Below are 144,179 nucleotides of genomic sequence, written 5' to 3' on the forward strand. Positions count from 1 at the left end.
AATTTACACTTTTACCCCCGTAAAAGTCAAAAATTACATTTTTGCCCCAAAAACTGAAAAATTGCCCATACACATATTTTTCATCCCTTATACTCATACCATTCTCCAATTTGTCAAATTTGATCTAAATTCTCTCAAAATCTCAAATTTTGTCCGTAGGTGGAAAAATTACGATTTTACCCCTACACTCCAGAAATCACCGGAATTAAACTTTTTCACTGCCAAACCCTCAAATTATACTCCAATACTCAAATCATACTCCAATAAGTTAAATGGGGCCAAAAAAAATCTTTTCTCAAAATTCTCATTTTATCCCCAAGTGGCAAATGACCATTTTGCCCCTAGAATACTTAAAGTTCGGATTAACTCCATATCGAACCTCAAACTCTGAATCCTCATTTTAAATCAACCCATGGGTTTTAGTTTTCTCATATTCACCCTTGATTCTCTGTTTAAACTAGTTCAAGACTTATTTGACTGAACCGTACCATTATGGGCAATATAGTCATTTAACTTGTTTTCCGGGGCAATTCAATATACAAACATGCTATCCAAAGCATGTGAATGATATATCACAAATAATTTAGGGTCGGGTGTTACAGCACTACCCCCCTTAAAATAAAAATTATGACCTCAAAATTTCATTTATCAATCTCAAAGAACTAATGGGGGTATTATCTTTTCATCATATCTTAAGTTTAAATCTTGAACCACCAAGAACCATTTTTCACTTGAACTGATCATAATATCAGTCCCTACACATGTGTATATGCCTCATAATCCCATTGGTGCTTTAAAAATTTATCTTGACTTTATCATTACATCATATGCAATACCACAATTTCTTAGAGTCATCATTTTGTCCTTAATCATCTTTCAAGCCTCTATATTACCTTGTATCTTTCTTGCATTACGATATTGATTTGTCACTTAAGACTCAAACTCATTTGAATCATGTATACCTCAAGCATTTTCGAATTCCAATTTCCATAACGTATTAGGAAAATTGCATTATCTAACTTCATTTTCAAGGTTAACTTCTATCATCCTTTGTTCTACTCTTTCATATAAATATAACATCATTCTTCCTTAACCAATTTACAAATTGTACCTGAAATTGTAAAACTTGAAACTAGATTATCCTCAAGTATTTTTTAATATTAATATGAATATCACTTTCAGTTTACAGCTTCCTTTTTATAATCACATAACTTAGTGTTTGCTTTCACGAAATCCGTAGCAAAACTCTTCTTGAGTATTTCATTGGGAATATCTATCTTAGACTTATGTCTCACAGCATACGATCACTTAACTTGTGACTTAGCCGTTAGGCTCCTTAACAAGTTTTAAAATCACACATCTTATACTCATCTTGTATAATGTATAATTCTTCCTCAAAGGTATTTAAATATTCCTGAAACACCTAATCACTTATTTGCTCTTTCATAGTCCAAGTATATCATTTCCATAAAGGTATACCCAACTACTCATATTTCAGTTTATCTCTAAAAGTTTCTAGCATGTCACCTAGTTTACTTGTGTTGTTACTAATCCTTTCCTTTCAACAAAGTTAAGACAAGATCAGTATATTCTCATAACAATATTCTATATCAACTCATTTGCTATATCATTATTGAAATCTTTATTTACATTTTCCTCACTTGGTATTGATATCTCTTATCAGTGTCTCATATATTCATCTAACCTTTCGCTCGCTTCCTCATTAGTCTTTAACAAGACTTAATCTTTTGTCTTCCTTATTTCTTAAGATTTGACTTCAGTCATCATATTATTCATCTTAACACTTCCCATGTTAATTTATTTTTATGTAACCATCTCAAAAACTCTCTAACTTTTCTTTCTCTTACATGCCAATATATAAGGCAATAAAGAAACTTTACAATTTCACTTATCATCTTTATCTTAATACCTCCCAAATGCATTTAAGATTCCAAACAACAAAGCTTAGCATGAAAACCAATGGCCATTCCTCAACTCGTAAGTTTCATCTTCATGCCACTCTCAATTTGCTCATGCTTGCTAGCCATTAGGGGTTCTTAACGCGACAGCATTTGATAGTCAATACTGTGGTGTTGCAACTATTTGAATTTACTTTATCCCAGCAACTCTTTTACCTTTAAAGCTACTACCTCAATTATTCACAATCGTGTGGCTTCCCTCTGAGTCTATACCACAATTAGCAATACTAACTTTCTATCACAAGTACGCTATCAGAACATTGATTTAATGTCTTTATTTTGCCACTAACATTCATTTATCTTTACCATAACATTTAGTACGAGTTTGCTTAAGCAAAGATCTCCAAAGTTATTCATAGCTACATGTATCTCAGATTGCACATCACTTATCATCAGTCAATAAATCCCACTTTAGAATACTCTCTTTCCATATTGTATAGTAACTTCACCATATAGTATCACGGCACTCTGTTCCTCCATTCTACTATCATGTATACTCCACAAAATTTAATTAGAAGATTCACGTACCTTATTTAACGCTAACTCCATTTAATCATATCTTAAATACTCCAAACTTGTAAATTACAACTCCAAGTGTATGTCCATATATTGATAATCCTTATATATTTCATGAAAACTACAACTTACAAACTAGCTTTCTATCATATGCACACTATTAGAACATTAACATCAACATGTTTAAATCTCCTTTGGTGATATGTTAAGATCATTCCTTGATACATTTTCATATTAACATTGCTATGCCTTTACCATAGAGTTTAGTGCAAATTTGATAAAGAAATTGTCTCCAAATAACCCTTAAATACATAATTATCAAATTGTATACCACTAAACATCAAGATCTTGACTTTATTCATCAATAATCAATCACATTTATTAAGTGAATAATTTACTTAGTTATTATACCTTGCTTTTGCAATCATAAGATCAAAATTGTCCTAAACTTAAGATGCAGAAGTTCTCTCTCTTAGAGTATATCCAAACATCAACATTTTCTAAATTTCTTGCTCTGGGGAGATCACCTTTAAGACTGATCATTCGTATCATAGACCACACTTTGAATCGAATAAACTTTTAAATTGATCTTTCAAGTAATTCGTATACAATCTCAATTATAGAACTTCATATGGCACTTAGACTAGATTCGACATTTCCAAGTCATTTAACCTCAAGCTGCCAATTTCACATGTAGTCCTTTAATCCCTTGGCTCCTCCTTACTATGCATAACAAAGTTCAAGCTCATCCTTAGAGCAGATTTGTTTACTAACTTCTTACTTCATGACCACACATCAATTATAGTAATCATAGTACTCACTCTCGAGTTAGTTCACATGCTTATATCCATGAACTATAATAGATCCAATCAATTTTTAAAATCTCACAATCGCTTAATTGAAATCAACACCACTTTTATATGGGCATAACACGCTTAATTAACATAGTGTTCTTATCTTCATGCACATATGTATGAATTTACTCTTACCTTAATGCTTAATTTGTACACTCCACCAAATGAATAAATTATCACGGCCTATTTGTCCAATTCCAAATTTCTCCATCCATAATCGAAGGGATATATCATTTCGTTAATCTTTCATTAGGAGCATTCGTTTTAAGATCTCTCCAACGCTGGCTCGTGGCACGGGTGGCATCTTAAACCCGAACAACGGTCCTACTTATGACCTTTGCATGACATTAACAAGGAAGTGAATTACTGGCAATAGGAGCTCCTATAGCTCCCATAAGATCTATAAAAAGAAACAAAACGAGTCTAAACAACTCCAAATTCTATATGCAGATGCACATATTCTATTCTATCAAATCTAACTTAACTTAACTCGGGCCACGCAGTGTCAGTGTGGATTTCTTAAAACAACTTTAAAACCAAAAACTTTAAAATCCAAAGCTTTAAAATTAAAATCTCTGATCTTTAAATCATGCTCTGATACCACTTTAATTGTCACGACTCGGAACTCTCATCGGGCCCGTGACAACCGTCGCGACGTCTAGATAGGCACTCATTATCCCGAATGTCGATCGGAACCCCTCAAGGCTTAGCATCAACTTCCGCATCTCCCCGATGAATGATAGTTATTAAATCTTGCATTTCAAGAAATCATAAGTCGTTTCCAAATCAAAACAATAAAATATTATTTTTTGGCTCACATGGGCATTTTCGTCATTTTTCTTCGATAATACCGAACCTCGCCAAAAACATGGTGTAAAAGCTAAATATGTTCATACATATTTTAAATCAGATAACTAAAGTATAAAATTACTTTTATAATGACACGTGGGCCCTCAACTAACCAATAAGATGCGAGTCTGTGAACCTATAATTTTGATAATGTAAGGCTAACTGAAGTCCTTGATGCAATCGGCTATCTACTAGCTATCCCGAACCTGAAATGTGAGGAATTGAGGGTGGTGAGATTATAAAATCTCAGTGAGTAAACAGATACCATCTAAACTATCTAAAGGTGAGTAAATGAAGACAATTAAAAAATAATTAACTTTAGCAAATTTTTCATATCACGAATATTCATTTCAACTAAATAATCAATATGGCTCGTGAATTACTCAAAACTTGGCTCATGCCAAATCCTGTACTCGATGACACCTGGACCAGGGGTATCTAACCTAGTCCGCCAAGGTTGTTAAAAATTCATATTTCGCATAAATCATATTTTTATTTTGAAACATAGTCATTCCTTGGCGTTGGCTGAGTCTCACTCTCACGCGGTGGTCCACGTGAAGTGCACTCAAAAAGCCCACCTCAGGAGATACCTTACGCGCCTCTATGATCGAGGTGAGAATATAAAGAAGTTTACCGTGCCCCTCTAATAAACTGGCCCATGGAACCCCTCACTACTGCAGTAGCTAATCTTTTATCTACCACATGATTTATAAAATCTTTTTCTGCATGACATGGTAATTTATCGCAACCTAGCCTCTCAAGGCTAAATACATAGTATAAATAATTCTAACACCAAAATCAGTTTAGTCATTCATGCTCATTTATTATCATAAGCCATTCAATTTAAAACCATAAATTTACAATACAAACAGTGTAAAACCCGACCCTATAAATACATGTCATGACATACATGCATTGAGTAGCATGTTATTACGCTAGAAAAGCACCTAAGAATAGACGAAACCTGATATTGTACCTAACGGTACACTTAAATTGATTTAACCTCGAACTTGTTCAAATAGGAATTGTACGATGAAATTTAATATTTTATAGTCCAGGAATGACTAAAAATGATTGTTCGGAGTTCGAGGGTTCATTTGGGGTAAAAATTAAAAATTTCAATATTCAAGGGCAAAATCGTCATTTTGCCACCTAAGATAATAATTTGATCATGGAGTGAAATTTTTGACCAAGATTAACTATTTGGAGTATAATTTAATGATAGGAAGTGAAAAAGTTTAATTCTGGTGATTTTTGAAGTGTAAGGGCAAAATCGTAATTTTACCACCCGTAGATAAAATTTGAGATTTTGAGAGAATTTAGAGCAAATTTGACAAATTGGAGAATGGTATGAGTATAAGGGATAAAAAATATGTCTATGGGCAATTTTTCAGTTTTTTTGGGCAAAAATGTAATTTTTCACTTTTACGGGGGTAAAAGTGTAAATTTCAAAAATTACTCCACCGAGACTTTGGATAAGTCTGAAAATTTTATCTAAGCTATGGATATGTGAGACAAGTGTATGGTCAAAATTTGGAAACAAATGGATGAAATTTTAAAAATGGGCCAATGGGAAAGTGACACGTGGCATTTTTTTAATGAAATAATATTATTTTAATGAAAAGTCAGGCCATTTACACCCAAATTTTGAGTGCTGGCCGGCCATAAGGAAGAACAAGAGAGGAAATAGAGAGGAAAGGAAGAAAAAAAGAAAAACCAAAGAGAAACAAGAAAATTCAAAGGGAAATTCGCGTTTTTCGCCTGTTTACGCGTCTAATGGTAAGATTTTTCGATTTTAGCTTGATTTCTACCTTTCCTATACCTTTATTTCCATTTAGCATGCTTGAGGAGAGAGATCAAAAAGTGATATCAAGGCCTGGATGAAATTCTAGGGGAGAGAAATTGAAATTTTTAGGTTTTGATTTTTAGTTAAATTGATAGTTTTAGTTAGTTAAATGTGTTTAGAAATTAAATTGGGCAAGAAATCATTAAATTTTTACAATACCCACTCTTGGCTGGATGCTGAATGCTGTACAATGATGATGAATTGATTTTATTCTAAAGAAAATGAAGAGAAAATGATGAAAAACGATTAAACGTGATAGAAAAACAAAATAAAAAATTAGCCAACTTAATGTCCCATTTTTGGCCGAATTTTCCAAGGAAGGGAGTGAGCTGATTTTGTTGTTTTTAGAAGGTTATTGGCTGATATTTAATGGTTAGAAATGTTGGAGAGAGAATGGGATGATTTAGAGCTAAAATGGAGCGCGTTAGCAATTTATCGAGCAAAGTGCCAAAAATAGGTTAATACCGCGTTTAAGCCGTTTTAGGCTATTGCATTTCATACCATGCATTAGTATAGGATTTAAGTTAATTATATAGTGATTTAGCATCAATGTGATGAATTGTGTAAATTTTTGTAATGTGTCTAGGAGGAGAGCCTTCCAGAAAAGGCAAAGAAGTCATACCCGACGAGTAGTGATCGGGGCGCTTAGAAAGCTTTTAGTTTGTACAAACGGTGAGTAAACTTATTATTATTGTAAATTATCTAGAGTTTATTTTTAAATGCCCTTTATGTATTTTATGAAATGAAAACGGGATTTTTGATGTTTTAGGAATAAATGTGACAAATAAAAATATATTATATTGATTATAAAATTGAGTAATTGGAGGCTGCAAATTACTTGAAAAATATATATTTTCCTAGGAATGGCTTATGAGAAATGAGTATATGTGGCTATATTTTGTGAATGCATTGGAAAATTTATGTAAGTTGTTTTTACTATGCAGGCTGGATAAATAAATAAAAGCCACGTTATACTGTCGAAATTTTATTAAAATTGGTGGGTTAGTCACTACAGTGACGGGTTTCCGTGGACTGCCTATTAGAGGGGCACGGTAAACCCAGTTATATAGTTACTCCGGTTGTAGAGGCGAGGAGGGTAACTCCTGGGGTAGTATTAGAGCTCACTTCACGTCGAACCCCCACGTGAATGTGTAACTCGGCCAACGTCAAGGAACGGCTTGTTTTAAAAATAAAAATGTGTTTCACGTGTGAATATTTCGACACCCTTGGCGGACTCGGTTAGATGCCTCGACCAAGGTATCCCTGAGGATTAGTTTTGGCTTGAGCCTTGTTTTAATAAAAGACATAAGCCTTAACAACTGTTTTGGTAAATTACAAGTATTTTATGGTTTAAAAAATAAATTTGAAACATTATGAAATAGGTTGAAATTTGTTGTTTAAACTTGCCTCCATTTTACTCGCCTTTAGATATTTATGATAATGTCTGTTTACTCATTGGGATTTTATAATCTCACCACCCTCATTTCCACCCATTTCAGGTTCAGTATAGACTGTAGATAGCTGATCTCATCGAGGACTACCAATGGATCTGCATTTTCCAAACCGTAGGTTCACAGTCCTCTTTACTTTTGTTTATTCGGGGGCCCTCTTGTTATTGTAAATTAAATTAAATATTTTGGCTTACTGTATTTCAGTATGTATAAATTTATTTAGCTTTTACGCTATAAAAATTATTCACGTATAACTCTATAAATATTGTTTTATAAGAAAATATAATATTTTCCTTAATATTTCTTTTATTTTCTTATTATATTCAAATAACCGTAATTTTGTTTTAAATGAAGATTTTAGACTTTTAAACTCATTTTGAATATGAATTATGTGTTTTGTACTTGTATATTATGTTTTAGCCAGTTTCAAAATTTTTGAGAAAAAAATGACCAAAATACCCCTGTGTGGCGAAAATTTTATTTTGATTGTTTTTTATCTAAAATAGTATATATTCTCTAAAAACTCGATATTTAACAATGATTGCTCACAGGAAAGGAAAGAAACTGATATGTAAGCCTTGCGGGGTTCCGGTTGGCATTTCGGATAATGAGTATCAATCGGGACGTCGCGGCGATTGTCATGGGCCTGAGGGAGGTTCCGGGTCGTGACAAACAGGCAGTCTCCAATTACTCCATTTTCAAAACCAGTATTCGATTTTTCCAGAAAATTTATAAAATTATTTTATAAAATCACAATTCTCTTAAAACATTGCAATTTACCATTTAAACTCATTTTCCATAAAATCACACAATTGTATAAAACTATTCTAGATAATTAAGACGATAATAAGTTTACTCACAGTTTTTGAAAATTAAATTCGGGTACTCCAACTATTACTCCTCGGGTGCGATTTTTTTGCCCTTGCTAGAGGATTCGTCACCTTGACAAATTGCACAATTAAGAGGTTTACTACTTTGGTACTAAACCAAAATAAACTAATTTATACTACTAATGCACGATATGAAGTGCAAAATGTCTAAATTTTGCCTAAACGAGATGTTAGCCTATTTTGGTCTTTTATCCGATAAATCGATATACGCGTCCGTTTAAACTCTAAATTAATTTTTTTCAATTTCTATACCTCAATTGCACCCAAATTGACTTAATGTTCCTCAGTGTGGTGCAAATTATCAGTCTCGATAGCAAATTACGAAAATACCCCTAGTGGGTAAAAATTAGTATTTTTGCTCTGAAAATTTCCATTATTTTTCTAGGCTCATAATTCATCATTATTCATCATAATTCCTCAAATAAACATCAAGATCAGCAGCCAATATTCCCCTAGAAAATTCAGCATAATGGGTTTCAATGGGAAAAAATTATTTCTCTAGCTTATTTTTGCTATATTTCAATATAACCTAACTAAAATCACTTAATTCAATTAAAATCAACCAAAACTCAAGCTCAAAACTCATCCATGGAGGTTTGGCCAGCATGGGTGTCCATACACACTTTCTAATTTTGCATGGAAATGAGAAAAAAATGCATGGGTAGTGAAAATCACAAGGAAAATCAATGAAATTTACCTTTTTAATGCTTGATTTCTTGATTTCTCTTGATTTTCCCCAAATTTTTTCAGCTAGCGTTCTTATTTCTTTTCCCCATTTTTCTCTCCTGGTTTGGACAGCTGAAGAAGATGAGAATTCTGAAATTTTGACATTTTTAAAGGCTAAAATAATATAATATTATTTTATTCATTTTTTTGTTGTTTTATTAATTCCTTAAATTCTAGCCATCCATTTATTTCCAAATTTTCACCATACACTTGTCCCACATATCCAAAGCTTAGATAAAATTCTCAGACTTATCCAAAGTCTTGGTGGAGTAATTTTTGAAATTTACACTTTTGCCCCCGTAAAAGTCAAAAATTATATTTTTGCCCCAAAAACTGAAAAATTGCCCATAGACATATTTTTCATCCCTTATACTCATACCATTTTCCAATTTTTCAAATTTGATCTAAATTCTCTCAAAATCTCAAATTTTGTCCGTAGGTGGAAAAATTATGATTTTGCCCCTACACTCCAGAAATCACCGGAATTAAACTTTTTCACTGCCAAACCCTCAAATTATACTCCAATACTCAAATCATACTCCAATAAGTTAAATGGGGCCAAAAAAAAATCTTTTCTCAAAATTCTCATTTTGTCTCCAAGTGGCAAATGATCATTTTGCCTCTATAATACTTAAAGTTCAGATTAACTCCATATCGGACCTCAAACTCTGAATCCTCATTTTAAATCAACCCATGGGTTTTAGTTTTCTCAAATTCATCCTCGATTCTCTGTTTAAACTAGTTCAAAACTTATTTGACTGAACCGTACCATTAGGGGCAATATAGTCATTTAACTTGTTTTGCGGGGCAATTCAATATACAAACATGCTATCCAAAGCATGTGAATGATATATCACAGATAATTTAGGATCGGGTGTTACAAAAAAGATCTTATTTAAATGTATATTTACAAATGAAGTGAATGGCTATTTACATGCTAATAACTTATTATCTGGAATTTACAAGATAAAGGTAATGCTTAAGGAATTAGATTGAATAGATTAAATCCTAATCTTAATTCCTTCTAATCTACATCCAAATCTAGATATACATAACATAGTAGATATTCACACATATATTCATAACACTCTCCTTGTATATTCATTCTACTAAGAATATACCTCACTAAAACTTTACTAAGAAAAAACCTCATGGGAAAAAATCCGAGTGAAGGAAAAAGAGTACATAATTCTTTTCAAGAATACGCTTTTGAAATACTATCTCATTAAAAACCTTAATAAGAAAAATTCAGTAGAAAAAACCTTAATGTAGGAAAAGAATACAATGCGTATTTTACTCCCTTGATGACTACATTATTTAAGATCTTTAAAACGATGCATTATAATCTTTTGTATCAACTTTTTGAATATTGCAATAGGAAAGGCTTTGGTGAATAAATCTACTAGATTGTCCCTTCAACGAATTTGTTGAACACTAATATCACCCTTATCTTGGAGATCACGAGTGAAAAACTATTTTGACAAAATTTGTTTTGTACTATCGCCTTTAATGTATCTTTCCTTTAATTAAGATATGCAAGCAGTTTTATCTTCAGATAATGTTGTTGGAATTTTCTTCTTGATTAATAAGTCACACGTTTCTCGAATATATTAAGAAATAGATCTTAACCAATCATATTTACAACTTGTCTCATGAATTGCCAAATTTTTTGCATGGTTAGAAGAAGTAGCAACTATAGTTCGTTTTACAAAACACTATGAAATAGTTTTACTTCTACATGTGAATAAGTAACTTGTCTAGGATCAAGCTTTGTGTGGATCAGATAAATATTCTGCATGTGCATAACCAATTAAATCTAAATTGAATATATTTGAATAATATAAGCATGTGTCCATTATTCCTCGTAGATATCAAAATATGTTTTTAATTTCATTATAATGTTTTCGAGTTAGAAAAAAACTATATCTTGCTAATAAATTTACAATAAATAATACATCAGGTTGTGTATCGCTAGCAAGATACGTTAGTGCTCTAATTGCACTAAAATGTGTTACTTCCAGACCAGAAAGATTTTTCATCATTTTCACAAGGTTAGAAATGGTCTTTTTTCACATCTAATGACCTTACAATCATTGGTGAACTCGATAAATGTGCTTTGTCCATATAAAATCATTTAGCATTTTTACTGTATAATTTGATTGATGGACAAAAATTCTACCTGTCAAGTGTTCAATCTAAAGACCCAAACAAAATTTTGTTTTCCAAAATATTTCATCTCAAATTCTTTCTTTAAATAATCCACGGCTTTTGACAACCCTTCAGAAGTTTTAATAATATTCAAGTTATCAACATAAATAGCAATTATGACAAATTCAAGTCTAAATATTTTATAAAACACATGGGCATATAAGATCATTTTTATAGCTTTCTTTAACAAATATTCACGAAGATGGTTATACCACATGCATTCGAATTGCATTTAATTCATATAGATATTTATTTAATTTGGTCAAATAAATTTCTTGATAATTGTGTACTTCAGGCAACTTAAATCTTTCAAGGATTTTCATATAGATATTAATATCAAATGAGCCATATAAATAGATTATACCTACATTCATTAGACGCATTTCAATTTTCTCATGTATTGTTGGACTAATTAAATATAGAAATATAATTGCATTCATCACAAAAGAATATGTCTTTTCATAATCAGTACTAGGTCTTTAAGTAAAACATTGTGCGACAACCCATGTTTTATGTCTCACAATCTCATTTTTCTCATTTCGTTTTTGCACAAATACCCATTTATATCTCATTGGTTTTATATCATTTGTTATATGGACTACAAGTCTAAAAAATTTCACATTTTGCAAGTGAATTCAATTCCACCTTGATTGCTTCTTTCCACATTGGCCAATCATTTCTATGTCTACATTATTCAATAAATATAAGTTCAAGATCCTTGTTTTTCTTTCATAATATTGAGTGCTATATTATATACAAAAATATCACTGATTTTATTTAATTCTGGTTCCATCTTTTCCCATCATTACGTAATTTATCGAGATCTCTTCATTTTTCATGATTTCAAGTACCTGAATTTCTTTTAGAATTTTATTAATTATGTTAGGGGCATCTTCTAGAGTTTCTATTTCCTCTTTCTGACCATATTGAAAATTTGCTTATTTTCTTTTTCGAGGATTTTATCTTTGGAATCGATTGATTTCTCACATTTTTAGCATGCCTTGTCCAACAAGGACATCAATATAGGAGCATTTGCAGTTGGTATATGAGATTTAGTTATTCTTTTTAGGTTAGTAAATACATCTAGCAATTGATTTGCTATTTTTTGCAAATGAATTATCTTTTGAACTTCAAGTTTACATTAATTTGTGCGATGATCAAAATTAAATAATAATAATAATATATTCCAAAAAATTTCTTTTTCTAGCTGTTTATTCTCCCCCCCCCCCCCCCTCCTATGTTGGAAAAACTGTTTCATCAAAATAACAATCAACAAATCTTACCGTAAATAAATCTCATGTTATTGGTTCTAGATATTTAATTATGGATGAAAATTTGTATTCAACATATATTACAACCTCTTTTGAGGACCCATCTTAGTGTGTTGTGGTGGAGTAATTGGAACATATGCCGCACATCTAAAAATTTTTATATGAAAAATATTTGGTTCTTGATCAAAAGCCAATTGTATAAGGGAGAGTTTATGATAACTCGTTGGCTTGATGAGTACAAGTATTGTTGTATCAAAATGACACATCCCAAAGCAAAAATTGGGAGTTTAGATTTCATAAGAAATGGCATTGCAATCAATTGAAAGTGTTTAATAAATGATTTTGCTAGACTTTTTTTTTGTATAAATATGAGCAACAGACTATTCAATAGTTATTCCATCTAATATGCAATATTCATTAAAAGCTTGAGATGTAAATTCACTAGCATTATTAAGAAAAATGTGCTCGCAAATGAATGATTTGGGCGAGTAATCTTGCAAATGTCAAATTGCAAGTTGATAATAAGCACACATGTGACCATTTAGTTGATGCATCGATTAAAATCATAAAATATCTAAATGATCCACATAATGGATGTTTGGATCCACATGGTGAATGTTTGGATCCATATATTTCACCTTGAATATGTTTAAAAAAAGCAAGAGATTCAGTCTCAACTTTAGCCGATGATGATCTTATAATTAATTTGCCTTTAAAGCAAGCAACACATGAAAATTCATCAGATTGAAAAATCTTCTGGCTTTAAGTGGATGAGCACATGAATTTTCAATAATTTTTTGTATTAGTATTGATCCGAAATGGTCCAACCAGTCATGTCAAACATTAAAATCATTAGTAAACTTCTAGTTCATTATGAGTTTCGATCATTCTAATATTTTTGTAGTACAATCCAATGAACAAAATAGGTAATTTTGCCAACTCATACTTAATAGTCTCTCTTTCATTCGTTGTCTCAATATGATATCTATTCAGATGAATATCTTTAAAATATAATAAATTTCTTTGAGACTTCGTAGAAAATAATGCATCCTCCTCTATTATGAAATTTGTTTCTTTGAGTAGTAAAATATTAACTCTTCTGAAACTTTTAATTAATTTTGTACTACCGGATATTGTGTTGACATTGGTTTCTTTTATTGTTAAGTGAGAAAAATATTTCTTGTCTTTAAATATAGTATGTGTGTTATAGCATTGTCTGCTAGACTTATATTTGTATCATTAATCTTGGATCCAATTAGATGAATATTATATTTTTCTTCAATAGAATAAAATACATATATAATAAGAAACTTACAAATTAACATTAGATATATAATTTACTACTTAAAACATATAATAAAAATATATCTTTTAAATGTAATGAGAATATATATAAGTAACTTCATAATAGAGTTATACTAAAATATACTAACAAACTATTAAGAAATTTTATACTTGAATATTTTCATTAACAATCAAATGATTAATTCCTTTTTCAGGGTGGATAAGAAAATTAGGATCTTGATCTGTTATATCAACTTGACTATGGTTAAAATCATATTGAACAAAATTTGCTTTGATATTTTTTTTCCTTTTAGCTTTCAGTGAAGATTGTTTCAACATATAATAGGTATGTGACCAATGGTCTTCTCTTTCACACCACATCAATGACAAAGCATTTTCTATATTTTTTTGTTTTGTACATTTTTGTTTTTTCATTCTTCACCCATTTTTGGTGGATTAAAAGTATCCATGCATCCACTTTTGATGAATTAAATGTATCCATAAGTAGGTTAGTAAGTGAACTTATCCATCCACTTTTGGTGGATATCTAACATCTAGTGGGTAAAATTATCCATCCACTTCTAGTGAGTAAATGTATTCTTAGAATTAGAATATTGATTAGTGTAAATTATTAGAACGACCTCTTCCATGTCTATGACCTTAATTATTAAATGATACCACATTCAAGATTCATTATGATTTCAAGTCATTTACCTAATTTGATAAAATTAGAAATCAAAGACCAATTATTAAAATTCATGAATATGCTAAAACTAGAAATCAAAGACTAACTATTGAAATCCTGATTATAGAATCATGCTGATAATGTGTTATGAAATATAAAATAAAAGAACAATTATATAAAAAAAAGAGAATAACTATAAAGAAAGTATTTAGAGAGAATAAGAAGATTTTATTTAAGTACGTATTTACAAATGAAGTGAGGGGCTATTTATATGCTAATAACCCATTATCTAAAATTTAAAAGGTAAAGATAAGACTTAAGAGAATAAATTGAATGGATTAAATTATAATTTTAATCTAATTAAATTTATATCTAAATAATATAATATAATATAATATAATATAATGGATGTTCACATATATATTTATAATAAGTTTGACATAGTTTTAATTGAATTTACCTAAATATCATACATTAAACCAAATGATACACTTTCAATGATAAGATCGAAATCAAATCGATTTTATTACAAATTGAATAAAATAGGATGGTACCATAAGTATCGAATACGATAGCATGTTAATTGGGAATTTTGAAGTAATGAATTAAAACGGAGCAAATCGTTCTAGAATGTGCATATAAATTAACATCACCATCTTCACACTTTCCTCTCCTTGAGTCCGTCCTCAACCAAGAAAGCCAAAGTGGGAGGCGCAGGTTAAGAGTGGAACATTACCCGCCAGCGCACACCGTCCTCACCCCAGACAAGCCAAAGTTGCTAACATGCGCTGACCCTTACTCCACGAATGATCAGCTAGCTAGCCATATAAAACAATTCGGTTAAAGCTAAGCATATTCTCTCTCTCTCTCTCTCTCCATTTCCAGGGAGTCCCTTTCAGTTCTCTCTCTTATTTTCTTTTTCTTTTTCTCCTTCGATGTAATTTTTTTTATTTTTTACATAATAATATCCGTGTGCAGATTTTCTCATCATCATTTTTCCTTTGGGCAAACGGGAACTGTTTGTTTGGGTCCGAGCTCAAAAGGGGAAATCAAGTGGCTGACTTGTCCCTTAGGAACAAATGGATCTGTGGGCAGTCCACTTGAAGAACGGAACTAACTGTGGGAATCCTGCTGCTGGGGCTCTCTTGTTGAACAGGAATTCGATTCCTGAAAGACCCAATTCCTGGAATATTGGAAAATTCGGTGGCTTCGAGATCAGGCCTTCGAGGCGACTCCTTTCCTCATCTTCCCATCCTTCTTTCACCGTTAAAGCCATGGCTAAGAAGAACAATCACGACGATTCCTCTTCCTCTTCTTCTTCTTCTGGTATGCCTGCTATTTTTTGAATTAAAAAATTCTCAGCTTTTGACTTTTTTCTTTGTTGAAACTTGAATGCACCCATATGTTTTATGTTTGATTTTAGTTTATATCCGTGGGTTTCTGAAGCTACTACTTGTTGCTGACACGTGTTTAAGAATGATTGCTTCAAGTATGGGGATCTTGAACAGTAATGGACAGTGACTGACCATTTTGATCGAAAAGAAAGGGTAATGTTAGTTTTGAAATGTTGAAATCAGAGAAGGGTAAAACTCAACAAGATGAGTAATTTGATGTAGGAGGCGTAACTGCAAAATCTTTTTGTTTATTGGGATTCAAATTTGTCTATGAGATATCTATTCTTGCCACAGATAATGCAATTGCATTATATTTTATGTTATTTAGTCCTGATTTTTGGAGTCTTTTGTTATTCAAGCTTGGATTTCAGTTTTGGTACTGAGTATAGGTTTATAGCTTGTTTTGGTTTAGTTATCCTGGCCTTATACTTCTTTCTGAATGGGGCTTGAATGTTTGTTAATTCAATTTTTGAAGAAAATCAGCTAGTTAACAAAGTGGGACAGCATGTGCCTTTGTTCTGAGTGTCTCCATTTCATAAAAGATGGGCTAGCATTCCACTATATACTGTCTTGCTAAGACCCTGGGCAGGATGAATTGTCCAACAAGGTTTCAACAAGGTTTGTTATCAGTGGGATTTGATGAAATGATTTTCTGAGAAAGGATCTTGATAATGACAATGGGCTTTTGAATTTTATTTTTCTTGCTTGTATGATCTTTCCAAATTAAAGATTGCTATCTTAGATCTCTCTATCCCTCTACTTGGTTGGTTGCGGTGTGATTGACACCTCATGGGAAAAATACTTGGGAAGCTCCTTTTAGATTTTTGAACCAAATGCTTCCTCCAAGCTGTTTGTTTTATACATTCTGCTTGTGTTTCAAAATCAAGGTGTAAAGTGTTTTCTTGCATATTAGTTTGTATGAAAACCAAGCTGTTTGTTTTATACATTCTGCTTGTGTTTCAAAAACAAGGTGTAAAGTGTTTTCTTGCATATTAGTTTGTATGAAATTAGACACCGGGCATTTGCTTTTCTTGATGAATCTTAAAGTCACTATCTCTATAATGAATAATGTAGGAAGTTAGTGTATCAATTCTTTTTCCTTTTTCTTTAGTTTTTCTACCTTTCTTTATATCTTCTAAAATCAGCAAAAGGTCATAAAAATGGAACAAGAGAAAATGTTAGTGAGAAGAGGATTAATAGGGTAGATGAAAAATGAAATAAAACTCAACCCACAACAAAAATTTCCGTTAGACTGTGGATGCTCTTAGAGTGACTTATTAGAGCATAGTTTATGATGGGGGTTCTTAGGAGTTGAGATAGCTTTGTTATTTGTTTATATGGTGTTCAAAACGTTTTACTTGATTTTATCCTTATATTATTCCTGTGGTCCCTCTCTGTTTCTCATCTCTTGTTTCATTGCTTGTTCCAGTTTTAGCTTAGCTGGTGTATGATATTGATACTTAAATTGGCATTTCAGAGTTCCCCTCAACTTGAATTTTACATAGTTTGGGAATGTTTGTGATAATGAATCCAGGAAATGGTGATCAATCTATTCCTGATAGAGACAGTTCAAGAAGAAACAATTCTTCGGACAGCAATGAATCAGATGACTCTGCTTCCCAGAAGTCCCATCATGCAAACACAGACTGGAGAGAGTTCAGAGCTATGTTATATAATAATTACCAGGTGAATTTTCTCCCCAGAATTATGTACCTGCTTCTCCAATAATTGACGGGTATAATTATTTGGACAGTTCTTATTTCTTCCCTTCTATCCAGTTTATCATACAGTTTTCTGGTATGGATCTCAAGATCCCCTAGAAAGTTCAATTTCAATAGCTTCCAGTTTATGGCCCTGCTTGGTTGTTGGTCATGACTGGATTACATAGCAAATTTTTTAGATCTTGAATTCCCCAATTGGGACCTTGGAAATATTTGGGGCCAAAGAAAGTAGAAATTTGACTATTTAAATATATATTTTTGTAAATCTTAACAATATTGTGCCCCTCTTTGTTTCTGTCATACAAATGGAGTCTAACTTCTCAAACCTACAGTTGATTTTGGACATGGCTAGAACTACATTAGGATTTCATGAAGCAAAGTTTTACTTTGTACCTTTTACTGCATTGATACTGATGTACTCTAATTTCTTATACCTAAAGTTGAATCTGGTCATATTGGTAAATTCTTTGTTGCTTTATATCACTTTCTGCTTTGGTTATGCTGCATTTGGAAGCCTAATATTTATACTTACTTGTTGGGGTAATAGTAGTTTTTAGTTTCTGTGAGAGTAGATTATGTTTTCATCTATCTTAGCTGGTATTCAGGTTCGATTTCATTCTTCCTTGCTCCCACAGTAACACCGACAAAGGAATTAGAAAAAAGAAGGTTAACTTTTCCTTTGTTGAGATGTTGGCTATACTCTCCATTCCTCCACGTCAGTTGACTTTTAAGGAACAGAAGAAGAGTTACAAGCAACATGTAGAAAGATTTTAAATTCTTGCTTTGTTGAAACACTAAACCTTTATATAACTTTTAACAGGTAGAGACGGCAGAGTCTGATGCTCACAAACAAGGCGGAGCGCCTCATGTGTCAAAACCTCTTGGCTCAAAATGGGCCCATCCTCTTTCAGTGCCTGAGACTGGTTGTGTTCTTGTTGCCACAGAGAAGCTTGATGGAGTTCGCACCTTTGAACGAACGGTCGTTCTCCTTCTGAGATCTGGAACCAGACATCCACAAGAGGGGCCATTTGGTGTTGTAATTAATCGCCCACTTCACAAGAAGATCAAACACATGAAATCCACTAATAATGAATTAACTACTACTTTTTCTGACTGTTCTTTGCACTTTGGGGGGCCTCTTGACGCGAGTATGTTTCTGTTAAAAGTGGGAAAAAAGTCAAAGTTTCCTGGGTTTGAAGAGGTGATTCCTGGCCTCTGTTTTGGTGCTCGAAACAGTTTAGATGAAGCTGCAGAGCTGGTGAAGAGAGGAGTGCTAAAGTCTCAGGATTTCAAGTTCTTTGTTGGTTATGCTGGCTGGCAGCTGGATCAGTTGAGAGAGGAAATTGAATCAGATTATTGGTATGTGGCTGCATGTAGCCCAAATCTGATTTTTGGAGATTCATCTGACTCTTGGTCAGAAAGTTTGTGGAAGGAGATTTTGCAGGAAATGGGTGGTCATTACTCAGAATTGAGCCGGAAGCCTAAGCAAGACATATAGTTACCTACAGGTGACAGGTGATTATAGAACTAAGACGTTAATCCTGATGTATCTTGATGTGTAGGTATTTATGAAACCAAATGTACAGAAAATTAACTAGCTATTTTAGTCAATAGAACTTTTCATTCTTCTTTTCTTATGTTCTCTTTCTATCTCTCTCTGCTTTTGTCCCCTTTTTTCCTTGACGAATCTGCTGGTAGTAATATTTGTAATAATACACCTGTAACTTATTGGCACGAAGCAGTGTAATCAAATTCCTGTTTCAGTATTTCACAATGTAATGAGCTCTTCCTCTTCAAATCAGCATATTAGAGGATGATAAAGAGTTAGTACTTTTTAGCAGAAGAAAGAAAAATTGCTACTTCTTGCTTGCTAGTCCTGCAGAAACAAAGTTATGGGAGTAAGGGGATGCTTGGAATCTTCCTCGTGCAATAGATGAACAGGGATCCTTTTATTGTAGGGGCTGCAAAAGGCTAATGATGAAGCAGGTTAGCAGAAGTTATGATTTCCGTACTGTCTTGGAATTTACCCTAACCATTCAGAACTATTTTTCTGCATCTTTGAACGCAATATTAAATTAGCTACAAGGAATGCAATTTTGTTCTCAAAGTTATCAATGCATATGTTCTCTGATCTCATCTTTACATTTCTGTTTTCTGGAGAAATTTATCCTGATGGATGCTTAGTGTCTAGAACTATTGGTCCCCTAATGGTCTGAAGTGATCTTTGCTAATCTGGTGATGCAACCATTTCTCTGCATCCACCACTTTGAGTACAACATAAGGTAAACAATGCTTAACGGAAGGTTGATAAATCAATTAGCTACCAAGGCAATGTTCTTCTCCTTGCTTTCATTGATGGGGATGAGAAGTAAATCCAGGTAGTGGTTTGAAATTCTCCTGTTTTTACAATTCTTGGCTTCTTGCAATTGAGATATTCCTGTTTTGAGGGCTTCCATTTTAAGATATCTAATCCGTTGTGTAGTTTCAAATTTAACACTAAAAATACTCGATCTTCACTTTACAGACCATTTAGCTGTTTCTTCTGGCTACGTTCATGCACCTCCTCACAGTTTAGGATAGCATTTTAAGGCTTTATCAAACAGAATGGAAGCCAAAAAAGTATGATATCTTTAGATACAGTGAATCTTGGGAAGAACAATGTACACCGAAGGAAGATTAGCTTCCAATCGAAAACCCCATCCAACTATACAAAGCAAACTCTTGCCAGGTTACATGCCGAAAATTTTGCTCCAACTTTCAAAGAATCTCACAAAATACAAAGTGCTCACGACCCCAATTCAGTATACCATCTCAATCTCAGTCTGTTGTGGCCATAAACAACTAAGATTAGGAGAGGTGCAACTTTGCATTTTGCAGTGAGAACAGTCGGAAAGCTTGCTTGGAGCAAGTTTCTCACTTGTCTCACAAGGAAGCAGGAGCAAAACATCTTTAGTGATCATCGTCCATATATTCCATTATGATGCAGCCTAGTATATACATCGCAATTTTTATCGGTTCCTGACTTCTCAAGACGTGCTTTACGTACAGCCTGCTGGACTTGTCTCTCATGCTCTTTAAGTATATCTTCAATGTTTCCCCCAGGAGGCATCAATGGCCCAGAGCAGTGGATCCTTTTTTTCCTTGCAACATGACCCTGCAATAGCATAGGGAGAGAAAAGTTGAAGAATGTTTAAATATTACAAGAGAAAATCCATCAGTAAAAGGAAAAAGTAAGCAAGAAAGAGAGTATCAGAAAGATATAATGTGGTAAACCAAGTAACTTTACTGAAGATAATCCTATCAGATAGGGGTAAAAAAACCAACACAGTTCATAATCTATAGGACCTTATAATCTGCAATCTGTCTTATGATCTCAGTTTATTGTACAAATTTGCTGTATTGAGTTTTGTCAGGTTAATATGCAGATTTATTTTCAAATGATGCTCAGTCCCTCGCAGGTGGACATGAAATGATATGGTCTCTGACTTGGATTCGACCATTTCATTTGAAAACCTACATTTGTAGGACATTTCCATCAGAAAATAAGTATTTGCAGCCTAATGTTATGCATAACTTGTCTGAACATGTCAGATTCTTGCCCTTCACTCCCATGTCCTCAGAACTGAAGTATAATAAGCCTCACATATCTGATGCACAAAATATGATAAGCCTCTAATTATAACTGGTATGTGGTTTAGCAATATAGAATATGAATACATTTGTTCAATGTATGTGATGATGGTTATGATGATCTGACCAAAAAATGATGATGGTTTAGATAATACCAGTAATAGTTAGAAGAAGGAATATAGGCAGAAACAGTTAGTTGATTTACCAATCCAGTTTCTTTGTTCGACGCACTATCATCTTTCGTATGAGAAGTTTTATCTGCCTGAGGTCTTAGTGAATTCCGTGTCCTCAACTCGCCACTAGTCTGTGTAGAACCTGCCTTATTCAATGATCGTACTGCACTAGGGTGGACCATTGAAGAAGAGTGAGATAAACCATTCTGCGAAGTGACCTTGTGTGAATCAATTCGGAAGCCAGAGGCACCATCCTCAACATGGTTGTATATAGGACTGGTGCTTGTTCTTGACTGTCCCTGAGCAATGAATTCTGGTGTAGGCTCTCCCTTAAATTCTCTTGAACCTCTTCTAACAGATTCAGGTCCACGCCCCTTTACAGCCTCTGCTCTTTTCCTGAAAGTTACATGAGATTATACAGGATTAATAAGAGGGTCAACAATTTTCCAAAGATGAAAAAGAGAAAAGTATGGCAGATCATCTCATTATTCATGCCTTTTCATTCTTAGGATTTTATCAGCATGGGATAGATGCATCTTAAGACTATATAGTTAAGCCAGTGGTATTGAGATTCGTAGGATATGACACACATACAGGGTATATAATGATAAGGATAAGTTAGCAAGTAAATATATTTTCCTTTGTAACCTGTATTTGGTTTTATGAGCACACGAGTACCTAGCATAGCATGTGTTTGTGCATGCATGGGTTTCATAAAGGGTGAGATCTATTGAAGAGTAACAACGAAGAAGGCCCCAAATAGCGTACCTTCTTGCTTCTTCTTCACGACGTCTGGCATCTAGCTCCTTGCTTGGAGGATATTTTGGCAAATTTGATGGATCACAAGGGAAAGGCTCTGTTCCGAAGAACTGAAAAAAAAATGAGCAAAATAGTAAAAATGCATAGTAAATTCGAAGTGATGATTCAAGCAATCTATCCAACAGTGTAGCACAAGGTTAAAATTCACATCAAGCTGGTTGTCCAAATACCTCACTTCTAAGGGCTGAAGCAGCGGATCCTCGATCCTGTGGTTCCATAGCAAGGAGTTTATCAACAAGAGACAAAGCCAAACAAGGGAAGTTTCTGAAAGTGTCAGCAACACAGCGCTTGTAAGGTTGTTGAGGTTTGAAACTAGTCGCCTGTGGCAGTTTTATTTTCTGCCAGTACTCCTCAGAGGGCGAACCACAGAGCTTAAAAATCTTATGCATTTGCTCCACCTGGAAATTATCAGAAAATGCGAAAAAATGTAATCACCAAAGAAACATTGAAAATTATGAATAGATATATGAATCTTTTAGGAAAACTAATTTATCTAAAGAAACTACTTCTAACTAGGATAAGTACACTCTTATCAACCAACCCTTAATTTCAAACTAGAAGGGTCAGCTACATGAATCCTTTTCTCTCCATTCAACTGAATCTAAGCTATACTTCTTGACAGACTAAAAACCTTGTCTACTCCAACCGCTATAATCTTTATCCTAGCTCTAACTTTCTTTGTTTCTCTCCTCACAACACATCACTCTTATCTACTAGAGCCTCACTAGGTTAAACGCATGGTTAGTGGGAATAACTTCTTTGAGTAGATAAGCAGCACAACCATCAATATGCGAGCACAGGACCTAAAGAAATGGATGCTCCAAAAAATGATCTTAGGTGATGGTTTTAAACGGTGTGCATTAGTGTTATACACACTCAATAGCCTTGTCTAACACAAAGTTGTAGGATAAACCCAGACAGAAAAGTTGAAAATAAGTACATGGAAACTAAAAGAAAAGAAAGTAAGTCATGATGGAGTGTGGTCAGTGGAAGTTGGTTGATATTGAACTGTTATGATTTCAGTCAAGGTTGTTTCCACAGCTCAAGATCAGTAGTTCAGAAATGGGGTTTTTCATCAAAACATTGGAGACAGTTCCACTTTTCTGCATTCTAGGCTTTTGACATTTAAGCAATAACTAAAGCAACCCAAGATATTCATATTAAGTATTAAAGAAGCAAGCTAACGAATACACACTATTCTATTTATCTATTTATTATCACTATAGTGATTCTTTGCAGGTAATTGCAAAGACACAGAAAATTTTGACACATCTATTGTCCTCAAAGCAAAGGTTGTTATTATCATTCTCTTATATAATTTCTTTCCTTTTATTGTAAGCCCGGCACCTTTTTCTTTGTACTCTTGCAGTCTGTTAGCACTCTTCTTCAGAAGAGACAAAAAGCAAATTGAAAGTGCATTTGCGGCAATATGAAGAATCAGTTTTTGCAGTCATATTCAAACAAATGAGAGAGTACCTCTGTTCTTCCAGGCATAATAGGCTTCCCAGCAAACAATTCTGCAAGGATGCATCCAGCACTCCACAAATCTATAGCAACTCCATATTCAGTGGCCCCAAACAAAAGCTCAGGCGCCCTGTACCATAGAGTTACAACACGACTTGTTAGTGGCTGCTTTTGATCAGGCTGAAAAAAGGTTGCCAGACCAAAATCTGCAATTTTGAGAACTCCACTGTTGTCAATCAGAAGATTTGAACCCTTGATGTCTCTGTGCAGGACACCACGGCTATGGCAGTGTTCAAGGCCACGAAGCAGTTGTTGCATGTAACATTTAATCTACAGTAAAATCACAAATGCCTCTTATAAGACCAACAGCAGATATAACATAAGTAAGATGTTTTATGAGCATTGTGAAAAATGAGAGAATAAACCAAAGGCTGTAATGAGAATTAGCAGATTACTACTTCCTTATATGAAGTGTACAGATTATGAGCCATGCTTAGCGCATGCATACTGAAGTCCCCATAAAATTAACACTGATCTGGCATTGCTTGATCGGTAGATTAAATCATGTAATCTTGTTGCCTTCCTGAAGTGAATTTAATTTAAGGAAAAAAAAAAAAAAGAGAGAAGAAGGAAAGACAAAGTAGGAAAATGTTTATGTTTCATAAGCCCACAACATTTCCAGATTACAGATAAGCTGAATTAAACATTGTCATGATTGCCATACAACCACATATTATACCTGAAATAAGTAATAAATAGTGTATGGCTGCTTCTATACTCTGCAGGTGGCTACGGTTAATTTGTCACTTCATGATGACTTGTTTACAGCTTGATAAAGTAGACTATGTTTATAACAATTGGAATCTTTTCACTGGCCTGGCCTACAATTGTAGGGAGATAGTGGTCAATGTTGATTTTATTGCAACATTGAGCTTACGAGGAGGTCTTGAGGCATCACGTCCTTGCTTGGGATTTATTTTACTGGTGTTTTAACCATTGCTTGGGATGGGATTTTCATTATTCATCATGAATTCCTTGGTTGTGCCCATCTCTGCTTTACCTCTAAGATTATCTAAGGCATAGTCTTGGCCTTAAATTATATTGTGGGCTCCCCATTTTAGGCGAATGGGCACTATTTGATATTGTTGATGTACTGTGTTGCAGTATTTATTGTATTCTGGTTTATTACCAGTCAGGTGTTTGTTATTTGAAGGGATGGCCATTTGGCCTATCCTTCCACTGTACTTCAGTGATTTAAATCAATGAAAAAACCACTTTGGCTGGCCAAAAAAAAAAAATAGAGAAGCAGGTACCTGTGGTTCAGTAAACTTGATGCCAGGAGTTGCTGCAAGCCCAGCAAGGTCATGTTCCATGTATTCAAAAACAAGGTACAAGCTGCCGGACATCCTTGAAGTGACTAGACCCTCAAGCTTCATAACATTTGGATGGTCAAGCTTCCGTAAAATAATGATTTCCCTAGCCATAAAACGGACACTTTCTGCATCCATATTAACAAACCGAACCTTCTTCATGGCAACAAATTTTCCAGTTTCAAGGTCATGGGCCTTATATACACTGCTATAAGTTCCTTGTCCAACCTGCATACACAACTTACTACATCAGCAAAGCCACAAAAATCATGTAAAGCCCCAGCTAGTTTAACATTTAGATGATACAAATTTGTAGCAAACAAGAGAAGCCAAGATATGTGCTCTAACAGTTATTCATGAACCTAAAAACAATTTGCAGAAACAAAGATGATTTGAACATACAAAAGCAAAACTTCTAAAAAACTGAGACTATTCCATTATCAGCTGGCATCAGATGCTATGCTCTACCAACAATTACTGTGATGCATCCTTTGTATTTATCAGCTAATCAGCATGAATGAAGCCCTTGTAATATGTCAATTGTTGCACTTAAAATTGGATGGACATAATAGAATTCAAAACAAAAGGAGAGAGGAATTAATTTCAAACGTATGTGTGTATCAATGACTCTACAGATCTGTATATAGAATCATGTGAGGAAGTTTAGGAGAGCAAAGTCAGATTGATATAGGCTTTCTTCTTCATTATATTAAACTAACATGAATACATGCATAAAGATGCTCATCTGTAAGTGACCAGTACCAAAAGTTTGCTGACAATATGTAACTTTTTAGCATTGCACCAGAGAATTTCCCAGCCCATCACTTCAACATATTTAGCACTTTTAAAGAGAAACAGTAATCCAATTATTCACGCCTGCAGCATACGAAAAATTTTCCTGTACTATCATCTTTCATATATTACTCAGCTGAATATCAGGGCACATTAATGTCTTTGAGATGAATGAACATGCGAGTGATCAGAAGAATGAACATCAAAGCCTTAATATAACTATGATATTTATGTATGAAGCTGTAAAAGAACCTCAAATGCCATGAAGAAACTACAAAGCTCAAGATAGTTGATCTAATACCACTAGATAAGAACCAAATTAAAGTCAAGAAAAAGCAAAAATTGAACTGATTATAAAGAGGCATGTGATGAGGCTAATTACTTTATCTAACTTCTCAAACGATTCCACCCGCCGAGGCAGCCATCCTTTAACAGCTTCTCCTGCAACTGAAGCTAACCATGATGGCCATCCGGCAGCAACTAGCTCCCCTTCAGCCCCACGAGGGGTGCTAACTATCCGAACCATCTGCGGGAACACCCCTGCCCCCATATCCACCGACGACAATCTTTGATGACCATTCTGGGGCCGTTCAACAATAAACGTTTTCGATGCAAGGCGCCTTACGGAGCCATCATTGCCACCTCTACCAACTGAAAGCTCTTCTTTCTTTGAGGGTGCAGGAGCAAACAGTTGCATTGATGCCTTGTTGCTGTTGCTGTTGAAGTCTTTCTCGTTGTCATTTATCTCGTCAATATTCTCTTCTGAGGCTCCTTTTGAGCAAATGCAGCCCATAATCTCTCCTCAACAATCCCTTTGTTTTTGGAAAGAGCTATGCTACAAATACGTGCAAAAGACCACCATGCATTAAACAACAGGGAAACCCTGAATAAATCCTTGGATTCCCGGCTTCACCATTCTTTTTCAAATCCCAACCTCACAAGATTGTTAATCAACCATTCTCAGTCCCACCAAGCATTGAAAACCCTTTCCTGAAAATCAAATTTGTGAATTTTTTTTTCTATGTGAAACACCCCCAATCCAAATTAGTACCAATCAAAATCTGAGAAATTGGAGAATGATCCGCAGGGGAAAAATTTAAAACTTGGTTACAAATATCTAATGTTGGAAGACAAATGAGAAAATGGGCGGTAGAGAGAAACTGAAGTTTCAAATGCCTGAGGGAAAAGAATGAAAACCCAGAGCAAAATTCCCAGGAAAGAACACAAAAGCTATCTAAAGAAAGAAAAGGAACAAGCTGTAAGAGAAAGAAAACTTGTTCAATGCTGGAATAGCAAAAAATGGAAGCTTTTTGTTTAGCCTGGAACAGAATGGACAATGAAGGACAGGGAGGACATTGTTGAAAACCCAAAGATAAAAACAAAAAAAAAAAACAAGAAAAGAGAAAGTGGGTGAGAGAGGGATAGAAAGAAATGCAGACAGTTTTGTGAGAAGGGCTCCTACAATTGCGAGAAACCAAAGATTTTTTTGGGGATATGAGAGAGAGAGAGACAGTAAGTAGTGCAGTTTCTTGTTTCTCTGTGGTTTGCTGTCTCAGTTTTTCACTCTCCCAAGTTGATCATGTTTGTTTGTTACTCTCCTTAGGTGGAGGGAAAGCTAACTGAAGAAGACACAAGGCAAAATCTTCAACTCAAGCGTTGAGCAAAGCCCAGACGTGCGGTGCAGTATCGAGTGGTTATGGTGTTGGGTCCATGTTACGCCACCTACCAGAGGATGACTCCTGAGTTTCCAGTTATGGAGATCCATATCCACTTTCTCCTCTCCCATCCTATGAATTCATCATTGCCGCCAAATTCTACTCCAATTGAAAATAGTTTGTAAAGATTAGGTGCAAATATATATATATATATATATATAAATTAAAATATTACTTTATGTTATATTGATATATATATATTTTTTAATTCCGTTCGTGGAGTGCAAAATAATAATGGAATTATAATTATATGACCTATGTTTTGGAGCTGATAAAGAATAATAAATAGATTTGATGTCTTCGAATCATAGTGTAAATATAAGATATTAATAGTTGTATGGGTAAACATAAACATAATACGATTAATTAATTGTATTATATTTATATTTATTTGTGTTAGGATTTTAAATATCTATATACATAAATACGTTTAATAAATGTGTATAACTTGACAAGGTTAATATATTTATTAAATGTATCAAGGTAAATTTTATACACGCGATATAATTAACACAATTAAAATAAATACAACTTGTTTACATGATTAATACAATTGATATAATTAACATGATAAAAATGATTAAATTAAAATATTTATAATTAAATATAATTATATTATTCAAATTTATAATAAAAAATTATAAATATTATAATATTTATCAAATATAATAAAATTTAATATCAATAAATCTTAATCATTTTAAAACTATCGGTATTTATAGGAATCAAATTATAGCTGTTTATAAAATGTATCTATACAATACATGAACACCACTAAATAAATGAATAATAAAAAAGTTACGGGTTATAGGAGTGCTTGATAACACGATTAACTAATTATGTTTCAGAAGAGTCTTAAATGAGTTAAGTAGGTTCGACATGATTAAGATACGATTTTTTCATAATTTAACCGCATTAGCATAATTAATATATAAAATATAATTTACTTAAACTCAAATCTACTTGAATCCGTATTATATTCATGTCGTATTGTCCTATCATATACAAAATTGCCAAGAAAGTAACTACAACCCTTACTTTTCAACTGTCTTTTGAAGGATTTAAGAGATGACACCACTCCATCACTTATATCACCCATTATCATATATGCTAAATGATCCTTAGAAGTGATAATCATTTGAAAAAATCATCAACAAGAACTTGCTTCAATAGCAAGAAATATCAATAAGAACAAGCAGTGCAAAAAGTTGACAACTCATAACGGTTTAAACCTAGCAATCATGTTCATGTGTATGATTTTAGAGGAGTGCATTTATGGAGGTGGTTTTGCTGGATCCTTATATACGGTGCTGCCTGTTTTTTGGCAGCTTGGTCCCCTGTGTTTTGCTTCTATGGAATTCTCCAAACACCCAAAGATTCACGAGTGGGTTTTGTTACCACAAAAGAACAAAAGCAGCCTCGGTTTTGCTGAATGTAATGCAACAACAACAATCCAAAACTCCCTTCCATTTGTCACACCAGTAGCAAGTCACCCATGTCACGTACACAACACGTGTTTTCTCAACGCTTACTGCATGTGAAAGTTGCGGTGTTCATCTTATCACTCATCATTGCTTTTCATTTCTTCTTCAGTTACCAATCTTTCTTTCCAATTAAGTCGTATACATTCAACATTGGTACTCGTGGAGTGGTGAACATGATGGATTTGATCGACTCTTTTCTGAATTTTTTGGTGCCACCTGCAAGCATGGTGATTCTGTTCTTTGCATGGCCAGCCTTGTGCTTTGTCCGTGCATGTGAATGGCTTTACAACACCTTGTACACTGAGAATAGTATCCAAGACAAAGTGGTTATAATCACTGGTGCATCTTCTGGCATTGGAGAGGTAATTATATGTTAAACCTCTCCTTAATTTCTACTTTGGGCATTGGAAGCATGCACCAACTATTGAACCAAATGCAGGGTGCAAGCCTTTTACAGCTTTAAGTTAACATCAATATTAGGTGCATGTATTCCTTTGTCACCTTATCAGTCTGTTGCTAGTTCATCAACAGTGTTATAGCTTTGTATTCCTCAATTTTCTGGATTCATAGTGAGTGTTTTATGCCATAAGTTATGCCTACTTCATCCTTATCATCATCAAGACCAAAATCATGGGAGTAGTGCTTAACTTGTTACAAAAATGGTTATTTCTAACTGCAGCAAATTGCATATGAATATGCGAGGAGGAGGGCGAACCTTGTGTTGGTTGCAAGGAGAGAACATCGACTTCGAGGTATCAGTGAGAAAGCAAGACATATCGGTGCAAAGAATGTCATCATAATTGCTGCAGATGTTGTGAAGGAAGATGATTGTAGGAGATTTGTTACTGAAACCATAAACTTCTATGGCCGTGGTGAGTCCCATTTTCCATTGAGTTAGATGACTGGCTAAAGGCAATTAATTTCACCATTTGTGTGAAGGAATGTCCATCTGTTCTGCCAAATTCATATCCTCTTTAAATTTAGTAAATAATTGCTGCCAAGTTCTATACTCAATACTCTTATTTTTGAACCTATATCTGTGCATTATGTGTATATGTTGCAAAAAAGCCCATCTTTCCCCTTTTCAAAAGGACCTTTGGTTTTGTGATCTAAATCAGGATTTATAGAACACATGTAATAGTAACTTAAGATTCTTTATGTTCAAATTGATGCTATTAAGAAGTTTCCTTGTGTTTTACTTCTGACTTCTTATCCAATCTCACAGTGGATCATCTGGTGAATGCTGTGAGTTTGGGACATACATTCTACTTTGAGGAAGTTACAGACACCTCGGTGTTTCCCCATCTGTTGGTAAGGTTCATAGGTCACATGAGTATAATCTTGAGGAGATGGTTTTTTTCCCCAATGGTTTTGAGTTTCTTTCTGAACTACTGTTACGGATTTCGCGGTCTGGTTAAATTTCTTAGCAGTAATACAATACCTTAGTATCGATCTACTAACTCTCAGGACATAAACTTTTGGGGAAATGTTTATCCAACATTTGTTGCTCTTCCCCACCTACATCAAAGCAACGGCCGAATCATCATGAATGCATCAGTTGAGAACTGGTTACCATTGCCAAGAATGAGTTTGTATGCTGTGAGTATATGTAGATTTAGTTCAGTTCAGCATTCTTATTATTTTAGCTTGTGGACAAGTTGATTCTGTTTCCTGTGGCATTCAGATGCAAGATATCAAATTCATATTGACCCATAGTTCTTGGAAGATTCATGAAAATTGTAATCAGAACTTCCATAGCTATGGTCTTTGGTATACAGACTGCTATAGCTGACAATGCAATGGACAGATACATTTGCATGAACATTTCATTGGATGCCAATGCCATTTCAATTCTCATGAACTATTTAAGTTTTATGCAGGAAGACAAATCAAGTAATTGATGCATTAGTTCAACTCTAATTCATTCATGGTTTTCCTCATGCTCTGCCTTTTTTCCTTAATTTTTACATGAATAATTGTTTTCTTAGTATATAAAAACAATAAAGTAGACTATTTGTTTGTTTTTATGTACCACTCCAACTCCTTCCTTCCAACTGTGCTAGGCTGCAAAAGCTGCACTCGTAAATTTCTACGAGACTCTCAGATTTGAAGTAAATAATGAGGTTGGAATAACAATTGCAACACATGGTTGGATCGGAGGTGAAATGACAAGAGGAAAGTTTATGCTAGAAGAGGGAGCAGAGATGCAGTGGAAAGAGAAACGAGAAGTAAGTCTCAAATAGCTGCAATATCTTTTAAGAAACTGTTCATTTTCGAGATTGAATTATTCTTCAATAAACATACACGGTCTCTTGCACATCGACTTGAGTATTTCGGAAGTTCACATAAATTGTAACATACTTATAGATACCAAAGTTTCCTGCTGTATTGTTTGCATTGAACTCATACCTAAATAAATGTTAAAATGGAATAAACCTATACCATTATTTCTAGACCTTCATGAAGATTCTGAAATCTCTGTCTCCCCAACTTTGGAAGTAAGAATAAAAAACACATTTTTTTCTTATAATTCTTTACACCTAAAGTCATAGCTGATTATTGACACATAACTCAAGACTGAACTGTGATGATGAATTCATTGTGTTGAAGGCAATGTTCAAATAGATATCAGCAATGTAGAATTTAGTCAAAGTAGAGTGGGAACCGTAGCATTTCTCGGTTTGAAACGGATAAGGAGAAAAAGAAACATGGGGGGTGTAGTAGAGTGTACTTTGGGGAAGGAGAAAGAGAAAGAGTAGTTGAACATGTGAAAATCTTGTGGTTGTAGAGAAATTTAAGCCCAATTGACCAGGTGTTTTCCAAGACTAATGAATTAACAATAAGAGTCTTCTCAGTATTAAATTAACTGCCATACTTGAATCCGCTGTCCTGAGTGCTGAACACGTTCTGAATAATGTTGTCTGGAAGGAAACTTGTAGTATCAGGTTATCTGTTCCATTATTTCAGAACTTAAAATTCAAAACATCCAAACGATATTCATGAAGCCAATCATCGTTGTGTAGTTGATGCCTAACTACAGTTCCAACAACAATCTATAAGAATGATATATATATATCTGCTCTGCCTTGTGAGTCTAGGTGTAGGACATTGTTACAAATTGGGCAGTGATATAAATAACTTTGTTTCAGATAGCAGTTAGTGCTGGGGCAGTGGAAGAGTTTGCCAGGCTGATCGTATCAGGGGCTTGCCGGGGCGATGCTTATGTGAAGTACCCCAGTTGGCATGACACTTTCCTCCTCTATAGGGCCATTGCACCCAATGTACTTAACTGGATGCTTCGACTTCTCCTCTCAGTTCACGGTACAAGGAGAACTTCCATGATGGGTGTTGGGAGACAGCTACCCGTAGACGCTGCCAGATACGTATCAGAGAGTACCTCTCCTATGAAGCTTCCTACTGGTCCCATAACTTTCTCCCAGCCGCAGCAGAAGATGGAGTAGCTGCATGCATATCTTGCATCTTTTAGAACTTTCTTGCCTTTTTTGTTTGTACGGATAATTTGTTCATTACTTTTGGATTTCGAATTATTGGCACATGTTTGATAAGAATAAGTGTTCTGTTCAGGAACTTGGCCAGTAATCAAGCAGAATAATGTATACTAATAGAGCTCTTAAGCCCCCTTCAGAATAGATAATTGATTCCTTATCCTCATTCAATTCAAATTAAGTATACTTTAATGCATAAAGCAGCAATGTTTGTACATGTGAAGCCACTTTCAGATGGGAAGCTTCTCCCTGGACCCTTGCATATATAACCTCTTCTTGGTCACAGGAGCACCAAGTTGTAGCAACCCAAGTAAACCCTTCTTTCTTCTAGAAATTCGTTCTGGCCTTTTTTTAGTTGTCTACTTGGTAATGGATATGGATTACTTTTGACTTTCAACCTTCCGGGACATTGAATTTGAAAAGTAAGTGGGGTTCCTAATTTGCAACTTGTGTAGTAAGGAAATATAGACTTTGGGTTTGGACTATTTTCTCCGGAACGTGCCATGCTCGTGAGCTCGGTTGACCTTAATGATTTGTTCTCTGCTTGCTCCTTTTTCGATGAAATCTACTATGGCTTTGTTTCAAGGTTATATTAAATTTACGAAGAGATGAAAGAAATTACATATAATATTTAAAATATTCTTCAACTATTTAAAAAATTTTAAAATTAATTTTTTTTTTACTTAGATCTAATTTTTATACTTTTATTTTAAACACATAAACTCTTAATATTAATGATTAACTAACGGTTATTCATTAAAATATTACTTATCATTTTATATCACATGACGTTAATGTGACATAATAATATGACATACTGTTGTAATATGATGATATGATTGTATTTTATTTTTCATGTCAACTATTGTGTCGGTAATATATAAATATAAAATGATAAAAAATATTTTAATAAATAATAATTAAATAACTGTTAGTCATAATTAATAAAAAAATGAAAATTTATTCTTTTGAATAATTTAGAAAGCTTGATCAAATATAATAAGAAAATAATAATTTATTTAAATGTTTTAAATAGTTTAAAACTTCAAACCAGAAACTAATAAAGGCATCAATACTTCAAAGTCTGGTTGACTACGTGCCAACCGGCATTCATCTTGGTAAAAGGCAGGTCGGCCAAAAGGGGTGCTGCTGAAATTACCAAGTCCATTGGTATCTAGTCAAAGGTTTCAGAGTCAAATGATGAATTGCGGTTTCATATTGTTTAATGAACGGTACAACGCCCGGTCACCCACCCCACTCAAAGGTGGTCCTTGTCTCTCAAGTTCCAAGTATAGTAGAAAACTTGTCTAAAACTAAATGCAGTAGCCGTTGCTTTATGAGCAACTGAGCAGTTCTTAATTGTGTTACACATTCTAAATTTCTAAATATGTACAAACAATTATCTGCATGATTGCACCATTCATGGAAGCTGCATGCATGTTTCTAATCATGTCTTGTCTAGAGATAATCTTCAACGGAAATGCTCAAGGCCTCCCCTTCTTTTCCCACACTTCCTTCCCACGAGCCGCTGCTATCGTTTTCCCACGACTCTGTCTCCATCCCCACGATCACACCACTGTTTTCGCTTGCCTTGGTTTCATTGCTGATCACGATCATCTGCGCATCCACCGCCATGCCGGCATCCGATGCAGCTTTCTGTACAGACTTGGGAGACATGTTAACATTGAGGTTCGGAGGTACCATGGAAGGAAAGTTGAGACCATTCAACGAAGAGGGTCGACGCAGACAATAGTGAGCAATGTCATGTGCAATGGCAGCACCCTCCGGGGTTGAATAAGAGCCTAACCAGAGGCGTTCCTGGGTGCCTGGAACTCGGATTTCGGACACCCATTTCCCCCATCTTCGACGACGCACGCCCTTGTATTTCCTGCTGCTTTCCTCTACTGCAGCAGCACTCATTGTTTTTTCCAAAGCACACGAAACACAAGAGAGAGAAGAAGCAATAGAGCAAAATGTGGAGCCACGGTTGAAGACGGGGGATGGAAAGTAGAGGCTATATAGGTTGAAGAAACAGAAAGTCAGAGGCAATGAAAAGGGATAACTCTTAACCATTCAGGTATATGGGAGTCAAAGATTAAACAAGGTCAAAGAAGAGTGGTCGGTGGGTGCCTTTTGTGCTGGCCAGAAGCAAGTTGGGCTGGAAATTTGCAAAACGGGGCAAACCCATAAGAGAGAGTCGTGTGGCTTGCGTTGCCTTTGTTGGGTCTCTTCCATCAGAATAAACGTGTCCAGGAAAGGATAGCCTTTTTTAAGCAAGTTTGCATAATACATGACGCCATCATTTCAATAATCCCATGTGGGAATTGTCTAATCACAATAAACAAATCATATATATGGGTCGTCCTACTCCTAACACCAAACTCCTAACTCCCAACTCCCATGTAATATAAAACCTGTCATTTTTTCTGGACTGTGGTGGTATGCAGCCCTGCCCCTTTCTTCATCGTCCTCCACCACTTCATTGAACAAAAGGTTTATAAAGATTAACTTGCACAACAGTAGTGGTGCAAGACAGTATAACTCAAGAAGCAGAAACTCCTTCATTGTTTGACCTGCCTAATATAAAAAGAAACCAAATCGTTATGGTTGAAATGGGATCAGACAAAACAGAAGGGGAAGACTCAATCAATCAATGTTCCCTGCACAAGCAGAATTACTTCCAAGGAACATGACAGGTTCATCCCACCACAACCAGAAATGCATCCTTCCTGTGACACTTGAAACTTACAATAAATAATTAAGTACATTTCACTTACATCTCTCGTCATTTTAATCTTTTCACACGATATTTTATAATTTTTTTAAAATTAATATAATATTTTAATAAAAAAATTAACAATTTAATCTCTTATTAGAATAGAAGTTCTCCATAAGGTTTTAATTGAGAAAAAAATTTTAAAAAAAATCATGAAAAGGGCTGTCAACAGGTAATTAAGATATTTGTTATTTTTTAATTACTTTAACTTGAACCCTATTATTTAATAAGGTACACGAACCCAATAAATACCTAATTAAAATTTTCAATTGTCATCCACCCATATCCTAATATCTTAAACACTCCCCCCATTAAATACTTATATTTGTTAAATATTTTATTAAAATAAATTTAAAATTATTTTTAATTATATTATTAATGAAAATTAAATTAATATATGAAAGTTAGTTAATAAAAAGAATAAATTAAAGTTTAAAATCTTATTTATAACAATTAATGAATTTTAGTAAGTATTGCACTATTTTTAAAAAAATAATAATATGTATAAAATTAAATTTAATATTAAAAATTATTATTTATAATCGAATTTAGATCATGGGTATTTTAAGACCACTACCCTAGCCTTACAAGAATCCGTTATAAAATACTCTAATATTATTTAATCAGATTAAATAATAAAAAATACCCTATCATAAGGCATCCACTAACATTCCTAAGAGCAGAAAATCAATATCCGTTCCATTTGTACAAATACAAGAGCACATCAACTTTGAAATTAACTTTTGCAGACAAAGAGAAGTTGAAAATTACTAGTCATACTTTGTAGTAGTTTTTGCTTCTCCGATGGTTTGACGTACTTGAATCAAAGCTTCACGTTCAACATCCTCAAAGGCCAAGCTTGGTTCAACACGCAAGCAAATCTTTCTTTACCCCGAAATGTCTTTTCCTTTTTTTTTTTTCCAAGTCAGCAAAATAAATGAGATATTACTTAAAATTAACAAAAACGATCAATTAAGGACTCAATTGAAAAGTTATGAGAAAAATAAGAAATTGAAGTTTAAATTTGATAAAAAGATGGTATCTGTTTGGCGTTATGATTTCACGTTTTTAACTCAAAAGACGTATTTGTTAGATAGAAGAAAACCCATATTTATATATTTATTGATATGATAGTGCAACATCCTTGTTGCAATGACTTTTTAAAGAAGGATCCTTACATTGGTTAGTGTCTATCTCAAATGACCTTTGTATCTTTAATGTGATTGTATAATACTCTCGCTGTAATGGCTCTTTACCCGTAAAGAGAGAGATCCTTGTGTCGTTGATGTGATTATGCAATGCCTTGTTGCAATAGTTGTTTACTTATAAAGGAGAGGGATCCTTACACTGGTTCGAGTCTACCTCGAATAACTCTTGTATCTCTCATGTGATTGTGTAATGCCCTCGTTACAATGGCTTTTTACCCATAAAGGAGAGAGATTTTTGTATCTTTGATGTGATTGTGTAATGCACTTGTTGCAATGACTCTTTACCCATAAAAGGTTTATCTTAGACGATCCTTGTAATTTTGATATGATTGTGCAATACACTCGTTGCAATGGCTCTTTACAATGCCCTCGTTGCAATGGCTCTTTATCCATAAATGGTCTATTTTGAACAATCATTGTATTTTTGATGTGATTGTGCAATGTCCTCGTTGCAATAGCTCTTTACCCATAAAGGATCTAATATCATTTATTATAGACTCACGTTTTTAACTTAAAAAGCACGTGTTAGATATTTATAGTATTATAGGCTCATAACCTAATAAAACTCTACTTCTAGTTGCTTAATACAATTAACAAGAAATTTAAATAAAATAAGTATTTTATTCCTAAATAGAATATAGTTATTCTAATTAAATATTAATTTTTAAAAGTATTAAAATAAAAATAAAAAAAATATTAATCTAAATAGAATAAAGAAAATAAATCTTAAATCAACTAAACTTAACAAAAACTAAATTTAATAAAATACAATTATAGACGCTCCTACATCATAATCATTATTAATAATTTGAATTTAAGTTTTTAAAAGTTACATAATTTAATTTTAAAAAGTTACTAAACCGTTATTATTTAATTATGAATTATTATAATTACTATATAAATATAAATATAAATATACAAAGAAATTAAAAAATGTTTTTTTTATTTAAAAGTATGAAGAAGGAGTCAAGAGGAGTTAAGTTGGTTGACTAGACTAATTCTGGATGTGTGAAAACATTGAAGGCAGCAAAAAGTGTGGCTTTGTTTTTTTTTGTGTGTGAATAGCCTCCCCTCTTTACCCTGCCTCGCTCTTTGTTCAATAATTGAAGTCATTTTTGACATGGTTTCTTATTTTGGAAGGATTTTACGGTAGGGAAAAAGGAAAGAGAGGGTGAGAGAGAAAAGAAAAGAAAGAAGAAAATTAATTTTAATAGGGTTATGAACTTTTGGACTTTGGAAAATTAAAAGAAGAAAAGAAAAGATAATTTTGGGTTTAAATATAGTTTAGGACTTGGGAGTTTATTTTGATAAAAAAGACTTTTGATTTTACTTACTTTTTTATTTTTAAAAAATAAGCCAAGTCTAATTCGAACTCAAGCTTACGTTTTAGAAGCTCCATCAAGCTCAAGTCTAAATTTTAGAGGTTTTAACGAGATTGGTCCAACTCATCTCATGAACACCTCTACTTGATTGTATCAATAATAATAAATTTATTGTTGTTGTTATTGTAATTAATTATCACATTGAAAAAGATCAGTTGATTCTTTCGTGTATGTCACTTTTTCTTTCAATTAATGTCAACAAATCTAACCAAAGTTGAAACATGATAATTGATCAGCATTTTGACGTAGTAGAATTAGCATCTCATTAGCAAATTTTTCAATTATTAGTTATAAAAGTCTATTTGATTAAAAATAAAAAATATAAATACTTAATTGAACAAAATAGAAAAATAAAAAATTATTTAAATTTTTTTGAATAATTCAAGAGTTTTTTAAAATATTGCATCAAAATAGTTTGTAATTTTATGAGACAAATTTAACAATTTAATCTCTTATGAGAACAAAATTTACTCACAAAGTGATAATCGAAAATAATATATATATTTATAAAGTGCTAGTTAAGAAAAAAATCGTAAAATACCATTCGAAAAAAATTGAAATCACAAAAAATATAAGTTAAATTTATTGTTAAAAAAGCATAATTTTAGGATAATTTAAAAGGAAAAAAAGTGAACATTGAACTTTAAACTTGACAATTTGTGTAATCGTATCTTAATCGTGTTGTGTAAACATAAGGTATTGATAATTATATATATAAACAAGAACACAACATGATTAATTAATCGTATCAAGATCTTAACCACATACATGAATACGTTTAATAAACGTGTAACATGACACGACACCATTAACACATTTATTAAACATATCGGATTAAATTTTGTACGATATAACATAATTAAAATTTATACGATTTATAACCTATTAACACGATTGATTAATTAATGCACAATTAATACTATTAAAATAAGACACAATTTACTCACTTCTTAATCATATCAACATAATTAATGCATAAAACACTATTAATATAAATCTAAACCGATATAAATTCGTGTAGTGTACAAAAGTCTATTGGATTTGAAAGATTTTAGAGATTGTAACTCGACTCTGTTTATGGCGGTGGGCTTAGTTGTCTTCAACTTTGGCTTCTCCAGCAAAGAATTCCACACCATGAGATGAGTCTAACTTGTTGAAGTTATTAGGTGGTTGAAGACTTGAGATGGATTTGATTTGGATAGTTAGGATTATTATATGTATATTTCCACCGCTCTGACTGCTTGACTCAGCCTTGATGACCTGCTCATTATGTCTAAATCCTGGACTGCTTGAATTACCCCTGAGCTGGTCAAGTCCGTGCAAAGATTCCGCATAGAGGGATTAATGGGTTTTTCTGTCCAACATGTGTCATGCGTGGATTGGAAGTGAAATCATGCTTCTCCAATCTTGAAATATTACATATGAAGAATAGTACCAAATACCTATTTGGTAGCATGATTCTGTTGATGAAAAATATATAAATAAATCATATAAATTTTTATCAATTTTGTCCACTGAAGACTATCAAAGTACAAATCTCTATGTATACACCATAACGGATCTTCATAAATTCTCAATATAAGATTGAAGGTGTCATATTAATCTCTTCCCATTGGGGCCTTTAAGTCCAAATCAAACCTAATAGAAGTTGCACAAAATTATTAAGATCACACCAACAGATGTAGGATTCTAATGATATTAATCACGTTAACCCAAAATATAAGTTCAAGTCTCTACATATAAAATATAACGGATTCTCACAAATTCTTAACAAGGGGCGTACCAATTATTATCCAGCCTTATTTGTTGTTTAACCGACTTCTTGCCTCGACTTCCATATATGAACAATAAGAAGAAGTAGTGAGGGTTACACCTCAAATTCAGAAAAAGCAAGACGAAACTTAGAATTAGAAGAAAAAATGTATATTGTCATTCACTTTGAATATATAGTTTAGTGGTAAATCTAACCTATAGATTAATCTATACCAATAGATTTGCTTACTGGGATAAAGTATCACTTGACTGGCAATATCAAACTTAATCAGAAACATTACTAATAGTACATATGGATAAAGAAAAAGAAACTAACTTAGCCAAACTTTTTTCCAACCAAACGCAGTATTAGAGAATCCAATTCAGGCTTCAGTCGGCAATTTTGCATATCAATGTTGGTTTCCCCCAACCGATTTGAGGCTGAAGTGGGCAATTTTGCATTAAGACTGTCATTGTTGCTTCATTAATGCTAGTATCTGCCACTGGTTTGTGTTGTTTTCATCTTCTTTCTGCTTGTAGTTTTTTTCTTCTATGGACGTGTTTTCCTGTTTAGTGTTGGTCAATATATTTGAACGTGTGCGCTCACAGATACACGTGAATACACAACCTACCATTTCTGGTCATCATCAAGGCTTTCACTGTTTGGAGTCGTTTCCACATATATAAATATATAAATATATATATATATAAATATATATATATGTAATGGGCTGCCATTCTCCTGTTCACCTCTTTTCATTGGTGGTGTTATTGCTGTTTGTTGCCAAATATATCTTATAAGTTTATATATGTCACGAATACGATACGTTGATATGAAATTAATCAGATTTATATTAAAAGTAATCGTATTTCATATTTTACTCATGTCAAAAATTTCCTATTTTAAATTTGTCAAATCAATTTAATTTATTTAAAAACTGTTTAACACACCATTAATTAATTAATTGTGTATATCCACGTAACTTATCTACCTTACTCATTTACGGTACGATTATTTTTATGATGATAATAGTGGATTTTATTATGTTTGATGTATACTATTATTTTATTATAGTTATTTTTATAAATTATTTATTTTAAATTTGAATAATAAAATTATACTTCATTTCATTTGTAATTGTACATATTTTAATTTAATCATGTTAATCAATTAAATTGTTTATAAATCATGTCGTGTTATATAAAATTTAACTAACTTGTTTAATATACATGTAAAGTGTGTCATGTTGTGTTACATATTTAATAAACGTATCCATTTTCGTATTTAAAATTTTCACACTTTTAATTAATTGTGTAGTGTTCGTATTTATCCCGTATAATTATTAATCTTTTATATTTACACAACATGGTTAAGAAGTGCGAGCATGAATTACGAAATCAAACAAACATTAACAAATAAAATTAAAGGAGATGAGTTGGCATCTCAGATTATAACATCTATTCGTAGCTTCAGGGACTAAATCCTTTATTATTGTATAGACATCAGATAAACCAGAAGGCAGATAACACAAGATGCAGTTAAACACAACCTTTTAAGGCTGTTGGCTTCATGGGAATTGGAATTTTGTTGTACATATTAATTAGGAATTATCAACAATCAATGTCGTCAAATTTCGAGGCAAATATACAACAGTCCATGAAATATCCAGAGAATTCAAGTGATTATACATGACAAAGTAGTGAGAATAGGACGAGAAGATATACCTCATGTGAATGAAATGGTACTTGTAATTCTAGTTGAAAGCATTTGAAGCAGCATATATGAAGTCCAAGAAGCCAGTTCCCTTCAAAAGACCTTTACCGGTTAGGAGCTCGAAATCCAGCAACAGCAGGAAACCGATGATAGCTGCCTTCCCATTTATAATTTCGTTCTTTCCCGTGAAACCAAACCCCTCTGAGTTCTCATCAACTACCATTCTCACCTAAAGAATATTATATGCAAAAATATATCTAACAAGTCAATTTCATGCTTCTACCATATCTGAATGTTTTTTTGCTTTGAAAAATAACAGCACTGTAGTTACCTCATCCACATTGACATCAGTAGCCGTTACACCAGGTTGAGCTCTCCCACTAAAGACAATCTCTGCAGCCGCATCAGCTTTTGCACTGCCCCTCATGCTGATTAAAATATTTTCTTCATCTGTTTTTACAGGGTAGATATACAGTGTCCTCAAAGCAGGTGTAAGGACTCGCAGCACTGGGTTTTTTGGATACCATTCCTTGATGGCTCCAGTCCGAAGATCAAATGTGCTATCAGTTGTTGGACAAACTATACAACCATCCTGTAAGAAAAACGAATAATATAATTAGACATTTTGCTTTCCATCATTCTAGATATCACAAATGGAAGCAGGCTGCAAATTACAGAGAACAATAGCCTCATGTACAAATTCATAAAAGTTTCTAATGTTCCTTAGCAGGTAAAAATATCTGATTGGTATTTACAACAGCTAAAACTGTGTATATGAAATGAAAGCAATTAAAATAAAAACCAGAACCGTTCACATAAAACAATACCTGCAAGGTATTTGATTATTAGATAATTTTTGCATGTCAGATATGAAGTGACAGACCTTGGAAGTGCAATATTATAGGTTGATGATTTCGGGGCTTGACAACTCAAAGGTTCCATATAAAAAGTCCAAGTTGACATCAATACAGGTATTCTATCCGATGAAAGAATCGGATTCTTGTAAGACCTGGACAGGGTCAATGCCTATCATTGTCATAAATTCTTACATGATCCATGAAGACATAAAGCAAGTATAACGCCTCAAAATTCAAGATGATAATCACCATCAAATTGCTTAGCTAAGTAGGGAAGATGAAAAAATGATCTAGGGAAGACAGGAAGGAGGAAATTAGAGAATGGTAAAATTAAAACTTTCTACTTGTTCTTAGAAACAGCACGAAAGAAAAAGTTCAAATTCTTTGTCATTATATAACTTCTCATGTTGTCTCAAATTTTCCTCTTCTAATGTCCAACCTGATTGGCCAAGAACAATGTATCCAACTTGGAAAGATGACACTGTGTACAAAGAGAAGTACTTTTATCCTCCCACTTCTCTGTCCAAGCAAGCAACAGAGAAGCATTATTGCCACTCCCTCTTCTGTCCTCTCAGATTTCCCTCTAGACAGTTTTGGTGTTTCATCTTGTCTTGGCTTCTGGACAATACAATTTACTGAATAATCAAGCCCACTACCAGTGATTCAGTGATCACCAACAGGAGACAAAAGGAATGCACTTTGGATTGGCTTTGTCCGCCATACCAGCAACGATTGTCTCAGCCAGACAACAGATTTTCTTTCAATACCAAAAGTTGTTGAGTTTATTGTAAACTACCTTCAATTATAAATGATTTAGACAATGTGGAAGACATATGGGCATTGCATAGCAGAGCATAAAACTGATGACACACAATTCTCAATTCTCCTAAAGACCTTCTTCACCAGAGGGTAGTGTTAGAACTTACATATAAAAAGTTAGGATCTTTACTAGTAGCTTAAATTTTGAGATAATTTGTTCACTAACTATCTCCTGAAAATGAGTAGAGATCTTGTGCTGGAATCCCCTAAATCTCACCCCTTTCTATTAACTTTTCAACCCAATCTCTGTTGCCCATTCACACAGATGTTATGTGCAATGCTCTTATAATACTTGAATTCCACATGACTGAACCTGACACTTAAATTCCAATGAACTTACTTCCAGTTCTTAGAGGCATGCAATGGCAGAGTAAATGAGAAAAAAAGAACCTGGGTGAGCTTGGCGTTTAGCAAGCCTTCAGTGTAAGCTCCTTCAGCAGGCGAACGATTCTCAATAGCGAAAATCTCATCCTTATACCAAAGCAACAGTATTGTCTCCCCGTCTTGAATGATCACGCGCCGCTCTCCCTTCGGCAGCGCTGCCAGCGGCACCACCGGCACCCAGTTCTCACCACCACCACCGCCCGACGCCGCTGATTCTTCACTCACAGAAGACACTTCTGTCGCTTTGCACGTGATTATGCTGCTGCTACTACATTGTTTACGGGCGAAACGGTAGCCAAGAGAAAGAGGGTTGTTGGGGCGGAGGAGAATTGGGCGTGGCGATGGGAGATTGCGGGGGCGGTGGCTGCCGCGGAGAGCGGGGGTAGGGGTGGGGATGAAATGGTAATTAGGGTGGAAAGCTGTGGACATGGCGAGAGGAGAGAATAGGCGAGGGAGAGAGTGAGGGGGTTTGCATGGCCACAGAAAGAGTGAGTGGATAAACTAACTTCTGGAGTAGCAAATGGGGAGTATGGTTTGTGTAGGTCTTGTGTCCACAATTTTCTTTTTCTCATTTTTTTGTGAATCCAATTACCCATTTTCATTTTTTTTTAATTTCCTTTTCACTATTTGTTACTCTTTCTTCTTCCTTCTAATTTCAATTTCAAGAATTTTTTGTACTAAATTTTAAGTAAATAAATATATAGTTTAAGATTTAATGTGTAATGTAAACGTTTGATTTTGCTTGTAGTAACCTAATCATTTCTAGGTCTAATGCTGTCTTTTTATATAGTTTTTGATTTTTTTTTTTGGAAGAAGGTGTATTTCATTCATTCACCAATAACTTAGTTACAATGTAAGAGAAACAATGGACATTCCAAGTACATAAATTAACCCATTCCCACATTTATTCCTACTACATGGAGGTCAAGCCTCGTTAAAAACCTTCTCATCTCGTTTTTTCTTTTTTTGAGTAAAATATGCAGATCTCCTCAACCTTTAATCATAATTATATGTGGAACTATCAATTTTCAAAATGAACATTTCGTTCTAAAAGAAATTTTTTGCTTCAACCGTTAATAAATCATTAATATTTTCATTAATTTGATAATGTGATAATATTACAAAAAATAATTTTACCTTTCATTACTTTTAAAAATTACCAAACTATAATTTTTTCAAAAAAATAAAACCCTCTCGCCAACCGGGATGGTGCTCATTAGGGAGCACCCATCATGGTGCTCCCCAAGAAAGCAATAGGGAGCACTAGATCGGTGCTCCTCAAATCTTGTGCTCCCTTAGGGTGGTTGACCAAAGTAAGGGAGCATTTTTGGCTTACCAAAAGATAGAAAAAGAGTGAAAAAGTAATAATAGCATTTTAGACATTTTATACTTAGTCATTAATGTCGTTTACATGTTTGGGATGAAGTATTTATTTTGAAAACTAATGGACTCGTGTGTAATTATGATTAAAAGTTAAAAATTTTTGATTATTTTACCTTTTTTTTAATTTTATGATTGCATTTATCTTCAATTCCCAAATTGATTTTTTTTATTTATAGATCAAAATTGACATCTAATATTGTGTCATGACTATCTGAATGTTAAAAAAGAGTCATAATGGTTAAACTTTCAGTGTTTAGTCTTTAGAGAATTCCTTTCTCATCATCCAATATCATGATAAAACATAGATCATGATTCAATATCTACTTTATATAAATGTTTTTTTATCATTTTAGTTCTTAATGCTTGCTCTTGACTCTTAATGAAATTCGAAAAACTTTTATTCCAAATCTTCATTCTACTTTTACCAAGAATTCGCATGAGTCAATACATGTTAAGTAACGATGAGATATCTTCCTCAAATCACTAGGATGATGTATCTTTTATTGACCATTCGTTTATCTTCATGTTTTTCATGTTATATCGAATATTCATCCAGTTTTACATTATTAGCTAAGACTATGTAAGATGATATCAAAGTATAACAATATCAACATAAAATAATTTGATGATATCAAATTTAAGAATCAATTACAGGATTAACACATGAGAATATATTTCAAAAAATACTTAAAGTGAATTACGAAATGCATTTCTCATGGACAACCATGTTCAATGAACTTGTTTTTCTAATAAGCATCTACATGTTAGTTTTAAGTATTTCCATACTTTAAATTTACAAATCGTTTGTCTACTTCACAAATAAGAAACATAACATGTGGTAATCTCTCAACTTCTTTGAATATCGTATCTTGATAAAACATCTACTATGAACAATTTAAAAATAATACTTTGATGCAATGAAGATTTCATAATAATAACATATTATAATTCTTTTGCAAACATATTAATTTCATGAACTTCATTTTAGTTTGCAAGGACGCACATCAACTCTATTAAAATTATGGCATCAATTAATAACTTATTAAAAATGTAAAAGTAGGAAAGAGAGTTGATGATGGTTATGTTTTAGTTAACATTTTTCTTGAAAATTATATAAATATAATTTAGGGATATTTTTAAAAATAACCTTTAAAGATAAGATATTTTTAAAAATAGCTCTTTTTATAATTTTGACTATTTTAAACCAAGTTAGACAAAATTACTCTTAATGAAATTACACACTATGATGTTACACGTCATGTACAAAAATATGTTACACGCCATGATTAGGTTGTTACACGCCATGTGTAAAAACATGTGACACATCATGGTTAGGTTGTTACACACCATGTACAAAAACATGTAACCGCCATGTACAGAAACATGTGACATGCCATGTATAGAAACATGTAACACGCCATGGTTAGGTTGTTATACATCATATACAGAAACATGTGACACGTCATGTACAGAAACATGTAACGCGTAATGTACAAAAACATGTGACACGCCATGTACAAAAACATGTGACATGCCATGGTTAGGTTATTACACGTCATGTTAAAAAAATATTATTGTTACACGCCATGTACAAAAACATATTACACGCCGTGGTTAAAAAAAGTTATTACACGCCATATTGAAAAAAAAATACTGTTGTTACATGCCATATTGAAAAAATATTATTGTTACAATTCATATTCAAAAACATTTTGTTACACTTTAATATCTAAAATGTTGTTATTACTTACGAATCAAAACTTCAAATCTTCTCAACTTTCTTCATTTTTTTTTTGATAATTTGGCACCGATTAAAGTGTTTCGAATATATTTTCATAAATCAAAACATAAATTTCCTTATCTAAAACACCTATTTCAACTAAAAATTAAAAAAAAAAATCTTTGAAAACCGAGGTTTATAAATTTTAATTTTTTGAGTTTATTGGTGTCTAGGTCTCGAATTAATTCAATTAAAAGCTATTTCAAACATCTATGATCATTTCTACCGTTTTAGTTTTACCCAAAATACTTAAAAATCAAATTTCTCAAATAGCCATCTATCCAAGCACATCAAAATCATTACTTAGTGTCTTGAAAGCGCAAGAAAGAGAAATCTGAAAATGCGGGAGAGAGAAATTGGAAGCATAGTAGACGAATGCCGAAGAGAGAAATCGATAAAATTTGAGAGACTGAGATGGTGAGAGAGAGAAATCAGAAACACAAATGGGGAGAAATTGTGATAAATAGTTTAATTTATTTGAAATAGTTTTAAAGGTATTTTTGTCAAGTCATGATTAAATATGACTAAAAACAGTTAAACTTATTTTGATGGTTATTTTTAAAATGTCCTTATCAAGAAAGACTATTCTTCATAATTTCCTCTATAATTTATTATGGGCTTACCCGACATAATGTTGAAATTGATAATGGTGACCATGAGATTGCAACTGTAACAATGTAATTGAGAATTACAGGGATGAGATTCAAACAAACGGTGAAACATTATTATGGGTTGAGCTATTTATAAAATTTTGGATACAATATCTCACATATTTAACTTTTAGTCATAATTCTAAACAGGTTCATTAGTTTTCGAAATGAATACTCAGTCCCAAGAGTGTAAACATCGTTAATAGAAATAATAAAATAACTAAAATGTCATTTCTTTTTTTTCTCTCTCTTTTTTTTTAAACAATGTGATCGATCGACGACGTTCTCATTTGCTATCTGACCACCCCACTACAGGTGCTCCCCAAGAAATGGAGCACCCTTGGGAGCATCGATTTGGTGTTCCCTCTCTTAGGGAGCATCGATCGAAGATCTATGCTCTCTTCCCTTGAAAGTATCGGTGCTTCCCTTAGTGTTCTCAATAAAAAATTATATAATAGTAATTTTTAAAATTAATTATAATAAAATTATCTTTTCAATAGTACTAAATCATCAAACAAATAAAAATATTAATAGTTGACTAACAACTGGACTTACATATCTAGTAGAATTTTTTTGAAATTGAATGTTCGTTTCGAAAACTAATTGACTTGTTTGTAATTATAAGTAAAGTTAAGGAGATGGGGTATTTTATCCTAAAGTTTTCTATTTTATTATTAAAATTCATTTTTATTATAAGTTTATACTATAACTTGGTTAATTTATTTTATATTTTTTGATAATTTTGATTCTAAGTTATATTTATTAAAATATTAAGATGACAATCTAAATAAGTTTTTATTATTTCAACAAAATATTATGGAGGGAGGGCTACTCTCTCTTCTCTTAGTTATCTCGCGTTCAATTCCACCGGTGAACCCCAATAGAATCCTCCTCCACGCCGACGAGCGGGGGCTCTCCTTTACCGTAGCTTTCTCTTCCTCCACGGTTCCTTTCCGAGCCACCCTCTTCCTAGCGACGATCGCCGACTCCATGAAACAGGTCTCCCTCGCTGTCTTCCTCTCTTAAATTCGATTTTTCTCTTTAATTTTTGGTGTATAAAAAGTTATGGAAACTGAATTAGTGCAACGTTGGGTCCTTATTTACAGCAAATTAGAGTTTGGGAAGGTTGGGTTTACTCAATGAAGCTTGAATTCACGCTCATATTTGTCATTCCTGGAATTTTCACTGTTAATCCTGAAAATGATGCCTTATTTGGTATTTAGCATAGCATAGTTATGTTGGAAAGTTTATCTCTATCCATCATTCTAAGTATATCCCATATTTCCTGTTCCATTTTCTTCTTTATTTAACTGTTTTCCGTGATTCATTGCTTCCAGGTTGGACACTATTAGTTATACTGATATGTCATAAACCCGAAAATGGCAACTAGACCAACAAAGTTTTGCAGAACTCTGTTTAATCTTTATCCATGCCTTTTCCACTCTTCTTTAATTCACTCAATCTCACCATTACACTCCGTTGAAGAAACCGTTGAAGCTGCTGTTGAAGCCAAATCCTACAAACAACTTCCTGACATTCTCATTGCTGTAGAAAACACTGTGCGCATTCCGAATCCTTTCTCATTTCTCTCCACCTTCCCTTTGAAGCTAAGAACCCAAATCATTGATGAAATTTTACAATCTTTTAAATCTATTAGGCCCCGCTCTCGCCCCCACATTGCCTATGACCTTCTTCTTTCCTACACTCTTCAGAGTCCCCACCCCATCCCTCTCTCTCTTGCCATCCTCCAGTGCACTCTTCGATCTGGCTGTCTCCCTGCTCCGCAAATAAAACTCCTCCTTTCTTCTGCATGGCTTAACTGCCAAGGCCAATCTCAGTCTGTTTCTGATAGCCTTATGGAGATGCAAGACATCGGATATTGTCCTGACTCGCTAATGTGCAATTACCTTATATCATCTCTTTGTGCTGTTGATCGGTTGGAGGAGGCAGTTAAAGTCTTGAAAGGTATGAGTGGAGTGGGTTCCCTTCCTGATTTGGAGAGTTATGCTGGTTTAATTGCTGCAATGTGCACATTTAGAAAAACAGTTGATGCAGTGGAGTTAATGAAGCAAATGGTGCAGAAAGCTAGATTGACACCAAGACAGGGAACTGTGGTGAAAGTGTTGGCAACTTTACGGGCAAATAGAGAGATATGGAAAGCTATTGAGATGATTGAATTCTTGGAAAGAGAAGGTAACCCTGTTGGGTTTGAGAGCTATGAGTTAGTGGTTGAAGGATGCTTGGAATGTTGTGAGTATATTTTGGCAGGAAAGGTGGTTATAGCAATGACTGAGAGGGGCTTTATACCCTATATTAAGGTCAGGCAAAAGGTTGTTGAGGGTTTATGTAATGCTGATGAACTGAAACTTGCCTATTCAGTAAGGAAAAGATTTGCAGAACTGGGGTCTTAGTTACTTTGGCTTCCATGGGTGGTCTGTACAAGTTTTCTTAAACTAGAAAATTAGCATTGGCCATGGTAGCTAATATGTGTTCAAAAATTAAGGGAATGACATATACTTTGGTATTGTCCTATGATTAAGAAAGCAGCCTAGTGTCAATCATTTGTTGGCATTGTACTTTAACTTTTATAATTTGGTTAATGTGTGGGTGGAGAGATTTCTATGCTTTTTGATCCTGATTTCTCATGGCTTGGATAAGCTTGAGCTATGGTTATTCAACGAGGTGGAATAGGTGAAGGACTCTTGAAAGTTAACAAGGACTCAATCAACTAAGCAAGTACTGATTGGTTGCCTAAATATGTCAAAAGTGAATGTGGATGTCACTTCTATGGGCAATCCAGGCACAGTAGGTGCAGGAGTGGTGCTTAGAGATCATCTGGAAGGTGCCTCCAACATCTCACTTGTGTAGTTGGTGTGGCTATAGAGTTGACAGAAGAACTATGGGCCATGGTCTGCATATTTTCTTGAACTTGTTTTAAGAGTGGCCTATGATTAATAAAGATTGAGATAGTGCTACAATATCTTCTTATCCTTGTCTTCCTTTATTGAAGAGCATTAACAGCCTCCTAGAACATGATTGGAAATTGTCTATTGCACATGTTCATTGAGACGAGAGGCAAATTTTCGGGCAAATTGCTTGCTGACTCATCTTTAATTTACGTGTCTGGATCTTTATGAGTTTGTAATCCACCCTAGGAAAGCCAGAGTTTACTTTCTAATGATTCAGTTGGTTTCTTGGCCAAGGATTTTGAAACCCCAACGCCACACCACCCCCCCCCCCCCTCCCCCCCCCCCCTCCCCAAAAAAAAAAAAAAAAACCAGAAAAAATAGTAAATAATTAATAAGAAGATTGAGGGATCTGAAGTTCTTTATTTCTCCCTCTTTTTCTTGAGCTTTAGAGTAGTAGTCAACCGATTACTGGTACTTTGTGTTATTTGCTTCATACAATGGCCAGTTCGAGTTGATATCTGCTGCCTTTGTTGTCACTTGCCGCTGGACAACTTCCTATTTCTCAACGTAAGTTTATCTCGACATGATGACTAGACTGGAAAACCTGAATAGGTTGGTCTGAACTCATCATTCATCCTGTCTGCAAATTGTTGTCAGTCAGCTTGAATGATAAGTTTTTTTATGAAATTGAGTTTTGGGTTGGTAATTCCTTTCTCTTGGTGATTTTAGACCAGCCATCTCTCACATCCTGTTTCCATATTTTTTATATATCATATATTTGTCCTAGGCTGCAGTCGCTGGAACCATGCACCTGAGGACATACACAAGGCACACATCGATGAGGAACATCATGGGCAATTTTATGTGAATCCAGGAATGTAGATGGAGCGAAGGAATTTATCTTCTTGTTATAAGTAAAGCCTCAAGTGACAGAGATTCTATGCTGGATACACATTTTACTTCATTTATTATGTGCTTATATATATATATATTCTTTTGTTCCATCAATTTCAGCTATGCTTTTGCTGCTTGTTCATGTCTTTCCACTTGTGAGTTTCAATGGGCGGGAAAGCTATCTATAATATTTTTGTGTGAAGTTATCTACAATATTAGGTTTGCTTTAGATATCAAACTTTCAATTTTAATATCAAAATTAATGACTACTTTATTATCGGGTTGTAGGGGCCTCTCGGTGCTATCATTACACAATCTTACTCAAGATTAGCTCCCTTTTGTGTATGTTTCCACCATAGGAATAAAAAATTTAGTTTTATTTAACTATTCCACCAAGAAAATTATCATTCATAATTCTTAAAAGACTCGCATTTAATTAAAATTTTGTATTTTTATTTAGAGTTGAAATAAATCTTTATGGTTATGATTGACTAATTATTATTAGTGAAAATATTTTTTGTTAACATTTTATACCATGTGATGTTGATATGTCCTAATAGATGATATGTTATTACCATATAATGATATGGTTATATAGGGATAGAGTTAGTTAACTTTTATTGAGGGGGCTAAAAATAGAAAAATAAGAGTTAAAAATTTTAAAAGATAATATGTTGAACTTAATCAACAATCAAATGATTGATAATAAAAAAAACATATAAATCAAGAAAAAACAAAGACTTACAAAAGTTTGAAAGTTGTGCTCGATCATGTTTCTGTAATTCAAGTTCATCAATTATTAATTATGTACTGAAAAATATCTATTTCTTTATAATTGAATTTTAGATGTTTTGATTCTTATCACTATTGTTCATGAGTTAAAACATTGAGACTTGTTGGCTCAAATATAGGAGAATCATTTGGACGATTTGTATTTTTTTTTTAAAAAAATTTGTCAATTGTTTTGTTAGAGGGGCCAAAGACAAAGAAGATTCCATATAAACAAATACCATATAACATTAAGAGAGGGATGCTTTTAAAAAATTACAACATAATATAAAAAACTATTGGAACACAATTATATATGATCTTTCATGATCAGATTATATGTTGTATCCACCAAGTCAAAGATAATTTATTCAATTATATACCATTTAATTCCTTAAATGAGAACTAAAAAGGAGGATGATCAAAGACCAATAAAAATAATATTATAAGTTTTAATTCCTAGACTATTTAATTTGAAGGGCGAAAATGATGCCTAACTTTGAGTATCATTAAACCAATTAATTTATCAAAAGTTAGAAGATGCTCTTGACAATGTAGTTAGCATACAATAAAATTAAAAATTTTAAAAGAATTTTGATTTTGAGTCGTAAATATACTACCCTTTGTTGTTACTTGTGACATTTTCACTTTTCAAGTCAATATCATGTCAACTTCATGTGCTGCAAGAAATGATAAATTTGCAATTTGACTAATAAAAATTAGTCAACCATTAATTATAAAGGTATATGAATAAAGATTTATTTGAATTTTTTAAAACAATTCAAGAGTTTTTTTCCAACATTATACCTTTTATTACCTAAAAATATCATTTACTTTTTTATCCAAAAAAGTACTTTGCTTTTTTGCTACAAGAGGAAAATTTCCTTTTCATAATTATGGTTGAAAGGTGAGGACAAACTACAATTGGGGAGGAAATCAATCCCACAGCACAAGCATTGCTTTCATGCCCACCGGCAGAGTCAAGTTGTAGATAATGTATGTAACCTACAAAACTAATCCTACAATAATCCAAACCCCATCACCATGCATAACCAATAACTCACCAAAATATGCATGGAAAACGTGCTCCCATCTTTCCAACTAATGTGTTTCACATCTTGTCCCCTACCCTTTGAAAGGCCTCTCAAGCTATGAAAAGTTGTAGTATAAGTGTACTACATAATAAATCAAAGTAAATAATTATCATATAAATCATATTGAGTTTTTGAACTTTACAGACAAATTTACATAATCCATGTGTGTTCATTTAATAATTATATCGATTTATTGATTTTTTTATTATAATCAAAATGAGAAATGCAAAAATTTTGTTGTAGATGTATAAAATAATTTCTTAATGAGATATACTTTCTCTTCTATTCCATTATAAAATATATTTTGTAGCATAATTGGCTTTTTATACAAAGCTTACTTTTCTATATATATATATATATTTATATATATTTATCAAATTAGGTAATTTTACTATATCCCATTGTCTAATTGTTTTTCCACATCTATAAGATTTCATTGTCTTCACTATTATTTGTAGATTTTTCAATGGGTTCTTTTCAAAAATACCCTTCATACCTAAAGAGTTTTTTAAAATAATATTTTTTATAATTTTAATTATTTTTAGTCAAGAGAAATTAATTTTGGACAAAAATTACCTTTAATGAAACTGACCCATATGTTTGGATCCACGTCTTAAATCGATTCATAACCTTTAAGCTTTCTTTGCCAAACCATTCATCTCCGGAGTATTCTTTATTAGAAAGAAAAACTTTTAAGCGTTTTAAGCATTTTAAAGCAATTTTTAATACATGAAGAAAATTTTTTGAACATTTTGAGCATTTTGGAGTGGTTTTTGATATATGAAGAAAAACTTTTTAGTATTTTGAGCATTTTAAGCATTTTTTAGTAGTTTTTGATAAATAAAGAAAAACTTTTGAGCATTTTGAGTATTTTTTGTCAAGTAGGCATATTTGTTGATTATGTTATTAAGTGGAATATAGTGTGTTGTTTGAAGTTGTTCATTTTGCTAAATGAAATTTGGTAGTTTTGGTGGTTTTTAAGCATTGTGTAACTAATTTTTAAGTATTGCGTGATTAGTTTTTAAGTATTGCGTTACTAATTTTTAAGCATTGCTGACTGGTTGACAGGGTATTACGTGACAAGTTTTTAAGTATTGTGTGATTTAGGCATTGCCTAAAAATTAGTCACACAATGCCTACAACCTAGTCACGCAATGCCTAAAAATTAATCACGTAATGTTTAAGTTGCGTAATTTTTAAAAATCAGAGATGTAATGATTAGTTACGCAATGCGTAAAAATTAGTCTCACAATATTTAAAAACCAGTGATACAATACCTAAAAATCAAAAATACAATACCTAATAATTAATTGATTTGTTTGCTCGTAGTCAGGTTTAAGTTACCAAAGTTATACAATGTTCTAATTTACAGATATATTTAATCAATTTTAATTCTTCGACTTTGGGATTTTATGAATATAAACCAATAAACTTAAGAATCTAAAACACACAACTTTATGTCATTTTTACTTTTTGGGATGAAGAGGAAGAGCTGGATGACAAGACAGAAAGTGTTTGACTAGAGAGAGAAATCCGGATTTAATTTTGAAATTTTTCTCTAGATGGTAAGATAGAGAAAACCGAAACTATTTTAATTTATCTGAAATTATTTAAAGAGCATTGTTGTCAAGTCATGTCAAAAATTGGTTAAAAATAGTTAAATTATAAAAAAAGATATTTTTGAATTAAGTTTATGAAGAAAGTTATTTCTCACAATTTTCGTTTTTTATATTTAAGTAAGCCTTTACACACTGTTGCAATATTGTAAACTCTAATAACTTTTTAAGTCTTTCAAATTTCAGCTTAATCTATTATCTATCACGAATAATTTTCTAAAATGAGTAAAGATATTTTTATTTAAAAATATTTAAACTTATTTCGTAGGAGACGAACTAGTTAATACAAAAAGAAATCAATATTAATTATTTCATGTTTTTAAAAAATGTTCATTCTTGGAAATGGTTATCCCCTAACTCAAAAATGAACCAAAGGAGGTAATAGTTTTCATCTAAGAAGAAGAGGAAGAGGGGAATGACTTAAGCTATTACCCCAACCAAAGTCTTATCTTTTGTCTCTTTCCAGGGACTTAAGTGAAAAACCTCAAAATCTTTTTCGCTAATAATAGAATTTTATCAAAATGATGAGGTAAACTTCTAATTTTATAAAATTGTTGGGGGTCAAATTTTTATTTTGTTGTCTTTTCCAAAATTGTCTGAATGCAAATATCATAAATAAATAAAAAAAATCTTATGAATGCTGACGTCGAATGTTAGGTGTGTGTATATATATTCTTCTCCCTGGTGATGGATTTTTGGTGCAAGAGCCTTTTCTTCTTCTTCTTCTTCATGTCCACATGTTTTTCTCTTTCTTTAAACCTTCTTTCCTCTTATATATATACAGATTCCATTAATATCTGGGTTTGGCTAGAAAGAAGAAATGGGTAAGCTTATTGGAGAGAAGGCTCTTGAACAGTACCATGGTCATCATCATCATAATCAGCATGGCTGCTGCTATAATTACAGCCTTGAAGAGAAAGTTTCAGAGTTTCTGGACAGCAACAATTTTGCTGAATCCGATGCTTGCCTTAACCAAGAAACTATTGATGGCTATGGATCAGATGGTAATGAATCCAATGACCCTATTGAACGTACCCTTTACTGGGAATCCCAGGAGGCTTTGCTTCAGGTATATTTATATCTATATGTATTTCATGTCACCACATAGGTATTTAATTACCATGGGAATGGGATGGTTTTTTCTACTTTGGGCTCATAAACATCTCAGGATATTTCTGTAAACCTGGTTTCAAGGTTAACTACTCATAGGAAAAAAAAAAATCAGAAATAGCAGACAAAGGAGTAGCTTTCATTGAAATAGCAGACATGGTTTTGATAGGTTTGTCCATAAGCTAGCTAGAAACCAGACAAAATATCAAATAAAGATTTACTTCCATAAGCGAGCAGCATATGAGACTTGTTAGTCAGTTAAACAAAGCAAAGTAAAAAATGGAGAGAGAGAGGAAGGGAGGTGAATCAGGGGGGTGTTGATTGTTTTGTAAATGAATGTTTGTAATTAAACCACATGTTGGGTTGCGGAGCTTCATAAACATAGAAAAGCCCCTATTTCTTGTGTGGTACACAAATAATAAACCAGAGCCTTCTGTTTTCTATTTTCATGCACAGATGATCCCTTTTTTTGGACTGATTTTGACTGTGAACTTGACAACTATTTATTCCTTAAAATAATTTATAATAAGATATAAATTACAAGCTAAACGAATTACAATATATTAAAATTAGGTGAATGATTGTGTTATGAATTTCAGTAAAAAATGATATAAGTCTTCAACTTACAAGTAAAGAATTTTTTTTCACATGATACACATGCCTTTTGAGCTAGAGGTGTGATCTTCCGATAAAGTGGCATTAAAATTTATTCAATTTTTATAAAGGTGAGATTTCTATAAGTAATATTAAGGTCGAGATAATCTCGAACAAACGTGGGTTCCTTTCTTTTATGAGTGAACGAACCAAGATGAGTTTCTTTTGTTTATGTGTCAAAAGAACCCATATAATGTCAAATATTCTATTTGTCTTTCACCTAATAATCTAGTCTTTTGAATTAAAAATATACTACTTTGAAATTAAGGGGAAAAAAATTTCCGTCCTCACATTAATTACAAAATTTTGTGAAGAAATTTCATTATCAAAATGTTCAAATTTGGTTTAACAATAGATTCTTCATCTTTTATATAACTGTTTCATTTTTGTTTGTTTGCTCTTGTGCTTAAATGTTTCAGGAAATTCTAGAGCGTTACGTGTTGACAGGTTCCAAGTTACGACAAGAAATTTGTCGAATCATAGAGGTAGCAAGAGAGACAGACTTTTGCAGCTGCACCAAGCCAAGCATCGATGGTTGCACCCACTGCTTGCGAAAGAGAGTAATCAGTCTGCTTTGTGATAGAGGACTTAATGCCTCTCTCTGTGTTTCCAAGTGGAAACACACCAAAAAGCATCCCGGAGGTTAATTTCTCATTATATTCTTGATTTAATATTGAATTTTATCGATTTATTTTGATTTCATTTAATTTATGCAATATCACAGTTCACACTAATGTACAGATATCGTATGATTTGATATATTAAACCCATAATTTATCAAATATCACGATTTACGTCAACCTGCAAGATATTTTCTATTTAGTACATTGAACTTCACAATTTTATTTCACAAATAATACTTCATTGAAAATAATGCTAACACTTAAATACACTATCGTAGTTTAATGCATATCGATGTGAAATTTACGACAGACTTTTACGATCATGATATATTTTCAATTTCATTGATGATGAAAAAAATGATGAAATTGAAATATTCCATTAATGTAAGTTATAAATTTTGATAAAATATGGATCTAATTATGTTATGCATTTACCTAATGACTTTCAGGGACACATGAATACATTGAGGTGATTGCAAGCACACAGGGGAAGAAGAAGCAAGTCCCGTTTGTGATCGAATTGGAGTTCCGAGACCAATTCGAGATTGCGAAAGCATGCGATGAGTACAGCAAGCTTGTAGAGCAATTACCCAAGTGTTATGCAGGCAAAGCTGATTACCTGAACGCCATGGTTGGTGTCATGTGCGATGCAGCCAAAAGGTCAATGGAGGAGAAGAACCTCCACATGGGCCCATGGAGGAAGAGAAGCTTCATGCAGATGAAATGGTCAAATTCTTCAGAGCCACGCTCTACTGAATGAAACCCTCCCTACCAAGTTTTGTTAGGCTCTCGTGTGGGCAAGTGCATCGATCTTGCTTCAACCTCTTAGCAGCTCCTGGTAATTTTGTTGCGGCCGATAGGTAAAATAATAGGCAAGACCCCATGGCAGAGAGTCCCGACGGGGCGCCAATTTTTGTATCCTGAGGAAAAATTGAGTGTCAGGTCAGGTTAGGGTCAATATAGAGTGTATGAACATATGTAAAGTGTTGAATTCAGAGCAGTTTGATTCACAGTAAAAATGCTATCTGTATTGCTTATTAAATGTATAAACTTGCATGCTATCTGTATTTGATTTAAATAAATTTGCAAAAACTTAATTGAACGTAATAAATTAATACAAATTTATTTTAAAATTTTTTTAAACAATTCCAAAACTTTTTCACATATTATACTTATATTAGAATAATAAAAAATAAATAACGGAATGATGAAGGGAATTCGGCTAATCCCATATATTTTTTTGGCTGTACCAATTTTCTTACAACAGAGTGACAGCTTCAACATAATTTAACAGCTGAAGATCTACCAATGAAGTCTCACTTCAATAGTTAGATGAAGGCCTTGAGAATTATTAAGCCTTACCTCAGATCCCCACTCCACCCTCATCACTTGAGCTAAAGCTCAGATGACTCTTGATTTTTTATTTATGCAAGTAATCTGATTAATATAAAAAAGCAGCTTGTTAAAATACTTTGTTTGAGAAAATACACAGTATTCATTCTTCCCATTGACCAGTTGGTTAACCCAATCTTAACTCGACTTATGCCAAACACTTCTGCCAAGTACTTCCAGAGGAAAGCAGGCAAGGTGATCGACGACGACGACGTCTAGATTGAGTGAAGGAGTGTCACGCCCAGTTCTTTAGAAAAAGTAGACTAAAGTGCTTCAATCGCACTATCAGGCCAGTAGGAAGATCTTGATACAATTATGAAGGTGAGTACTACACATCCTATTAGGTTAACTTTTTGAGAAGAGGATAACAACCCGCGATAACCTAAGCTCAAACCCGTTATGGTAGAACCAAAGAAGAGAACAAAATACTATACCAAATACTTGGCCAAGAGAGGCGGGAAGAATCCAGTCTTGCAAAAATGTTACTAGCATCAAAATTGAAGAAAGGCAATTGGAAGAGAAAAGTATGTAGAACAAATTTTAATGTAATTTTTCAATTGTACTTTGATACAAGAATGATTTCTGGAATCACATACAGTACTCAAATGTTTCTTTTCTAAATAGTGTCTATGCTACAATTTAATTGAGCCTAGAGTAACACTCAGCAGTGGTAACTGGTAAGGGGGAAAAAATAGAAGCATGTTCATTATATGAATCAAGTGATAATTTTGAGCTAAGCTAAATAATTGCTGTTGTTTTTGTGCAACTCAGAGCCCATATATATCAAATCTTGAATAGAAGCAGTAAAGCACCTTTAGGCTTTAACTCCCTTGAAGGAAAATGAAAGAATCCTGAAGAGTCCATCAGGGTTGTCAGCATGTACCTATTAAGAGATTAAATTGAAAATGAGCACCTCTTTGACATAAAGCAAAACAAACATTAACAAAAATCTTCACATTCAGGAAAATAACTCAGCATGCACCTAAAATGTACAAATGATACAGCTACAGAGAACTATTCAGCAAACAAATAACTAAATCAGCCCACAGAATCACATCTCGAACAGAGGTTTTCCATATGTTGTTGCTATGTTACAAATGCAGCAGAACAGACTACTTTCAAATGCTCTGAATGCCAAAAGACTAGGAGGTACTGATCAGGAAAGCTGCACTTTATTTTTTTCATTTTTAATTTTCACGAGTTACACAGCCTTTTTCTATTTAGGTTGCATAATTTCAAGCAGCCTGAAAGTTCCTTTTATCTCTGGAAGAGAGTGATTATAGAACAATGTCAGTCTGGAGACACCATACTAGGATAGCATAAGCAACTTCTTGGAAAGCTCTAATCCTTCTTAGGTTCTAAACACATTATTGAGTATGAAACTCAGTAATAGTTCTTAGGTTCTACACCAGTCTTGTTTAAACACTTAAAAGAGATATTACCGTACTTGGCGTAACTCCAAGTGGCAAATGCTTTGTGCAAAATAATAATAAAGAAATTAAAGCATGTGCAATGGATGTACCCAGTGCCCAGCATCTTCAAGGACGTGCATTTCAACTCCACCTCCCTCATCAGCAGCAGACTCTTCAGCAGCATGGATTCGCTGAAGATCTTCAAGGGCCCAACGATGCAAACTCCTTTCTGCTTTCAAAAAATTAACATGCACACCACGAGGTAGATTTTCCACCACTTCCCTGCATTTATTCAACCAAAAGAATAAAATGAAAGAAAATATACAAGCTTTAAGTTCAAAAGGTTGCAAATATATTAAACAAATGCTTTTTTCAAGAAGGAAACAGATTTCACTTTTTATTTTTGTGTTTATCATTTCAGAAATATAAATATAAAAGTCACGTACAAGACAACATTGAGGGTGAATTTAGACAAGAAAAATAAAATACAGACCACACCCTACAGCTGAATCTAGGTGAGATTACCATAAATTTGTTTCTTCATAGGACTGGTACATTTCAGAGATCCCTTCAAGGTCAAACACCCATGACAAGCTTGATGATGGTGTACCAGCAGCAGCAGTTGGTCGAAGATTAGTTACAACCCACTGAATGAGTAAAAACCGGGTAAATATTGGGAGCAACAGAAATATGACATCATCAGAGAAACATGACAAATGATGTCAAATCAAAGATGAAAATGATATTCCTTTCTCTTTTATTTTTCCTTTATAGTCATGAACTAGTCTCAAAATAAATCTAACAGTATCTAAAAAGAACTGAGAAACAAAGATTATACAGATAACCAATTGAAAGTCACAGCTCAAAAACTTCATTACCAAACAATGTGCTGGAGATACAATGACAAATCAGCAAACAGTAAGAATGATGTAAATATTTTTAGAAGATAACACATTTTCTTTGTAGACAAACTGGCAAATTTCCCTGACAGGGAAGAACAATCTGATACAAGATGCATGGCAGCTTTTGACCTTGACTCTCAACAATGGATCTAGATGGACACACTAACACTTCAATCACAAGGAAGCAGCACTGACAAGACAGTTTATCAATATTTTAATCCAGAGTGATTTCAATCAAGACATCATCCATGATAGACCAATTCACACCCCCCTTGCCACTAACGAGCAAATCCTGAACAGACCTTACAGGACAATAGTATATGCTTGTTTTCCTGCCCTCATGCAGAACAAGCAAAGCAAAGAAATATAAAAGTTCCTCCAATCGTTATTCTGCACATTTAATGAACATACTGTATTATTTCTACAAGAAAAGAGTAAACTATTGGTAATAGATTAAAATATATTGGCTGACATCCAGGAATATTGGCTTTATGACATCATCTATATTTTAAAAGTTTAAAGGTGCAGAAAGCTACTCCTATTTCCATCTATATTGCCATATTGTTAACCTTAGACAAGTAAGATCAAACTGTTTCCAATAACAGTTGCAGACAACTTGTATCACATCAGGCCGTGTCAACATCTGTTGAGAGAACATGAAATGCTTTCTCTTCAACATGTGTTTTTGTGTACACACATGAGTGTGTTTTCCCCCTTTTTTTTTCTTTAAGTTTTAATTCAGTGCTATATCTGTTTGTGTTTATTTCCTTTTTCTCTTTTTTCTTTTCTCATTTCTGATGTAGTGCTTAGCCTAATTCTGGAAAGAACACTGAAATAGAATAAGAATCTATGTTGAGTTCAGTGAAAGAGAGAAAACACTGTTACAAGCATACCAATTTGATCAAACTCAAAAAACATGGAATACCAAAACCATGATTAAACCCAAAAAGGCCCAAATAGAATATTTAAAAACCCTCAAGTGCCTCGTTCTTTAACAAAATGCTTAAGTGTTTCATGCAAATGAGCTGTAAAACAAAAACTAGACTAATTTCAAATTTCTTTTAAAGGATGTCTTTGTTCTCTGACATGTGTCATGCATTTACATGAATCTTGGAAGGACTAAAACAGTAGAATCACAATGTTCCATCCCAACACTACAAGAGCCAAATGAAAATGAACAAGATAATCAAGTATATACTTGATCACTAGATCATAGAGCATGTCCCATGATGGTCAAGCAGATAGTTTCCAAATTGTTTTCGCCTTATCTAAGACAGTCCCAATGGAGGTTAAACTTTGTTGATTACAGAAAACTCCACAAATACCAAATCCAAAACAAAGCAATTTTCAGTAACCTAGAAAACTGGGGAACCGTATGCCAAACTTTTATCCACAAATTAAGCTAAGACTAAGATAACACATCTGAAGGAATATATACATATATATATATATAGAGCACTCATATTTATTCAATAAATGATCAAGCAACTAATGTGCAGTACTATTTTGTCAATAAAATCATATAGCGGCCATCACTGGACACCAAAATAGAAACCGTAGACCAACAACTTATAAAGGAGCCCCATCCTTGGTAGGTGGTGGTAATATACCTGTGCGACATCCTTAGAAAACCCTTCTTGAACTAGAGCATTCACAATAGCCCGCTTCGAAGAGACCTTCCTTGATAAAAATTATAGCAAAATTAGAGCCACATCTAAAGAAGGAGAAAAAATAAAGGAATGATTTTCTCTTTTTTTTTTTTTTTTTTAAGGGGGTATGCAGGAAATGCAAAAGCTATAAATTCAACATATAAGAACAAAAACGATACATGGATTAGTTTAATTACGGCAGAAATTGTTATTAGTTAACTCTTGCTAAGAGTAGACTAGTAAATAGTAAATTTAAAGATAATAATAATAATAAATCAAGGATATAATTCCTATCAATCTCAAGAGTTTCCACACAATATCTGCATGAAGACATCATACGTGGACACCTAGCTTCACCAAAGGAAACAATAAAAAGGAAACTCAAACAGTGAAAAAAAAAAAAAACATAACTGAGGCTCAAATTGATGTAAACTGAAGTTTGAACATAAAGACTAGCCATTAGAAATGTACAACCTCTTAGCAAACAATATCCAACTAGAATACGGCTGCCCAATGCATCTAAAAGACTATTTATACTAGGGTTACAATAGCTTTTAATCCTAGACCCTGGAAATACATAAACCCCACATAAACCCAGCCAATCAAACTCTTTAAAAGATCACATGCTAGTCACATGAACACATAACAAAATGAAAATAATTACAAACCATAAACAAAAGGTCAAACAGGAAAAATTAAAGAACATATCAAAAAAACAAATTTAGATAAGTTCTGGAAAGCTCCTACATCACTAATTACCCATCTTAGATTGATTGGGTACCAAGGAATTGATACCATGGTCCATGACATCTACTAGTATGCAAATAATTGAATTAAGGAAGTTCATATTGACCAAATGAAAGATTACACAAGCATGTCAATAGCATAGTCGATATATCAAATGAGAAAATACATACAAAATGTCAACTAATGATTCACCTCCATAGGCAGTTTCCTTAAGAAAGATATTAACTCTGCTGGGTGGTCATCGCCATCTCCACCAGCTCGAACTTTTCCAGGAGTGGCATCTAGAACCCATACCTATAAAAGAAAACCATAAAAAGCAAATTGCAAAGAAAAGTAATGGGGGAAAAAGAAACACATACATACATAGATATCCACCTTAAGATGCAATTAACATTCCACCAGTGAATCTAAAAAACTAAAACCAACTTAAAAATATCTAAGAGATAGAAAACTTACCCTAACTGGTCGTGGAAGTGGCTTTGCAACTTGTTCCACCATGCTCAAGACAACTGAGAAACAGAGCATACTAGCCTTTTTATCTCCTCATTATATTTTTATCATATCAGTAGAATTAAGGACATTAACTTTCCTAAAAACTAAACATACCTTTTCCTCCAAAGCTGTGGCCAATTAGAACACGGGGTGTTATTCTAAGCTGTGCAATCTATTCTAGCATAAAAACACAGAAAACAGTTATTGAGAAGAAGAATAAGAAACAGAAGTCTTAAATGTACAATATTCTTCTCTAATATCCTTTTTTTTTTCTTTTTGGAAGAGACAAGCGGTGGAAAACCAGTTTTAAAGAATGAATGACTTAAATGTTTAAGAAGTTAATTAAGAAAGCTAGAAATGAATGTTAAAATAGACATTTTATTAAGTGCAGCTAGTCTAGCAGATAAAGCTAATTGTAGTTTGGCAGGAAAAGAAAAACTCTACTGAGATCAAAGCAGTTCTTCAATCAATAATTAAGGGAATGGTAAATAGGAGGACTTCTATGATGCACAACCATCACATTAGAGAAAAAGGTTTATTTCAACTGCACAACTGATAAAATTCCTCATCTCTTCTATGTTTGTTTAAGTAATATTAATGGTCCAAATTTTTTAGCAAGTTTCAATCAAACCCATTGCAAGAAAGCAATCATGTCAAAAGTACAATATCACTCGTCATGATTTTAATTGAAATCAATAAATTACCAGAAGAGGCAAAATAATGGAGTAAAGCCTGTTTTGAATGTCCTAAAATAACTTATCACAAAGCAAATTTCAAATAATTTTAGAATGACATGGGAGGTATTGAAGCATTCTCATCATTATATCTTGATCAAATGAAGCTGAATTAACATAGTAATTCTGCTTCACCATTTATCCGACTGGAGTTTGGTCAACTAACATCAAGATTCAAGAGTTACATTCAAGTAAAAACTAATAGTCAGGCTTAAGAACCACGCACTAGTTTTAGCACATCTAAAGCAGTTGAAGCAACAGTGTGTGGACCTCTCTTCTTGAATGATGCAGAATCACCATGGCACCGCAAATCTACTAAAACAAACTGCATTAGGCAAAATATTAGAACACATGAGATTCTTAGAAGCATCATAAATTAAATACTTCTACCGATCAATCTAACTGCAAATGATCCTAAGCTAGATTAGCATAAATGAGAAGCAAGCTCCAAGAAATGCAAAATGAAAATATATATAAGGGATAGGACTGGGAAAAGAGGAAGAAAAAGAAAGAAAAGAAAAGTTACACCAGCTGCAGCACAATTTAATATAAATATATAAAAGACAAAGCCTTTGGAAAAAACGGAAATAATCCTACGTGAATAGTCCATCTTTCTGACACATGTACATTCTAAATAAATGCAATATGTCTACTATAATCAATGAAAACTTTTTATTTTTGTATTGGAAGATTAAATTTACTACATTTGATTATTTGCGTTAGGCATTTTACATGTTTAATACGAATTCATATTAGATTAAGTTAAGAATTTCTAATTGTTAGCCTAAATGAACTTATAAATGACCATTTAATGTTAAAAATTCAACTTTCTAAAGGATATTCCAGCCCAAAAATATATTTGTTAGCATAATTCAAACCAAAAGAAAAATTTATAATACTGAAATTGGCATTGATTCCATTGCTTTCTTTTTTTGTTTCACATAGCATTTAATGCCTATTATTACTATTAAATTTTTTTTACTTTTAACAATTACTTTGTCATTTATACTTCTAATTTTCAATAGAATTATTTATTCTTCTAATTGTCCAGATCTTTAAGATATTGCTCTTTAGCATGCATGTTTCCAACTTAACTTTTTTGCACTCTATTTAATGTTGTTACTTTTATTCTAAATTTAAAAATTTATTGTAAATGAAATCATCACCTGTGCATTGCACAGGCTTAAATCTAGTTAGATTGGAAATATCATCTTCACTCATCTAGGTCTAAGATTAAGGTCCTCTACTCAAAATACGGTGTTTTGCTAAGAACAAAGTTAAGATGACAGTTTGTGGAACACTAGCATGCTAACGGTCCAGTTTTGGTTGTCTTTTGTTACAGGAACTTACATTCAACATTAAAATTTATTGTAGAAAGGTAATTAGGGCTCAGTATTTGGGTGGGAGAATTAGAATTTTTCTTCTTGCATGAAAATAGGCTAAGAAGCTATTGTGGAAAAATAGGGGGCAATTAAGAGTCAGACAGTTTTAGGGTCTAGGGATATGAAAATGACTAACAGTTAGCCTTGTCTGTTTAGTGGAGACAAGGTGAAACCTAGGCAATCTCCCCTAGGATTTTATAAGAAATCAAACATAGAAAAGAAGGCCTTTACACCGTTACTGGAGTTCTACGTTATGGAAAAACCTCTCTTATTAAGTTTGCTACCTGACATTACTAAAAGACTAACTTCACCTGCACTGCAAGAAGATAAGAACAACACCAACCATTCGATTGGACCAAACATAAGGACCCAATAGTACTGCTAGACCAACCTAAGACCTGTGACACCACCATAAAACTTACATAAACAGTCTTGATCCAATCAAATTAACAAACTTGGTAAACTGCAGCAGCCACATATAAAAGTTCAAAGCGTACAATTAAACGAAACTCAGACCAAACCTAATCACTAAAGATCCCATGGCAGCTATAAGTCTCCATAGAAATCCACATCGAAGCTTGCACCTACAAACCAGCTTTTGCTCACCATTTATATGCTTTAATTGGATGCTGACAGTAATGTTTCTTATCGTGTTTCTTATGCTTTCTTCAAAGGCATGAAACCAGTAAGGCATTCCGGTCCATCCAAGGGTAGACTTACTGATTCCTTTCCTATAATATGCTCTGTGTTCTAATTAGGTGCATTTTCAAGATTTTATTTTTTTGACTTGGCTGTTGTAAATTGCAATAATTCAATAGATATTGTAACAGTGCTCAAAAACTTACAAGAATCTGTTCTATACCTTTTTCCTAATCAACAAATTGCAATAGTGTTCAAGATTTTTATTTTTTTCTTTTTGACAATGTCATATTTGACAATCTCATCTTTTCTTAATTCCAAATTACCTCTTTTATATAATTCGTTATCACTTTTCAGTTTATTGATTTTTCCTTAATTCAACATTTTTTACTGTCCTTTTCATTTTAATATAATAAAGTACCATGTATGAGTCTTGATGTTTGCCTGTAATGGTTTCTAAGCACAAATTTTACACATTAGAAAAATTACTTAAGTGAACATAATGTTACAACTAAAAGAAATAATTAAATTATTTTATTGAAACATATTAACTGATATACTACCATTGTATTCAACTAATGGCAATAGTTAATTGATAAACTTCTCACACTTCACTCCGAGTCTGTTATTTTTTCCCTTTTTGGGCCTAGGATGTTTAGGTTTTTAGATTTTTGTTATTTTCTTCAATAGTGTCACTCTATATTTTTAATCTCATTTTTTTCTTTAAAGTCCCTATCACTTTTTTATTTCTAGTTTTTACCTTGATCCCTCAACTTTTTATTTTTCTAATTGTCCTTTTCTTTTCTAACCAAGTATTTTGTTTCTAATTTATTCATGTTTTATTCAATCAAAAATTCAAATATACCTTTCTTTTAAATAATTCACCCAGTATTTTGTTTCTATTTTATTCACGTTTCATTCAATAAAGATTCAAAGCACCTTTCTTTTTAACAATAAGTATCTCAATCAATTAACTGCATTATTTTCTTTATTTAATTGAATATCCATTTATCACACAAACAATACTACTAAATAAATAAATGAAAAAAAAAAAACACCACAACATGCGGGCATTATTGCTTGTTAACATCCTAATTTCCAAGACCCATGTTGCCACATAAACCACATTAAGCAGATCATAGATATCTATCACACAGATGTCACAATGCCACAATAACTTTCAAGTAAATTCACAATGATTATCAATATTTGTTTTAAGGCATCAAAATGAAAGGCTAATTTGGTAAAACCACAAATACATTTCTTCCTTTTGCAATGAGAGACACACAGGGATATACTAATGACATATAACTACTGGATTAACCAAAAGGTATCCTTACAAAATGGTGGGAGGAAGACAACAAAAGCAAACAGAAAGTTACTCAAAGTTACCTGCCATGTTGGAAATTCTTGTGCCAGTCGCCGAGCAAAAGTTCCTACAACATATAAAACAGATATATTTTACATACTCATTACTTTCATGCGCAAAAATGCAAACAATGAATTTGTTCTTAAAATATACCAAATAACAATGTCCAAGACAAATACAAACATCAGAGCATCAGTACACTAAAACAGAGTAGAAATCGGACCGTCAGAAAATGCTCAGCAAAGTACATAATTGCATTTATGCATGGAACCAAGATATTTGCTGAATTAGAAAACTAAGTGTAACAACATGATAGAGTTGGGAACCACCTTTGGCAGGCACAGTTAAGCCACAGACACCTAAAGTATAGAATGGTTTGGAACAGAATTTTAGGACAACTCAGTGACTAAATGAAAATGGAAAAGGGCAGGGTAAACTGCAAGCCTCTGATTTGTTTCTAACAGCTGGATCCTGTGGATTTGTTTTCATCATCTGATCAAAGACAATGTCGTTTATTAATAACAATTATTCCCAATTGAAATATCTATTAGCTAAAGTGTACAATTTTTGCAGTTTAGACAAGGTTGCCCAAATAATTAAAATATTGTGTATAATTACACTTAATGCAAACCGGAATGTCAAGGAGTGAATCTCTGTACTATTCCCAATTGAAATATCTATTAGCTAAAGAGTACAATTTTTGCAGTTTCGACCAGGTTGCCCAAATAATTAAAATATCACGTATAATTACACTTAAGGCAAACCAGAATGTCAAGGAGTGACTCTCTGTAACATATACCACATGTAAGGTAGCCAACATTTGCAAATTCAACAGTTCTTTTAAATTTTTCTTTTGAATGTAAAGACAATTCTCCAAGTTCCATAATTCCATGTCTTTTAGAGAGGGAAAAGATCATTACTTAGGAATAAAATAAGATAAATAAACAGAAAAAGGAAGAGCATTCCAGTTCCCAAAAACAGGTGCAACTATATCCCATTTCAGGCTATGGGAGAAAAAGGGACATGCACTGAATGATGATACCAGCATACAAAGGTATTAACCAATTATCAATTTGGTGCTTACCCCAGTTCTTTCTGCTACCAAGAATGCCATGCAAGAGAACAGCTGTTGGTGGCTCTGGTATTGACCTGTCCAATACCACCATTGAACTCCACTTTACCTGTATACAAGTTTTCATACATAAGTTCTCTGAAATTCAAGCAGAAGCATCATTTAAATTTTAAAAATCAAGGAACAATAGAGTCATACGAATGTTGAGAAAGGAGAAAAAAAAAGAGAAAAAAAAGAAAGGAATGTTGAGAGGCATTTTTATTATTATAAAAAATAAGTAAAGCTCCAGTTATCACCATAGGCAACAAATGAATATTAGAATAATTCAAAAAGCAAAGCCATAATCCTTTTGCCCTAACTTAGCCACGGAGGTGATTGTAGTACATCTCTCTGTTTACTTAAACAACATCTCATATGTTGTGTCTGCAACAACAGATTATCACAGCATGCAATGAACATATAAAGAAGGACTTGAGGCAAGCTGAAAAGCACAAAGAAATTATAATATCAAATCAACTTACAAACAAATGATTCTGGAACAAAGAATCAACCATGTCTAACCAAAGAACAAATTGCCTAACACCACATTTTCACAACTTAAACCGATGGCCTATATTTTATTTCATATTTTTAATTCCAAAGCCACATAGAATAAGAAAACTTACAAGTTTTCCTTGAACTAGTTCGTATGCCTGCAAACAAAATATTAAAGAGTAGTGAGTTAAGAATAAATAGTGGAAATCAATGCTTTATTATTGCAAATTAGGATATCGCAATGCGTTTAATCTATACAAAAAATAACAAGTTAACAGCCCTGGAACAAACAACATGTTGAATAAAATACTTGGTTCTCTGAATTATTCCCAAAAGTTTTGTTACCAAAACGGAAGACGGCTCAGACACATTTCGGCCATGTCCAAGCCTCTCATTTACCAACGCCATGCGTACGCTCCCCTCTCTACCGACTCTACTCGACCTACCAACAGCCATCCGGGAGATGCTAAATGTGTCATTCTACAACAAAATCGACCTTATTTCAACAAGAATCGGACAAATGCAGCTAAGAAATCGATCAAGGAGGTGAAAATAAAAGAGAATTGAATATAATAAGATTCGTAAAATTCACCTGGAAGAAGGGTCTGGCAATCCTGATTGTGGGTCTACGATGGATGGAAGCCAGAGAAGGAAACTTTAACTGGGCGTCTGCTGAATTAAACGCGGCCCTCTGGCCGTGAAACGACGCGGCCAAAATCGAAATGTAGGACATTGTTTCTCCAACATGAATGGAAAGATAAAGAGAGAGAGAAGAATCCCAAGCCTGCAAATGCTTTGAGTTGCAGAGATTAAAAAATGAGAAAGAGAGGAACGAGAATTATATATAAAGAAACCGGGGAGAAAGAGAGAGAGAGAGAGAAGGGGAGGCGGAGACACCGAAGCTTTCGGTGTCTGAATGGGCCTCCTCCCCGTGGCGGCAGCTGCTATTTCCTAAAAATGGAAAAAATGAAATTATTTACGAAAATTCAATTTTTTTTGTTTTCGAATTAATTAAGTTTTTATATTTTTATTTTAAGTTAATGATTTTGTTTGAATTTATTTTGAATATAATTTAAAAGTTTTTGACCAATCATAAGTTGACAGCGCCGATGTTAATTACCTAAACGAAAGAAAATTAGGAAAGTGAAACCGACTCGTACGACTCCTTCCAAAAGGTATATATATCTAAGCTATGGTGAAGTTGTAGAAGAAAATAGCTTATGGTTTGCTGAAAACAGTTTGTTTAATTGCTTCCTTCCTTCTTTCCTTGGGTTGGTTTTCATCAACAACCATGGATTATACAGTAGTGAAAGGAGTAACAAGGGGTGGTTCAACCCTGGAGTGGATCAATGTCAAGACTCTCGGCGAGGGTTCCTATGGGGTTGTTCACTTGGTGAAACCAATCAAACCTGATCTTGATCCAATTTTTGCCGTAAAATCTTGTCTTTACCAGGACTCCCTTTCACTCCAGAAGGAACAACGAATCCTTCGACGACTTGTTGGCTGCCCATATATTGTTCAATGCTTTGGTGATACATTGAGCATTGATGAAGAAGGGGAGGTGGTTTACAACTTGTTTCTTGAATATGCTCCTCGTGGAGATCTTTTCGACTTAATAACCAAACGATATTGGGGCAAGATACCGGAATGTAATGCCAGGTTCTATGCGAGGATGCTGGTTCTAGGGCTTCGGAATATTCATGAGAGAGGCTATGTTCACTGTGATCTCAAGCCAGAAAACATCCTTGTTTTTCCTTTTGATCTCAATGGTTTGATTAATGGTCTAAAAATTGCTGATTTTGGCCTGGCTAAGCAACCTGGAGAAAGAGTAGATGGGCCACCTGGGAAGGTAAATTTTCCAGGTACAGCGGTTAACATGCCACCAGAATCAGTTGAGAATGTGAAAATCAGTGCTTCATTAGATATATGGTCACTAGGGTGCGTTGTTCTCCAGATGATTACTGGAGAACCACCATGGGAATATGAGAACCTGACGGATCTGGCGATCAAGCTTTTTCATTCCAGGAATCCACCAAAAATCCCAGAAAACATGTCAAGCGCAGGAAAAGATTTCTTGATGAAGTGTTTTGCAAGGAATCCTAGTGAAAGGTGGACTGCTGCTATGCTGTTAAACCATCCATATCTCCTTCCAGACTTGCCATCTCAAACAAACTTTCTTCACCGTGCTCAAGCTGGTAGTCATCTTCCTTCGATGAAACATCAAACGATGCAACTTAACTAGTGGAAAGAAATCAGAGAAATGAAGTAACGAGCTTCTCTTGAAATGTATCTTCAACTCTTTCCTATTGTAAATGGGCCAAAACCAACTTTCACATGTATGATATAAAACTTCATTTGGAATGAACTTATCCTGAAATTTCAATACAATCTGTAAAAGAATAAAAGCAAAGCAATAGTGATGGAAACAATGTACTAATTCAACTAAATCCCACTCAAGCCGTCAACAAAGAGTATGCACCACCGTATATGGATGCCACATTTGAGAATACTGCAATAATGATCATGAGCACAGATAAAATCTTATCTTTCTTAAGCCATTGAAAATGGTCATGTCATGCTTAACCGTTTTCCCCCCCTCATCCTGGTTATTACAGTAGTGCAGGGACAGCAGCAGTTTGCTAATTCCAGCTGCAAATACTTGAAACAAAATACCATCTTCAGAGGGAATCCGCAGAAAAAATTTGCAGTTGATTATGGTGTGTCCAAACCTTGGATCAATGAATCTTTAATACAAGAGAGATCTAACATGAAGTTTATCCCACTTCTTTAATCTTCTCTTTGGACCTTTCAATAAGATGAACAACTATAAATTTCAATCCACATGGTTTATCATATCTTTAAGCGCTCCATCTTCTGATGATTGATCATAAGTAATAGCAAAGAGATATGCTCTTGATCTAGTTTAACAACTGATAAATTATCAACAAAAATGGCAGATAAGTAGAATTCCCTGGGAATAGCAAACTATACAAATTCTTCATCACATTGTTGAAAATGGGTGGATTCTCGCCAATGTTGAGGAGTGTACAATTCAAGGGTCTCGATATATTTCAGAATGATGAAGAAAATAGGGACTCACTTGAGAGTAATAGAAGCTAGAAAGATGAATGTAAGTAAAGCTCCCAAGAGTTCACTGAAAAGCTACCCATACGCTGGGAATGATTATGGGATATTTACTGATATATGGCATGTTTGTGGAGTATTTGTGCAATCTTTGTTCATTAAAACTTTGATATGGAATATTAATTAAAACGTGGAAATACTTTCATTTAGAATTAAAAATGCATGTTCGTTCAGGAAAAAAATAAAAAACACAAAAGAAATGGTTCCATCTTTAAAATTTCTAGCCTGACTTGGGTTCTTTGAGTTTCTGTGACTCGCTTAATCCATCATAATCTCTGAATTATACTGTGTAACTTTTGTATACATAAAATGAAAGACCCAACTTTGTTCTATCCCAAGAGTTTCCTTAGGAATCGAGCATTGTAATCAGCAGAGCCCTTACTAATTAGGAGCAAAGTGGAGGATTTGGGATTGAAGAAGTTGGCAGATCTCCATGTTTGCTGTAGGAGCTTCTTTTCTAAGATTTTATCTCATATGGTGAGAAAAATAGTAGTGGGGATGCCCATAAAGTCAAACTGTGTATTCTAGATGATGGGGGGCAATCAAGGAGTCCAGGATTTTTTAAATTTGATCTCATGTGTCCAAGTGAGCAAAGGAGTCGAACCAGAAAAAGTAGGAGAAAGATGGGGATTAATCATTGGAGAGATCTGGTTTTTGAAGGGAGACAAGGGGAGGTTGTGAGTTGTGTTAATAATCCTAGCAAGCTTGGATGCTGTTCGGTTCAACTTGCTTTCCCCATTTTAGAAATTAATAGTGCGGTTTATGCAAATGGTGAATGGGGCCTGGAAATGTTCAATGGAAGGAAGAAAAGAAGAAAATCTCAGCATATCAGTCAGTATTACTTAGTTTTTGGAAAATTAAGGCAATAGAGTGTGGCTATATTTTGGCTGGGGTTGGGTCTATATAATCATTATAGGTTCTAATTTCTTGTTGCAAAATTCAGATGTGTGAGGCTATAGTTTGATATGTCATGGACAGGTTTGTGCTAACCTACACTATTGTTTTCTAGCTAAGTTTCAGTTAGTTACACAAAATAAAATTTGGTAGTTTCACTACTGCGTATCAAACACACAAAGGAATTCGTGTATGTGTAGATCTTCACTGATGCTGGTCAGTATGTTATCCGCTTTGGGAGTGCTCTGATCCCATCTCAAAGACTGGCCCTGCTAGCATGGTTTGAATTACGTATACGGCATTAGAGATTGCAATTCACCTGTCCACTGACTCCATCAGAGCGAGCTGTTACTGTTGCTCTTGCTATTTCATTGGATAATGGTTACTTCTCAAGCCATGGTGGCTGGTAAGAATCCTAATCTACTTGGATTAATGCTGATTGTCTGAGTATTAGCTATGAATGAGGATAAACCAATAGAAAGCTAAAGATTGATTAGTAATCATGCTTTCATTTGCTTCTCTATCAAGGGAAACCCTTTTTTCATTGTGGAGGAGTAGGTCTCTCTATTGAGCTTTTCGAACATGGTTAGTTTCTCCCGTGTAATACGCCATGGGAGCAAGAAATTGGCAAAAAAGCAACTTGTATGAAGAAGGTTGTCACAGCAAAGATGTACATTTGTCTGTTTGCTGTATTCACTCTGTAATATAAATCATTTATATATTTAAATAAATTAATAATTATTGAGTTGAGTCTCAAATAATTTATATATATATTTTACCGAAATTTGGAAGCAATTTTATTAATCAAAAAAAGGGACTAGAAACTGAGAATGAATGACAAACCATATATATAAATATAATCAAAGAAGAGTTACATCGTTAATTTAATCTTGAGCAAGGCTTTGCCTTCCACTCTATGCTTTTGAAATATGCTACACTTAGCCCACGAGCTAAAGCAGACCAGTTGGCCATGCTGTTGTCTGGTAAAGAGGGAGGGCAATGGTCAAGTAAGGTCTAAGGTTGAGGATTAGAATAAGATTATTCTGAATCAAAGCCCAATGCTGGTTCTGCCGCTGCAGTGAAAGAATGCTGCTTGTACATGTCTTCCTTCACACAGTTGTCGCTAAATCTCATCATTTCTTCTTGTTGCTGGTATTCTTGGGCACTGGTGGCCTCCAGCAGCTCATCCAAATTTTGGTCTTCAAAGCCTTCAAGTATCCATTCTTGTTCAAGTTTTTCAGCTGTCATTCCTTCCTCACCCTGTGATTTGTCTGATGCTAATGTAGATACTGGTATTGCAGCTCCCTCGAAACAAGTTTTCTTGTCTTGGACTGACTTGTTGAACCTCATCCTCTTCTGTTGCGTCTCATCTTCTTCAGTTTCAAGACCTCTTTTTATCAACTCTTGAGTGTTGGTGTGTTGGTTATTTATGCAGGTATTGGTGGCTTGATCCTGCTCACTCATCAGAGTTTGGTCTTGTCCAATACATTCTTCAAGCTCCTCCATCATGGCTTCAATTCCTTCAACATGATCACATCCAACTTCTTCAGCAGTCGATTCAGTCGCATTTTTGTTTCTGATTGCGCAAAGGACATAATCACTCTACAAGAGAAAGAAATATAAATGGTTAATAGTGCTGTTGGAGTTGCATAAATATACTGATCATCATATAGAGCATGCAATGGAGGTGATAAAATAGGTAGGAAACTTACTTGGGTAAGAAGAGAATACTCGTGCATGAGCCAATGTCCATTGACATTGTTGGCACCGCCTCCTTTAACTTCAAACACAAAAAGCTTCTTGAAGCCTATATGATTGCCGTCAGAATCCTTGACTGGATCGGTTCTTTGACCTTTCCAAGTCCCACGACCAGCCGTTCGTTCAATCCTTTTTCCCTTACCCTTGTTCTTGAGCTTGGTGAAGACGTAGAACTTTCTGGGTGAGGTCATGTCAAAAATCCTCCAGGGCTCCTTGTCTTGGTCGCCGTAGATTTCGCAATCGGTAACGGCTTCAGAAGGTAAAGGCTGTCCTCTGACCTTGTTGGAGAGGTAATGGAGAATGAGCTGGTCATCGGTCGGAGCAAAGCGATAACCAGGTGGAACCCACGTGAAGGTTGAATGATCGAAATAGAGGTAGTCATGGGTTGGAGAAAGTAGAAGCTCTGGCATGGTTGATTGATGGAAAGAGCGATCAAGTTGAAGCTGTGTCGTCATTTGAGTGTGAGAAGAACAAGATTCCTGTTTCTCTCTCTTCAAACTTGGAACTTTGACTTGAGGAATGTGTAATCTAATATATATAGGTTTCTCAACAACAAGTTTCCTGTTTCTCTTCGAACTATTAATTCAAATATATTTGACTTCTTTTTGAAATTTAAATGTATTTGACTTGATCATTAAGTCAAATATATTTGACTTTGTTAATGATTAAGTCAAACATATTAATTTATCAAAATTAAGGCTCACTTTCCATTTTTAGAAATCAGAAAAATTAAAGAAAAATGAAATTTATAGTTTTAATAATTGCAAGACAAAAACCAAGACACTTTTCAGAAGCTATATATTTATAATTAGAATGGTAAAAAAAAAAAAGAGATAATACCTAAAAAATTTCAAATAATTTTTTACGAATTAAGCAGTATGCATAGTTCCTCATCGATCTGAGCCAGCACAGTAAACATGCGTAGGGGCAGGACAGCAGCAACACAATCTCATCTATTTTCGCATCTGGCTTATCGGAACAAGCTGAGGTAATTGCTAATTCTTCTGTGTATGTATCAAGCTGCTTGAGGATGATGATGATGGAATTAATCAGACAAAGGCTATTTAGTAGGTTTATTTAATAGGATAATTGGGGCAGAAAAGTAGTAAACGTAATGAATATGATGAGACCGGCAGATGAGCTTGCTTTTATGAATGCATTACCTTAATTTTTTGGTAAAGTAATAATTAAGCAGGCATAGACATAGTTCCTTATTTGATGCAGTATGGTAAACATGCGCAGAGGCAGGGCAGGGCAGCATTAACACAATCTATTTTAGCATCTGCCTTATTGGAACAAGCTAAGGTATTTGCTAATTCTTCTGTGTATGTATCAAGCTGCTTGAGGATGAAGATGATAGAATTCATCAGACAAAGGCTTGCCAGTTGCCACAGACATCCACAAGTGTGTTTCCCTCGTAAGCTCTGTAACAAATTAGTCTAACGCTTGTGGAAAAAGTTATTGAATTGAGTTTTGGACCATCTTTGGCCACTGGATTGGATTGTACACTTCGATTATATATATTCTGCGGCGAGCGCTGGATGGAATTTTAAATTTTTTTTAAATTTATATTATTATTTTTATTCTATTTACTTATATATTTTAAATTTTTATAAATTTTTTTTTTAAATTTTTACAAACCATCAATCATATTCTTTTTCTTTCTTTGTTATTATGTCATATGTGGATTTTATCTTCTACTTATCATGTTTTTTTTTTCTATTATGTAGATTTTATTTTATATAATTTTAATATTAAAAAAATAAATTATTATGTAATTTTCAAATGCAAGTTACACTATTGCACTATTGCCTAAAATTTCATCAATTTATAATTTTTTACTCAAAAAAACCAATACGTTCTAATATGTATGTTGCAAAATTTAAATAATAAGGATATAAATATAATTGATAGAATGAAATAATTGTATTTATTTCAATATAATTTTATTTATTATAAATTTTTAATGGCCTTCAAAATAATTTTTTTATTTAACAATTATTTTCATCCCTCAAACTGTTTGATAAAATAAGAGTCATTATCGTTAGCATATTACTAGTTAAGCTTAGCAAATAAATTTTAAATTAATATGTTAAGCTTATCAATTTTTTTAAAAAAGTAAGTCCAGTAATCCAAACCATTATATTTTAATATAAATCTAAATCTATTATAACATATTAAATCTTAACAGTCTAACCTAATAGCCATAACATATTACATCTCAATAGTTCAACGCAATAATCTAATATATTAATTAATAATTTAAGAGGTAAATAGAAAATAAAAAAAATTAGAACACATAAAATAAATAGACAATTCATTTGAGTTTAAAAAATTGTTTTCTCTTCCAATCTTGCACGTAGAGAGTGAGAGAGGTTCTTTTTATGGTTTCATTCAGTCATATATATATATATATATATATATATATATATATATGACACCATCATTAATATTAATGTGTATTTTTTTATATATCAAATGTTTTATGAATTTTATTTAATCTTTTAAATGGGTTATAATTGAGTTATATATAAAGTTCTCTATTTAGTGTCTCTTTCTCTTGTCTCCTCTTTAAAAATGCTCTAGCTCCGCTCATTTTATAATTATTAATTAACTGAATCGATAAAAATCAAACCATCTTGATTGGTTTTAAAGAATTGAATTAAAGTAAACATTTTACAATATTTTTATCAAATTTTAGGATAAAATATAAATATAAAATTTAAGGTGAATTCTGGATTTGAGGAAGGTAAAGTTGTCGGAACAGGGACCCAAAACTACAAGTCGAACATGTAAAAATTATATTAATATCTATAATGATTTAAAATTTCATTAATTTAAATTTAATCTTTTATTCTGTTTTATCAAAAAAATTATTCACTTAAAATGGAGTCGAATAAACCAAAATAACCAAACTTGCAAAATGGAATGCTTCGAAAATTATTATAAAGCGAACTCTGGATTTTTTATTTTCCCTCGCTCCTACTTGTTGCTACGAAACAAACCAGTCCGGTTGAATCTTTGGCCTTCTCCTCCATCAATCCTCATTCCCAAAAGAAGCCATGGAATGCAACCAGTCATCTTCCCTTTCCTTCTGTCTTCGCTCTTCCCCTCCAAATCCTCTCTTCTACAGAAACAATCAATTCTCCAGAATAAAAGCCTCTGCAAGATCCCCACTGAAACCCCAAAAAGACTCAACCAAGTTTGCCCACAGAAGAAGCCCACCTCCATTCTTCGAGAAAAACGCATTCTCGTCCTCTTTACCACTCCACACTAAAAACCCACATGCAATTTACAAAGACATTCAAAGATTCGCTAGACAAAACAAGCTCAAAGAAGCCCTTGCCATTTTAGATTACGTGGATCATCAGGGCATCCCTGTAAATCCCACCTCTTTCTCTTCTCTTCTTGCCGCTTGCGTTCGTTCCAAATCCTTAGCCGATGGGAGGCAAATCCACGCTCATATTCGAACAAACGGGCTCGAAAACAACGAGTTTTTACGTACTAAACTTGCCCATATGGACACTTCTTATGGCTCCATCGACGATGCCTAAGGGTATTCGATGATTGTACTAGCAAGAATGTTCATTCCTGGAATGCTTTGCTTAGAGGAACTGTTATATCCGGTAAGAAACGGTATTTGGATGTGCTTTCTACGTATTCAGAAATGAGATTGTTGGCAGTGAAATTGAATGTGTACACTTTCTCTACTGTTCTTAAGAGCTTCGCTGGTTCATCAGCATTTAGACAAGGTTTAAAGACGCATGCCCTTTTGATTAAGAATGGTTTCATTGATAGTTCAATGCTTAGGACTGGTTTGATTGACTTTTATTTTAAATGCGGGAAGATTAAGCTAACGTGCCGTGTGTTTGAGGAAATTCCTGAGAGAGATATAGTTTTGTGGGGGGCGATGATTGCGGGGTTCGCATATAATAGGATGCAAAAGGAAGCTTTGAGTTATGTTAGATGGATGATAAGTGCAGGGATATATCCAAATTTTGTTATACTAACTACCATTCTTCCAGTGATTGGGGAAGTTTGGGCACGGAAACTAGGTCGGGAGGTCCATGCTTATGTTGTTAAGACGAAGAGTTATTCCAAGCAGTTGGTTATTCAGTCTGGTTTAGTTGATATGTATTGCAAGTGTGGTGATATGGATTCAGGCAGGCGGATTTTTTATTGTTCGAGAGAAATGAACGCGATTTCTTAGACTGCTTTGATGTCAGGATTCGTATGAAATGGGAGGCTTGACCAGGCTTTGAGATCAGTTGTTTGGATGCAGCAGGAAGGGTTCAAGCCTGATGTCGTCACGGTTGCCACGATTCTTCCTGTTTGTGCAGAGTTGAGGGCTCTGTGTCATGGAAAGCAGATTCACGCTTATGCTATAAAGAATTGTTTCTTGCCCAATGTGTCTATTGTCACTTCTCTGATGATTATGTACTCAAAATGTGGTGTTTTAGATTATTCTTTGAAATTGTTTAACGGTATGGAGGCAAGGAATGTGATTTAATGGACAGCCATGATTGAGTCATATGTTGAGAGTGGGCGTTTGCATGAAGCACTCAGTGTGTTTAGGTTAATGCAGTTCTCAAAACACAGGCCAGACTCAGTGGCAATGGCAAGGATGTTGAACGTTTGCAGTGAGCTTAGAGCTGTAAAGCTTGGGAAGGAGATTCACGGACAAGTCTTGAAGAAAGATTTTGAATCAATTCCTTTTGTTTCTGTAGAGGTTGTCAAGATGTATGGTAGTTGTGGATTAATTAGCAGTGCAAAGCTAGTGTTTGATGCAGTCCCCGTTAAGGGTTCTATGACGTGAACTGCCATTATTGATGTCAAACTCTGTTCTATAAAATAATTACGACGTCATTTACATGCTCAATAGAATGTTTGCATATTTAGGAAGTTCGAGGAATCGTTAAAAGACGATATTGCCCCTAATGGTACCATTAAGTCGATTAAGCCTCGAACTAGTTCAAATAGGAATTTTAAGGTGAAATTAAGAGTTTCACAATTTATGGATGACTCAAAATGGTAATTCGAAGTTCGAGGATCAATTTGGAGTCAAATCGAATTTTTTACTATCTAGGGGCAAAATGATCATTTGTCACTTGGGGACAAAATGAGAATTTTTAGAAAAGATTTTTTGGCCCCATTTGACTTATTGGAGTATGATTTGAGATTTAGAAGTGAAAAATTTTAATTTCGGTATAATTTGGAGTATAGGAGCGAAATGGTAATTTTGTCACCTCGAGGGTAAACCGATAAATTTTCTCCCTTGACACTTGTCAAGATTAAGGGATTTTATTCATCATGGAAATGGATAAACATGAGAAATGTGTGGTGGAGAATTAAAGAATTAAAAGTTAAATATTTAAAATTTGAACCAATAAAGAAATGCCATGTGTCATGTTTTTATTATTTTATTATTTCTTTATAAAAAGGTAAAAAATCAGTCAATTTTTCCCATAGTGATCAGCCAAACCAGAAGAGAAGAGAAAACAAGGAAGAACAAACCCTAGGTGGGAAAAATCAAAGAGAAAGTGTTAGAATTCAAGGATTTGATCAAACAAAGGTAAAATTTCTTTGATTTTGCTAGTGATTTACTTTACCCATGCATTTTTCCTTAATTTTCATGGCTAAATTACATGTTTTCATGATGAATTCATGGTTGGTGAAAATGGGTATGGAGAGAGAATGATCTTGGATTGGTTTAATTTTTAGGTATGTTAGTGTTTTTAGGTGATTAATGATGTGTAACATGAAAACAAGTGAAGAAAACCACCAAAGATTTGGTGCCTATCAATAGCCGAATTCTCTAAGTGAATAATGAGGAAGAATGAGATGTTATTTTAGGTGATTTGATTAAGAAATAATAGTTTTTGGTGTAGAAATTAATGAATTATGGAGAGAAAATTAAGTAGGAAAAATCACGGAGTTAGCGTACCATTGTTGGCCGAAAGTTCTAAGAAGAAGTGAAGATAAATTTTGCCTAATTGTGTGTTAATTAGTTGTGTTTGGTGAGTTGAGGGATTGAAAAAGAAATGGAGCAAGTTGGAGTGAAATTGGACGCATTGGCCAATTTATCGGATGAAAAATCAACTTAGACCAATACCGGGTCTAGATGGCTACCCGTGCATTTTTCATTTCATGTCATGCATATATATCGAGCCTGAAATAACTTATGACTGTTAGACACAATTTAATTGGAATATGTGTCATGGATTATGGTTAGGTAGTGAGCCATTGGATACGGGTAAAAGACTATACCCGCGAACTGAAAATAGGAGTATTTCTACTCCTAATACTGTGAGTGAACTTATTATCGTCTTAATTATCTAGAGTAGTTTTATACAATTGTGTGATTTTATAAAAAATGGGTTTAAATGGTAAATTGCTACGTTTTAAGAGAAATTGTGATTTTATAAAATAATTTTATAAATTTTCTGAAAAATCGAATACTGATTTTGAAAATAGAGTAATTGGAGACTATCTGCTTGTGTTGTAAATTTATGATTTTAAATTAAATGGCTTATGACAATATATGAGCATGAATGGCTAAACTGATTTTTGGTGTTAGAATTATTTGTACTGTGTATTCAGCCTTGAGAGGCTAGGTTGTGATAAATTGTCATGTCATGTAGAAAAAGATTTTATAAATCAGGTGGTAGATAAAATAATCCATAGTCACTGTAGTGGTGGGGGGTTTCGTGGATCAGCCTATTAGAGGGGTGCGGTAAACTCTTTTATATTCTCACATCGGTCATAGAGGCGCGTAGGGTATCTCCTGAGGTGGGCTTTTTGAGTGCACTTCACGTGGACCACAACGTGAGAGTGAGACTCAGCCAACGCCAAGGAACGGCTGTGATGTTCAACGAAAAATGTGTTTTATGCGAAATATGAATTTTTAACAGCCTTGGCGGACTCGGTTGGATGCCTTACGCAAGGTATCACCGAGTATGAGTTTTGGCACGAGCCAAAGTTTAAGAAACTCATAAACCAGAGAAATTTTGATGAAAAGAAATTGTTTGGTATAGATTGAAACGAATTTTGCATTATGAATATTATTGAAATATAACGTTTTTATATTATCTCCATCTACTCGGCTTTAGATGCTTTTGATGGTAATTGTTTACTCACTGGGATTATGTAATCATAATCTCACCCCTCTTCCTATCCATTTTTCAAGCTCAGGACAGTTTGTTGATAGTTGATTAAGAAGATAATTAATCTCGGAGTTGCATCCTAGAAAGTAAAGGTTGTAGCCCTACACCTTCTTGGTCAGTTGGGGGTCCACGTGTCACTGTAAAAGTAATTTTATACTTCAGTTATCTGATTTAAAGTATGTATGAACATATTTATCTTTTACACCATGTTTTTGGCGAGTTTCGATATTTTTGAAGAAAAATGACGAAAATACCCTTGTGAGTCCGAAAATAATATTTTATTATTTTAATTTGGAAACGACTTATGATTTCTTGAAATGCGAGATTTAATAACTGTCTCTCATCGGGGAGATGCGAAAGCTGATGCTAAGCCTTACAAGGTTTCGATCGACATTCGGGGTAATGAGTGCTTATCGAGACGTCGCGGCGGTTGTCACGGGTCCGATGGGAGTTTCAGGTCGTGACAATCGAGGCTTATGGGTATAATGATCTTTGTGAAGATGTAATTAGTTTTTTTCATCAAATGGCATCTGACGGTTTCATTCTAAACCATTTCACTTTCAAAGTGGTTTTATCAATTTGCAGACAAGCTGGATTTGTTGATAAGGCTTGCCAATTGTTCAGTCTAATGACTCGTAAATATGAACTCAAGGCATCTGAAGAACATTACTCTATAATCATTGAACTGCTTAATACTTTCGGTCGATTTGAGGAGGCTGAAAGATTCGTGCAGATGAGTTCTCTATCATCATGAGAGAGACAACAGAATCTTCTTTTCCCATGTTTCAATGCATTAAGTAAGCTCCCGGAACCTCCTTGTGTTTTATTGGATTTTTATGTACTGTAAATGTAAATAATTTGTTGTAAGTTACTTAGCATATTATAGGTGATTATAAGACGAGAAAAACAAATAAATTGCTAACCATTATCACTTCAAGTATATATAGAGAAAATGAGTATTCAAGGATCTTTGCTGTACTTTTGAGATCACAAAGTAAAGAAAGAAGGTTATATTTCTTATCAGTAGGCTATACGGGCAGTATTTTTTCACACTCATTCCTGATATAAACGAAAAAAAAAGGAAGAAGGTTTCCTCTTTAATGTTTAGCAGTCAAGTTTTTGGACTTGCACGTTATGTCACATTCGATTTTCATACTTGATTTTTTTTTTTTTACATGAATAGAATTGTTATTGGGCTTTGAATACTCTTGCAAAAGCAAAAATAATTGTGAATTTTGTAAGAGGTTCAAAGTAATGGAGAGGGAGAGACACTAAAGAAAGAGAAATTGTGAATTTTGTAAAAGAAGAGAAAAGAATAACAATAAAAAAATAAGTGGATATTAGGACATAGTTAGCCCACAAGGATGCTAATGTTATTGCCAGATCAGCATTTCGACTCTCAAACTTAACAATGTGACCAAATTTAAAATAATTAAATAGTTTGGTAATTCAAATGATATAAATTGAAGGATGATCTTGATAATTTCTTGAATAGTATTTTTAGATTTGAGTTCGACTTGATTGATTATTATATTAATATAAATATTTTTTAATTTTATTTATTTTTCATTTTAAAATATATAATATTTATAAATAATAATACAAAAATATTTTTGCATACTAACACTTGGCATGACTTGTCCCACCAAATCCTAGAGAATTGCATGCTAGATAGGAGTCAAAAGGAGAAAAATATTTATGTAAGGGGAGTGGCATTTAGATCCCTGCTCTGCTTTCTTTCCAATGAAGCAGGACACATTCTAAACTAAACTCATTTTATAGTTTGATTAGAAAGACATGAGAACATGCTCATAACCTTGGACTTATTTTAAATATTTAAGAATTTTTAGTCTCCACTGAATTCCTACTTGAGAATTACATTATAATCAAATTGGATAGGCATGTTATTCGTTATTAGCAATAAAGAAGAATCTAAACAAACTTGTAAGATGTTCCATTCACGTGCTGTGAATTCTATCTTATTGCTGTGCAAAAATGTTTATAACATGAACATCACTTTCTCTTTTCTTGAGAAATAAAATAATTTTATTTGAACACTTGGTCAGCATAATTGAAACAAAAAGCAATGCCATTCAAGCCCAATCAGGCAACACTTACAAACTGATCAAGATTGATAAAAAAAACAGGAACAAAAGGCTACAAGTGAACAGACAGACACTCATAAAACAAAGGAAAAATAACAACCCCTTACAATCAAAAACAACAAGCGCCCCTTTTAACTTCACCCCCACTTTATAAGAAAGCTACCAAATCTTCAAAGTAAAGACAATCAAAGTGGACGGTAAAGTTACAAGATTTACATTCAAGAGCTATATCTTGGCAAGGCAGGCCACACCTAAGACAGATGTCATAACTCTTTTTAACACAAATGAGTGGATGACCATGAAAACAATCCTTGTAAGTCTTTCCTATCTTCTTATTCAGAAATGGATATCTTTCAAAAACACATTTCGAATGAGCAGAATTATCACAAATTACACAATGATAGAACCAATGGTTTGGATTTCTTTGTCTTTCACATATATCACAATAATATTCTTCTAGATCAGCATTTTCATCATGAAAAGTAAGTTCTAGAAAGTGTTTGTCACACTTATGCCGAGCTCTTTGTGGTAGTGACATGCATTTAACATGTAAAACAAAAGTGCAATCTTTACACTTGTATCCACGATGAATGTAATCACCACAAGCATTGCATTGCCCTTTATTCAAATCAAAGTCAAAAAAGAGAGTGTGCTTGTGTCTTTGACGGGGGAGGATACGAGAAATTCCAGCACACCTTAGACAAAATTTGTAATAGTCACCATGGTAAGCAAAACCACTACAGTAGTGTTGACATAAACCACATTGGAAAATGTTCTCTAAATGGAGGGTGAAGAGAGATTCAAGAAACCAATGATGTTTTTTCCTCAATAATTCAACACAGGTTTTGTGGAGAAGGAACTCACATTGTGAACAATAGTAAAAGGAAGTTGAGATGGATAGCATGCACGCATCACAACGTTTATCATCGTCTTCCTTAATCTCGTTGTCTAATGTTAAATCATGTTCATGGCTGAAATGTTTTATCTTTATGGCTTCTCCATGTTGGTTCGTTTCAACGACACAAGTGATGGAAGCTAAATTTTCACTAGACTCCTCATCTTGATCATTTATCTGACCGGTTGCAAGATACTTCTCCATTGCACAATCCACATGGGCAACAAAATTGCAATCTTGCTTCAAACAATCGTAACTGCCGTACTGCATTTGCACTTCACCGAGACAAATTCCACAATCATGTTTTTCAAGCTCCCGTTTTTGAAAGAAGTAGTTGTGAATAATTTCATGCTGATGCCATGTAGTTTTGATGATGCGTGGCAATGAAATGCAGTTTTTATGGATCATACTGTGGCATGTAGAACATATATAAGAAACATAATTTCCCTCAGTGCCACATGCATCACAAACGAATAGAACATCCCTAAATAATTGAGTGAACGAGTGCTTATTACATTCAACAACGAACTTTAGCCTTGGCAGAGCACATTCGATGTCAATATCAAACTTGCAAGGAAGACAACGATAAAACAAACTCCAATGTTTCATCTGGCATGCCTTACAGCCAAGGTTACCATGTTCAAGATAAAGAGGGTGTTTACGATGGCAAGGGTGATGAAGTTGAGCGGGTAACTGAGCACATTTCTTATGAAGGTAAAATCTACAATCAAGACAAACATATAGGGAGTCTACCAGGGGTTTCTGACACCAATGACAATGGGCTCTTTTTAGTTCATCATTGGGATTTTCAATGAAGGTCAATGGATGTTCATGGGTAACATATTTGAGCTCACGAAAATTTTCATCCATGTTATGCAATAGGAAAGCACATTTAATGTCAAGGGAAGCAAAGCAAGAAGAGCAATAATAAACGAACATCTTACGATTTTCCTTGCACAAATCGCAAATAGAGAGTGGCGGCTCCCATGGTGGATTTGGCACAAGAGTAAGAGTACCTCCCTTACAATGGAAAGGGGAATGAATTTCCAAAGGTGCCTCGGCACATTTTTTATGGAGGTGAAAGTCGCATTCTCCACAGCTAAAACTTGAGCCCAATAAGGATTCCCAACATGCGGAGCAGCGAGCTTCTTTACTTTTATCACTCTGCTCTTCATCATTGAACAGCAATGGATGAGGATGGCTAAAATGGTTGATTTTGTCTATTCTCTCTCCCTCCTTCTCCTTCTCCATTAGTGAATAATCAATTTGAGATGGTAAGGAAAGACACAATAATAAAGATTCTGTAATTGATCAATATATTTATAACCAAAGAAATAAACTTCTTTTTCTTTTTTTGTTCTTTACCTTATCGGTGTAGGTTTCTTTATTCTTTTCTTGTGCTTGTTAACAAGACAAGAAACTTTGGAACACTGACACTACTAAACATTATTAATAATAACTGTTTGCTAGACTTGCTCTGTTTCTTTTCGGTAAGTTGTAGGTAATACTTACAACAATAAATTTTGATAAATGATTACTTCTAATTTTTGCATTAAAATAATGATAATGGCTTTTTCAAAAAGTGACATTATAATATTCTAACATTATAATTTCTCCTCTCCAATATGCCTTTATTTTTGGTATTTAACATTCTTTTTCTTTAATAAGTAGTATTTAATGTAAACAAATTAAGTTTTCAATCTAAATATAGTTGCATAAATATTTATATTTTTATTGTTAAAAATGTTAATAAATAATGGTCTTCATTCAATATTTTCTTGATTGTAGGCATAAATCGGGCTTTTTGGAATTTAAACTATTGGGTAAAATTGTGAATAACCCATACATTTATTAGCCGATTAATTAATTAATTTTATCATAATTTTTTTTTTGGAAATGTAGGCAATATTGTTGCTTGCTACCAAAGCCAATTGGCTTTGGACAATTTATCATAGATTAACCAATCAATAATAATCCACATCCAATTCAAAATTTTAAAAATTTGTTTTTCTTTTCAATTTACTAAAGTTTACTTAATATGAAAATATTATCTATATTCTATGAAAATATTAATAATATTTATGATTTTTAAATTGTCGGTTTACTTGGTCAATTTACTTTAATTGCTAATATTTATTGAATTAACAATGACTAAAGATTTGGTCTTTTATTATATTTTTTACTATAAATTTACAAACATAAATAATTATTAGATAGAAGTACCTGATAGCTAAAATTTCAAAATTTTTGTATATTTAATACAAATAATTTACATGAATAAATAATTAATTTAAACACCTTGTTTATTATTAAAAAGACTCAAAATTTACAAAATTATATATGAAATAATATGATTCTGCCAAAAATATTTTTGGAATGATAGATTACAATTTCTATAAGGGTGGACCACCTTGAACTTGACAAAAGAAACAAGTAAAGAATTTCACTTGCTTTACTTTATTTTCTTCTCAAAAAAAGAAAAGAATTCTACTTTATTTTTTTATCTTTTCTCTAAAGAATTTAGATCTAAAACAAGCAAAGGATTAGAAAAAAGTAAATAAAGATTGTTATTTAAATAATAACATTTCCAATTTGTTGTTGCTTGTACATCCGAAAGAAAGGAATTTGAATACTTATATATATATATATTGAATTTGAGTACTTTATTACATAAGTGAGAGTTTAAGGATTATTGGTAAAAAATTTTAAACTTTATAAGTGAGAGTTTAGAAAATTGTCATATGTTTATTAAGGTATAGTTATAAGAATTAATAATTCATATGGTAACTTTCTTTTGGCTAAGGCATAAATAACTTTACTAATTAAATTTTCTATTATATATATATTATATCTCGAGAACAAAATATTTTTAAAACTTTATCACATAAGGGTCTTAATTTATATAATGTTTGAGACTTAAGAAAGAAGGAAAATTATCTTATATATATTGTCGGTAGAGTTTTAAACTTCACAAATGAGCTAAGTGGGTTAACACATATTCATTAAGGTATAATTATGAGAATTAAAAAATTAATGACAATAATCTATAGAATAATAGTATTATTTTGGTGTTTATATATTATTCTGAGGAGAGATGAAGATAATTTTCTTGGAAGGGAAAGAAGCTTATAGAATAAAATAACAATAATTGCTCCTAGATTTGTAACATATAGATGAGTAAATTATCTTTTTAATTACTTAATTTTTAAAGAATTTATATTTTGGACACTCAAAATTTGAATTAATATTTTAAATTAAATAAAAATATATGTACTAACATATATACTTTTCTTTTATAAGTAGTATTTAATGTAAAAAAATTAAATTTCCAATCTAAATAGTTACATAAATATTTCTATTTATATTTTTTGGAAAAATTTGTTAATAAATAATAGTCTTTATTCAATATTTCCGTGATTGTAGGCATAAATAAGGTTTTTTTTGGAATTCAAACTATTGGGTAAAATTATGAATAACCCATACATTTATTAGCAAGATAATTAATTAATTTGATCATAGATTAGCCAATTAATAATAAGCGACATCTAATTCAAAATTTATAAAATTTGTTTTTTTTTTCAATTTACTAAGGTTTACTTAATATGAAATTATCTATATTCTATGAAATTATTACTAATATTTATAATTCTTAAATTGTAGGTTTACTTAGTTCAATTTACACTTTAATTACTAATATTTATTGAATTAACAATGACTAAAGATTGGGTCTTTTATTATATTTTGACTATAAATATACAAACATAAATAATTATTAGATACAATTATCTGGTAGCTAAAATTCAAAATTTTCCTATATATATACATACATGATTTCATATTTTATACAAATAATTTACAAGAATAAATAATTAATTTAAACACCTTGTATGTTATTAAAAAAACTCAAAACTTACGAAATAATATATGAAAGAATATTATTTTGCCAAAAAAAATTTTCGAGACAGATTGCAATTTCTAAATACCTTGAACTTGATAAAAGGAACAAGTAAAGAATTGTACTTTATTTGCCTTAAAAAAACATTTTTACTTCATTCTTTACTTTTTCTTTTTATTTTTGCTCTAAAGAATTTACATCCTAAACAAGCAAAGGATCAAAGAAAAATAAACAAGGATCTGTTTCTTGTACATTCAAAAGTAAGGAATTTGAATACTTACTATGTAAGGGTCTTAATTTACATTGTGTTCGAGACCTAAGAAAGAAGTATAACAAAGAAAAATATTTTATTTTATAACGTGTAAGTTTGGAAACTCAACCATTCGTGATTGCAGGTATAAACAAGAGTTTTCGGAATTTAAACTATTTGGTAAGATTGTGAATAACCCATACATTCATTAGCTAGTTAATTAATAAATTAATTAGTTTTATCATAGATAAGCCAATTAATAATAATCAACATCCAATTTGAAATTTAAAAAATATGTTTTCTCCATTCAATTTACTTAGTCAACTTAATAAGGTATATTATCAAAGAAAATCAAATTGTACGGACCACCTTCAACTTGACAAAGAGGAACAAGTAAAGAATTTTACTTTACTTTGTTTGCTATTAAAAAAAAAATTACTTTATTCTTTTGTTTTAATCTTTTCTTTAAAGTAATTACATTCAAAACAAGCAAAGAATTAGAAAAAAAAGTAATTATTTGAATGGCAAATAACTTTTGGAATTTGTTGGTACTTGTACATCCAAAAGAAAGGAATTTAAATACCTTATTACATAAGGGTCTTAACTTACATTGTGTCTAACAACTAGTTAGGAGACGCTTTTATATATATTGTTAGTAAGATCTTAAATTTTATAAGTGAGAATTTATAGGATTGTCACATATTCATTAAGGTATAATTATAAGAATTAATATTTTAATATAATTACTAAACAGAGATGTGGTTGCCGTATAACTTCGTTTTTGAAGTAAAAAAAAAATACTTAATTGTGGATGAACTGTATATTTTAAATCATAAATTCTTTAATTAAAGAATCATATCAACATTAATATAAAGATTTATTTAGTTTTTTGAGAAAGGGAGAATATTTTGAGTAAAATTTTTATTAAGTGAAAGTTTGTAGAAGTTCTCAACTTGGAATGAATTTGTGTTTGCTGGCACCTTTATTATTTAAAAACTTTGCAAAATAATTTTGGTATGTTCGTAAGAATATTTAGATAAAACATTTATCTTTGCTTTTCAAATTGTTATTTTCTATTTTACTTTTATTATTTTTTGAATAAAAATTGTAAAATGATCACTTATTATTATTTTTTTGAAACATTGGTCCTTAATCGGCCCAGCTTGGTGGCATTTGAATGATCCAAAAACTAGTTCCACACTAAGGATCATGAGACCAATCCATTGACCAACAACTATTCCCCTCGTACTAAAATGAAGCAGCTTTTGAACTTGTGTACACAACTGTTTATGAACAAAACATAATTAGTTTAAAATCTGCAATTCCCAAGACAAAATGCAAAAAGGCCACCCAACAAGTAACAGCGAAGGGGAATTAGTAAGACGAAATTGCTGCAGAGTGCATAGTTGGTGTCACTACATGCTGCACCCACCATGAAACAGCAGCAGAAGAATTTTAGATGCTAATAGACTGCCACCAAGCAATAAGTTAAGGTTCCTAATAAAGATCAATGGACAACTGAAATGCCCCATACTTTGATATGGTGATAAATAAAGTTGGTCGGATGAGAATTGAGGCATAATAAGAACTTTGGAAACTAAAGAGACAAGATAAAATTTTTAAAATAAAATAATATTTTATTAATAAAATAATATTAAAATATTAATATTTAACCGGATATCGAAATCAATCATGAAGAAGGATCATATGGTTGATCCAAGTGAGGGAGAAGATGACAAGCCCGACTCTATAAAATATTTGTCATGACACACATGTGATGAATAGCAAATTTGCATGCTAGGAGAGTCTCGAAAAATTGACAAAAGTCGGTATTGTACCTAGAGGTACAACGAAGTTGATTTAAGCCTCGAACTAGATCAAATAGAGAATTTGAGATGAAATTAAGAATATTAAAGTTCCAGAATGGTTTAATATGGTGATTTAGAGTTCGAGGATCAATTTGGAGTCAAACTGAAATTTTCACTATCTAGGGGCAAAATGGTCATTTGCCACTTGGGGACAAAATGAGAATTTTTAAGAAAGATTTTTTTGGCCCCATTTGACTTATTGGAGTATGATTTGAGGATTAAGAAGTGAAAAAAAATTATTCTTGGTATTTTTCCAAGCATAGGGGTAAAATGGTAATTTTACCACCCTAGGGGCAAAACAGTAATTTTCCACCACTAGGACATTTGTCCAGCACATGGTCTTCCCATATCCTCATTTTGACCATTGACTAATTGTGTGGTGGAGATAAAAAAGATTAAAATTTTTAAAGTTTTAAAAATAGACCAATGGAAACATGCCACGTGTCAAGTAAGAATATTTTATTTATTTTTATTAAAATCAGCCCATATTTATCCCATTTTCTCTTCATGTGGCCGGCCATAGTAAGAACAAAGAGAGGAAAAGAAAAACAAGAAACCTAGGTGGGAAAATTAAAGAAAAAGTGTGGGATTTCAAGGAATCGAGCAATCAAAGGTAAAATTTTTTGATTTTGACTTGTGATCTACCTTTCCTATGCATTTCTCCTTATTTTTCATGGTTAAATTTCATGTTTTCATGGTGAATTCATGGCTGCCCAAATGGGTATGGAGAGAGAATGAAGTTAGATTGATTTGATTTTAAGTTATGTTAGTATTTTAAGTTAGTTTAGCATATTTAGAAACAAAACAACATGAAAAGAATTCATTTTCCCCCATTACCATTATTGGCCGAATTTTCTAGGGAGCATATTGTAGTTGAAATTGATGATATTTCATGATATTTGGGTGATATTTGATGTTTGGTGAGGCTAGAAATTAAATGGGAAATTTTGGTGTGAAAATCTGAATTTTTACCTAATGTATAGACATGTGTGATTATTGACCCGGGACTGATAAATTGAATCTCATTCACAGTCACTGAGGTAATTTAGGTATAATTGGAGTGTAGAAAGTGAGAAGAATTGATTTGGAGTTAAATTGGATATTTTAGCCGATTAGGTCGAATATCACATTTAAGTGATTGATCAGACATTTTGAAATGCATCCCATCACATGCATTAATTTAGATTTAGAGAGCCTGAAATAGTTTATGATAAATTGACACAATTTATTGAAATTCATGTTATGTATGATGTATAGGTGGTGAGCCCTTTAACAAGGGTAAAGAGATTGTGCCCGAAGACCGGGAATAGGAGTATATCGAACTCCTAGTACTGTGAGTAACCTTACCATTATTTTTATTATCTAAAGTATGTTTTTAATCGGTTTTGGTGAAATTTTATGAAAATGAGTTTAAATGGTAAATTGCTATGTTTTAAGAGAAATTGTGATTTTATAAAATGATTTTATAAATTTTCTGAAAAATTGAATACTGGTTTTGAAAATAGAGTAATTGGAGACCACTTGTGTAAAACCCAACCCTATAAATACATGTCATGACATACATGCACTGAGTAGCATGTTATTATGCTAGGAAAGCACATAAGAAAAGACGAAACCCGATATCGTACCTAACGGTACACTTGAGTTGATTTAACCTCGAACTAGTTCAAATAGGAATTGTAGGATGAAATTTAATATTTTATAGTCCAGGAATGAAAAAAATGATTGTTCCGAGTTCGAGGGTTCATTTGGGGTAAAATTGGAAATTTTGATGTTTAAGGGCAAAATAGTCATTTTGCCACCTAAGATAATAATTTGATCATGGAGTGAAAATTTTGACCAAGATTAACTATTTGGAGTATAATTTAATGATAGGAAGTGAAAAAGTTTAATTCTGGTGATTTTTGGAGTGTAGGGGCAAAATCGTAATTTTTCCACCCACGGACAAAATTTGAGATTTTGAGAGAATTTAGATCAAATTTGACAAATTGGAGAATGGTATGAGTATAAGGGATGAAAAATATGTCTATGGGCAATTTTTCAATTTTTGGGGCAAAAATGTAATTTTTGACTTTTACGGGGGCAAAAGTGTAAATTTCAAAAAATTACTCCACCGAGACTTTGGATAAGTCTGAGAATTTTATCTAAGCTATGGATATGTAGGACAAGTGTATGATGAAAATTTGGAAACAAATGGATGAAATTTTAAAAATGGGCCAATGGGAAAGTGACACATGGCATTTTTTAAATGAAATAATATTATTTTAATGAAAAGTCAGCCATTTAAACCCAAATTTTGAGTGCTGGCCGGCCATAAGGAAGAACAAGAGAGGAAATAGAGAGGAAAGGAAGAAAAAAAGAAAAACCAAAGAGAAACAAGAAAATTCAAAGGGAAATTCGCGGTTTTCGACCGTTTACGCGTCTAACGGTAAGATTTTTCAATTTTTGCTTGATTTCTACCTTTCTTATGCCTTTATTTCCATTTAGCATGCTTGAGGAGAGAGATCAAAAAGTGATATCAAGGTCTGGACGAAATTCTAGGGGAGAGCAATTGAAATTTTTAGGTTTTGATTTTTAGTTAAATTGATAGTTTTAGTTAGTTAAATGTGTTTAGAAATTAAATTGGGCAAGAAATCATTAAATTTTCACAATACCCACTCTTGGCTTGATGCTCAATGCTGTACAATGATGATGAATTGATTTTATTCTAAGGGAAATGAAGAGAAAATGATGAAAAACGATTAAACGTGATAGAAAAACAAAGTAGAAAATTAACCGAGTTAATGTCCCATTTTTGACCGAATTTTCCAAGGAAGGGAGTGAGCTGATTTTGTTGTTTTTAGAAGGTTATTGGCTGATATTTAATGGTTATAAATTTTGGAGAGAGAATGGGATGATTTAGAGCTAAAATGGAGCGCGTTAGCAATTTATCGGGCAAAGTGCCAAAAATAGGTTAATACCGCGTTTAAGCCGTTTTAGGCTATTGCATTTCATACCATGCATTAGTATAGGATTTAAGTTAATTATATAGTGATTTAGCATCAATGTGATGAATTGTGTAAATTTTTGTAATGTGTCTACGAGGAGAGCCTTCCGGAAAAGGCAAAGATGTCGTACCCGACGAGTAGTGATCGGGGCGCTTAGAAAGCTTTTAGTTTGTACAAACAGTGAGTAAACTTATTATTATTGTAAATTATATAGAGTTTATTTTTAAATGCCCTTTATGTATTTTATGAAATGAAAACGGGATTTTTGATGTTTTAGGAATAAATGTGACAAATAAAAATATATTGTATTGATTATGAAATTGAGTAATTGGAGGCTACAAATTGACTTGAAAAATATATATTTTCCTAGGAATGGCTTATGAGAAATGAGTATATGTGGCTATATTTTGTGAATGCATTGGGAAATTTATGTAAGTTGTTTTACTATGCAGGCTGGATAAATAAATAAAAGTCACGTTATACTGTCGAAATTTTATTAAAATTGGTGGGTTAGTCACTGCAGTGACGGGTTTTCGTGGACTGCCTATTAGAGGGGCACGGTAAACCCAGTTATATAGTTACTCCGGTTGTAGAGGCGAGAAGAGTAACTCCTGGGGTAGTAGTAGAGCTCACTTCACGTCGAACCCCCACGTGAATGTGTAACTCGGCCAACGCCAAGGAACGACTGGTTTTTAAAAATAAAAATGTGTTTCACGTGTGAATATTTTAACACCCTTGGCGGACTCGGTTAGATGCCTCGGCCAAGGTATCCCCGAGGATTAGTTTTGGCTTGAGCCTTGTTTTAATAAAAGACATAAGCCTTAACAATTGTTTTAGTAAATTACAAATATTATATGATTTAAGAAATAAATTGAAAACATTATGAAATGGGTTGAAATTTGTTGTTTAAACTTGCCTCCATTTTACTCGCCTTTAGATATTTATGATAAAGTCTGTTTACTCATTGGGATTGCAAAATCTCACCCAACTTCTTTCCACCCATTTCAGGTTCAGTATAGACTGTAGATAGCTGATCTCATCGAGGACTACCATTGGATCTGCATTTTCCAAACCGTAGGTTCACAGTCTTCTTTACTTTTGTTTATTCGGGGGCCTTCTTGTTATTGTAAATTAAATTAAATATTTTGGCTTACTGTATTTCAGTATGTATAAATTTATTTAGCTTTTACGCTATAAAAATTATTCACGTATAACTCTATAAATATTGTTTTATAAGAAAATAGAATATTTCTCTTAATATTTCTTTTATTTTCTTATTATATTCAAATAACCGTAATTTCGTTTTAAATGAAGATTTTTGACTCTTAAACTCATTTTGAATATGAATTATGTATTTTGTACTTGTATATTACGTTTTAGCCAGTTTTGAAATTTTTGAGAAAAAAATGACCAAAATACCCCTGTGTGGCAAAAATTTTATTTTGATTGTTTTTGATCTAAAATAGTAAATATTCTCTAAAAACTCGATATTTAACAATGATTGCTCACAGGAAAGGAAAGAAACTGATATGTAAGCCTTGCGGGGTTCCGGTTGGCATTCCGGATAATGAGTGTCAATCGGGACGTCGCGGCGATTGTCATGGGCCTGAGGGAGGTTCCGGGTCGTGACAACTTGTTATGAATTAAATTTATGATTTGAATCGAATGGCTTATGACAGTATTTGCATGAATGACTGAATTGATATTTGTGTTGAAATGTATGAAATATATATTTAGCCTTGAAAGGTTGTGAATTGCAATAATAGCCATATCATGTTATCGAATTTCATTGTATGGTGGGATAATTATTAGCTTACTGCAATAGGCGGGTTCCGTGGATCAGTCTATGAGAGAGGCACGGTAACCCCGTTTATATGTGTTCACCTCGGTTGTAGAGGCGCGGAGGGTAGCTCCTGAGGTGATATTTGAGTTCACTTTACGTCGAACCACCACGTGATGGTGAACTCAGTCAATGCCAAGGAACGACTGTGTTTTTCTCAAACTAAAAAAATATGTTTTTCGTGTCTACAAAATTTTAACAGCCGTGGCGGGCTCAAGTGTACGCTTTGATCAAGGTGTCACCGAGTACTATTTGATGGCATGAGCCAAATGTTTATGGAAATCATAAGCCTTAATGAAAAATTAAATGAAATACAACCATTTGCATTGTCACGACTCGGAACTCCCATCAAGCCCGTGACAACCGCTGCGACGTCTCGATCGACATTCATTACTAGGAATGTCAATCGAAACCCCGCAAGGCTTTAATATCAGCTTCTCATTTCCCCTGTGGGTAACTGTTTCCAAATACCACATTCTAAAAGATTTTAAACTGTTTCCAACTTAAACAAATAAAATAATAATTTTTATCTCACAGGGGTATTTTGGTCATTTATCCCAAAAATCTTAAAATCATCTAAAAATATAGTATGTAAGTGGAAAACACATATTTCATAATCAAAAATAATTTTGGATGTCTAAAACATTCGTTTAAAATGAAATTATGATTGTTATAATAAAATAAAAATATTAAATAAAATATTCAATTTTCACATAAAACGATATTTTAAGAACACTGCATAAATAATTTTTATACCGTAAAAGCAAAATAAATTCTTACATACCATAATATAGATAACCAAAGTATAGAATTTAATTTATAGTGACACGTGGGCCCACGAATGACCAAAAGTATCAAAAGAAATGAACCTACAGTCTTTGGATGTGGCAAGTTCAACTGTAATCCTCACCGATATCAGTTATCTACAATCTATTCTGAGCCTGAAATGGGTGGAAATGAGGGTGGTGAGATTATAAAATCTCAGTGAGTAAACAAACATCACTCAAAATATCTAAAGTCGAGTAAAAGGAGACTATTAAAACATTTCATCAAATTGTAATTTATCATCTTTCAACTTATTTCAACCAAACGAAATCAATTTATTTAAAGCAAGTAATCAGCATGGATTATGAATTTCTTAAAAAGCTTGGCTCATGCCAAAAATTATTATCATACTTAGTTATCTGGGATACCTTGGCCGAGGGCTATCCCAACTGAGTCCGCCAAGGCTATTAGAAAGTCATGTTTTTATTTTGAAAACATAGCCATTCTGTAAAGCCCGACCTTATAAAATACTATTCATGACATACATGTGATGATAACATGATTGCATGCTAGGAGAGTCTCGAAAAATTTACAAAAGTCGGTATTGTACCTAGAGGTACAACAAAGTTTATTTAATTCTCGAACTAGATCAAATAGGAATTTTAAGGTGAGATTAAGAGTTTCACAGTTCATGGATGACTTAAAATGGTAATTTGGAGTTTGAGGATCAATTTGGAGTCAAATAGGAATTTTCCCTAACTAGGGGCAAAATGGTCATTTGCCACTTGGGGACAAAATGAGAATTTTAGAAAAGAATTTTTTGGCCCCATTTGACTTATTGGAGTATAATTTGACTTATTGGAGTATGATTTGCGGTTTAGAAGTGAAAAATTTTAATTTCGGTATAATTTGGAGTATAGGGGTAAAATGGTAATTTTGCCACCTCAGGGGCAAAATTGTAATTTTCCACCACCAGGATATTTTTTCCAGCACATGGTCTTCCTTTATCTTCATCTTTGACCCTTGACTAATCATGTGGTGGAGATAAAATGTTTAAATTTTTTAAAATTTTAAAAACGGACCAATGACATGATGCCACGTGTCATGCCTTTATTAATTTATTATTTTTCTTTTTAAAAGGCACAAAAATCAGCTCATCTTCCACCCCATGGCCGGCCAAACCAGCAAGAAGAGAGAGAAAATAAAAAAAACCCTAGAGAGAGAAAATCAAAGAAAAAGTGTGAATTTTCAAGGAAATTAAGTGAAAAAGGTGAGATTGTTCTATTAAGCTTGAGTTTTCTTATTGCCAAGCATTTCTCTTTATTTTCCATGATTAAATTACATGTTTTCATGATGAATTCAATTCTGAAAAAATGGGTTAGGAGAGAGAAAGTTGTTGGATTTATTTGATTTGAATTTATGTTAGTGTTTTTAGTTAGTTTAGCATATTTAGAAACAAAACAACAAGAAAGGAATTTATTTTCTCACCCAACCATTAATGGCTGAATTTACCATGTAGTGAGTGAGGATGATTTTGATTTTATTCTAGGAGAATTGATTAAGGAATAATGAATTATGAGCCTAGAAAAATAATGAGAATTTTCGGATCAAAAATATGAATTTTTACCCACTAGGGGTATTTTCATAATTTACTATCGAGACTGATAATTTTCACCACACTGAGGGAAATTAAGTTAATTTTGGTGCAATTGAGGTATAGAAACTGAAAAGAATTAAATTGGAGTTTTAACGGACGCGTTAGGAATTTAATCAGGTGATAAGACGAATTAGGCCAATACTAAGTTTAGATAGTTACCAGTGCATTTTTGCATTCCATATCATGCATTGGTAGTCGAAATTAGTTTAATTTTGATTTAGTACCAACTTGGTGAAATTCTCGATTTTGTACTGTGTTAAGGTGGTGAGTCCTCCGATAAAGGCAAGGAAATTGCATCCGAGGATCAGTAGACAGAGTGCTTCGAAAGTCTGCATTCTAGACATTGTGAGTAAACTTACTGTCATTTTAATTATCTAGGGTGGTTTTTAGATGCTTTCATGAATTCTATGGAAAAAGGAATTTAAAAAGATAAATTTTCATGTTTTATGAATAAATGAGTTTCAGTGAAATTAAATTATAAATTGTTTTGAAATTAATAGTGATTTTGAAAAATAGAGTACACGGAGACTGTTAATTGTGGCAATTTGATTGTTTAAATTAACTGGTTTATGATAAATCGAGCATGATTGGCTAGTTGGCAATTGTATTGAAATGCGAATTGTTTGGTTACCTTGAAAAACTGCGAATTACAAAATTGCCATATCATGTTATTGAGTTTTATTATATGGTGGATTATATATTAATTAATCACTGCAGTAGGGGGTTTCTGTGGACTAGCCTTTTAGAGGGGCACGGTAAACCCCATTATATTCTTACCTTGAACGGAGAGGCGCGTAGGGTATCTCTTGGGGTAAAGTTTAGGGTTCACTTCACGCTAAACCACCACGTGAGGGGGAACTCAGCCAACGCCAGAGAACGACTATGTTTTCAAAACAAAAACATGATTTATGTGAAATGTGAATTTTAATAGCCTTGGTGGTCTCGGTAGGATGCCTCGGCCAAGGTGTCCCCGAGAATGGATTTATGGCACAAGCTTAGATTTTAATGAGATTCATAAGCCTCTTTACGTATTTTGAACGAGATGTGTTCTAATTGTATAACCCAGTTTATGATGATTTACTTTATTGTCTCCATGTACTCAACTCTAGATGTTTATGATGATGTCTGTTTACTCATTGGGATTTTATAATCTCACCACTCTCCTTTCCACCCATTTCAGGTTCAGTATAGATTGTAGATAGCTGATCTCATCGAGGACTACAGTGGGATCTGCATTTTTCAAACCGTAGGTTCATAGTCCTCCTTACTTTTGTTTATTCAGGGCACTCTTGTTATTGTAAATTAAATTAAATATTTTGGCTTATTGTATTTAAGTATGTATAAATTTATTTAGCTTTTACGCTATAAAAATTATTCACGTATAACTCTATAAATATTGTTTTATAAGAAAATAGAATATTTTACTTAATATTTTTTTTTATTTTCTTATTATATTCAAATAACCATAATTTTGTTTTAAATGAAGATTTTAGACTTTTAAACTCATTTTGAATATGAATTATGTGTTTTGTACTTGTATATTACGTTTTTGCCAGTTTCAAAATTTTTGAGAAAAATGACCAAAATACCCCTGTGAGACGAAAAATTAATATTTTATTTGTTTAAAGTTGGAAACATCTTAAAATCTTTTAGAACACGATATTTGACAATGGTTGCTCACAAGGGAATAGAGAAACTGATAGTAAAGCCTTGCGGGGTTTCTAGTTGACATTTCGGGTAATAAGTGTCTACCGGGACACCGCGGCTGTTGTCACGGGCTCGAGGGGAGTAACGGGTCGTGACACATTCCTTGGCGTTGGCCGAGTTCCCCTTCACGTGGTGGTTTGGCGTGAAGTGAACTCTAAAAGGTATACCTCGGGAGTTACCCTACTCGCCTCTCTAACCGAGGTAAAAATATAACAAGATTCCGTGCCTGTCATGACCCGGAACTCCCATCGAGCCTGTGACAATCGCCGCGACGTCTCGATCGACATTCATTACTTGGAATGTCAACTGAAACCCCGCAAGGCTTTAATATAAGCTTCTCATTTCCCCTGTGGGTAACTGTTTCCAAATACCACATTCTAAAAGATTTTAAACTGTTTCCAACTTAAACAAATAAAATAACAATTTCCGTCTCACAGGGGTATTTTGGTCATTTATCCCAAAAATCTCAAAATCATCTAAAAATATAGTATGTAAGTGGAAAACACATATTTCATAATCAAAAATAAATTTGGATGTCTAAAACATTCGTTTAAAATGGAATTATGACTGTCATAATAAAATAAAAATATTAAATAAAATATTTAATTTTCACATAAAACGATTTTTTAAGAACACTGCATAAATAATTTTTATAGCGTAAAAGTAAAATAAATTCTTACATACCGTAATACAGATAACCAAAGTATAGAATTTAATTTATAGTGACACGTGGGCCCACGAATGACCAAAAGTATCAAAAGAAATGAACCTACAGTCTTTGGATGTGGCAAGTTCAACTGTAATCCTCGTCGATATCAGTTATCTACAATCTATTCTGAGCCTGAAATGGGTGGAAATGAGGGTGGTGAGATTATAAAATCTCAGTGAGTAAACAAACATCACTCAAAATATCTAAAGTCAAGTAAAAGAAGACTATTAAAACATTTCATCAAACTGTAATTTATCATCTTTCAACTTATTTCAACCAAATGAAATTAATTTATTTAAAGCAAGTAATCAGTATGGCTTATGAATGTCTTAAAAAGCTTGGCTCATGCCAAAAATTATTATCATACTCAGTTATCTAGGATACCTTGGCCGAGGGCTATCCCAACTGAGTCCGCCAAGGCTATTATAAAGTTATGTTTTTATTTTGAAAACATAGTCGTTCCTTCGTGTTGGCCGAGTTCCCCTTCACGTGGTGGTTTGGCGTGAAGTGAACTCTAAAAGTTATACCTCGGGAGTTACCCTACTCGCCTCTCCAACCGAGGTAAAAATATAACAGGATTTCGTGCCCCTCTAATAGGCTAGTCCACAGAATCCAGCCGACTGCAGCAGGTCAAACCCACCATACAATAAAATTTTGACAGCATAACAGGGCTAATATATTACTACCCAGCCTGCAAGGGTAAAATAAAGCAGTTCATACAATTCATAAAAAACACAGCCCAGCTAGTCATGCCAATACAATAACATAAGCCATTAATTCAATTTTAAATTTACAACATATCAGTGGTCTCCAATTACTCTATTTTCAAAATCGTTATTTCGTTTCAAGACAATTTATAAAATATTTTCATTTAAACTCATTTTGTTTACAAAACATAAAAATTTACCATTTGAAGTCATTTTCATAAAATTCACCAAAACCGAATAAAAACATACTTTAGATAATTAAAATGATGGTAAGGTTACTCACCGTGTCTAGAGTGAGGATTTTTGAAATACTCAGACTATTGGTCCTCGGGTGCAATTCCCTTGCCTTTATCGGAGGACTCACCACCTTGACATAGTACAAAATCGAGAAATTCACCACATTGGTACTAAATTGAAATTAAACTAATTTAGACTATTAATGCTTGATATGGAATGCAAAAATGTCTAAATTTTTGCCTAAATGCGGTGTTAGCCTATTTCGATCTTTTACCCGATAAATCGATATACGCGTCCGTTTAAACTCCAAATTAATTTTTTTCAGTTTCTATACCTCAATTGCACCCAAATTGGCTTAATGTCCCTCCGTGTGGTGCAAATTATCAGTCCTGATAGCAAATTACGAAAATACCCGTAGTGGGTAAAAATTTATATTTTTGCTCTGAAAATTCCCATTGTTTTTCTAGGCTCATAATTCATCATTATTCATCATAATTCCTCAAATAAACATCAAGGTCAGCATCCAATATTCCCCTAGAAAATTCAGCATAATGGGTTTCAATGGGAGAAAATTATATCTCTAGCTTATTTTTACTATATTTCAATATAACTTAACTAAAATCACTTAATTCAATTAAAATCAACCAAAAATCAAGCCCAAAACTCATCCATGGAGGTTTGGCCAGCATGGGTGTCCATACCCACTTTCTAATTTTGCATGGAAATGAGAAAAAAATGCATGGGTAGTGAAAATCACAAGGAAAATCAATGAAATTTACCTTTTCAATGCTTGATTTCTCTTGATTTTCCCCAAATTTTCAGGTAGGGTTCTTATTTGTTTTTTTCCCCCTTTTCTCCCCTGGTTTGGACAGCTGAAGAAGATGAGAATTCTGGAATTTTTACCTTTTTAAAGGCTAAAATAATATAATATTATTTTATTTATTTTTTTAATGTTTTATTAATTCCTTAAATTCTAGCCATCCATTTGTTTCTAAATTTTCACCATACACTTGTCCGACATATCAATAGCTTAGATAAAATTCTCAGACTTATCCAAAGTCTTGGTGGAGTAATGTTTGAAATTTACACTTTTGCCCCCGTAAAAGTCAAAAATTATATTTTTGCCCCAAAAACTGAAAAATTGCCCATAGACATATTTTTCATCTCTTATACACATACCATTCTCCAATTTGTCAAATTTGATCTAAATTCTCTCAAAATCTCAAATTTTGTCTGCGAGTGGCAAAATTACGATTTTACCCCTACACTTTAGAAATCACCGAAATTAGACTTTTTCACTGCCAAACCCTCAAATTATACTCCAATACTCAAATCATACTCCAATAAGTCAAATGGGCCAAAAAAAATTCTTTTCTAAAAATTCTCATTGTGTCCTTGGGTAGCAAATGACCATTTTGCCCCTAGATAGTAAAAATTTCGATTTGACTCCAAATTGATCCTCGAACTCCAAATCATCATATTAAACCATTCTGGGACTTTAATATTCTTAATTTCATTTTAAATTCTCTATTTGATCTAGTTCGAGGCTTAAATTAACTTAATTGTACCATTTGGTACATTGTCGTCTTTTAACGATTTTTTCTTTCGGGGCTTTCCAAGTATGCAAGCATATTGTCAATCATATGAATGACATAGAAAGTATTTTATAAGGTCGGGCTTGACAACACTACCCCCCTTAAAATAAAATTTTGACATCAAAATTTCATGTACTGAACTCAGAGAAAAGGTGGGGGTATTGTTTTCTCATCTAATGCTCGACTTCTGATGTCTTCCCCTTTATAGGGAATTTCGATTTGTTCACCTCATTTACCTCCAATTCAACTCAAGTACTTCACTTATGTCTATTATTATCCTTTAAAATCATATCAACAATAACCTTCACAATTATGATATCTTATATCGAGAAACCAAACATACTTCTATTACTATCATTAAGCTTGAACCATAACTCTATCTCAATCATACCAATTTCGATCGCATTTTATTCTTATTTAGGTATGCCAATCACTATCTTATTACTTCATTCCATATCAAACTTCTCGACTTTCATTCATTCATCCTATCCTCATACACTATTGTGTAGTTTACAATATCATTAACACACCATACTCATTCCTGTACATATCCTCAGCGTTCGGGAAAATTAATGGCTTTAATTATTTCTACATATTTCATGTTTACTTTGCATTTAGGAAATTTCAATCTTCTTAATCCTATTAATCCATCTCATATGGCTTAATCGTACTATAGATTATATTCCCTTAACTATTTCTCCAAAATTCCTTAGGTCACCATAAATCGTCTTCTGATAAGATTCTTAATCGTTACATTATCTATACAACTCATCAAATATATTGAGTTCAAATCTCGAACCACTAAAACCATTATTCATTTAGTTGGGTACATCACTACTCCACACATACATATACATGTACATTCAAATGTCTATATTCCTCATTATGTATACGAGTCTCTGTTTTCAAATGCCTTCAGACTAATTTCTCTTAATTCATTCCCATCCACAATCAAGATTCAATAGAATAATCTTCATAATTCATACAAATTCTCATCATGCCTGTGCATAGTTCCTCATCATTTATATACTTATATTCTCTTCTTATAATTTCCAATTATATGCTTAAGTTTCCTTGTACTGTATATCATTGCATCACAATGTCATCTCCATTGAATTATAATCCATTATGCGTGTATGTTTTATAATCCCATTGGTATCTCAAAAATTTATCTTGACTTGATCATTGCATCTTATGCAATACTACAATTCCTAAAAGTCATCCTTATTCCTCGATTATCCTTCATGTCTCCTATATATATTGTATCCTTATTGCATTCCGATATTGATTTGTCACTTAAAACTCAGATTCATTTGAATCATGTATGCCTCACGCATTTTCGAATTCCAATTCCCATAATATATTAAGAAAGTTTCATTATCTGACTTCATTATCAGGGTTAACTTCTATCATCCTTTATTCCACTCTTTCATATGAATATAACATCATTCTTCCTTAACTAATTTACAAATTGTACTTGAAATTACAAGACTTGAAACTAAATTCTCCTCCAGTACTTTTTAATGTTAACACTTATACCACTCTCAACTTATAGCTTCCTTTTTATAACTACATAACTTAGTGCTTGCTTTCACAAGATCTATGGCAGAACTTCTCTTGAGTATTTCCTTAGGGATATTTATTTTAAATTTATATCTCACAACATATGATCATTTAACCCATAACTTAGCCATTTGGCTCCTTAGCAAGTTTCAAAGTCACGCATCTTATGCTCATCTTGTATAACTTATAATTCTTTCTCAAGGGTGTTTAAACATTCTTGAAACACTTAATCACTTATTTACTCTTTTATACACCAAGTATATCATTTCCATAAAGGCATGCCCAACTACTCATGCTTCAATTTATCTCCATGGGTTTCTAGCATGTCACCTAGTTTACTTGTGTTGTTACTAATCCTTTCCTTTCAACAAGGTCAAGACAAGATCAGTATATTCTCATAACAATATTCTATATAAACTCATTTTTATATCATTATTGAAATCTTTATTTACATTTTCCTCACTTGGTATTGACATCTCTTATCAGTATCTCATACATTCATCTAACCTTTCGCTTACTTCCTCTTTAGTCTTTAATAAGACTTAATCTCTTGTCTTCTTTATTTCTTAAGATTTGACTTCAGTCATCATATTATTCATCTTAACACTCCACATGTTAATTTATTTTTATGTAGCCATCTCAAAAATTCTCTAACTTTTCTTTCTCTTACATGCCAATATATATAAGGCAATAAAAAAAAAAAAACTTTGCAATTTCACTCATCATCTTTATCTTAATACCTCCCAATGCACTTAATACTCCAAACAACAAAGCTTAGCATGAAAACCAATGACCATTCTTCAACTCGTGAGTTTCATCTTCATGCCACTCTCAATTTGCTCTGCTTTCTAGCCATTAGGGGTTCTTAACGTGACAGCGTTTAATAGTCAGAACTGTGGCGTTGCAACGGTTTGAATTCACTTTATCTTAGCAACTCTTCCACCTTTAAAGCTACTACCTCAATTATTCATAATCGTGTGGCTTCCCTTCGAGTTTATACCACAATTAGCAATACTAACTTTCTATCACAAGTGTGCGATCAAAACATTGATTTAATGTATTTATTTTGCCACTAGCATTCATATATCTTTACCATAATATTTAATACAAGTTTGCTTAAGCAAAAATCTCCCAAATTATTCATAGCTACATGTATCTCAAATTGCTCATCACTTATCATCAGTCAATAAATCCCACTCGAAAATACCCTTTCCATATTGTATAGTGATTTCACCATATAGCATCATTGCACGATGTTCCTCCATTCTACTATCACGCATACTCCATAGAAATTAATTAAAAGATTTACGTACCTTAACTAATGCTAATTCCATTTAATCATATCTTAAATACTTCAAACTTGTAAATTACAACTCCAAATGTATGTCCATATATTGATAATCCTTATATATTTCATGAAAACTACAACTTACAAACTAGCTTTCTATCATATGTACTTTATTAGAGCACTAATTTCAACATATTTAATCTACCCTTGGTGGTATGTCAAAGTCATCCTTGTCTCGGTTGCAATCCAGAGGAATCTCTCCTCTAATAGGCTAGTCCACAGAATCCAGCCCACTACAGCAGGTCAAACCCACCATACAATAAAATTTTGACAGCATGACAGGGCTAATATATTACTACCCAGCCTGCAAGGGTAAAATAAAGCAATTCATACAATTCATAAAAAACACAGCCCAGCCAGTCATGCCAATACAAGAACATAAGCCATTAATTCAATTTTAAATTTACAACATATCAGTGGTCTCCAATTACTCTATTTTCAAAATCGTTATTTCGTTTCAAGACAATTTATAAAATATTTTCATTTAAACTCATTTTGTTTACAAAACATAAAAATTTACCATTTGAACTCATTTTCATAAAATTCACCAAAATCGAATAAAAACATACTTTAGATAATTAAAATGATGGTAAGGTTACTCACCGTGTCTAGAGTGGGGATTTTCAAAATACTCAGACTACTGGTCCTCGGGTACAATTCTCTTACCTTTATCGGAGGACTCACCACCTTGACATAGTACAAAATCGAGAAATTCACCACATTGGTACTAAATTGAAATTAAACTAATTTAGACTACTAATGCTTGATATGGAATGCAAAAATGTCTAAATTTTTGCCTAAATGCGGTGTTAGCCTATTTCGGTCTTTTACTCGATAAATCGATATACGCGTCCGTTTAAACTCAAAATTAATTTTTTCATTTTCTATACCTCAATTGCACCCAAATTGACTTAATGTCCCTCAGTGTGGTGCAAATTATCAGTCCCAATAGCAAATTACGAAAATACCCCTAGTGGGTAAAAATTTATATTTTTACTCCGAAAATTTCCATTATTTTTCTAGGCTCATAATTCATCATTATTCATCATAATTCCTCAAATAAACATCAAGATCAGCAGCCAATATTTCCCTAAAAAATTCGGCATAATGGGTTTCAATGGGAGAAAATTATATCTCTAGCTTATTTTTGCTATATTTCAATATAACTTAACTAAAATCACTTAATTCAATTAAAATCAACCAAAAATCAAGCTCAAAACTCATCCATGGAGGTTTGGCCAGCATGGGTGTCCATACCTACTTTCTAATTTTGCATGAAAATGAGAAAAAAATGCATGGGTAGTGAAAATCACAAGGAATCAATGAAATTTACCTTTTCAATGCTTGATTTCTTGATTTCTCTTGATTTTTTCCAAATTTTCAGGTAAGGTTCTTATTTGTTTTTTCCCCCTTTTCTCCCCTGGTTTGGACAGCTGAAGAAGATTAGAATTCTGGAATTTTTACCTTTTTAAAGGCTAAAATAATATAATATTATTTTATTCATTTTTTTAATGTTTTATTAATTCCTTAAATTCTAGCCATCCGTTTGTTTCCAAATTTTCACCATACACTTGTCCCACATATCCATAGCTTAGATAAAATTCTCAGACTTATCCAAAGTCTTGGTGGAGTAATTTTTAAAATTTACACTTTTACCCCTGTAAAAGTTAAAAATTACATTTTTGCCCCAAAAATTGAAAAATTGCCCATAGACATATTTTTCATCCCTTATACTCATACCATTCTCCAATTTGTCAAATTTGATCTAAATTCTCTCAAAATCTCAAATTTTGTCCACGAGTGACAAAATTACAATTTCGCCCCTACACTCTAAAAATCACCGAAATTAAACTTTTTCACTGCCAAACCCTCAAATTACACTTCAATACTCAAATCATACTCCAATAAGTCAAATGGGGCCAAAAAAAAAACTTTTCTAAAAATGCCCATTATGTCCCTAGGTGGCAAATGACCATTTTGCCCCTGCACAGTGAAAATTCCGGTTTGACTCCAAATTGATCCTCGAACTCCAAATCACCATATTAAACCATTCTAGGACTTTAATATTCTTAATTTCATTTTAAATTCTCTATTTGATCTAGTTCGAGGCTTAAATTAACTTAATTGTACCATTTGGTACATTGTCGTCTTTTAACGATTTTTCTTTCGGAGCTTTCCAAGTATGCAAGCATATTGTCAATCATATGAATGACATGGAAAGTATTTTATAAGGTCAGGCTTGACATGCATGGGTTGGGATAAATTTTTAAATAGTGAAATACGTAGTATGATGGGATAATTTAATTTGTCTCCTTTTACTCGGCTTTAGCCGATTTAAATGGTATTTGTTTACTCACTAAGATTTTATAATCTCACCACCCTCCTTTCCACCCATTTCAGGCTCAGGATAATCGATAGATAGCTCATTTCATTGAGGATTACAATTGGACTGACATCCTCAAAATATGTAGGTTTATCTCTCTAGATACTTTTGGTCATTCGTAGGCCCACGTGTCACTGCAAATTTAATTTTATACCTTGATTATCTGTATTACAATATATATGAATTTATTTTACTTTTACGCTGTAAAAATTATTTATGCAGTGTTCTTAAAATATTATTTTATGAGAAAATTGAATATTTTATTCAATATTTTTATTTGATACTAATAGTTATAATTTCATTTTAAACGAATGTTTTAGACATCTAAAATTATTTTTGATTATGAAATATGTGTTTTCCACTTGCATACTACATTTTTAACTGATTTTGAGATTTTTGGAAAAAATGACCAAAATGCCCCTGTGAGACAAAATTTTTATTTTATCATTTTTAAGTTGAAAATAGCTCAAAATCCTTTAGAACATAATATTTGACAATAGTTACTCACCGGGAAAAACGAGAAACTGATATTAAGTCTTGTGGGATTCCGGTTGGCATTCCGAGATATGAGTGCCCATCGAGACACAGCGGCGGTTGTCACGGGCTCGAGGGGAGTTTCGGGCCGTGACACAAACAATTCAAAGGAGGATTCAGATGATAAAAATTAAAGGCTCCAGATATTATGCATATTAACTTAGATCATGCAAATGTAATGGTCAGCACATTAGAATGATCGATAATTGTTGCATATATAGAAACTTGAAGAGGTTGAATGATTATAAAAACTCAAATCTATTTTCTTGTCACAGCTCTTTTCAATAGGCTTTGTACCTATATATTTTAAAATTAAAATGGACATAATTAAGTTAAGGTTCCCATGTTCCTTGAAATGATGTAAAAAATCCTAGCAAACATCAGTTCTAAATTGTAATACACACATTTCAGAATTCTATTTGAGTGAATCAGAATATTAAAAAAATTAAAAATCTCATTCTCACATGTCCATGGAAACAGATGAAGTTTCTAATTGGCAACATTATAAGAAATAATAAATAAAAACTGAAAACACCTTCCTTGCTGCCACATTTATTTTGCAGCAGTGTCAAAGATATGGATCTAATTCTACAGGGAACCAATGGGGAAGTTTGTTATCTCCTGCTATGCAGACTGCCCAACCATTGCAAGGGTTTTCTAAATTGTAGACACTGCACCTCCTTGCAAGACTAGCTACAGTAAGTCAATCCAAATAAGTCAATAAGCAACTAATCCATTAACCACAAAACTACATTTTACTTCATTTGTTCCTTAAATTAACAATATACTCCCACTTGCCCCCATTAATGTGCACCGACCACCTGTGGATCTCTCTATCTCTCTCTTTCTCCAACACTGAGCTTTTAGTGTTGTTGTGTTTCACAAAAGTTTTTCTTTCTGTTCAGAAAGAGAGAGAAAAATTGAGACCAGTCTCATTTGAGATCAGTCTCTTTTGTTTGTACTCTCATATTTTTTTCTGTGTTAGAAAAGACCCAAAAGAAAGAACAAAGTCTAGCGCTTATATGGAGATTTGTTGTAAATTTATCTTCTTCTTCTGTTTCTTCTTCAGATCTATACGAACTCTTTTTTTTTTTTTTTTTCTGTTTCCACTATTGCTCCATGGTAGAATTGTTCAGGAGCATCCTTTGTTTTTTAGTTTTACTCACACAGCAATTTGGAATTTTTGTTGAAGACCCGTTAGAGCTCTAAAACCCCCTTCTTGAAGCCTCGTGGCCACTCTTTAAGCTTATAAGTGACAAAATGAGGAAGTCCTTTTCTTTTAAGTATGTTGCAGATGTAACCTCTTTGTTTGTGCGTGGCATACAGTTGTTTCCCTCTCTCCAATGAATTCGTACTTGAGAATTGCACTTATCAAACTAAAATCAAATTGGATAAGCATGCTATTAGTTAGCAATAAAAAACTTGTGAGATGCTCCATTCAGATATGGTGAATTCAATCTTATTGCTATGAAAAAGGTTTATAACATCACTTTTCTTTTTTTGAGAAATAAAATAATTTTATTGAACACCTAATGAGCACAATTGAAACAATACCAATTAATTAAAAGATACAAAAAGCAATTTCATTCAAGCCCAAACCCACTTATGGAACAAACCCAATCAAGAAACACTTACAAACTGATAAAGATTTACAAAAAAACAGGCTAGAAGTGAACAGACACTCATAAAACAAAGGAAAATAAAAAACCCTTACAATCAAAAACAATAAGCTCTCCTTTCAACTACACCACCACTTTATAAGAAAGCTAACAATCTCAACAGTCACCGACAATGGAAGTGGATGGTATAGTTGGTTGCACAATATTTACATTCAAGAGCTACATCTTGACAGGGCTGACCACAGCGAGAGCAGGTGTCATAATTCTTTTTAACACAAATGAGAGAATGATGGTGTCTGGAATATACAACCGGGACAATGGTCCCAATTTTGATCTTGGTAAATGGATATTTTCCAAGAACACATTTTAGATGAGCAAAGTTATCACAAATTGCACAACGATAGAACCAATGGTTTGGATCTCTTTTTCCTTCACATATATCACAGTAATATTATTCTGAATCTTCATTTTCATCATGAAAAGTAAGTTCTAAAAAGTGTTTATCACACTTGTGCCGAGTTGCTTGTGGTAGTGTCATGCATGTAAAATCCAAAGCAAAAAAGCAATCTTTACATTTGTATGCACCATTTTGATGAATGGCGACACCACAAGCACTGCATCGCCCTTTGAAATTAAAATCAAAAGAGAGAGAGTGCTTGTGCTTTTGACATGTGAGGATATGAGGAATTCTAGCACACCGTAGACAATAATTAAAGCCGCTACCACTCTTGTAAGCAAAGCCACTGCAGAGGTGATGACACAAATTACAGTTGAAAAAGTTCGTTGAATGGAGTGTGGCCAAAGATAGATGAAACCAATGATTTTTTCTCCTGGGTAATTCAGCACAAGTTTTGTGGAGAAGGAACTCACATTGTGAACAATAGTAAAAAGAAGTTGAGATAGATAGCATGCATGCATCACAAAGTTTGTCATCATCTTCCTTGATCTTGGTGCCAAGTGTTAAATCATGTTCATGAAGGAAATGTTTTATCTTCGTGGCTTCTTCACGCTGATTCATTTCAATGACATGAGTGATGGAAGAATTCGTAACTACATTTTCACTAGACTCCTCATCCTGCTCATTTACCTCATCAATTACAACATATTTTTCCATTGCACATTTCACGTGTGCAACAAAATTGCAATCTTGCTTCAAACAATCATAATGGCCATACTTCATTTGCACTTCACGGAGACAAATTCCACAATCAAGCTTTTCAAGCTCTCGTTTTTGAAAGAAATAGTTGTGAATGATACAATGGTGATGCCGTGTAGTTTTGATGATGCGTGGCAATGAAATGCAATTTTTATGGATCATAATGTGGCATGTAGAACATATATAGGAAACATAATTTCCCTCAGTGCCACATGCATCACAAATGAATGGTTCATCCCTTAATAATTGAGTGAATGAGTGCTCATTACATTCAATATCGCACCTTGGCATTGACAGAAGACATTCAATATCAATAGCAAACTTGCAAGGAAAGCAAAGATAAAACAAATTCCAATGTTCCATATGGCATACCTTACATAAAAGGTAACCACTTGCAAGATAAAGAAGGTGCTTGCGATGGCAAGGGTGAAAAAGTTGAGTAGGTAACTGAGCACATTTCTTATGAAGGTAAAATCGACAAGCAAGACGAACATATACGGAGTTTACTAGGGGTTTTTGACACCGGTGACAATGGGCTCTTTTGAGTTCATCCTTGGTAAGGTATTTGAGCTCACGAAAATTTTCATCCATGTTATGTGATAGTGAAGCACATTTAATGTCAAAGGAAGCATTGCAAGAAGTACAAGCATAAACAAACATCTTATGGTTTTCTTTGCACAAATTGCAAAAATAGGACAAATGCGATGGTGGATTTGGCTTAAGAGTAAGAATAGGGTGCTCACGATGGAAATGGGAATGACTAATTTCTGGGGGTGCCTCGGCACATTTTTGATGGAGCTGAAACTTGCATTATCCACAGCTAAATCTTGGGCCTAATAAGGATTCTAAACATGCGGAGCAGCAAGCTTTTTTTCTTTTATCATTATGCTCTTCATCATTGAACACTAATGGATGTGGATGCCTAAAATGGTTAATTTTCTCAAAACTCTCTCTCTCCTTCTCATTCTCCATGAGTGAATAATCAAGTTGGGATGATAAGCAAAGACACAATAATAAAGATTTTGTAATTGATCAATATATTTATAGCCAAAGAAATATAAACTTCTTATTCCTTTTTCTTTATTTTAATGGTGTAGGTTTCTTTATTCTTTTCTTGTGCTTCTTAACAAGCCAAACTTTGGAACACCACACTACTAAACATTATTAATAATAACTGTTAGACTTCTTCTTTTTCTTTTTGGTAACTTGTAAGTAACCCTTACAACAATAATTTTGATCAATGATTACTTCTAATTTTTGCATTAAAATAATGGTAATGGCTTTTTCCAAAATGACATTGAAAATAAAGTCACAGAGCAGAGTATCATATTCTGACGCTATAATTTCTCCTTTCCAATATGTTTTTATTTTTAGTATTTAACATTCCTTTTTTTTGATAAGCGGTATTTAATGTATACAACTTAAGTTTCCAATCTAAATAGTTACATAAATATTTATATTTTCACTTTCAAAATTGTTAATAAATATTGGTCTTCATTCATTATTTTAGTGATTGTAGGCATAAATAAGTTTTTTTGAAATTTAAACTATTGGGTAAAACTGTGAATAACCCATACATTTATTAGCTAGATAATTAATTAATTAACTAATTTTATCATAGAATAGCCAATAAAAATAATAAGCCGCATCCAATTCAAAGTTTAAAAATTTAGATATTCTGTTCAATTTACTATGATTTACTTAATATGAAAATATTATCTATATTCTATGAAAATATTTCTAATATTTACGATTCTTAAATTGTAGGTTTACTTAGTCAATTTACTTTATTTACTAATATTTATTGAATTAACAATGACTAAAGATTTGGTCTTTTATTATATTTTGACTATAACTTTATAAACATAAATAATTATCTGATAGAATTATCCGGTAGCTAAAATTTCAAAGTTTTTCTATATACAAATGATTTGATGTTTGATGCAAATAATTTACATGAATAAATAATTAATTTAAACATCTCGTATATTATTAAAAAAAATCAAAATTTACAAAATCATATGTAGAATAATATAATTCTGCAAAAATATTTTTCGAGATAGATTGCAATTTCTAAATATCTTGAACCGGAAAAAAGGAGCAAGTAAAGAAATTTACTTTATTTTCTTAAGAAAAAAGAATTTTACTTCTTTCTTTTTCTTGTCTCTTCTCTAAAGCATTTACAACTGAAACAAGCAAAGGATTAGAGAAAAGTAAACAAGGATTATTATTTGAATGATAACTTTTCGAATTTTCTGTTACTTGTACATGCAGAAGAAAGGAATTTGAATACTTTATTATGTAAGGGTCCTAACTTACATTGTGTCTTGAACCTAAGAAAGAAGTAGAAGAAGGAAAAATATCTTATATCATAATGTGTGAGTTTGAAAACTAAACCATTCTAGATTGTAGGTATAAACAATGGTTTTTGAAATTTAAACTATATATTCGATTAGATTATGAATAACCATACATTCATTAGCTAGTTAATTAATAAATAAATTAATTTTATTATAGATTAGCCAATTAATAATAATCGACATCCAATTAGAAATTTAAAAAAATATGTTTTTTCTATTCAATTTACTTAGTCAACTTGCTAAGGTATATTATTAAAGAAAATCAAAATGTATGGATCACCGTCAACTTACTTGATAAAGAGGGACAAGCAAAGAATTTTACTTTACTTTATTTGCTTTTGTTTTTAAAGAATTTTACTTTATTTTTTTAATCCCTTTTCTAAAGCATTTACATCTGAAACAAGCAAAGGATTAGAAAAAAGTAATTATTTGAATGGTAACTTTCTTTTTGGCTAGGGCTTGAATAACTTTTGAAATTTGCTGTTACTTGTATATCCGAGAAAAAAAGGAATTTGAATATCTTATTACATAAGGGTCTTAACTTACATTGTGTCTAACAACTAATTAGGGGACTCTTTTGTATATTGTCAGTTACTAATGTAGCTGCTGCATAGTGCATACTCGGTGTCACTACATGCTGCACCCACCAAAAAACAGCAGCAGAAAAATTTTAGATGCTAATAGCCTGCCACCAAGTAGGAAGTTAAGGTTTCCAATAAACACCAATAGAAAACATTTCAAAGGAGAATTCAGATGATAAAAATTAAAGGCTCCATATGTTATGCATATTAACTTAGATCATGCAAATGAAATGGCCAGCATATTAGAATGATCAATAATTGTTGCATATATAGAAATTTGAAGAGGTTGAATGATTGTAAAAACTTTAACTTAAATCTAGTTTCTTGTCACTCATTCCAATAGGCTTTGTATCTATTTTAAAATTAAAATGGACATAATTGTTCCAAGGCAATTGTTATAAACTAGAACCCTATTTGAGTGAATCAGCATATGGAAAGAACAAAAATCTCATTTTCACATGTCCATGGAAACAGATGAAGTTTCTAATTGGCTTAGTTGGCAACATTATAAGAAATAACAAATAAAAAAGGAAAACACCTTCCTCGCTGTTACATCTATTTTGCAACAGTGTCAAAGATATGGATCTAATTCTGCAGGGAACCAATGGGGAAGTTTGTTATCTCCTGCTATGCAGACTGCCTACCCATTGCAAGGGTTTTCTAAATTGTAGATACTGCACCTCCTTGCAAGAGTAGCTACAGCAAGTCAATCCAAATAAGTCAAGAAGCAGCTAATACATTAGCCACAAAACTACATCTTTACTTCATTTATTCCCTAAATAAACAATATACTCCCACTTGCCGCCATTAAATCTTGAATTGCATAGATAGGATCCATCCCTATGTACCATCTGAATTGGACAGGTTACGGACAAAAAGGACATTTTCACATCGGGACTCCATTCTGCAAGACTCACGCCCTTGGCTGCCAATAGGTTTATTTGAAGAAAACCCAACTCTAATTCTTAAAATTTTTATTATTGGAGAATTTTTATTTGTATGTATATTTTATATTTTTTATGTTTATTCATTTTAAATTTATTTGCAAGAAATAAATAGAAATCCTTGGATATTGAAATTAATTATTTTCAAATTCCCCAACAATTTTGGTAGAAATTAAGAAAATTTTCTCACCTAAGAATTTTCAAGAAATCTATCACTTATAATTTTCTTAAAGTTCCATCATTGGTGGATTCTTACTTATTTGTATTTTTCTCTTCATTTATTTATTTATTTTAAATTTATTTTATTGCTTTTTTACATCAGAATAAATAAAAATCATTTCCAAATTCTCCAGCTTTTGGTAGAATTTAAGAGAACTTTCTCACCTAAAAATATTTAAGAAAATTATCGCTTATAACGTTCTTAAAATTTCATTATAAGAGATTTATACTTTTTAAATTAAGCACACAAATAAATATCATTATACAATTTTAAAATTGTTAAATATTTCCTTTTTGAAGATTTATTCTAAATAATAAATGCAATTTTATATAATTTTAAAAAGAAAATATTAATTTTTTTTATTAACTTCATTATTGTTGTATTTTTTTTAAAAAAGAATAATAATTAGAAGTAAAAAAACCCAAAAGATTCTAAAAAATCTCTATTGATTCCTTTCATTGTCGAAGGAGGTCAAAGAGAAAGAATCTGACAACAACATGATTGGCATGACTCAATTTGGATTGAGGTTAAGATGTAATTTAGACAATATGTAATTTTTAGAATTATTAATTTTAAATTTTTATAAAATATATTTGGAGTTATTATTATTTATTGGCAATTATAGGTTCAATTGGTACTTCAATACTCAACTTGGATTAAGGTCTTAAGGGTGTTGGATTACTAGTTGGTGTTATAGTTTAAAAATGTTGACTTATAGTTGATTTTTATGTGATAATTTGTTAGGCTCTTTTGAAGTTTCAAGGTTCAAGTTTGGGGACTAAGCTAGTTGGTATTGGCTTTGGTAAGGTAGCATAAAAGGTGAGGGATATTCATTTACATTATTTTTGAAAAATTGCATGTGATGTTTTGATTATGTTATGATCAATGTTTTTAAAAATGTACATGAGAAACGAGACCTATGTATTGTATGTTTTGCCTTCAATTATGTTTAAATTGGAAATGTTATTAACTTGTTTGTGAACTATTAAGCATTGAGAGAATATATGGATTTCATGATCAATTTGTTTTATAAAATATTATGTGTGGTATGATTATACTCTCTTTGTTCATTTTGGATAAGGAACTTTTTTGAGAGAAATGTTTCAATGTTAAGCACTTAAATGAAGACTTGCGATAACAACAGTTTCTACTAACTATTATGCACAATATGACCACCTTAACTGGTGGGGGGAAATGGGGTAAATGGTGCTAGCCTTGTGGCTGGAGAATGGTACAAGCGAAATTGAAGTCAATAGGCCAGAGTGCATTGACTATATGGGTTGCCACCCATCATGTTTGTATTTTGTGCTTCTTAAGTTGCTTCACTAGTGTATTAAATTTTGATCATGATGCTTGGGACTATTTGATATTTTGTTATAAGCTTTTTACTACTTTACAATTATATGAACGTGTTGGAATTTAAATATATTTACTAAGTTGTGTGATTAGATTAAGTCGTGGTGAAGTTTTGAAATGTGAAAAGCATCAAAGGTTTAAATATTTTGAATGAAATCTCAAGACTTGTTTTCTTGTATATTAATACTTGTAGACACTGTAAAAAAGAAAAAACCCTAATTAATTAAAAGTAAATGAAAAATAAACAACAAAAGAGAAAAGGGGAGAGGGTACGACTGGCAAGGTGCGGACGCACCCTGCCAGGCACTTCCCTCACCCTGCCAAACTCGAATTTTTCGAGTCTGGCAGGGTAGTGGAGGCACTACACTCGGCCAAAAGCCGAGTGTATAAAGCCCCACTGTAGCAATCGAAAAAGGGGAATCGGCAAGCAAAACAACCGGTAAAAACTCTAGCAACAAGCAGCAACAAAAAATCCCTAGTCTCTAGCAGCCACAACAATCTTCAAAAACCAAGAAAAATACATAAAAAAGGATACAAAAAAAAATAGAAAATATGCACAATGAGAGAGGGAGAATGGTTGGGTTCTTGGGTGAATTTTTTGGTGATTTTTAAGGGGGGATTTAAAGCCTAGATTTTTAGCCGTCGACGGTGAAGGAAGAGCAGATCGGTGGTTGTTTTGGGGTTAGATCTGGTGGCACGGTCAGCATCGGGGAAAGGAGGAAGGTTCGGTTTGGGTGGAAGCTGGCAAAGCAAAGAGAGAGAGGGAGAGAAGAGAGAAGTAGGAGCCGATGTCGAAGAGGGGGAAAGAGAAGACCGATCGACGCCGTTGGGGAGTAATGGTCGGTGGTTGGCAAGCTAGAGAAGATGGATTGGCGTCGCTGGGGAGTAGTGGTCGAAGGCTGGCAAGCTAGAGAAGACCGATCGGCGAGAAAGTGAGAGCCGACTGCTGGGGAGTGACGTTGGCGGTCGTCGAGCAAAGAGGCAGGAGAGAGAGAGAGAGGGCCGGTCGGGTAACCGGTGGCACTGCAAGTTTTGGGTGGTGGCCGATCAGAAGGGAAGCTTTTTAGAAAGAGGGTAGAGAGTTTGGTTTTAGAGAGAGAAGTTGAAAGGAGAAAATGAAGAAAGGGTGAGAAAAAAGCCTTTTTATACTTAGGGTTAGGGCATCAAAACCGCGTAGTTTTGGGCATTTGGAGGTTATTGGGCAGGAGATTGGACAGCGGGCCAACTGAAGCAGGCTATTCGAGTTAGGCTATTGTCAGCCCATTGAAGGTATACTCCTTACTTTCTCTAATATTAACTTTGTGGTATTGTGGTGGATTTATTATTTAGATAGAAGAATAATTAATTGAGCTTAACTAAAATAAAATACATAATATAAAAAATTTTAAAATGACAAAGGAAAACATATAAAGGAAGTAGAAATATAAAAGAAGGATAAGGATGAAAATAAAGTGTTTAGCAATATATAAACATATGTAAAAAAAACAAAATGAATGAATGAATGAATATATTTGATTATGTCATAAATTAGATAGAAAAGGTTATTAATGCTTAAATAAGCCCAAAATATATAAGAAAATAAATGAACATTTAATAAAAAATAATAATAATAATATAATAAATAGATTTAGAGGGATATTGAACATGGAAAAGTAAGTATTTAGTATTAGGAATAAATTTATTTAAATGGATAATCTACACATAAAGGAAAAATGAGAACGAGAGCAAAGAAAAGATTTATTCAATTTTAAATAAGACGAATAAACGATACCGATGATGGGATAGTTGATCGGGACGCGAGAAGTCACAATCCCGGGTCCACATTCTCTAGGTACGGAATCCGAATCAAGGCTCCACCAGTACGATGGGAGGGCCTCGATTTCAAGATCTCGAAATTTTTAATAAATAAAGAATTTGATTATACAAAAGTTATTCAATAAAATTAATAAATAAATAACAATAGATAAAAAAAGGATAAAAATAATAAATAAAAATAATTCAAATATATAATAAAATAATAAATTTGTAAAAATGCAATATACATGACATTAAATAAATAGACAAATAAATAAAAAAACCCAAAACAATAAGTAATTTAAAATTGAGTATTAAATATCTAATGGTATAAACTATAGATTAATAAAATGTTATATAAAAGAAATAAAATAGAAAGTAAAAAAATGGAATTAAACATAGATATAAAATTTTAGGCATTAGATTTGAATAAAAGATTGCTTACAAATAATAATAATAATAATATAATAATCAAAATATAAAAAGAAAACTACAAAATAATAAATAATATAAAAATAAAAAAATAAAAAAATAGTAAAAAATAATAAAATTTTTGTCCACTAAAATAACATGGAACCATAAACAATTTATAAACGGGAAATACAAGAGAAAATTAAAATAAAAAAAATGTAAAGTATAAAAATAATAATAAGAAAAAATAAAAAAATAGGATAAGAGGAAAATATAATGAAAATAACAATTAAATAATAATAAATGACAAAAAAAAGAAAGATAATTGCATTAGCATAGCATATATATATATATTGCATCGTGCATATCATTACATATAAATATTTGCTCACGAGTTAAGCCCCAACGATGGGATCTTCCGAGGATCTTGCAAAGGCGGGTATCCCTCGGAAAGTTCCCTAGGTGAAGAGGTGTCCCCGAGTCCCACCAGTACGATGGGAGGGCTCGGGAAATATCTTTAATAAAAGGCTTCGACTTGTACTAGGTTCATTATGCACGAAAATATTATTTTTAAAGAAAAACGTACGATAACCCCGATAATGGGAATTATTCGTTGAATTTGCAAAGACGAATTTCTCGGATGATTCCCTAGGTGAGAGAATACCCCGAATCCCACTAGTATGATGGGCGGATCTGGAAAAATATCCTCCATAAAAGGTTATTCGTCCGACATTTCTATCTCACGCCATGCATTTCATCTTGCCTCACATTTGCATTCCATTATAGGTTGAATAGGAGATAAAATAAATGAATAATAGCTAAGGAAATAAAAGGAACTCAAAAAATTAAAGCCTAAAAGGATAATCTGAAAATGGTACCGTTCATGGAACGGGAGTCCCGGGGGTGCTAATCTGAAATACCCCATACTTTGATATAGTGATAAATAAAGTTGATCGAATGCAAATTAAGGTCAATTAAAATGTTTAAAAGTGATAAAAGACGAAAGGAGTAGTTTAGGATAAAAATATTTCACAAGTGAGAAAATAACAATAAAATAATAATAATTTTATCAGAGGAGAATTTATGAGATAAAAGGCGATTCAGAAGTCAAGTGAGGCATAATAAGGTATTTCAGGTACCAAGGAGACAAGATAAAATTTTTAAAATATTAATATTTAGCCGGATGTCGAAATCAGTCAAGAAGAAAGATCATATGGTTGATTCAAGTGGGGGAGAAGATAACAAGCCCGACTCTATAAAAATAATTGTCATGACATACATGTGATGGATAACATGTTTGCATGCTAAGAGAGTCCCGAAAAAAATTTACAAAAGTCGGTATTGTACCTAGAGGTACAACAAAGTTGAGTTAAACCTCGAACTAGATCAAATAGAGAATTTACGATGAAATTAAGAATTTTAATGTCCCAGAATGGTTTAATATGGTAATTCGGAGTTCGAGGATCAATTTGGAGTCAAATCAAAAATTTTGCTATCTAGGGGCAAAATGGTCATTTGCCACTTGGGGATAAAATGAGAATTTTAGAAAAGATTTTTTTGGCTCCATTTGACTTATTGAAGTATAATTTGACTTATTGGAGTAAGATTTGAAGTTTAGAAGTGAAAAATTTTAATTTCAATATAATTTGGAGTAAAAGGGTAAAATGATAATTTTGCCATCCGAAATCGAAAATTTAATTTTTGAAAGGATTTTGATCAAATTTAATTATTTGGAGTGTGAAATGAGTATGAGGAGTGAAAATTATGCATTATGGCAAATTTTCAATTTTTGGGGTAAAAATGTAATTTTTAAAAAGTTCGGGGGCAAAAGTGTAATTTTGAAAAATTTACTCCACCAAAACTTTGGAAAAATCTGGAAATTTCACTTAAGACTTGGATAAGTCAAGGGGAATGCATGGTGGAAAAAGTAGGACAAGTGGATGGCTAGAAAAAAAATGAATTAATAAAATATTTAAAATATAAATAAAATAATATTATTTCATTAAACAATAAAAAGGCATAAAAAAAAATCAGCCCACCCATTCTTCTTCTTCATCATTCGGCCAAGCAAGAAACAAGAGAGAGAAAGGAGAAAATAAAACCCTAGCCAAGAAATTTAAAGGGAAAATAAGTGAAAATTCAAAAATCAAGTGACAAAAGGTAACATTTCTTAAATTTGTCTTGTGCTTTACCTTTCCCTTGCATTTCCCATCATTTTTCATGGTTGAATCATGTGATTTGAGGATGATTTCAATTTTGGTCATATGGGTTTAGAGAGAGAAAGTTGTTAGATAAATTTGATTTTGAGCTATGTTAGTGTTTAGTGTTAGTTTAGCATGTTTATGAGTAAAACAACAAGAAAAATATTTATCTTCTCCATGAATTTCTCTAGGCCGAATCTAGCCAATGGTATGTGAGGATGAGGTTGATTTTATTTTAAGAGAATTGGATGGAAAAATGATGAATTATGAGGTTGAAAATTAAATGGGAATTTTCGGTGCAATAAATTAAAATTTTTACCCACTAGGGGTAAAAGCGTAATTTATAGTCCGAACTGATAAATTAGACCAAATTCACAGTCATTGAGGTATTGTGGATATAATTGGATAATTGAAATTGAAATGGATGGAATTGGAGTCGAATTGGGGATTTTAAGAGTTTACATCGTGTATAGGCGAGTTAGGTCGGACACTGCAATTAAACGATTGTTTAAACATTTCAAATCCTATCTAGTGCATACGCATGGATAAGAGCTTGAAATAATTTATGATAAATTGACACAATTTATTGAATTTTGTGTCACAGATTATGGATAGGTGGTGAGTCAATTGTTTCGGGTAAGAGACTGCACCCAAGGGCGGAAGATAGGAGTATTTCTACTCCTAATACTGTGAGTAAACTTATTATCGTCTTAATTATCTAGAGTAGTTTTATACAACTGTGTGATTTTATGAAAAATGGGTTTAAATGGTAAATTGCTATGTTTTAAGAGAAATTGTAATTTTATAAAATGATTTTATAAATTTTCTAGAAAATCGAATATTGGTTTTGAAAATGGAGTAATTGGAGACTGCTAGTTTGTGTTGCAAATTTATGGTTTTGAATTGAATGGCTTATGACAATAAATGAGCATGAATGGTTAAATTGATTTCGGTGTTAGAATTATTTATAATGTGTATTCAGCCTTGAGAGGCTAGGTTGCGATAAATTGCCATGTCATGCTAGAATGAATTTTATTGATTGGTGGATTATATATTAATTATTTACTGCAGAGGGGGTTCCGTGGACCAGCCTATTAGAGGGGCACGATAAACTCCATTATATTATTACCTCGAACGGAGAGGCGCGTAGGGTATCTCCTGGGGTATAGCTTAGGGTTCACTTCACGCCAAACCACCACGTGAAGGGGAACTCAGCCAACGTCAAGGAACGACTGTATTTTCTCAAACTAAAAAAATATTTTAAGTGTATATGAAATTTTAACAGCCTTGGCGGACTCGGTTGGATGCCCTGCGCAAGGTATCACTGAGTATGAGTTTTTGCACGAGCCAAAGTGTCACGACCCGGTACTCCCCTCGAGCCCGTGACAACCGCCGCGGTGTCCCGATAGACACTTATTGCCCGGAATGTCAACCCGAAACCCCGCAAGGCTTTACTATCAGTTTCTCTGTTCCCTTGTGAGCAACCATTGTCAAATATCGTGTTCTAAAATATTTTAAGCTGTTTCCAACTTTAAACAAATAAAATATTAATTTTTCGTCTCACAAGGGTATTTTGGTCATTTTTCTCAAAAATTTTAAAACTGGCTAAAACGTAATATACAAGTACAAAACACACAATTCATATTCAAAATGAGTTTAAAAGTCTAAAATCTTCATTTAAAACGAAATTATGGTTATTTGAATATAATAAGAGAATAAAAGAAATATTAAGTAAAATATCCTATTTTCTTATAAAATAATATTTATAGAGTTATACGTGAATAATTTTTATAGCGTAAAAGCTAAATAAATTTATACATACTTAAATACAGTAAGCCAAAATATTTAATTTAATTTACAATAACAAGAGTGCCCCCGAATAAACAAAAGTAAAGAGGACTGTGAACCTACGGTTTGGAAAATGCAGATCCCACTGTAGTCCTCGATGAGATCAGCTATCTACAGTGTATACTGAACCTGAAATGGGTGGAAAGGAGGGTGGTGAGATTATAAAATCTCAATGAGTAAACAGACATCATCATAAACATCTAGAGTTGAGTACATGGAGACAATAAAGTAAATCATCATAAACTGGGTTATACAATTAGAACACATCTCGTTCAAAATACGTAAAAAGGCTTATGAATCTCATAAAAATCTAGGCTTGTGCCATAAATCCATTCTCGGGGACACCTTGGCCGAGGCATCCTACCGAGACCGCGAAGGCTATTAAAATTCACATTTCACATAAATCATGTTTTTGTTTTGAAAACATAGCCGTTCCTTGGCGTTGGCTGAGTTCCCGCTCACGTGGTGGTTTAGCGTGAAGTGAACCCTAAACTTTACCCCAGGAAATACCCTACGCGCCTCTCCGTTCGAGGTAAGAATATAATGGGGTTTACCGTGCCCCTCTAAAAGGCTGGTCCACAGAAACCCCCTACTACAGTGATTAATTAATATATAATCCACCATATAATAAAACTCAATAACATGATATGGCAATTTTGTAATTCGTAGTTTTTCAAGGTAACCAAACAATTCGCATTTCAATACAATTGCCAACTAGCCAATCATGCTCGATTTATCATAAGCCAGTTAATTTAAACAATCAAATTGCCACAATTAACAGTTTCCGTGTACTCTATTTTTCAAAATCACTATTAATTTCAAAACAATTTATAATTTAATTTCATTGAAACTCATTTATTCATAAAACATGAAAATTTATCTTTTTAAATTCCTTTTTCCATAGAATTCATGAAAGCATTTAAAAACCACCCTAGATAATTAAAATGACAGTAAGTTTACTCACAATGTCTAGAATGCAGACTTTCGAAGCACTCTGTCTACTGGTCTTCGGATGCAATTTGCTTGCCTTTATCAGAGGACTCACCACCTTGACACAATACAAAATTGAGAGTTTCACCAAGTTGGTACTAAATCAAAATTAAACTAATTTAGATTACCAATGCATGATATGGAATGCAAAAAAGCACTGGTAACTATTTAAACCCGGTATTGGCCTAATTCGTCTTATCACCCGATTAAATTCCTAACGGGTCCGTTTAAACTCCAATTTAATTCTTTTCAGTTTCTATACCTCAATTGCACCCAAATTAACTTAATGTCCCTCAGTGTGGTGCAAATTATCTATCCCAACAATAAATTACGAAAATACCCCTAGTGGGTAAAAATTCGTATTTTTGCTCCGAAAATTCCCATTATTTTTCTAGGCTCATAATTCATCATTCCTTAACCAATTCTCCTAGAATAAAATCAAACTCATCCTCACTCACTACATGGTAAATTCAGCCATTAATGGTTGGGGGAGAAAATAAATTCTTTTCTTGTTGTTTTGTTTCTAAATATGCTAAACTAACTAAAAACACTAACATAAATTAAAATCAAATAAATCCAATAACTTTCTCTCTCCTAACCCATTTTTTCAGAATTTAATTCATCATGAAAACATGTAATTTAATCATGAAAAATAAAGAGAAATGCTTGGGAATAAGAAAACTCAAGCTTAATAGAAAAAACTCACCTTTTTCACTTAATTTCCTTGAAAATTCACACTTTTTCTTTGATTTTCTCTCTCTAGGGTTTTGTTTTTATTTTCTCTCTCTTCTTGCTGGTTTGGCCGGCCATGGGGTGGAAGATGGGCTGATTTTGTGCCTTTTAAAAAGGAAAATAATAAATTAATAAAGGCATGACACATGGCATCATGTCATTGGCCCGTTTTTAAAATTTTAAAAATTTAAACATTTTATCTCCACCACATGTTTAGTCAAGGGTCAAAGATGAAGACAAAGGAAGACCATGTGCTGGAAAAATATCCTGGTGGTGGAAAATTACAATTTTGCCCCTGAGGTGGCAAAATTACCATTTTACCCTTATACTCCAAATTATACCGAAATTAAACTTTTTCACTTCTAAACCTCAAATCATACTCCAATAAGTCAAATTATACTCCAATAAGTCAAATGGGGTCAAAAAAATCTTTTTTTAAAATTTTCATTTTGTCCGCAAGTGGCAAATGACCATTTTGCCCCTAGTTAGTGAAAATTCCTATTTGACTCCAAATTGATCCTCAAACTCCAAATTACCATTTTAAGTCATCCATGAACTGTGAAACTCTTAATCTCACCTTAAAATTCCTATTTGATCTAGTTCGAGGATTAAATAAACTTTGTTGTACCTCTAGGTACAATACCGACTTTTGTAAATTTTTCGGGACTCTCCTAGCATGCAATCATGCTATCATCACATGTATGTCATGAATAGTATTTTATAAGATCGGGCTTTACACAAAGTTTTAAGAAATTCATAAGTCAAGCTGATTACTCGATTTATATGGATTGATTTTATTTGGTTGAAATGAACTGAAAGGTAATGAAATTACAGTATGATGGCTTATTTTAATTGTCTCTATTTACTCGGCTTTAGATACTTTAGATGGTATCTGTTTACTCACTAGGATTATAAAATCTCACCCCTTCTTCCTATACATTTTTCAGGCTCAGGACAGTTTGTAGATAGTCGAGTAGGACGAGAACTAAGCTCGGAACTGCATTATAGAAAGTAAGAGTTCACAGTCTTACATCTTTTTGGTCAATTAGAGCCCACGTGTCATTGCAGATCAAAACTTATATTTTGGTTATCTGTATTTCTATTCATACAATTTTTACTTTACTTTCATGTGCGAAAAAAATTATTTACGAATATTTCTATAAAAATTTATTTTATGACAAAATAGAATATTTCAATTATTATTTTTGAATAGTACTAGTTGTCAACAATTTGCTTTCAAATGAACGTTTTAGATACTTAATTGTTTTTAAATCATTAAATATATATTTTCTGCTTACCTACTACATTTTTAGCAAGTTTTGAGATTTTTGACGAAAAAGTACGAAAATACCCATGTGAGCCAGAAAATAATATTTTATTGTTCTTATTTAAAAATGACTTATGATTTTTTTGAAATGCGAGATTTAATAACTGTTGCTCACCGGGGAGATGCGGAAGTTGATGCTAAGCCTTGCGAGGTTTCAATCGACATTTGGGGTGAAGAATGTCTGTCGAGGCCTCGCGGCGGTTGTCACGGGCCCGATGGGGAGTTTCGGGTCGTGACATAATCCTTCCTCGGGTGTAACCGTACTCTAGAATCTAGATTTAGAAAAACGTAGACCAGTTTAAGGTTCTTTTCGGTGGGCTTAAAATTAATTTAAGGCTTCATCGATTAGAATTGAGTCAATAGGTGGCCAACCACACCTAGTAAAAAAGATTGGTGGCGACTCCTAGTTTTTTAGAGTTTTCATTCGCGTCTGGCGATCGGGTTCTCGAACTCGCACGTTACGACAATACTGTCCCCATGGTTTCAATAAAAATGGTTCTTTTTCATGTGATTTGTGACATGAGAAGTTTGGTTTTTCGGAATATGAATATATCAATGTTTTATAAATAAGATATGGTGGATTTTGAGCACGTGCATGCATAGTTTTATGTTTTCAAACAAATTTTGTATGGTTTTAAACTAAAATAATGTGGCTTATTAAATACTCTTTCATTAATGCTCGTTTCCTTCCTTATCCCTCACTAAGTATTATGTACTCACCTTTTTGTTTTCAGATCCCGAGTTAGATAAAGCTTAGCTTTGGTGGATCCTCTTCTGTCAACCTTGGTAGGTAATTAAAGGCATTCACTAGCTGCACCAACACCACCTAAATGGGCTCCATTGTCTAATATTGTTTTCTCCAATAATAATGTCCACTTTTGTTGTTCATAGCCATGGGCACCAATATGTTTATATGTGATGAAAGGTTGTAAAGTTACAGCATGAATATGTTAGATAATAGTGTGGTACGTGGTTACTACGAATGGAATACAATATGTGTGTCTTAGTTATGAATGTAGAAATTGTACAGGCGAATGGATATAAATTTGATGTGAAATATGTACAAGTTTGTAAGCTTGTGTGGGCCTCATGGGTTATGCTCATTGGGCCTTCATGGTGGTCATGTTCCAATAATGGGGTGTGACATATAATTATGAAAATTGAAAAAATTAATGATATTATTAAATTGACATGTGATTTCCTTATAAAATTATCCCATGCATTGGTAATAAAGTTCTTTAACTCCACAAGTAAGAATAAAAGGTTGACCATGCATGTGTCATATAAGGCATCTTATATACAATGATTTTAACATACACAATCCCTTAGGATGTGACACGTGTTTTTGTCATTTCCTTAATTGTGGAAGGCATTCTCGATTTTTTAGCAAAAGCTGTCAGATGTGTCATAATTTTGACATGTATTTGGGGCATTGTTTCCAATCTTAATGTAGTGGCTTTTTTGGGTTCGCAACTGCAATTTGGTAATTTTCCTAAAAGTTAGGGGTGTTTTCAGTTTTACATGTCTAAAGGAGGGGCTTATTCGGGTTTTAGCTCACAATAGTAGGGGTATTTTGAGCTTTTCCTTACCCTTTAGAAGCTTCCAACCTTAAATCTTAATGTTCTCTTCTTTTTCTTTGTCTATCATTACCCGTAATTCTCCTTTGTCTTTTGGGATCTCTCTTTGGAGGCTTAACAAAAGGTTTTCTCTCATTAATGGCTCTATCTTCTGCTATGTCTATTTTGGAAGCTTATCGAAAGGTTTTCTCTCACTAACAGTGTTTCTTCTTTTTCTTATGCTATTTCTCTTTTGGAAGTTTTTGGAAAGGTAACATGTACTTTCTGATTAAGTTTTGGTTTTTTTCTTTACTGTAAATTACTTTTGCTTGAATAAATAGAGTTGGAATAAAGCTATGATTTGTTTTTTTGGGTTTTGTGACTTTGAATTTCTTTTCTTTATTCCATGGTTACAAAATACTTTGAATGGCAAACCCTAGAAACCTAGAAAGACTTGCTTGCTTTTGGTGAAAGTAATAATAGGTTATTCTCCATTTTGGATGTTGGGCTTCAAGATAATGGTAATGTTGTTGGAAGGAATAGCTTAGTGTTACAAGCTACGCTCTTTCACTTAAGTATGCCATAGTCCATGTGACGCTTGACTGGACACTTCCATAAAAGCCAGTCAATAACTCTTTTATTTCTAAACAAACATCAACCATAGCCACAAATTAGATTAAGACAACACACATCTAAACCATAAAGCATACCCAATACCATCTATGCAACCACTAGAGCCACATAAAGAACAATGTTTTATTAATATTGAGATAAGTACAAAGGGACCAAGATTAGCCATTGTCGAGCCATAGGGGCAACCCTAGATGATTTGCTACAAACATACCTTTACTAATTAGGCAGCCCAACAATCCACCTACTACTCACCCCATATAAAGATTTTATGAGATTTTGCAAGTATTTCACCAATAGTCATTACAATGCTTGAAATGGGGGAATTCTTTTCCTAAAGGGTATTCCCCCCTAATGACTTCACAAGTATTTCTAGTGATGTCACTAAGTGCCATTACAATGTTTGAAAGGGAGACATCTCCATTAAAGGTATAAAAGACCTAATCTCTTAGGAAATTCTACCCTGTCATAGCCCTATACAAGGTTGGCTCATGACATCCTCCCCCACTTAATCTGTTGATGTCTTCATTGATTGGATGGCTTGGGATTCTTCAATTTTTTGGTTGAAGGTGCGAATATCGACTCCCTTCTCCCAAGTGATTTCATTTGTCCCCAAATCTTCCCATTTCACCAAATACTACTGAGTTGGTCATCAGTTGATTATGGTTGTCCTCTTTGCAAGAATCTCTTCTACTCGATGTTGAGATGGTGGCTTAGTTGTGATAGTAGCTCTCGTGGCCTAACTCTTGCTTGCATCTACTGGATTTGCATGGAACGGCTTCAGGTTGCTGACAAGAAACACCAGATGCACCTTTATCCACTTGGGTGGATCAATCTTGTAAGAGGTACTCCTTACTTTATTTGTAATCTATATGGAGCCTTCATATTTATGCACTTTCGTCTATCTCTTTTTCTTAACAATCTGAGTTGTTCGGGTACCAGATTCACAAACATAAATTCCCTCACTTTAAAACGTTGCTTTTTTCAACCTTTGTTTGCCCACTTCTTCATGCAGCTAGAGGCTTTCTCTTGATAACCTTTAGCAATCTCAGTATTATGTCTCCACTCTTTAGCAAAGTTAAAGGCTCAAGGGCTCTTCTAGTTGTAGAATTCCACCGAGGTGTGGGGAAGTCTAGGTTGCTACCTTGTGACAACCTTAAACAGGGTTTTGTTTGTGGCAGAATTCTTTTATGAATTAAAACATAATTAAGATGCATCTAATAGATTAGGCCAATTCTTCTAGTTTGCTTGTATGAAATGTCGTAGATATTCCTACAATAGTTTATTAAAACGTTCTCTTTGACCATTTATTTGTGAATGATAACTGGAGGAGATGTTGAATTTTGACCCTAATAGCTTGAAAAGCTCTTTCCAAAAGAAAATAGTAAATTGTGGATCTCTGTCCTTGATGATGCTCTTAAGTATACCTTAGTACTTCATCACATGTTTAAAAATCGTATGGGTTGTTTCTTCTGAAAAGCCAAACTTCTATATTAGAATAAACATAACATATTTAGAAAAACGATCTACTACCACTAGAATTGCTATCATATTCTCCACATTAGGAAGCCTTACTATGAAACCAAGAGAAATGTTTTCCCACAATTTGCTCGATACTAATAACGGTTCAAGCATTCCTACTAACTTTTTTCTCTTTACTTTGTCCCGTTGACAGATAAGGCATGCCTGCGTATAATCCATCACATTTTACTACATATGGGTCCAACAGTAATCTTGTTTCAAAAATGCCACTATATGCTGCAAACTTGGATGTCCTGCATATAGAGTTCATGACATTCTCGCATCAACTTTTATCTTAATTCTCTAACTCTCGGAACAAATATTCGTGGCCCTTTAGTTAAAAGAAGTTCATTTTTGACCCAAAAATACTTACCCTTTCCACTCTCCACTAACTTCATGATGGCGATGGATTATTGGTCCTTTTTTAAGTTTTTTTAATAAGGTTACGAATGTCCGTAGTCACTTTGCTGGTTGTTATCAGAGTTATAACTTTGAGAGCTACAAATTCAACCTTTTTATTGAGGGCGTCTACCGCTTGATTATCCTTCCTAAACTTGTGTTTGAAGTGGAAATCAAACTTGGCTAAGAACTCCTGCCATTACACTTGTTTAGTTGTATGTTCGGTTGAGTGAAAAAATGATTGACTGTAGCATTGTCTATCTTAACCATGAATTGAGACGTTAATAAGTAATGTCGCCATGCTTGTAAGCAATGAATCATAGTTAAAAGTTATTTTCTTGCATCATGTATCTCTTTTCAACTTCATTTAGCTTTTGACTCTCAAATGCGACTAGATGTCTTTCTTGCATTAATACCTTTCCAAGAGTAAAGTTTAACACATCTGTCTATACCTCAAAAGGTTTTTCAATATCTAGGATTGCTAGGAGAAGATTTGTCATCATCACTTCTTTCAAATCTTTGAAAGCTTCTTGGCGTAGAGGTGTCTAATCCCATTTTTGTCTCTTTTTAAGCAGTTCTGTGAGTACCACTGTTCTTTTTGAATACCTCTCCATGAATCTTCGATAATAGTTGGCTAGCCCTAGAATGAGTAAAGCTTAGTTGTATTTTTAGGGGTGGCCTACTCTTTGATAACCTTAATCTTTTCCATATCCATCCATATGTACTTTTGTTTAATTATGTGGCCAAGGAACTGAATTCAGGTTTGCACGAAGATGCATTTCCCTCTTTTCACATATAATTGGTTGTTGCATAACCTTTGGAAAACTTGCTGCAAGTGCCTTTGATACTCCTTTAGGGTTGAATTGTACACCACGACATCGTCCAAGTAGATTACCACAAACTTGTCTAGATAATCATGAAAAGCCTAATTCATCAATGTGTAAAAAGTGACAAGAGCATTGGTTAGTCGAAAAAGTATAACAAAAAATTCAAACGCACAAAATAGCATCACGTAGGAGGTTTTTGGTTCATCTCCATCAGTAACTTTTACTTGATGGTAGTCCAATCTCATATCTAATTTAGAAAAGTTTTTGCATGACTAAGCTGGTCAAAAATATCTGCTATAAGAGAAATTGGATATTTATTCTTCATTGTGACCTTATTTAGAGCCCCGATAATCCATGTATAACTGCAAACTCCCATCTTACTTTCATGGAAAAGTATCAAGGCCCCAAAAGATGTTTTTGAAGGTCGGATGAATCTGGCTTAGATCAACTCGTCTAATTATTTCCTTAGCTCTGCTAAGTTTGATGGAGCCATCTTGTATGGCCCTTTGTAAGTGACTTGATGCTTGAGAGTAATTCTATCTCATTATCAACAGCTCATCGAAGTGGTAAGACCTTAGGTAGCTGTTTTAGCATCATATCTTGAAATTCTTCAAAAACTAACTTTACTCCCATGAGTATTGTATTTATACTATCTTCGCCTTTATAAATGGGCAAGACTACATAGAAGGGCTTTCCTCACTTAATCCTTTTTTTGAATTGGATAGCTAATATAATTCTTTTCCCACTATTGGGTAGAATTGTAGCTTGTATGACACAAGATTGTTCTCTGAAGAATATTAGACAACTCGCAATAGGGAATGGGATAACTTATGCCTTAGTCATAAAATCCAAGCCCAAAACAAATCAAAATCATCTATAGGGGCCATAGTCATGTTCACCTTCCTCTCTCAAGAACCAATCTTAACCTTTGCATCCTTAAAGTTTCCCATAATAGCTGAGGTTGATGGATTGACTACTTTCATCTATCTAAAATCTTTCTCTACCTTGAGACTGCATCTCTTTGCCTCTCCTATAGTAATGAAGGTATCATAGGCCCTTGTGTAGAGCATGGCATTGGTCTTTTTATCATTCATCAACACATCCACATACATGAAACCTTGTTGAAGCTCTTTTTGCATATTTTCTAATTATGCTTGTAAGGCATTAAAGAACCAAATTGAACTCAAATGCACCAGTTCTTCCTCGACTTCCTCAACTAGGGTTTGGGCTTTAGCTGTTTCCACATTAGTAGTACATATCACACTAAGTATTGTTTGATGTGGGCAATTAGCTACTTGGAAAGGCTCATTGCAAAAAAAAAAAAAAAAAAAAAGAAAGACAAAAACAAGATATTAAGGCTTGAGGTTTGAAGCCTCACCGCTTAGTTGTTCTTTGTTGAGGTGTGTCCCTAGCGAGTGGTCTCATTTCTCTTCCCCACTTGAGGGTATGTTAACTCTTAGGAACATCACCTCAATATTAGAGCTCGAGCTATTAATTCTCGATAAAGAGTCCTTCCGTTTATGTCAATTATCACTATAATCAATAAGACGTTCATCAGCCATCATTACTGAAATCACATCCCGTACATTCTGTTGCTATAACTCTATCCTCACCCATGGTTTTATGCCTTCGAGAAAATAGAACAACTTATCTTTATCGACCATGTCCCTAATATCCAGCATTAAGGTAGAGAAGTTTTTCACAAATTCTCGTACTAACCTGATTTGTGTCAATTTTTGCAACTCTGGCTGAGCCACATATTTTACATTTTTAGGAAAAATTTAGTTCTTTAGTTCTTTCTTAAGGTCCGCCCCCGTTTGGATGTGGCACTCATCATCGAAAAATTTGGATCACCACCAAAATTTTACGTTCTCTGCAAGATACAATGCAACTGTTGTCACCTTGTCTTCCTCTGACTTTGTAAACATAGCTCAAAAGTATTGTTCTATATAAAAAAGGAAGTTCTCTAACTTTTTTGTATCTCTAGCCCTTCGTATCACTTAAGCTTTGGTAACTTTGCCTTTTTCCCTTGATTTCCTAGGTTTGCATTATCATTACTTGCAGTAATAATCAAAAGGTTTACTTGAGCTTCCAATTCTCACAACTTGTCTTGAAGAGTGCTCAATGCATCCCTAGTCTCATCACTCAAGGTATTTGTCGTCTCGGACAGTTCTCTCTAGATTATCTTAATTTCATCTATCTGCTCACGTGAGACCATCTGAGCTTTTATTGTGGCCATCACAGCCTCTAACTCATCAATTCTTTGATGGCCCTTAGATGCACTCTGCGTGGTTATCATGTTTAGTCTTTCACTTAACACATCTTACCTATCCTTTAATACCAACTATCATAGACCACGTTCTTTGCTTAAGTATGCGATAGTCCGTGTGGCTCTTGAATGGATGCTTCCACACAAGCCAATCAATAATTCGTTTATATCAGAATTAACATCAACCATAGCCACAAATTAGATTAAGGAAATGCACATCGAAATCATAAGGCATATTAAACGTCATATATGCAACCATTGGAGCCACGTCAAGAAAAATATTTTATTAATATTGACATAAGTACAAAGGGACCAAGATAAGCCATCGTCGGACCATAAGGGTAGCCTTAGATGATTCGTTACAAACATATCTATACTAGTGAGGTAGCCCAACAATCTATCGACTACTCACCCCTTATAAACAATTTACGAGATATTACAAGTATTTTACCAGTAGCCATTACAAAGCTTGAGATGGGGACATTCCTTCCTAAAGGGTCTTCCCCCTTAAAGACTTGACAAGTATTTCTAGAGATGTCATCAAGTGCCATTATAATGTTTGAAAGGGGAATATCTCATTTGAAGGTACAAAAGACTTAATCCCCTAGGCAATTCTACCTTGTCATAGCCCTATATATAGGTTGGCTCATGACACTTAGCCAAGCATGCAAAAGATGATGATGTCACTATTGAGGAGAACACTCAATCCAAGATTTAAACTTAAACTGAGTTAAAAAAAACTTTGTTTTTCTTCAAATTTGTTTAATTTTTTCTTTTGACTGGGAAGCTGATTTTAGAACTATTGAGTTTAGGCTTTTTTTTCTTTGTTTGTTTTATTTTGTGTAGGGCTTTGATTATTTTAGTTTGTGGTTTTTTTTTTGTTGCTACATACTGAATCTAACATTGGGTTGATTTTGTGTTTTCTAGGGCTTGAAAAAATAATGAAAAAAACCCTAGTATTTTTCTTTAAATTTGTTTGATTTTTTTCTTCTTTCACTTAGAAAATGCTTTTTCGAGTACTGAGTTTCGTGTTTTTTTTCTTGTGGTTTGTTGTCAACATCTAATATTGTACTGTTCTGATTCGTTTCTTTATTTTTTGACTTTACTTTTATCGGTTTGTGTATTGTTTGTTCTCCATTCAGTTGCTCTTTTTTTTTTAAAAAAAAAATTTGCCAAGTTGAAAAGGATAAACAATATAGGTAAAAGGTTGTAACCTCTTATAGTATTTTACAATCATAAAGCATTTTTTAGGTGTGTTTACAAATTTTTGCTCATTTTTTTTGTGCATATCTTTGATGTGTTTGAAGCTAAACTATGATGTTGTGATCAGATTCAGCCTTGAGATTTAAATCCTTGATTCTTTGAAGGAAAATTGTTTTTCTTTTTTTGTTGTGTTTAATTTATGATAGGTACATTGCAAAATTTGGGTAGGATGATTTTATAATTTTAGCTAAATCATGACCATCTATATTGTTTTTCCCTAATTAAAAAAAGTTAATTCTTGTTTTTTTTATGTGTTGTTTTAGATTTAGATAAATAGTTAAAGAACACTTTGTATTTTTACTCTTAATCTTAGCTCAACTTTCTTAAATAATTAGAAAGAAATAACTTTGATTCTTTTGTTGTCCTTTTTTTACTATGTTTTTCTACTTTGACTTTCTTCAACTCTTGATTTCCTATTTCTTTATCGTCTTTTTGGGTTCCACAATTTTTCTCTTTGCTTTTCTTATGGTGTCTTTTTTACTATAACTTTCTTCTTTACTAAATTTCCTTTCTATTCACCTATGGTTTTCTTTTTTTGTTTTTCTTCTTCAATTTATATTAGGGATATTTTGTTTTTTGTATTTGCAGTTTTCCACAAACAAGTGAGCCTTTTTTTTTTTTGTTTGCTCTCAGTGAGTTCTTAGATTTTAGCTATTCAACTTTGTTTTGGTGTTTTCCTTGTTCTATCTTTCTTTAGCTACAAACATTTGGCTATTGCATAAAGCAAGATTTGTTTTTTACATATGGTTTTATTTTGTTTCTTATTTTTAATTATCTTTTTAGTGAAATATGTCTTTCACTACAAATATATTCCTTAATTTATATGTTTGTCATTATTATTTTTTCAACATGTGCATAGCTAATCATTGGATTTCATCAAATTTTGGAGAGCATCAATTTTAAACTTTATGTTAAAAAGCCTTTCTTCACTCAACTAAAAGGTTTTATTTTGTTTTACAAATATTTGTGCTAATGATTATGCTCTTTTGTTTCTTCTTGATTTCTTTGGTTTAAATATAAGCAATTATGACATTCTTTATCTCTTTACATTAGTTGTTTTCTTCTTTAATGGGTAAGTTGGGGTGGGGGAAATTGAATTTAAGGCAGTGCCTTTTGAAGTTAAAGTGCAACTACAATTTCATTATTTGCTTTTTTCTATTACTCTTTTAGAAGTAGTATCTTGCCATCTAGACATTTTCTTGGTATATTTTATTCAAGTGAAAATTACTTTATGAGTAGTTTCTTATTGTTTATAGACGACCTCAAAATAATAGAAGGAAGGTGTGCTGTCGATGACTATAATAGGTATGCCTCACCTTAATGCATTTGTATGAATTTATTTTTGCTTCATCTATTTTCCCTAGTTTGTAGTTTATGCCATTTATCATTTATCTTAATGTGTGTCCTTTAGATTTTGCCTATATAAGTTGCTTGCTGCCTTCTTTGTTTAGATTCTAGTAAATAAGATATGAAAATTCACATTGAATTTTTCTGGTTTGTTTCACCTATATTTCTAATTATTTCATTTTTTTTATTTCTCTTCTGCTTTGGTGGGTTATGCTTGGTGGTTTGGTTAGTTTGGTTTTGTTGTATATTGTGTAACATTCTGTCTTTACATTGTTATCTGAAAACATGACAAGGTTGAGTGTGCTTTCTTTTTTATTATTGACAAAATGCTACTCATTGATGAAAAAGATTTAAAGCATTGTTGTTGAGTTGATTTTTGTTGTGTCATGTATTACTTGCAACTTGCAGAATGTTGTCCAAATAAAATGAAGAAACATGTTTTTGAATCGTTGGTACTGAAAACTAGTTTGCTCTATTTTCCAAATAGCATCATGCTCATTGTTAACTATTGAACAATTTTTGTTTACTTTATAATAATTTTTGTATATTTTGTAACAAATATTATTTGTACATATATCAAATATTAACAGCCAAGATTATGTTAATGATAATAATAGAAACAAAGTTGCTAAAAGTGAAAGTTATGATGATTGCCTCCAGATTTATGGTTTCTATTCTAAATCAGTGGGATTTCAAGATTACTTTTAATGTAGACATTTTGCTATTAGTTGTAAATTGAGATGTTGAGGTATAAGTGTTTAATGATGCATGGAAACTCTTTAAACAATAAACCAATGCAATTTGTTTTCTTATTTTATACATACACACACACACACACACACACACACACACACACACACACACACACACATCATTTTTAGCATAAAATAATCAATCATTTTGCTCATGTACAATAGTGAATTCGTTACTACGTTTCTTTAAACAATCTAATAATAATTTTATTACTCAAAATTGTTCACATCAATACACAATTTTTCAAACCTGCTGCATAGCACGAGTGCTCTTCTAGTATATATAAAAGTAATGAATTAATTAATTATTAAATGATCAATAGACAACCATCTAACTCCACTTCTAAATTAAATTTTCAAACTTCACAGTCAATATATAGAATAATATCAAGTTAATTCGCTAAACCTAAAACTTAATGTACTAATACAATTGAAATATATATAAATTGAAAGAAAACATGACCTAACACAGAGCACAAAAAACCCAAGAAGTGGTTGAAATGGATACTTGCCTACTTGTTGGGTATTAGTTGTTAGATTTTCTCAACTAATAAAGTGAGAGTTCACATTATTTAATTTATTTTACCCTTTAATCAAAAATAGGTTAAGCTTATTTGGTCTTAATAAAATGACAATAATATAATCATAATATGATCTAGTAAAGTGGGTCAAACTCCAATATCATATGTGTGCTTAAGACTATAGGCCTGTATAAGAAACCTTAAATTTTGTGACATGTGCGACTAAGGACTCAATATATAAAGATATGACTACATCTCCTATTATATTCACCTAGTAGTTAAACTGGTCAAATATTGCTTTCGCTATCAAATCATGGATAAAAAATTAAGTATGCCTTTATTTTCTAAAATTCAACTATGAAAAATCTTGGATTAGTACAAATTAATAATGCATAAAGTTTATGAATTGGTAATAAAGACTACCATAGTTTGAATATAAGATCTAATTAAGAATTATTTTATGTGATATACTATAAATTTACCATGTTTAAGTCAAGATCTTTAGGCATGTAGGCGAAAAACTATTTTTTAGTTATTGGTTTTGTCAATAAATATAGGTTTATTTTATAAACCAAAAAGTGTTTCTTTCACAAGCTTCGGCTGCATAAAGTTGAAAACAAAGTGTGTTACAAAAAAATAAAATAAGATTGGATGGTGTATGTGATTTTAGTTGGCGTATATCTTTCTAATATCCAATGTATCTAATGTTACTTCTCTAATGATTGTGTACTCAAAATATGGTGTTTTAGATTATTATTTCAAATTGTTTAAGCGTTTGGAGGCAAGGAATGTGATTTTATGGACAACTATGATTGAGTCATATGTTGAGAGTAGGCATTTGCATGAAGCATTCAATGTATTTAGGTCAATACAATTATCAAAACACAAGCCAGAGTCAGTGTCAAAGGCAAGGATGTTGAACATTTGCAGTGAGTTTACAACTGCAAAGCTGGGAAGGAGATTCACGAACAAGTCTTGGAGAAAGATTTTGAATCGATTAATTCCTTGTTAAAGGTTCTATGATGGTGACTCAAATGGGACAAATTGAAGTTTGATGGCTAAAATGTGGATTGAGCATAAGTTTAGTGACTAATAGTGTAATTTACTTGTTGTAACAGCAATTCTGAACTAGGCCTTTATATATAAAAAGACGAAGTATCTTGATTCTATAATACTCAAACTAGTCACCCAACAACTTCTGTTCAACTCCAAGTAGCAAGATAACTTTCATCCTCAATATTTATAGAACTTATAGTTTGATTCTCTTCTTCTTGAGATTTTTTGTACATAAGGAATTATTCTTCATTAATTGAGTCCTCAAGGGGATTTAAAAGTTTAATTTGTGGATCCTAAATTTCAATTTTAGAAAAGATGGTAGAGTATGAGATGATAAAGAATTATTTTGATATTCACACAAAATTATTCCAGACAAAATGAGATGTCTACATGCAACATTAAATATTAACTAACATTAAAATTCACCCATCCAATATTTACACTAGGATCATGAAGAAAATGATTATAAAAAGATCACTTACTAGTATTTGTCAAAGATAGAAAATTTAGTTCAAAGGATTACAATTTAATATCTTCATACACTTGACATGGGTGGATTAAAGCAAATAAAGAGATGTGGTTGGGGTAGGTGAAACTTCAAGCTCTGAAAAGGATAATGTTAAGTTGAAACAAGGTTTGCAGAACCAGCCAAATGAGTGAGGAATAGGGCCACCTTGCATTTCAAGTTCAGTAAAAGAATTATAAATAAATTTAAATTGATATATATTACATATTTATTATCTTTCTTTTCCTCAATTTAAACTTATTTATATATATATATATGCATGGAAATGTAAAGTAGTGCTTGAAATAAATAAACGATACCTTCTAACAGGAATGAAGAGTGGCATGACCAACAGGCGACAAGCGAAGACATAAGCATGGATTCACAACAATAGTATTAGCCAAAGGATAGGCAACCTGCAATTTACAAGAAATAATTACAATGATAATTCACATTCAACACTTTATTTAATTTTGAAAATTTAAAGAACAACTTACCTGGTATTGACCAACTTACTTGTGATGTAGTCTCACTTGCACCACCGCTTGCTATGGAAGAGGAAAATTGAGAAATTGGAGTCTGTTAAATAGTCCGGAAACTTCATTCGTGAATATATATGAACAAAAAGAAAAAGATTTGCCACAATATACAAATGTGAACATTTTTTTTAATGAGATTACTTGAATATATAAAAATTACAATTTATCATTATTACAAAATATATATGGCATAATCAGTACAGTCAAGAAGAATAATTTTTTTTAAAAGCATATGTTATATAATTAATTTTCTTTGAGGTACATAATGTTGAAACAAGTCTTTAGCTTTCAGCCAGCAGAAGATTTGTTTTCAGCCTTAATGTTTGTTGAGTTTTAGGTTGACTTGAGTTCTAGATCTTATTTAACTAGGATTCTTGTTTGTGTATAATGATAATTCACATTCCACACTTTATTTAATTTTGACAATTTAAAGAATAATCTACATAGTTTTGATTGACTTACTTGTGATGTAGTCTCATTTGCACCGCCGCTTGCTATGGAAGAGAAAAATTGAGAAATTGGAGTCAGTTAAATAGTCCAGAAACTTCATTTTTAAACATACATGAACAAAAGAAAAAAGATTTGCCACAATATACAAATGTGAGGGTTTCTTTTAATGAGATTACATGAACATATAAAAATTACAATTCATCATTATTACAAAATATATACAGCATAATCATTACAATTAAGAAGAATAATTTTTTTTTTAAAAAAGCATGTGTTATATAATTAATTTTCTTTGAAGTGCATAATGTTCAAACAAGTCTTTAGCTTTAAGTTAGCAGAAGATTTGTTGTCAGCTTCAGTGGCCTATTTTGTACAACATGAGCCCCTTTTACACTCCAAATTTAGCTTATTTTCTTGCTTGAGATTGACCCTCCTTGTAAGCGACTACCATATGCCCCTAGAAGCTCGGCATCTCCCCACAATTACATTTGTTTAAGATTAAATTTACAAAACCAACATAAAATTAGGTGAAACTCACACATTGTGAGATTTGAATATGAGACATAAAAGTTTTAGGACTTCTTTTTTACTGTTGCGACATTATACATAAAGTTTACCTATCGGTTAAAATTTGAGACTATAATTTAAAAGTTTTAGATTCGAATAATGGAATAAAATAGGCAAGATATATTGAAATGACCAATGAGTGAAGACTGCCTCTCTAGTATGTGAGAAAAGGATATAGAAAATACAGATTCAACCTGTTGTACTTGAAAAACACTAAAATTGTGATTATTCTCAGGATCATTTGCAACTGCTTTCAGCCAAAGATTAAATTTTTGTGCATGACTTGCAATTTGATTTGGAGTCCTTGTCTTCACTAAATTCTCTGAAATTTTTTCCCATTTGTCTTATCCATACACTTCCAAACCTATTAAAAACGCTTTATGCTTCTATTCAGTCTAGAACTTCCCTAACCAATAAAAGAAAAATAAATCAGATCTTACATTAAAAGAAAATTAATATATGTTATTTTTAATTAATAATCAAGTATTAGTTTTAATATAACTAGAATAGGGCTTTTAACCATCAAGAATATCTTTTAATAAAACAAAATCATTGAATCAATATATACCTTGTTTTCTTTCTAGTAATTTGGAACCAATGAGCATATCCCAATCCTTTGGTTTCAGTTGACAAGTTGTTGAATAATGGCCTTGACATCGACAGATGGAGCACCTTCGAGTTTGAGTCACCTGTCTCGCCATGTTTGTCAGCTCTCTGTTATCCAAAGATGAGATGCAACGAGCGAGCAATCTAGTTAGCTAGGTTAATTGCATACACTGTAAAGCTTACTCCATACGATACCATATATAGGCATTTGACTCCACGGCTGTCCTTTGCAATTAGGATTGATCCATATCCACACATACCTGTAGACACTAAATTACAAAGAAAAACGGAGTAAAAAATATATAAAAAAAAAATGAAGAAATGAAAAAGGAGAGAGGTACGACTGGCAGGGTGCGGACGCACCCTGCCAGGCACCTCTCTCACCTGCCAGACGCGAATTTTTCGCGTCTGGCAGGGTAGTGGAGCGCCCCCTCCAGAGCCCAGAAATCGGGTATAAATGGGAGGGGGAGAACCTGCAACAGGAGGGGGCAGCTTTCTAAGCAATGGAGAGCAACCAAGGAGCAGAAAAATAGAGAAGGAGGGAGAGGCGTTCTGCTGCCGGCAAGGAGCGCTGGGCAGAAGAAAAAATAGAGAAGGAGGGAGAGGCGTTCTGCTGTCGGCAAGGAGAGCTGACAAAAAAAAATAGAGACGGAGCCGCGTTCTGCTGCCGGCAAGGAGAGCTGACAAAAAAAAAATAGAGAAGGAGGGAGAGGCGTTCTGCTGCCGGCGCAAGAGGAAGGAGAGCTGGGCAAAGGGAGAGACGGAGCCGCGATCTACCGGCGCAAGAGGAAGGAGAGCAGAGCGAGGCGGAGCTGCAATGCCGACCGACGGAAAGGAAGAAAGCCAGGTTTGGGTATTTGACGAAAAGAAAGAAAACTAAGTAAAAAAAAGAGAAAGTATCCCATGGAAGGTTGTGCAAAGCTGGACAGTGTGTCTAGCAACAGCCGTGGTCAGCTTAGTTGTGTTGAGGCTCATTCGACTTAATCAGGTAAGGAAAATTTAATTTCTTTGCATAATGGATTTGTGATTATTTAATTGTTTGGGTATCATGGTTTGATTCGTTTAAGTTCAACTCGCAGCATTTAATCTAAGCTTCATAATTTGATGCTAAAAGGTTGATTCGGAAATATTTTTTTTTACAAAGTCTTAAAAGGAAATTTTTTAGAGAATGTCTTTAAGATTAAGATTAAATTACTTTATCACAATGCTCTAAAAATTTTAGATATGATGTGCGAGTTTAAAGAGATAATCTAGTTAGAGGATTATAAATATGTATAAATAAGAATATAAATAGAGGCATGAGAAATATTTATGCACGCTAAAATATATACATATACATACGTATATATATATATATACATAAATATGTAGTGAATAAAAATAATATTATATCAAGTATGAAAATAATTATAATAGGGTAGGTAAGAGAACCAACCTTAGAGAATTAACTCCCAAGAAAAATATCATGACATTAAGGACAAGCAAACAATGCCGATGATGGGATAATTGATCGGGATGCGAGAAGTCGCAATCCCGAGCTTATGTTCCCTAGGCTCGGAATCCGAATCAAGGCCCCACCAGTATGATGGGAGGGTCTCGTTGTTAAGATTCCGAAATCCTTAATAAATAAAGAGCTTGATTATACAACAAAAATTATTACTTGATGAAATTACTTGATAAAAAAAAATAAAAAAAATAAGTAATAAAATAATGATAAAGTGGTAACAATTCAAATACATATAATAATTAATTCGTGAAAATACAATATATATGACATTAAATAAGTAAGTAAATAAATTAATAATAGTAAAAAAAATAATAACTAATTTAAAAGTAAGCATCGAATATTAAGTGGCATAAAGAGATGTGAAGATAAAAATAAAAAAAATAATAAATAAAGATCTTAGGCATTAGGTTTGAATAAAAATCGCTTATAAAAAATATAATAATAACAAAAATATAAAAATATACATAAAATAGTACGATAAAAAATATATAATTTTTCTCATTAAAATAACATAGAATTATAAACAATTTGTCTAACTATAAATGAAAAACAAAGAACTTAGAACAAAAATGTAAAGTATAAAAAATAATAATAATAATAATAATAAGAAATAAGAATAGGAAATAGGATAATAAAATATATAATAAAACAAAAATAATTAATGATAATAAAAAATAAATAATTGCATTAGCATAGCATATATGTATTGCATCATACATATCATAGCACATAAATATTTCTGTTTTCGAGTCTAAGCCCCGATGATGGGATCTTTCGGGGATCCTGCGAAGGCGGGTATTTCTCGAAAAGTTTCTTAGGTGAAAAGATGTCCCCGAGTCCCACCAGTATGATGGGAGGGCTCGAGAACCATCTTTAATAAAAGGCTTTTGCCCGAATTAGGTTCATTAGGCACAAAATATTATTTTAAAAAAGAGAACGTACGATGACCCCGAAGACGGGAATTATTCGTCGAATTTGCGAAGGCGAGTTTCTCGAA

General features: G+C 32.9%; 9 protein-coding genes, 1 long non-coding RNA gene and 2 pseudogenes across 18 annotated transcripts; 6 read left to right on the top strand and 6 right to left on the bottom strand.

Annotated features, from left to right (window-relative positions):
* The first annotated feature begins 15,418 nt into the window (after positions 1 to 15,418).
* Positions 15,419 to 19,311, top strand: LOC18592857 (electron transporter, putative (DUF179)). 2 transcript variants are annotated; one of them, XM_088808916.1, is made up of 4 exons: positions 15,442 to 15,457; positions 15,538 to 15,885; positions 17,488 to 17,639; positions 18,495 to 19,311. In XM_088808916.1, the coding sequence occupies exons 2-4, from the start codon at positions 15,639 to 15,641 to the stop codon at positions 19,170 to 19,172; spliced, it is 1,077 nt and encodes a 358-aa protein (XP_088665042.1). In that variant the 5' UTR covers positions 15,442 to 15,457; positions 15,538 to 15,638; the 3' UTR covers positions 19,173 to 19,311. The 2 variants fall into 2 exon arrangements, with proteins under 2 accessions (XP_017981714.2, XP_088665042.1); XM_018126225.2 differs by having other exon boundaries at positions 15,419 to 15,885.
* A 970-nt stretch (positions 19,312 to 20,281) lies between these two features.
* Positions 20,282 to 27,721, bottom strand: LOC18592858 (Protein kinase superfamily protein). Its single transcript, XM_018125346.2, has 7 exons — positions 26,305 to 27,721; positions 25,074 to 25,358; positions 23,773 to 24,090; positions 22,467 to 22,694; positions 22,246 to 22,346; positions 21,510 to 21,873; positions 20,282 to 20,828 (listed from the first exon to the last, which is right to left on the bottom strand). The coding sequence occupies exons 1-7, from the start codon at positions 26,713 to 26,715 to the stop codon at positions 20,631 to 20,633; spliced, it is 1,905 nt and encodes a 634-aa protein (XP_017980835.2). The 5' UTR covers positions 26,716 to 27,721; the 3' UTR covers positions 20,282 to 20,630.
* A 1,489-nt stretch (positions 27,722 to 29,210) lies between these two features.
* On the top strand, positions 29,211 to 32,785 carry HSD5 (hydroxysteroid dehydrogenase 5). The gene is made up of 6 exons (XM_018125640.2): positions 29,211 to 29,483; positions 29,801 to 29,993; positions 30,347 to 30,432; positions 30,589 to 30,720; positions 31,185 to 31,349; positions 32,271 to 32,785. The coding sequence occupies exons 1-6, from the start codon at positions 29,295 to 29,297 to the stop codon at positions 32,580 to 32,582; spliced, it is 1,077 nt and encodes a 358-aa protein (XP_017981129.2). The 5' UTR covers positions 29,211 to 29,294; the 3' UTR covers positions 32,583 to 32,785.
* A 1,027-nt stretch (positions 32,786 to 33,812) lies between these two features.
* Positions 33,813 to 34,629, bottom strand: LOC18592860 (ethylene-responsive transcription factor ERF020). The gene has a single exon (XM_007019782.3). It carries the CDS (start codon positions 34,545 to 34,547, stop codon positions 34,086 to 34,088), a length of 462 nt encoding a protein of 153 aa, XP_007019844.2. The 5' UTR covers positions 34,548 to 34,629; the 3' UTR covers positions 33,813 to 34,085.
* Positions 34,630 to 39,372: 4,743 nt separating this feature from the next.
* LOC18592861 (Rieske (2Fe-2S) domain-containing protein) lies at positions 39,373 to 44,028 on the bottom strand. 5 transcript variants are annotated; one of them, XR_001929140.2, is made up of 5 exons: positions 43,526 to 44,028; positions 41,791 to 42,051; positions 41,471 to 41,688; positions 39,777 to 39,819; positions 39,478 to 39,631 (listed from the first exon to the last, which is right to left on the bottom strand). XR_001929140.2 is itself a non-coding variant. In XM_088809178.1 (4 exons), the coding sequence occupies exons 1-3, from the start codon at positions 43,946 to 43,948 to the stop codon at positions 41,500 to 41,502; spliced, it is 873 nt and encodes a 290-aa protein (XP_088665304.1). In that variant the 5' UTR covers positions 43,949 to 44,028; the 3' UTR covers positions 39,373 to 39,453; positions 41,471 to 41,499. The 5 variants fall into 5 exon arrangements, 3 of the variants coding, with proteins under 3 accessions (XP_088665304.1, XP_007019846.3, XP_017981855.2); XR_001929139.2 differs by having other exon boundaries at positions 39,777 to 39,824; XM_088809178.1 differs by lacking the exons at positions 39,478 to 39,631; positions 39,777 to 39,819 and adding an exon at positions 39,373 to 39,453.
* A 4,095-nt stretch (positions 44,029 to 48,123) lies between these two features.
* Positions 48,124 to 51,428, top strand: LOC18592863 (Pentatricopeptide repeat (PPR) superfamily protein). Of its 2 annotated transcripts, none has more exons than XR_001929143.2 (2): positions 48,124 to 48,331; positions 51,029 to 51,428. XR_001929143.2 is itself a non-coding variant. In XM_007019786.3 (2 exons), the coding sequence occupies exon 2, from the start codon at positions 48,712 to 48,714 to the stop codon at positions 49,741 to 49,743; it is 1,032 nt and encodes a 343-aa protein (XP_007019848.3). In that variant the 5' UTR covers positions 48,124 to 48,331; positions 48,670 to 48,711; the 3' UTR covers positions 49,744 to 50,312. The 2 variants fall into 2 exon arrangements, 1 of the variants encoding a protein (XP_007019848.3); XM_007019786.3 differs by lacking the exon at positions 51,029 to 51,428 and adding an exon at positions 48,670 to 50,312.
* A 3,877-nt stretch (positions 51,429 to 55,305) lies between these two features.
* Positions 55,306 to 58,019, top strand: LOC18592864 (uncharacterized; annotated as a pseudogene). Its single transcript, XR_016028066.1, has 3 exons — positions 55,306 to 55,682; positions 56,797 to 57,019; positions 57,450 to 58,019. The product of XR_016028066.1 is annotated as an uncharacterized LOC18592864 (transcript).
* A 900-nt stretch (positions 58,020 to 58,919) lies between these two features.
* LOC18592865 (alpha/beta-Hydrolases superfamily protein) lies at positions 58,920 to 70,317 on the bottom strand. The gene is made up of 13 exons (XM_018126091.2): positions 69,917 to 70,317; positions 69,670 to 69,804; positions 69,456 to 69,482; positions 68,803 to 68,899; positions 67,742 to 67,785; positions 64,555 to 64,653; positions 63,709 to 63,766; positions 63,559 to 63,611; positions 63,295 to 63,396; positions 62,317 to 62,382; positions 60,330 to 60,451; positions 59,915 to 60,086; positions 58,920 to 59,275 (listed from the first exon to the last, which is right to left on the bottom strand). The coding sequence occupies exons 1-13, from the start codon at positions 70,055 to 70,057 to the stop codon at positions 59,207 to 59,209; spliced, it is 1,185 nt and encodes a 394-aa protein (XP_017981580.1). The 5' UTR covers positions 70,058 to 70,317; the 3' UTR covers positions 58,920 to 59,206.
* Positions 70,318 to 70,615: 298 nt separating this feature from the next.
* LOC18592866 (mitogen-activated protein kinase kinase kinase 20-like) lies at positions 70,616 to 71,576 on the top strand (annotated as a pseudogene).
* A 6,561-nt stretch (positions 71,577 to 78,137) lies between these two features.
* Positions 78,138 to 83,306, top strand: LOC18592868 (pentatricopeptide repeat-containing protein At1g71460, chloroplastic). The gene is given in 3 exon segments (XM_018125407.2): positions 78,138 to 78,669; positions 78,672 to 79,951; positions 82,756 to 83,306. Coding segments are annotated over 3 exon segments (2,049 nt in total). The 5' UTR covers positions 78,138 to 78,182; the 3' UTR covers positions 83,038 to 83,306.
* Positions 83,307 to 84,354: 1,048 nt separating this feature from the next.
* LOC18592869 (uncharacterized) lies at positions 84,355 to 86,598 on the bottom strand. 2 transcript variants are annotated; one of them, XM_018125427.2, is made up of 2 exons: positions 86,228 to 86,598; positions 84,355 to 85,558 (listed from the first exon to the last, which is right to left on the bottom strand). In XM_018125427.2, the coding sequence occupies exons 1-2, from the start codon at positions 86,532 to 86,534 to the stop codon at positions 84,537 to 84,539; spliced, it is 1,329 nt and encodes a 442-aa protein (XP_017980916.2). In that variant the 5' UTR covers positions 86,535 to 86,598; the 3' UTR covers positions 84,355 to 84,536. The 2 variants fall into 2 exon arrangements, with proteins under 2 accessions (XP_017980916.2, XP_088665292.1); XM_088809166.1 differs by having other exon boundaries at positions 84,356 to 85,692; positions 86,228 to 86,412.
* Positions 86,599 to 123,808: 37,210 nt separating this feature from the next.
* LOC148761283 (uncharacterized) lies at positions 123,809 to 125,603 on the bottom strand. The gene is made up of 3 exons (XR_016027860.1): positions 125,515 to 125,603; positions 124,783 to 124,866; positions 123,809 to 123,947 (listed from the first exon to the last, which is right to left on the bottom strand). It is a non-coding gene; the product is annotated as an uncharacterized LOC148761283 (long non-coding RNA).
* Between the last annotated feature and the right edge of the window lie 18,576 nt (positions 125,604 to 144,179).

The sequence above is a fragment of the Theobroma cacao genome, chromosome 8, assembly GCF_053813885.1.
Source record: "Theobroma cacao isolate CCN51 chromosome 8, ASM5381388v1, whole genome shotgun sequence".
Taxonomy (NCBI): domain Eukaryota; kingdom Viridiplantae; phylum Streptophyta; class Magnoliopsida; order Malvales; family Malvaceae; genus Theobroma; species Theobroma cacao.

Excerpts from the sequence above, each read along its gene's own strand:
- LOC18592858 (XM_018125346.2), bottom strand. The coding sequence starts at position 26,715 with ATGGGCTGCATTTGCTCAAAAGGAGCCTCAGAAGAGAATATTGACGAG. Across the intron at positions 22,695-23,772 it reads TTATGCCTGGAAGAACAGAG|GTGGAGCAAATGCATAAGAT; the intron begins GTACTCTCTCAT and ends GATAATTTCCAG. Across the intron at positions 22,347-22,466 it reads CTTCAGCCCTTAGAAGTGAG|TTCTTCGGAACAGAGCCTTT; the intron begins GTATTTGGACAA and ends TTTTTTTTTCAG.
- LOC18592863 (XM_007019786.3), top strand. The coding sequence starts at position 48,712 with ATGGCAACTAGACCAACAAAGTTTTGCAGAACTCTGTTTAATCTTTAT.
- LOC18592857 (XM_018126225.2), top strand. The coding sequence starts at position 15,639 with ATGGATCTGTGGGCAGTCCACTTGAAGAACGGAACTAACTGTGGGAAT. Across the intron at positions 15,886-17,487 it reads TTCCTCTTCTTCTTCTTCTG|GAAATGGTGATCAATCTATT; the intron begins GTATGCCTGCTA and ends TAATGAATCCAG. Across the intron at positions 17,640-18,494 it reads TGTTATATAATAATTACCAG|GTAGAGACGGCAGAGTCTGA; the intron begins GTGAATTTTCTC and ends AACTTTTAACAG.
- LOC18592869 (XM_018125427.2), bottom strand. The coding sequence starts at position 86,534 with ATGGAGAAGGAGAAGGAGGGAGAGAGAATAGACAAAATCAACCATTTT. Across the intron at positions 85,559-86,227 it reads CGATTTGTGCAAGGAAAATC|TGCAAATGCAGTACGGCAGT; the intron begins GTAAGATGTTCG and ends GTCTCGGTGAAG.
- HSD5 (XM_018125640.2), top strand. The coding sequence starts at position 29,295 with ATGATGGATTTGATCGACTCTTTTCTGAATTTTTTGGTGCCACCTGCA. Across the intron at positions 29,484-29,800 it reads CATCTTCTGGCATTGGAGAG|CAAATTGCATATGAATATGC; the intron begins GTAATTATATGT and ends TTCTAACTGCAG. Across the intron at positions 30,721-31,184 it reads CAAGAATGAGTTTGTATGCT|GCTGCAAAAGCTGCACTCGT; the intron begins GTGAGTATATGT and ends CAACTGTGCTAG.
- LOC18592865 (XM_018126091.2), bottom strand. The coding sequence starts at position 70,057 with ATGTCCTACATTTCGATTTTGGCCGCGTCGTTTCACGGCCAGAGGGCC. Across the intron at positions 63,767-64,554 it reads CTTTAGATGTGCTAAAACTA|ATTGCACAGCTTAGAATAAC; the intron begins GTGCGTGGTTCT and ends ATGCTAGAATAG. Across the intron at positions 60,087-60,329 it reads TATGAAGAAACAAATTTATG|GGAAGTGGTGGAAAATCTAC; the intron begins GTAATCTCACCT and ends GAATAAATGCAG.
- LOC18592860 (XM_007019782.3), bottom strand. The coding sequence starts at position 34,547 with ATGAGTGCTGCTGCAGTAGAGGAAAGCAGCAGGAAATACAAGGGCGTG.
- LOC18592861 (XM_088809178.1), bottom strand. The coding sequence starts at position 43,948 with ATGTCCACAGCTTTCCACCCTAATTACCATTTCATCCCCACCCCTACC. Across the intron at positions 42,052-43,525 it reads TAAACGCCAAGCTCACCCAG|GATGGTTGTATAGTTTGTCC; the intron begins GTTCTTTTTTTC and ends TTTTTCTTACAG. Across the intron at positions 41,689-41,790 it reads CTGATGTCAATGTGGATGAG|GTGAGAATGGTAGTTGATGA; the intron begins GTAACTACAGTG and ends AATATTCTTTAG.